Source organism: Chelonia mydas, chromosome 26 (assembly GCF_015237465.2).
Source record: "Chelonia mydas isolate rCheMyd1 chromosome 26, rCheMyd1.pri.v2, whole genome shotgun sequence".
NCBI classification, from domain to species: Eukaryota; Metazoa; Chordata; order Testudines; family Cheloniidae; genus Chelonia; species Chelonia mydas.
Genome location: NC_057859.1, coordinates 5,818,868 through 5,948,602, shown reverse-complemented (window position 1 = coordinate 5,948,602; position 129,735 = coordinate 5,818,868). Strand labels below are relative to the sequence as shown.

Genomic DNA, 129,735 nt, shown 5'->3' with positions numbered 1-129,735 from the left:
ATACAGCACTGATTTTCTACAGCCTTTCATGGGGTGCATTGTGCACCTCCGGGGCATATTGGTGTCCACCCCACAGGGCACGTTGGGCTTTGCCTTGCCAGGGCTGTACGGTCACATTGCTGCCGCCCACCACCAGCACATTACTGCAGGGCCTGCTGCATTTCCATCAGGCCTTCAGGACATCCCCTTCCTCCCTCTAGGGCATCATTTGGTGGGTACCACGGCACTGAAATCCCTCAGTGGCACGCTGAGCTGAAATGTGAACAGGCAGAGGGATGGGGGTGCAAGGGCCTTGCCCGGATCCCCTATGTGCTACCCAGCCATCACCAGCACACCAAGCCCAGGGGAGATAGATGGGCCTCTCCCCCAGGGAGAGAGAGAGGTCCTGGGCCTTGCTGCTGGGAAAGCATCCTGCTGGGAGCAGTCACGCCCTGGCCAGGACTGGAGGCCTTGTCCATGTGGCTCCTATTCCAGCCAGGAGCCTTCCCCCCAACCCCCCGCACTCCTAATCTATGCGCAGGACTCTCTGCTGAAACCAGCAAGACAGCAGGGGGGCCCAGTGAAACCCGGGGGGGCGGGCTGCTGCACAAGGCCCTGCAGAGAAGCAGCAAATCCCCAGCAGTACCCCCAGCACACCTCTGTGCAAAGCCAAAGAGCACTGGGCTTGGAGAGCAGCCGATAAAGAGCCCGTCTGGCCCTCCTTCAGGGGAACAAAGGCCTGCACTGACAGCGAGCAATAAAGCACTGACACTTCCCATTAACACTTCCCAACAGAGAACAAGGGGGCAGCGGGCAGGGCCTGGGGCTCATCGCCCCACAGGAGGCCGCATGAAAAGCCTGTGAGGATTATCCAGGTGCAGCAGTTGAGCTGCCTTGTTAGCGGCAACAAGGGGTCTTCAGCATCCATCTCACACCTGCACTGGCTGGAGATCCCCCACCCCGGGCAGCAACAAAGAGGGGTTTGGTTAAAGCAGTGGTTCTCAGACTTTTTTTTTTACTGGTGACCCCTTTCACATAGCAGTCTCTGAGTGCAACCCCCCCCCTTATAAATTAAAAACACTTTTTAATATATTTAACACCATTATAAATGCTGGAGGCAAAACGGGGTTTGGGGTAGAGGTTGACAGCTTGCGACCCTCCATGTAATAACCTCATTACCCCCAGTTTGAGAACCCTGGCTTAAAGGGCTGGTGTATGGCCATCTAACGCTAACATGTCTCCACGGTCTGTTTGGTCCTCAGCTCCAACAGGCTGCCACCAAGGGGTGGGGGAAGACAGTCATCCTCCTAGCTTTAGTGATGGGGAAACTGAGGCACGGAGCTTAAGTGCCCTGTCCAAAGCTATGAGTGTTAGAGCAAGGAACAGAACTGAGGAGTCCTGGCTCGCAGCCCGCTAGGCCTCGCTTTCTCTTTACCCAAAGCGATGGTAGTACACCCCGAGATAGGAGGACCCAGCCCCGCTATTCTAACCACTAGATCCCACTCCCTCCCAGCACCAGAACAGAACCCAGGAGGCCCAGTGCCCTGCTGTTCTCTGCCCTGGAGTCATTCCAGTCCCAGGGAAAATGAGCGCGCTGCCAGTTTCTGCCACAGACTAAGCCAGGGGAGTCCCCTGCAGCTCCCAGGGAACCTTAACACACGTTGGGGTGCAACACGGGCAAAGAACCCTGCACCTTCCCCACTGCTGCTTCTTGCAGCCCTGACCGCGCTGTACGCACAGGCTGCATTCCAGAGCAGGCTCTTTCTGCGGTGACTTCATGACAGGAATGCAGCTTCAAACAGGAAGCGAGGAGGCGCCAGGAATGCTGCTCCTGGCCTTTGGCACAGTGTTTTGTTTGCGCTTCTTAAATGGCTGGATTCTCCCCCTTCCCCCCGCCCACAACTTGACCTCTTGGGGATCAGTGACCCCCCCTCCCCACCTCCTTTCCAATTCAGTCCCCACCCCACAGGCATTCCAGCCACCGCGACACCCTGCACCCGAGAAACGGGACGCAGCTGGGAGCCTGAGCAGAGCGGCGACTGCAGGATGCTGCACACGTCCAACAGACTCAAGCCACAATCATCCCATCCCACGTGGCCCAGATGCAGGACAGGGGCCCAGGACTCCTGGGCTCTTGTTCCCAGCTCCCGTCCACGGAGATGGACAAGAGGCCTAACAGAGGGGCGGCAGGAGCTCCAGAGCTTTAAACCCAGCTCTGCCAGCCATTCCCTCTGCATCCTCAGGCACTTCACCTCCCCAGCGATGCCACACACCTACTGCGCAGGGGGTGGAGAGGCTGGGACAGAGGAGAGTCCCATGAGGCCACTTCCTCTCCCTGCACCCCCCTCCCCACTCACATTAGCATTTCCAGAGTGCTACTTACCCCTCACTGGGAAGCAGGGCGAGGTGATGCCAGGCCTGGGGTCTGGGTAGGAAGGTCTTTGCTGGCTGAGCAAGCTCAACCGTCCCCCCAGCCGATTTCAGGCCGAGTTACAGGCTCCTCAGCTGCTTCCAAGTCACTCGTCCCTAGAGCAGTTTGCAGACCCTGTCGGGGGGGGACAGCTGGGCTGCTCCCCCAGGGCCAGTGGGTATTGCCCAATTGCTTCCATCCCACTGGCAGAGCGGGGCTGGGCACCCCAGACCCCCTACAGGGCAATGCTCCTTCAGATCACCTGGGCAAGGGTCTCATCTCTGTGCACTGAGAAGGGGAGGGCTGGTTCTGCAGGTGCCCACGCAGGTACCAAGCCAGGCAGGGGGCCAGCATTCAGGGCTATGTGCTCCACGAGGGTCTGCACGTATCTGTAGGGTGGTTGCCCATGACCACCCCATGACCCTTTCTGCACCCTGTCCTGAGGGTGCCCTGGTATAGCAGGATAATAATGCCCCAGGGAACACCAGACATGGGCACACTGGTACCTGTGGCCTCTCCTCCAGCAGCTGGGCTGGAGCACAGGTCCTGCGCTGGCCTGCCTGCCTCCTCCTCCTGTGCATCTGGCAGCCACTGGCCTGGGGCTCGCCCCAGGGTCAGAACACACCTAGCCCCATGGGACTGGACAGTCTTTGAGCCCTGCTTGCTAGCGCTGTTCTGCATCTCAGCGCAGGGCCCCCCAGTCAGGTAACCACCACCTGGGCAGGGAGGGGCAGCTTGCCTGCCCCTTCCCCAGCCATGCCCTTTGCCAGAGGAGCCCACAGATTTTGCAAGAGCAAAGCTCCGTGGGTCAACCCTGCTCTAACCAGCTCCCTCCTCTGCACATGCACCCAGCTGCCTGCTGCGAGGGGACCTGCAAGGCCAGGGCACAGCTGCCTCAGGCCCTGATCCAAGCTCATCCACAATGCACTGCTGCCCAAGCAGCCAGGGCATTCTCTCCTGCAAACAACCACAACCACACACACACCTGCCCAGGAGGCTTTGGGCTGGCTGCACTGTCCCAAGTCAGTGCAAGGTGCTGAAGGGAAGCTGCTGCCCTCCAGCGTCCAGCTGCCCACACTGCACTCTGAAAGGGGGCAGGTGACAGCAGGCACTGCACTGTGCAGTGAGATCCATCAGCCCACGTGCTGCGGCCTTCCCCTGACCTCCGAGCAACATGCCCAACCAGGCCCCCCAGACACCTCTGCCAACACCCCGCGTAGGCTGTGACGACAGTGCAGACCTGGCTCCCGTGGGCCTGGGGCACCCGCCCTCACCTCACCTCCCCCTCGGAGCTGGCGGCAGGCAGAGGACCCACTGCTGCTGGAAATCTCCCCGGGCTGCTCAATTAACTGGTTGGTTGGCCACGGAGCCTCCCAACTCTGCATCACCCCCTGGGACTAGAGGTGCCCCCTTCCATACCCCCCTCAGCTTGGCAGAATACAGAAAGGGACTCAAAGCCCTGCGCAACCTCTATCATGGGAAAGAGGGACCCCAGAGCATCCCCCTACATCCCTAATGGGAAGGTGCATTTCCTTCACCTCCAGAGTGTGCCCCTCTGATAGGAATGGAGATTTCCCCCATCAACCCTGTCTATCTCTATCCTGACTCAGGTGGGTGGGACGCACCCTCTTCCTTTAAGCCCCATTGGTCCTTGGGAAAAAGCATGCTCCCCCTCCCTCTCGGCTGCATTCACAGACCAGACACAGGAGCGGGCGGGTGCGGGGCAGGTATATATATATATATATATATATATTATATTTTATATAGAGATCTGGTTTAATACCTTAGAGAAGCTTTACAAAGTCAGTGTACAAAGCTGTGCCAAACCCATTCCCCCCTGCAAGGCCCCCAGTACCTAAGTGTGTGAGTGCCACCCCTCCCTCCCCACTGCACCCAGACGCGCACACAGCTCCTGGCAGTGATCGTGAGAAAGAGGGGATACAGCCGTCCTACAGCGCGTCTCTGTGTGCTGGAGGTGCCCTGGTGAGAGGTACGGGGCCGGCAGCCCTGGAGTCTGAACCCTCTGCTCACTGAGCAGGAAGAAGACAGGGCAAGCATCTCCCACAGCTGGGCACCCCTTAGGCCAGACTCCTTTTAAGAAACAGGCTGAGAACCAAACAAGCTCATTTCTGCAGCTGGACAACCACCAGCTGGGACTGTCTGAGCAGAGGGAGCTGGATTCAAACTGGTGACCTAGAGGCAAAAGACCACTCTTTGTCCCATTCCCACCCCCTACCCTATACCTAGCAGGCTCCCTCATCGGTCTCTCTCAATTGGCCACAGACAACAAGAGCAGCGAAGCCGATGGGCTGGGGAGCAGCGGGAGCAAGGGCCTGGCAGCCAATCGAGGGAGGCTGAAAGCAGGACACACCAGTGAGATTCCCAGCATGGGAGGTGGCGTTTGTGCTTGGCGGAAGCCCCGGGAAGTGGAGGGGGGGGGGGGGAGATCCAGGGAGCCCCAGGCCCCATGCTCTCGGGGGCAACTCAGGACTTGGAGGAGACGCCCGTGGCAGCAGCAGCGCCCTCCCCGGGGCCCTGGTAGCGCTGGCGGGCATGCTTCTCGCAGTACAGCTCCTCGCCCACCCAGAAGTGGCCCCGCATCTTGAGGTTGAGGCCACAGTCGGCACAGACGTAGCAGGCGGGGTGACGGTAGCGGCTCTCCTGGATCCTCACTGCCTGGGTCCTGCGGGAGACAGCATAGACGCGGTCAGCTGGGAGGGAGAGCTGGCCAACAGCGTCCCAGCTCTCCAGACGCCACTGCCCCCAGGCTCCCCCTTCATATCCCAACAGGGTCAGCTCCGCCTTCCATTCTCCCAAGCTACGGCCAAGCCCTTCAAGCAATGGGTTCCTGCCTGCTCCGTGGGGACATCCCTAAGACCCGGGCACCTTCCTCTGAACTCCAGCCTAAGGCTGCTCACCATGGCATCGCTTCAGGTACCCGGAGCACCTCTCATTGCTTCAGTAACCAGCTCAGATCGAGAGTAGCCCCGGAAGCTTTTTTGTGCACACAGAGTGAGATGCACAGAGAAGGGCGACCACGTGTCCACCTGCGCCTCGTCCCGAGGGGTTAAGGGAGCCAAGCCCCATGCCGAGCCACGCTTCACCGAGCAAAGGGACAGTAAAGGCACACGGACTCCAGCTGCCAGGTCTGTGGGTCTGAACTGCGCCAGAGCCCGGAGAAGGATGGATCCCCAGCTCCAATGCTGCAGACATTCATGAAGCCTTCCCAGATGGGGGAAACTGAGGCACGGAGCGTGACCAGGACTTGCAAAGGGCGTCAGTGGCAGAGGCGGGGATAGAATCCAGGAGATTGACGCCCAGCCCCTGCACTCTCATCGCTATACCAGTGCATCAGCCTTCTGTATTCTGCCAACGCCATTCCGCGCCCCCACCTAGCAATATGGGAGGGGCAGGCTGCTCCCCACCTGGACTGCTCCCCCTTGGCCAGGAATTGAACCCAGGAGTCTGGACTGTGAGCACCAGGCTGACACCCTCTCCTGCCACACAGAGATGAGACCTTGCTTGCGGGAACTGGCACTGCGGGCTGAAAGGACAAGACAGCCCGGGCTTGCTGCGAGTTTCCGACTGGGCCCTCCCCGGCAGAAATCCTGGGATAAATGGAGCCGTCAGCCCAAAAAGAGGTTGAGGGTCTCCAGAATCTCCCTCCCCCGCATAAGCCACACTCACGTGATGCCGGTGCCACACTTCTCACACGTGTGCAGCTTCTGGACCCCGGCCACGGAGCTGGTGACTGGCTTGTGGGAGCTGGGGGACAGCTGGCTGGGAAAGGGGGTCGCGGTGCCCACTGAAAAGGAGAGCAAGGGAGACATTAGGATCCAGGATGCACTCCCATGTCCACAGACCCTCCCCCCCACACTGCCCTGGACCCCAGAGACTAATCCCCTTCACCCTGACCCTTCCATCCATGCAGAACCCCAGACCCTGGAGACTATTACACCCCTGCCCTTGTCCTGGCCCCTCTGCTCTCCTCTTCTGGATTCCTGCCCACGCCCTTCTCCGCCCCAGTTCCCTCTGGCCTCTGCTCACCTCCCCCATCAGTCTCCAGAGCCACCTGGAGCAGGCGGAAGGTGTTGGACTGCCGCGGAGCGGCCCGGATCTCGCGGTTCTCCTGCATCATTTTGTAGACCTCAGAGTCCTCCTCCAAGCGCCGCATGGCCGGCTCCAAGTCCAGGCTGCAGAGAGAGCAGGCCCTGGTGTATAGCAGCCCCGCTGAAGAACACAGAGCTCCTAGCCATGTCCAGCCCCAGGCATCCAGCCCCAAGCTGTGGGGTGGGGAACAAGATCCCGGCCAACCAGCCCTGCTAACCACCCACTGCGCGCAGCTACCCACCTGGAAGCCTCGGTGCTCCAGAAAGGAGCAGGGGGCTCATCCCATCCCAACACAAGGGGAATTTAAGGTCCCCTCACCTGCTGAAGCTGCAAGCGAATCCCCTTTGTGCCAAGGCAGCAGCAGCCTGGCCGCGGGCAGGGTGTTCAGACAATCCAACCCCCTCAGCGTACCAGCTTGGGGACCCAGAGGTGACTGCTAACCCCCTAATCCCGAGAGGCCCCTGGGGCCACAGTCCCCCATCCCTAAGGAGGAACTGGCAGGATCCCCCTCCCCCCTTGACCTCAGCCAGGATGAGACACCTGCAACTCCCATCCCAAGGGAGGAGGGACCCCGGCAGCTGAGCTGCACTGACCGAGCCAACTCCTCACCCCAGGCGCAGACAACTCTGTGCCCATCACCCCGTCCCACCTGAGGCCTTCGGGGAGGTGCCTTTCTAGCCCACGCCTCTGCACTTCCTCCATGAGGGAGCCCGCGGCCACACCCCAGCCGGCACCCTGCATCCCATACACATGGCCAGCTCCCCCGGGGCCGGGAACTGGTAATTCACCCCCCTCCCCAAATACCTACCCCAGGGCCCTGCCAAGGGGGCGAGCCTGCTGCCCCTTCGGTCTCTCTGCAGGCCCAGTCTCCAGCTCTCTGTGCTGACAAGGCGCTGACACTCCCTGGCCAGGGTGACGCCCAGGCCTGCCCTGCTCCTTCCCACGCACACCTGCATCAGCCAAGTTAACCCTTGCATGGCGTCCTGGGCTGGGGCCTGGGATCACTGGGCAGGGATTTCCCAGCAGACCAGAGGGCTCCCCTGACCCCGCAACTCCCCTCTCAGCCAGGGGCCTGTTCTCTCCAAAGGTGCCCCGCCCCACTCTCAGCTACTCCAGTGCTCAGCTCCTTTCACCACCTCCCGGCCCCAGCCTGCGCAGGGCCTTGGCAGAGCTCAGCGGAGCAGCAGGGGGTGCTGTGGGTCAGGACAGAAGTGCTTTGGCAGGGCTGTGGGACTAGAATAGCAAGGGGTGCGGGGCAGTGGGAACAGGACGCTCTGGTGATGAGTCTCAGTCCCAACCTGCCCCCCACAACCCAAACCAGACCCAGTCTCCCCAGGCTATGCACCCCCAAACTGACCCCCACAGCCCCACCCTCAATCTCCCAGCTCAGGTGAGACCCAAAGAGACCCCTCCCTGGACCCAGATGCCACAATGTGCCTCAGTCTCGAGCTACAGCCCCCTCCCTGCCCCGCTGAGGTGATTCACCTCAACCTGAGGCCCCCCCCCCCCACTTCACTCTCCAAATCAGTTCAGGGCTGGCACGGCTCTGCCAATGCCCCTTCGCCCCAAATGGCGGCATCCTGCAGGCCCTCTTGATAGCCTGGCTTATGTCTCACTTCCCCTGGAGCCTCGTGGGTCACAGACTGTTTCCCCGCAGCATCCTTCACTCTGGGCTGGATCACACTCCCCTCCCTGCCCAGGACCCAGCTGGCGAGCAAGGCTTACCTGTTGCGGGGGCTGTATGAGGGTGAGGCCCTGCCCGGGACCCCCCCCATCTCCCAAGGGCCGAGAGGGGATGGTGTGCGGTTGATCAGAGGCAGAGCTGCAACCGGAGAGCTGCTCGGGTGGCAGAAGCTGCCCCGCTCCTGAGACAGGAGAGAGAGGAGGAGGGAGCGTGAGGAGCCAGACCCTGACTGAGGCTGTAGAGCCAGACAGCCACGCCAGCCGGGGCTTGCAGAACTCGGGGGGCCCAGCCCTCCTAAGCCAGAGCTCTGCTCGCTGGGCCACGGCACCCGTCCCGATGCCTTAGCAAGGGACAAGTGGAGCTGTGGATACTAGCAAACGGGATGCCGCAGGGCAGGGATGCTTTGTGCAGACACTCAACAGGTCCACCCCATTTTCACCCCGCAGGATACAAGAGCGCGGCCCTTTCACGTTCACCCAGGGCTGCACTGCATGCTCCGGCCACTAGAGGACGCCCCTGACCCACAGTCCAGACATCTCCTCCCAGCTGCCGGAGCGTTTCCCAGCGGAACAAAGGGGACCCCTCAGACAGGCGGCTCCTGGCTGGGGAGACACACACGGCAATGCCCTCCCTGTCCCGCAGGGCCCCGGCCCAAGATGCAGGGCTGGTTTCCTGGGTGCCCCCGGCGGGGGCATGAGCAGTGCAGAGAGGGCTCTGCTTGCTGGGGGAAGTGGGCAATGGGTGGATCTGGGAGAGGCAGATGCCCCGTCAGCTTGCAGGGGAGATGGAGGCTCTGCTCTAGGGGCGAGGGCTCCAGCATCCTGGCACCATGCGGTGAGCTGCACGTGCTCATTCCACCCCAGGGCAAGCAAAGGATGCTCTGGGTAGTGACACCCTCTTGGAGCAGGCCCTGGAAGGGGTCCCTGGCCGCCCCCACCAAGCCGGTGCCAAGGCCAGCCAGACCCTGCCCCCTCCATGGGGAGCGGAGGGGAACGTGGCCAGCACAGCGCCCCTCCCAGCTTGCTCCCCACTCCCGCCAGAGCCCTGGCTCCTTTCTGCAAGGACCAGCCAGCTACGCAGCACCAGGAAGACATGCCCCTCTCCTCCCCGTCACGGTGCTGCCCAGCACCCTATCTGCCAGGGCTGTGCCCCTGCTCAGCATGCCTATTTCTGGGTCAGCTCTGGCCAAATCCAGGAGACACGCGCTCCCGCCCCCCGAAAAGCCTGTTATTTTTAGCCTGTCTGCTGCTAGCACAGAAACGCTCCTCCAGCGGCATCTGCTCCTGTTTATCGGCCCTGGAGCCACAAGAAAGGCAAAACCCCGGATAAGTGGAAGCAAATGTTTCTGGGAGAAAGACTCGACAGAGCCACCCCGCAAGCCAGCAGAGCCCAGCTGCTCAGCCTTCCCTGCAAGGAGGAAAGTAGAGGGGTCTGTTCCCCTTCCCCAGGGGCAGGGGATCTGGCTGGCTCAGATCTCGGCAAGGAGCCAAGCACAGAGCCCACAAGCGTGTACCTGTGCCATGTGCATAGCAACCTCCCTGGCTCCGGAGCAGCAGCCCTGATCAATCCCTTAGAGACTCTCCCTGCAGTTCCGCCTGAACTTTAAGCATCCCGCCTCCCATCAGCGACACTCCAGCTCCCACAACGCAGCAAGGTTCGGCCATATCAACGTGCCGCACGCCAGGCCCTGCAGTTAACTCGAGCAAGCGTCCCAAAGACAGACCCTTGGGCGGGGGGGGTGTCATCAGGTGGGGGAGGGAATCAAGAGACAGGCAGGTTGGGGGGGATGGTCTCACCTCTGGGGCCTTGGATGCACTGTTTGCTGCTAGGAAGGGCTGATTAGCTGCCTCTGAGCCACGTGGCTCAAGGAAAGCATCCCAGCCCAGCTCCCGCCCAGTGGGGTCACGTCTCCCCATCTCCGATCCCACTCGCAGGGCCCCAGCTCTGGTGTGGCCTGCAGGCAGGGAGGAGCCCACCAGGGCCCAGAGACCAAAGCAAATAAATGCTGGGAAGGAATGAGAGAACAAACAAGCAGGGGAAGCCAAGGGCCTTCCGGGGCCGAGCCCACTGCCAGCTGGAACAGGCCACGCTCTAGGGCCACCGCGCTTCCCAATTTGGGCTTGAAAAATATTCCCAGCCCCAAGAAAATAAAGGGAGCTAGGGTGGGGAGGGAGCGGGCCCCCGGAGCCAGTGGCTGCCACGGAGCCGGAGCCAGGAGGAAGCAGCAGCAGCGCCCAGTAGAAACACGCTGGAGAGGATGGGAGCCAAGAAAATGCCGGTGGGTGCCAAGTGGGGTGCGCTAGGATGTGGCTCCGGGCCCTACGCCACCGGAGCGCACAGAACAGGCCCCCACGGGAAAGGGAAACGGGAAAGTTATGGGAGAGTCCAGGAGCCAGACCCCCTGGTGGGCCACAGGCTTCCCAGCACCTCACCCCTGGGTGTAGGTCTGGCTAGAAAGTCGACTGGGGGCTTGCACTGCAACCGGCCTGGGCCACACTGCCCATGCACCTCCGGGATAGGGAAGGACGTAGCCGGAGCCAGGGGTGAGCAGCAGGGAACGGAGCCCACCGCCCCCGGGGGATGCAGCCCCTTGGAGCCGGGCTCTGCCGAGCGCCGGCAGGACAGGTACCTGGGGCTCGTGGCTCAGGCGCTGGGCTGCAGCTCCCCGGCCCTGAACTCCCTGGACCTGTTGCTGTGGCACCAGTGGGGCCTGGCTGTCAGCACAGAGAACACGCACCCAGGGCTGGGGTTGGGGCCCCGGGGCAGGCAGTATCCAGCTTTGAACAGAGACTGAACAGCGCCCCCCCCCGAGAGACAATGGAGCAAGCGGCTCCTCCAGGGAAGAGCAGAAGCTCCCAGGACCGACCACGTGTCTCTGTGGAGGCAGCCTCCCCTGCCAGCGTCTCTGCCTTGCATGCCCACGGGAGAGCGGCAGCATCTCCCCAAACTGGTTTTCCCTCCCCAGCCCTGAGCCGTTGCCTCGGAGACGCCAGGTAGAAACAGGCAAACATCCTCCGCCAGGTGCTCTGCTGCCTGCGGGGACAGAGCGGGAGGCTACAGTCGGGCAGCCGGCTGCTTTAGTAACGGGGCCCAGCGCACGGCCTCCTGGGGGCAACACGGAAGCCAAAGCCCTCACTCCGCCAGGAGGGTCCCTCCGGGGCAGGGCAGGAACATGGAGGCTGGATGGAGGAGGCGGGCAAAGCTGGATGGACCAAAAGAGGACAGTCACAGCGCCAAGGGATGATGTGAACACCCCGACCCCCTCCGGCAGTAAAATCCCCTCCTGTTGCCACAATGGAGCTCTTCCCCAATCCTACAAATACACCTGCACCCAGACCCAGCACTGGGAGGGGAAAGGGCAAATGCCCCCAAGGAAAAATATCCCAGGAGATGGGGGTTCAGAGACAGGCGCTGGGAGACTGAATGGGGCCTAGGGAGAGGTGGCAAAGAGCTGGTGCAGATGGACAGGCCGCGAGTAGGACAGGGGAGGCAGTGGCCCTCCCCTGGAGCCCCCCAGTCAGTGACACCCAAGGGAAGCATGTTTCAGATTGCTGCACAGTGGGTGGTTAGTCTGTGGGACTCACTGCCACAAGATATCGCTGGGGCCGAGAGCTCAGCAGGACTGCGAAGACAGACTGGACTTTGCTAGGGTCAGACTGTCCAGTTACCCCACCTGACAAAGAAGGGACAGCCAGCGACAGGAATTGCCAGCTGGGCCTCTGGCGCCCCGCTCCCCCTTGACAGCGTAAGCCCTGCGTTCGGAGACGAAGCATCCCAAACCCTGGGGGGCGGGAATTGGAGGAGCTTGTGTCACTTTCCCCACCCAGGGCATCACGAGGCTTCCCGCAGCGGCCCAGGTAGGGGAAAGAGACAACGTAACTCAGACTCTCCCCCACAGACACACCTCCGCCCCAGCACAATGCCAGGTCCCCAGGGTACGAGGCCAACACCTGCCCCCCTGCAGCATCACACCCCAGCTTGATGTGGGGGGGATCCCCCCCAACACAGAACGCTGTGCAGCTGGGATGCTGTTACCCCAGCGCCCTCCTGCTCACCTGTCTGCTGCCTGAACGCTGGTGCCCATAGGGTGAGGGGGAGCGATCCTCAAAGACACTGGGAGAACTGGCCAGAGACTGGAAGCTGAAAGGGGGAGAAAAGTCTATGGGAAACCCATTCACAGGGGGATCAAAAAAAGGTCAGCTGTATCCCATCGCCTCCACCCTGCCAGCTCCCCACACCTGGGCCATTCAAACCCAGATGCGTGGCACACCCACCCCACCTCTAACCTCTCCCTGGCTCTGGGCCTTACCTGCGGCTGCTCACCACCATCTCCACTCTGCCCTCGGAGGGCAGGCTGGGCCTCTGGGGGCTGTAGGGGCTGCCAGGCCGGTACCCGGGTGACGAGGATGAGAAGGGGCTGCCGGGCCGGGGGCTGAGGGATGCCGGGCTGGAGTAGGAGGACCTCACCGAGCCCTGGCTGTCATCCCTGGTTCGCACAACATCCTGGGGAAAGATACTGTCAGCCAAGCGGGCAGGGGATGGAACCACCCCACACACCAGTCAGGATTGCCCGGCTCCCCCTGGCTCCCCCTCCTTTGGGGTTGAGCGGGAAGGACGCTTGTGTGGGGAGAGGCCTCGGGGTGGGCAAAGGCAGCCGTGCCCTGAAATCAGGGCCCAGGACCATTAACAGGCACAGCATCCCCTCCCCCCCCAAGGGCAGGGCTTGGAGCCAAGACATGGGGCTCCTGCTGCCAGGTGGGGCTGGATGTTTCCACTCTCCCCAGGGTCTGGGGAAGGACCTGGTGGGGAGGGTCTCACCTGGAACCTCATGGCCAACATCTCTGGGGAGCTCTCACCATTGGTCTGGCCGGGAAAGAACAACGGGGACCTGAGTGCAATGGAAAAAAAGAGGAGATGGAGGGAGAGAGAGAGACACTGGCCTGGCTGGCCCCCATTCCACCTTTGGGGCCTTGGGATGACAACCGGGACCAGAGGAGGCAGCTGGCTAGTTACCCCCTCTTGTGCCCTGCCCTGAGGCCATGTTCCTCGGCATACTGTGTCTGATAGCCTGCAGTAACTACCCTCCCCATGGGAAAGCAGAGGAAGGAAAAGCTGGGGACGCAGGCCTGGGACACAGGAGACCCAAGGTTTACTCCCTGCTCCGCCACAGACTCTGCACCCTTGGGCAAGACCCCTAGCCCCTCAGTCCCCATCTGTCCAATGGGGTAACATTAATAACCCACCATCGTGTTTATTTGGCTGGTAAGAAACAGCCCATTCCGCAGTGAGCTATCTACGTACAGCACCCGGAACAACGGGGCCCTGATTTCAGTGGGGGCCTCGAGGTGCTACCGTAACGCCCCCCCCGTCAGTGAGGGAGAACTCAGCTCACCCCAGAGGCTTCGCTCCACTCAGCACCCTCCCTATCCAGGCACAGTTAGAAGGACAAAGGGTTAAGAGGACTTCTTCCACCCCTACTCCTGGTCCCAGCCCGGATGTGCTGGATGCGGCACCAGCCCCGGAGGCCAGGTGGCGGGAGGAGGGGAATACAGGGCTACTTTATATTCTCTCCCCCTCTCAACAGGAACCCGCTGGGGGCTTTGATGTAGCCAGGAGCTGGAATTCATGAAGGGCAGTTAAATGGAGGGGTACAAGTTGGACCATAGGAATGCAACATGATGGTGGGAGACGAGAGGAGTCCTGCCCCCACATCCCATATTCCCGAGAGCAGAGGGGCAGGGGGCTGGAAGGGTCTCTCGAGTTCTGAAGCCCAGGCCCAGCCCCAAAGGGGACAGAACATAGGGACCAGCACTCCACGGTCCACATGGGGTTAGCCCCAGCCAGCAGGACACAGAGCAGACTGCGGCTGTCTGCTTGCCTCCCAGGCTCCTAGCCAGACATCCCTGTGACAAGAGCGTGGCTTTGGGGGCAGCTCCCACTGCCAGACACAGGCAGACATGCCCAGTGGCAGCAAAAGGGGACATTGGCTCGGTCTCTCTGTGAAAGCAGTTCCTGGGGTGAGTGTGTGTAAGTTGGGGGAAGCTACGCAGGTGGGGCGCTGTTCTCCCCTCTAGTACAGCAGAGGCCAGGAGATGAAGGGCCAGAGGGGAAGGGCCAGCAGCTAGGGGACGGAGAGGCGTGGCTCCCCACCCTGAGGACCCAGCGGGAGCACAGGGACAGCGGGCTGGCTCTCGGGGCAGGCGGGGAAGGGAAGGAGATGAGCCGAAGGGCCCGGAATGAGAGGAATGCTGTCTCCTGAGCCGCTCCGGCTGGGTTTGTGGGTTTTGGGCCACTTCCAAAATACCATGAGGGTTTCCCACCCTTCGTCAGGACCCGCTGCACGTCCCAGTCAGCTGGAGAGGGGGAGAGGACGCAGCACCGAGCAGAGAGGCAGCCAGGAGAGATAGGCTACTAAGGGAGCTGGCGAGAGAAAGGGGCTTCATGCGTGTGGGAGGGGTCTCTTGGGCAGGCAGCTCCCCAGGAGCTCGTGCACCAGCAATGGTGAAACTAGGCTGCACACGCCTGTGCAAGCGTGACTGCATGGAAGCTTGTGCGCACATGCATTTGAGCGTGCAACTGCTGTGGGGGGATGCGAGCGAGCATCCAGGCTACGCGACCTGCTGCAGGAGCAGCTGATCAGGGCAGGGCGGGGGCTCAGCCCAGGATTTTGCCTGGCGCTCCCAGGCATGTCCTCACCCTACAGTGCAACGCCTGGGGCAGCAGGCCAGGCAGATACCTTTGCCAAACAATCCCTTGCGAATGCCGCAGATGGCAGGGGAGGGCAAGAGGAAGCCGTGAGTCAGGCTGGCAAGTGGCCGCACCCGGGTCAGCAGTGAGGTATTTATAGGATGCACCCATCACCTCCCCCCCCGCAAAGACGGTTTCACATTCTGGACAGTCAGAGTCATCAGGAGACAATGCAAAGAAAGTTTCCACCTCCCCAGTGGGGCAGGACCCAGCTACACAGGCTTAGCCTGAGCCACCCAGCTTGCCAAGCCACGCACCAGCACAGCTACTCCCAGGGGCCTCTCGCTGGCTCCAATGCACCTGTCAGGGGAAAGACAGCGCCCGGCCTCCCCTTCCTCAGGGGTCTGGCTCAGACTGTAAGCGTCGCACATGCAGCCAGCTCATCAGGGCCAAGCAGGTGAATCAGGGCGGGTAGTGGAGAGCCAGCCCCAGGGCTGACTGGATTGACAGACCTGCCACGCAGGGTCCCTCTCCTGCAGCCTGGCCATCTGGGGGGGGAGGGGAAGGGTCGTATCCTCTGGACTGTGGAGCTGGACAACAGCCCCCAAGGCAGCTTCCGCTGACTGGGGCCTGCCCCATGCTGCAAGGGGCTGTCACAGGACACCCCTGACCTGCCCCTCCCAGAGGGCAGAGGCTCACTGGAACCCGTCAGACCTGGGCTGCAGGGCGGTAGCTGCCAAAGCTGCCTGCTCCTCCGTGTGCACAGCGGGCTAGTTTCCAGAAGCAGCCTAAAGGCCCCCGAGGCCAACAGCAGAGATGGCGCCTCCCGAAGCAGGGAGGAACAGACACGCTGTGCCTGGCACAGCTGAACTCCAGCCCTGCCCCGCCCGCCGTCCGAGCCACAGCTCCATGCCCCTGCCTCAGAAGCACAGCACAGCTGATCCCCTCTCCCTGCCCCAGAGCCACCCACAGCAGAGCATGCCCACCTCCCATAGCGTGCCACAGCCCCCCACCCCCACCCAGGAGCCACAGCCCCATGCCCAGCATGCCTCCCAGCCGTCAGAGCTGCAGCATCAAGCCGGGCACAGCACCTCAGAGCAGTGGTCCCCAGGGCGTAGCAAAGAGACTAAGGCAAGACCCCTCTGTAGTCCAGCCTTGTATCCCCCATACAGGCCTCGGGTCTCTCTTGTACGTCTCTGCTCCATGTAAACCAAGGGGGTTGGAGCTCAGCCTTTGCCCGTGCTTCCACCGCGGAGGGGCAGGGGGGAAATAACCCTCATCCCTTGCTCCACATCCTGTCCATGCAGGAGGTGTAGACATTTACCAAGGAGCAGTACAGGGCTGAGCCCTGGTAATGGCATATTGTATTAGGATGTAAATAGTGCTGTACCGATTGGTTAACTAACCCCTAGCCCTCCGGGAGAGAGGTAGGAATCATTATCCCCCACTGCACAGCAGGGGAAACTGAGGCACAGAGCGGGGCAGTAACTTGCCCAAGGCTAGCCAATGAGTCAGTGGCAGAGCCGGGAAGAGAACCTAGGAGTTATGAATCCCAGCTGTACCCTGTAGGCCTTGCTGCTGTGATGAAAAGGGCCCGGGATGGATCCTGATGGAGTGATTGCGAGTTTGAACTTGCAGGACTCCAGATTTCTGACACAGACCCCTGACGCCCCACCCAGACACTACAGCACTCCCACAGCACAGGGGGACTGGGGGGGAATAGTGAAGCCAGGCCCCCCAAGCAGATCCCTGCCCTGATGAGGAAGAGGGAACAGTATAGTGTGGACATGGGCAGGCAGATCTCACCTGTCCACTTGAAGCTGGAGCCGGCCGGAGCTCTGCTTGATCTTGTTCTGCGCGATCTTGTTCTGCGCCTCCACATTGAGCATGTTGGCCGTGCTGTCGCCATTGATGGAGACGATGACGTCACCAGGTCGGAGGTCCCCTGCAGCGGCCTTACCGCGCTCCATCACCTGCACGGCCAGGGGGCGGGGGAGAACACCCAGGCATTACTGCAGAGAAACAAACCGCCCTGGGGGAGGCACAGTGCTGGGGGCAGAGACCTGCCAGCCACCTCCAGCATACCACGGCACAGGAGACACGGCCACCCTCGCCCAGGTGGATCGCCAGCACCTTGGCCCAAGGAGCAGCGAGAGGGGAGGCAGAGATAAGCAGGGGGCCCTTCCCAACCTGCTCTGAACAGAAGAGACGCTAGCCCAATCTTAGCCCTGCCTGAGGCTTGCCTTTACGGCCACCTACCACCATGACACCAGCTTCAGCTTTTTCCCAAGCTTGGCTTCTCTGTGGGACCTCTTCCAGCCCAGCCTCCAGCCCTGCCCATAGCTGGCCAGAACACACTAGCTGTAACACAGGGTAACTCTGCAGTGAGGATGAGCCCAAAGGGATGGTCAAACCCTGCGATTTCGCCACCTGCCCCCGGCCCAGAGGAGCCCTACATTCCACTCAGGGGCCTAGAGCTTTCTCCCCCAGACAGGAGGTTCCCAGACATCCTACCTCAACTTGGAGGGGTGGGGGTGGGGGGGGGGGGGAAGAAAACCATCCCTGACCTGGAAATCAGACAGCATCCAAATACCCTACAGCCCTTGGGAAGCGGCTGTCAAAATGGGGCCACAGTGTAGGGAGTAGACCTGGGGCAGAGGACACTGCTACTCAGCTGAGTTTCCGAGTGGTGAGACTCCCCAGACACCCCTCTCCCACCCCCCACACTACATGCCTTACTCTCTGCACAGTGCTCAGCGAAGCTGGGCAATATTTCCTCTTAACTCCCTCCAACACTGTGCAGTCCCATGCACGATGTATTGCTCACTATCCCAATCCTGCTCTGAATCCAGAATTATTCATTTCCTCATGGGCTTCTTCTACAGTGCTCTCATTGCAGTCTTCATTCTCTGCAAACATGAATTAACAAATTCCCAGAGCCCAGGAGGCGAGGGGGTGGTATTACCCCCCCCAGCTTATAGGTGCGAAAACTAGGCACAAAGTTTAAAGCCAAAATTGCCAACTAATTTTGTGTGTCCAATTTGAGACGCCTGGCATCTGATATTTCAGCATACTAAGCAACACGTAGCATGTTTCTGCTCACGGCCCAGCTCCCAGCTGACGTCAGGCAACGCTGGGAGTGCTCAGCACTTCTGCTTATCTGGTCTCAGGTCAGGCACCCAGAAAATGAGGAACACGTAATTAATGACCATCTGTCAAACAAATGTCCGGTTTAAGTGACTTTCCCAGCATCACGCAGGAACTCTGTGGCAAGAGGCAGGGACAGAATCCAGTTCTCCAGGACAGCGTTCGCTCACCTTACCTAGGAGACCATCCTTTCTCTTCCTGCAGCCCCTTGCCTCATTCACGACACACCTGCCAACCTCTGCAACAAGTGAGGCAAATTCCATTCTCAGAAACAGCTGAACCGTTTTAGCTGAAACTTTCCAGAAAAGTTCAGCCCGAGATAGCCAGTCAGCCTGGACGATATCAGCCCGAAGGCTTAAAGTTTGGCTTTGGAAAAATAGGGCCTTAGAATGAGAAACGTCCAGCAATCTTAACTGTAGGCCTTGCCACCTGCGCCATCGACAATAAAGTGACATGAATCTCGTGCTGGGGAAAGATGCCAGAGCAACAGCTGCAGGGCACAAAAGCTTCTGAAAATCCACAGTTCAGCACAGCAGGAGTCCTGTCTTGCCAATGTGCCCCAAACCCTGATTCAGAGGGACCACCCCTAAGGCTGGGGGAGGGTGTTGAATCTCTGTGGTCCACTCAGTCCTTGGCCTCTCTGCTGAGGCAGGAAGGGCTCTCGGTCACAGCCAGCTTGCTCACAGGTCCCAGCTGGTGACTTGGAGGCAGAAGGCCCCACCTCCCTGTCCTGATCTCCCCTGACTGAGGCCAGGTTTACAGTGGACACCAAGGCCAAGGCCAGAACAACAACAGAGAGAAACTCCTCTTGGCCATGGGTGAAGTTAGAGCTTGTTGTTTTTCTCCGCACACGTGCACCGCAGGGGCTTCTAGCCTGTTCCCACAGAGCAGGATTCCTCAAGGACGGTAAACAGGATCTGCTCCCAGGTCCCTTGGCACCACGCCCACTCAGCAGGGAGCTGGCTTCCTCTGCAGCCCCTGCCCTTTGCCGACGGGAGAGCAAGTGGCTCTGGCACAGGGGGACGGAGAAGACAGCAAGCCAGCGGAAAGACGCGCGACAGCCAGCCAGATTATACAAGGGAGCCATGGGGAAATCCACAGGGAGCTCACCACAGGATCAAGCCCGCCAGACCCCACACCGACGGGGAGCTGAAGCCAGTGCCTGGGCTCTCCCCTTTCAGATCCCCACAGGAACGCACCTGCAGCATCCTGCTGGGGAACAGCCTCCCACTCTCTGTGGCTTCTTTACCTCACCTCCTGGACTGGCTGCTCCCCACCTGGGGCTCCTTGAGCCACTGCAGCTTGCCCAGCACATGCCACTTAGCAGGGAGAGCCATAACTCCGGGCATTCCACTGGCTTCCCGGCTCCTGTTTCAGCAGCTACTTCCAGAACACAAAGCCCTGGGCAGCCGGGGGCCTGGCTGCCACTCTCTCTGCATGCCACCAGCCAAGATCCCTTCGCTGAGATCCCAGACGTGCCCTCAGGCCGCTCCCAGACTAGGCTTTGGAAGGTGTTCGCTAACACTCAAGCCTAGCCTGAACAAGGCAGTGTGCCTTGACATGGGTTTAACTGGGCATGGCACATCCTCAGGGGAGCCTAGCTTGAACTCGGCCAGTTTAACACACCTGCACAAGGCTGTTAACCCAGGTTGTCTCGCCTGGGATTTGGAAGTGTTCGCTAAATCCTCAGAGCCGCAGCCGAGCAAGCCACTCCTCTTGCCAGCCCATCAAAACCTATTCACCTCCAGAGCATGGGCAATGCTCACCTTCTCATCCAAGGCACTTGTGCAAGGCCGTACAGGGATTCAGTGGCAGGGCCAAGATCAGAACCCAGGAGTCCTGGCTCCCAGTGCCCCTCTGCTCCAGTGCCTAGAGCACACTCCAGCACAAGCAGGCAAACCCCAGCATGTGGATGCTCCTACCTTGGACACAATGATAGGCTTCCTGAAGTCCCTTCCTCCCGTGATACGGAAGCCCCAGGGGGCCGGGCCGGTCAGATTCACCGTCATTGACATGGCGACGCCAGCGGCAGCAGGATGGGCAGCGTGGCAGCCCCTGGAGGAGGATCTGAAAATGGAATAAAACCAGCGTATCAGGGCTGGGGGCAAGGAAATTCAGGGAGCAACGGGGCACAAGCTGAACCCAGCAGCATGAGCACTTTAGGCTGTTGGGGAGTCCAGGGTTGAGAGAGAAAGATCCTTTCTTTCCTCGGCCAAAGCAGGTCAGTGGCAGAACCGGCAACAGAACCCAGGAGTCCTGGTTCCAGTCCCACTGCTCTAAGCCACTAGATCCCACTCCCCTTCCAGAGGTAGAAATGGAACCAGGAGTCCTGACTCCCACCCCCTCCCAGCACTAAGCATTATATCCCACTCCCCTCCCAGAGCCAGGAACAAAACCCAGGACTCCTGACTCCTAGTCCCGTTCCTCCAATCCTGAAATCAAAGCTAGAAGGGCTTCCCAGCAGTAATCGGGGCCCTCACCCTGGGTCGTCCCAGCGCTGCCCTCTCTCGCAGGGCAATCGGCGCGCTACGTTCATTCGCCTGGCGGCTCTTTCCTTCCGGGGAGCGCAGCTGCGAGACACAGAGAAGTGTCTTGCACTGTCACAGGTTGGCGCAAACAGCCTCTGCCTTCCCGTTGCAGGCCTGACACCAGCCAATAAGGCCAACGGTTTCCTTTCCTAACCACAAGCAGCTGGGGCGGATGGAGGGGGCTCCGGGCAAAGAAATACACTGTGGGCGCAGGCTGCTGGCTCCCAGGGCCTGCTCCAGCACCGCCCAGCCCAACCGGAAAAGGCACAGAGAACTGGGACCGGGACGCTCTAGCATCACCCTGCAGAGGGATCAGGCACACAGGGGAAGGCACTGACTCTGGATGGTGCCAGCATCAACCCAGCATTGCAGGTGGTCAATCAGTCTCGTTCTGAGGCTGCCCTCTAAACACCTTGAGGCCCTTTTGCGATCCAGAAAATGGGTGCACTGGCAGAGCCGTTGGCTGGTAAACGTGATACCGGTGGGGTGAGCCAGCATGCTATGGGGATGGGGGGCGGGCAATCACACACAGCAGGGCTTGGGGCAGACAAGGGGACCAAGCCAGGTTCAGCTAAGAAACCTGCTGGGACCCAGACATAGCCAGGGTCCAGAGAGCAGCGAACCTAGGGCAGGGGAGCCAAGGGAGAGCAGTGCCAGGCCTGGGGGAACTGGCTCGAAGAGGTGGCAGAATGGATAGCAAGGATGGTGCTGCGGGCAAGGCAGTGAGGATTGGGGGGCAGGAGAAGAGCTGGTCAAGAGTGTGTGTTGGAGAGGAGAGGGCCACGGGGCTGGCAAGAGGCACATGGCTACCGTGCAATGGCAGAAGATCGCTTGAACTTGAGCAGAAGAGAGATGGTGGGAGCAGAGACAGAGCAGCTGTCAGTATTGAGGGGCAGAAGAGGTCTTGGCAGGTTACTGCTGCAGGCCTGAGCCAAGCGGGCGCCCCCAGCCCCCTGCACTGGCAGGAAGCGGAGACAAGACAATGCAGGAAGTTTGCAGCCACAGGTTTGAGTCATTTGTTCCTGTGGTTCAGAAGAAGCTTTTCTGCTCCCCAAGCCCGCCCCGGAGAGGATGCTGAGCTGACACCTTCATGTGCCGACACCACCCCCCACCAAGGCAGGCTGTGGAGGTTTGGGGTGGGAAGTGACCATCCTGGTGGGACGGCAAAACAGCCCAGGGCTCTCAGTGAGGCAGCTTGGGGGGGCCACCCCAAGGAACACATGAAGAGTCGGATTTGGGCAGCATCACAGCCTGGGGGGGGGGGGGGGAAGGGGAGGCCCAGTTCAGCCCATTTGGTGCTGTTCGCTTCCCAGCCCACTTTGCGTGTCCCCTTCTGACTGAGGAAAGAAGAAAGGCCCCTGTCCCCTCCAGCACCCGAAGGACCAATCTGCCCGGCGCTGTTCCTATCCCACGAGGGCAGCCCCACTGCACAGCCCCGGGGATGACCCGATGCTCCGCTCCCCCACGTCTGAGCGGCTGGAGTCAATAGGTCAGACACAGCCCCGAGCACTCCTGATCCCTGCACCACACGCAGGCCCCCTCCCCGGGGGAGGTTAGATTCACATGCAGCTTGGCGGAGGGGGAGGAAGCAGGGCTAGCGGCCGGCTGGCCCCGACACCTCTTCCATAACCGTCAGGGAAACATCTTAAAAATCCCAGGCACACAAAGAGGGGCTTGAGAAACCGCTGGGAAGAATTTCCTGTGCTTGGCTCTGCCGCGCCAGTAGGAAGCGCCTCCCCGCAAACACACACACACCAGATACAGACATGCCCTGTGCCTGGCAATCCTCTCTGGACTCCAGCAGGGCCCCCATGAGTGAGGGTGGGGGGTGGGAGAAGGGCTGAAACCATACCCCATCCAGCAGCAGGGTAGGCCTGTGTGCCTTTGAGTGCCCACGCAGCCATCCCAGAGGCTAGGTGGGGGGCACAGGGAGCCCCTTTGCTTGTGACACTCAGAACCAGATGGGACAAAGCACTAGAAAGGGTCCCCTCTTGGCACCCAACATCTCTGACTTGCCTCACACCTGTGAGCTCACCAGTGACTGGCGCGTACCCAGAGGCCAGCGCTGCCCACAGCGTGAGAGGCACGGTGTTGGGTGACGGGCAGAGAGCCGCCTTCGGAGGGGAACGATTCACGTGGGGGAGCCCTGAGGCTCGTGCGTTACGTGGGCAGCACCCCAGAGGGAGAGATTGCTCCCGCGTGCATGACACCTTGGCATCAGTACTCAGGCTGGATTAGCTCCCTGCAGGGCAACTGGAGGGGTGGCAACAGGAGGCCGGGGCAGCAGGGAACGGGGCTGCCTTTGAATAAAGAGCTGGGGCAAAGCTTGATCAGCCAAGGGGGCACGCGAGCACCCTGTTCGCAAGCAGGGGCAATGGGGTGAGGAGGAGCCAGGCCTCCTGCAGCCGAGGTGCTCTCAGTCCCCTCCTCCCCCCACATGAGGAGACTGGCTATTTACTAGACAGTCCCAAAATAGCTCCAGCCCCTGCCCTGGCTCCCCACAGCAGCGCAGCCTGTCATTACCCCGCAGCCCTAAAGCCGGAGCGACGCTTTCCAAGTCTGCCGCGCGGCAGGCAGGGATCAGAGTCCGGAGACCGGGCAAGGCTTGAAGCTGCCGGCTGGGCAGGGACGCTCCCAGGGGCCAGAACACTTGCAAGGAGAGGCCAGAGCATCCGCAGCCCCTGCCCCCCACGAGCTGGGCCAAGGGCTCCCTCCTGGGAGCTCCTCTGACCCAAGAGCTGGACGAGAGCCCCCCAGCGTGTGCCTGCAGCCCCTTGCGTGCCCCGGGTGCCCCCACCTCCAGAAGCCCAGCGCAGAGGGGGCTGGGGGGGGGGCAGGGTAGGGTGACCAGAAAGCAAGTGGGGACTTTTTCGGGGAACTCGGGGGTAGAGTGGCATATATAAGGACAAAGTCCCTAATATCCAGACATCCGGTCACCCTAGGCAGGAGCCAGAGAGCCCAGGAATCCCAGCCCCCAGCTGCCCTGGGCACAGCCCTGCTCCAGGAGGGCTCTCCCTGCACCCCGACAGCAGCCCGGGGCACTTACCTCGGGGCGCCCGGGCGCCGCTGGTGCGGAGCGAGCAGCCCCCGCCCGCGGGCTCCCAGCCCAGCCGCTCTCGGCCCGGCGAGCAGACGGCCCGGCCCGCGGTGTCCTTCGCGGGGGCGGCCCGGCGCTAGCAGCCTCCTCCCGCCCCGTGGCCAGGGGCCGCCCGCTCGGCTAATGAGACAATTGGAGCCGGCCCAGCGGCGCCACCTGGCGGCGCAGCCCCGCCCCTGCCGCCCGGCTGGGACGCCCGCGGTCCCTTGAGTGGATCCCAGGCACAGAGGCTCTCCGGAGCCGGGCAGCGGGGGCGCTTGCACACGCCCCAGCAGCTCGCATCCCATTGGCAACAGTGACTCAGGCAACGAGGGCCCCCCATGTCCCCACAGGGCCTGAAGCCCAGAGGTTTGCGGGCACCCAACTCCCACTAACACCCATAAGAACAGCCCTACTGGGTCAGACCAAAGGTCCATCTCACCCAGGGTCCTGTCTCCTGACAGCGGCCAGTGCCAGGTGCACCAGAGGGAATGAACAGAACAGGTCACCATCAAGTGATCCATCCCCTGTCGCTCATTTCCAAGAAGCTCTGTGTCATCCCCATTTTACAGATGGGGAAACTGAGGCAGAGAGCAGGAAAGAGATTTGCCTGGGATTACCCAGTAGCCAAGTTAGGAATAAAAGCGAGGTCTCCCAAGTCCCAGTGCAGGGCTCCAGCCACTTGGCCACAATGTCTACCTGAAGTTAAGCCCCTAACTACCCTTGCCAAGCTGGGCCTAAATCACTCCTAGGGGCCTTATTGGAAAGCTCTGGGAGGCAGGCGGGCGCAAGCCCCTCTCCTTCTAAAGGCCCCTCCCCCAGCCGTGCAGGAGGGACCACTGCACCCGGGATCCAAATCAGCGCGGGGGACAACTAAGAAAGAACAGGGTCAGGAGTGAAGGTCAAAGGTGCAAAACTAGGGATCCAGAGGGGGACACCAAGCAGAGAACCCTGGCTCCTGGGACAGCCCGCAGGTGCCCGTGTGACCTAGCGGCTCTTGGAAACGTGACCCAATGGCAAGAGTGACCAGAGCAGAGAATGACCGTCACACACACACTCCGGCACACGCTGAGGCCGGAGAGGAACCAAACTCAGCTGAGGCGAGCAGTGAGAACAAGGGGAAGTCATGGGGCCCATCAGGCTGCCTCTGGAAGAGACAGTCACAGTGGCACCGAGGCACCTGTCTGATGAGGTGGGTGGTCAGCAGCTGGCATGGGCTGCCCAGGGATTCCCCGTCCCCAACAAGAGGGTGGACGTCTCTCTCTAAGAGCTCTGCTCTAGCTCAGGTGGCCGGCTGCAGGCAGGAATCACTGGGTGGAATTCTCCGGCCAGCTGGCGGGAGGCAGCTCAGACTGGCTGGTCATGAGAATGGCTCCTGCTGTCTTTACGATCTACGAGGGGGTGCAAGTGGGGGCAGGACAACAGAAAGGAGATTGTATAGGGGCCTCAGAGGCTCACACAATCCTTCCCCCCCCTTCCCGTTTCTCCTCTGTAGTCACTGTCCCCCCACAGGCCTCACAGACTGGCATTCATTATCTTGGAAGAGCCAGCTTGCAACACCAGGGTCACAGGCAATGTTGTCTGTGCTAAGGAACTGTGCCTCGTCTCATTGACAACTGATTGTGTTATTTCTCTCCCCCTTCCTCCCCACTGTAGCTCCTTGCCCCGCATTGGGGTGGTGGCAGGCTGAGGGATGCTCTGTAGGATCTGATACGATTAATTGGCTGTGCGTGCATGCCATCTACTGGATGGAATCAGAAGTGCTCATCTGTGTGGCATAGGTACTACACTGCTGACAGCTGATGGAGACTCTCCTTTAGCTCAAGTGGCAGGGGCCTGTGATTTCGAGCAGGGAGAGCTGAGTTCTGTGCATGCTGCTGGTGCGAAGCTCTGTAGCACACCGCAGAGGGACAGTGGGGCTGAAGGTTTGTTACAATAGCTCAGCGATTCCCTCCTGCTGGCAGCCCCAAGACAACCGAGAGTCCGCAAATCCTGATACCCTCCTGGCACAGCTCCATGGAAATGCAGCCACCTCTAAGGTGGTGGCCTGGCAACACAGCACAGCTGGTCTGTGAGGGGAAACCTCAGCCAAAGGCAAACTCCAGCCTGTCAGGGAAATGCCTTGGACTCTTTAATGGGAAGACAGGGCAGACAGAACCTGGGCTTACAGTTCCACACCTAATAAATGGCCTGCCCCACAGGTTAGCTCCTTCTGATGGGGAACAAAGTGCTCCCAGGATTTGACCCTCTGGCTCTGGGGAATCCCAGTCACCACCTGCTGATTGTATCCCAGCGCTGTCCCCTCCAGCCCTGGCCCTCAGCAGGTAAATAGCACTGCCCCGTGACTCTATTCTGCAGCCACGCAGTGCAGAAGGGCTGATGTTGCACCTGTAATTACAGCCCCTCCTGCCTGGGCGCTGACCTGAGGACCACCGGCCCCGATCCCTCCCCCTATACACAGCTACTGGGCCAATGGGCACCCTGCACACTCCCATTGATTCAGTGGGGTTTCCTGGTGAGTGAATCAGAGCAAAAGGTGGCTGCCAGTGTGTCCAGCCCTGTTCAGACTTTATTCACTCGGGTGCTGGGAGCCTGCCTGGAACCCAGGGCCCCCCTTTCACTTGTATGAAATGGAGGAAGTTTGTAGCCACCCTTGTTCCTAGAGAGGGCCAGCTATGTTCCAGCTGGGGAAACTCAGAGCCTTCTCTCAGTGCCTGGAGATACTACTGTCCAGGAATCCTGCCCGTGGGTCCTAGCGCTGCCCCTAGGATGGGTCTGTGTAATGACCTGTGCGGCCCAAACCGCTGAGACCCCCCAGCTGGATTTGCACCCTGCCTGTGGAGGTCAAAGGCGAGCTCGGGGAGAGGAAGCTAAAGGAGGCCAGGGCTGGAAAGGAGTGGTACAAATATTGGGCCGATATTGTCCTGGTCCCTGGGTTGAGCCAGGCCCTGTTGAATCGCCACCCGGGACCACCAGAGTCATTACAAGAGATTCCAGGGCAGGCATAGGCTGGTCCCACACAACTGAGGCTGGGAGGCTCTAGGTGAGTGTCTGTGAGGGAGCAGCCGGAGGCTCCTGAATCCCATCTGCCCCAGCTCGGAGCAGCCACTTCTCTTGTAACATGTCGGCAGCCCTTTGGTCACTAAATGACCTCCTGGAGCTCACAGAATTGTAGGACTGAAAGGGACTTCAAGAGGTCATCCAGTCCAGTGCCCTGCACTCACGACAGGACTAAGTATTATCTAGACCATCTGTAACCCTCAAAAGACATGTGGGGAGATAATGTTTGTGTTTTTATATATGTATGTTGTGACGAAGTGGGACTGTTCTTAATGTTTCCTCCAACTATTGTGGGGGTGCCTCAGTTTCCCCTATGCAGTTCTTAAGTATCTAGGTGGTGGGATAAGGGTGTATGATCATTGCAGAGCCCTAGAGGGCAGGTGTGTGCAGGGGTCTGGACACAGAGAATGGCCAACACCCTGTTTCCTGGCAACTGATGGCCTGGCCCTTACCCCCCTGCAAGGTGAGAGCTGAAGGGTTGGAGAACAAAGGAATCAGGTGACCACCTGGCCCGGGAAAGGAACAAAGCCCAGAGGAGGAGGGGCTGGAGGGAGTTTCAGTTTGGGGCTGGCTGGAGACATGGAGTGAAGGGCAGACATGGTTGTCTGGCTCACTGCCCCCCCAAAATGGACCCAGCTGAGGGGTCCTGTTCTCTGCACCTGCAAGCTCTGTGTTAGACCATGTTCCTGTCATCTAATAAACCTCTGTTTTACTGGCTGGCTGAGAGTCACATCTGACTGCAAAGTTGGGGTGCAGGACCCTCTGGCTTCCCCAGGAGCCCCACCTGAGTGGACTCACTGTAGGAAGCACACGGAGGGGCAGAGGATGCTGAATGCTCCGAGGTCAGACCCAGGAAGGTGGGAGCTGTGTCCTGAAGACAGGCTGCTCACAGGAAGGCGACTGCCCCAGAGTCCTGACTGGCTTCATGGGGAGCAGTTCCAGAGCATCGCCCAGGGACTCCGTGACATATGTAATCAACAATCCCTATCTATGCTGTATTCTAATAATTCAGAGGTCAAAAGAACATCCTAGCATTTAAATGAATTGTAAACATGGGATATCGGTATTTGTCTCTCTTTGAAATATATAGCAAATAATCTGTGAATGGTGGAGGAACAAGCAAATTGCCTTATGTTAATTCTATAGCTAAGTACCCATGATGGACCTCCTCCAAAGTCATCCTAATTAACTTTTGAACTCCCACCTTGTCAAAAGACATGAAATTATATAAAAGATCCTTGGGTCCTGATTCTGTCAGCTTAGGCTTCATGGGGGGAAATCTGAGTCGCAAGACTGGGGTCCCAGTTATGCTGGTATGCCCTGAATATGAGATTTGGACATTGGACTATAACCTATGAACTATTTCTGAAAGAACTCTTTGCAACTGCAAAGCTCACCATCTCTGCTACGAATCTGCACCTCAATGAATTGAACTCATGTCTGTATGTATATTGATCTTTTAACCATACTCTCTCTCTCTTGTTTTTTAATAAAGTTTAGTTTTGTTAATAAGAATTGCGTGTAGCGCGTATTTGGGTAAGATCTGAAACATTTGTTAACCTGGGAGGTGACGTGTCCGATCATTTGGGACTGGGAGAACCTTTTCTTTTATATGATGAAATAAGATTTACAGAAATTTTCATCATATTTGACTTGGGTGTGACGAAGTGGGACTGTTCTTAATGTTTCCTCTGAATAGTGTGAGGGTGCCTCAGTTTCCCCTATGCAGTTCTTAAGTATCTACGTGGTGGGGTAAGGGTGTATGATTATTGCAGAGCCCTAGAGGGCAGGTGTGTGCAGGGGTCTGGACACAGAGAATGGCCAACACCCTGTTTCCTGGCAACTGATGGCCTGGGCCCTTACCCCCCCTACAAGGTGAGAACTAAAGGGTTGGAGAACAAAGGAATCAGGTGACCTCCTGGCCCCCCGGAAAGGAACAAAGCCCAGAGGAGGAGGGGCTGGAGGGAGTTTCAGTTTGGGGCTGGCTGGAGACATGGAGTGAAGGGCAGACGTGGTTGTCTGGCTCACTGCCCCCCCAAAATGGACCCAGCTGAGGGGTCCTGTTCTCTGCACCTACAAGCTCTGTGTTAGACCATGTTCCTGTCATCTAATAAACCTCTGTTTTACTGGCTGGCTGAGAGTCACGTCTGACTGCGAAGTTGGGGGGCAGGACCCTCTGGCTTCCCCAGGAGCCCCGCCTGAGCGGACTCACTGTAGGAAGCGCACGGAGGGGCAGAGGATGCTGAATGCTCCGAGGTCAGACCCAGGAAGGTGGAAGCTGTGTCCTGAAGACAGGCTGCTCACAGGAAGGCGACTGCCCCAGAGTCCTGACTGGCTTCATGGGGAGCAGTTCCAGAGCATCGCCCAGGGACTCCGTGACAGTGGGTACCTGGATGGAGGCCTGAGGTTGAATCATTTTACGGGAACTGTGTTGTCTGGACTTCTGAGTAATCAGTGAGGTAATAAAGAAGCTGTTTTATCTAGCTTGGTAAATCTAAGTATTGGAATGTACACCAGCTTTATGGGGTCTGTCTGCCCCATTCTTTGCAGTTCACCCTAACTGAGTGACCATAGCTAGCTCCCCACTAGGACCCCAGTCACACCATCCCTGACAGGTGTTTGTCTAACCTGCTCTTAAAAATCTCCAATAACGGAGATTCCACAACCTCCCTGGGCAATTTATTCCAGTGCTTAACCCCCTTGACAGTTAAGAAGTTTTTCCTAATGTCCAACCTAAACCACCCTGGCTGCAGTTTAAGCCCATTGCTTCTTGTCCTATCCTCAGAAGACAAGGAGAACAATTTTTCTCCCTCCTCTTTGTAACACCCCTTTATGTATTCATGCTTGGCCTGAGCAGGTCCGAAGGGGGCATAGTCTGCCATCGCCACACCGAGTGTGAAGAGATGCTTTAGGGGGTGCCCAGCATGGGGTGACCAGCGAGCAGCCTACCTGATACAGAACCGAAGTGACTGCACTCAGCGTGAGGGCAAGGGGAGCACAGGGATCCCAGCCAGGGCACTGCCCGCTGCTCAGAGAAGGTCTATCACACTCAGTGCATCCTGGCATTGGCAATAAGGGCGTCTGCCCTTGCCTCAGGGTTCCACCACAAGCTGCCCTTTGCCCTGCTGCATGGATTCCCGCCCGTCCCTGAAGATGACCAGGCGGGGCCTTCGCATGGGGTGAGGCTGATCTTTAATAACAGAGGACAAGCAGATCAGGTTTCCGGGTACGTGAGCCGGCCCTTTACAGGCAGCTTCGAGGAGTCTGCCCTCCCCGCGACCGGAGAGGACAGCGACCTTGCCGAGGTCAGCCGCATGCACGCACAGGGTTCAGCACAACTCGCTGGGTCCATGGAGATGCAGAGGGCAGGCTCAGTGCCCGCTTCCCTCCAGAGGTCGTGGTGGAGCAGATATAGCGCTCTGTGCCTCCCCAGGGAGAAAGGAGCGTCCCGCTTTGGGGTTCAGCTGGAGAAAAAGGACTAACAGTCCCTTCCCGCAGGATGCAAACACCTTCTGCAGCGAGGCACAGACTGGGAGATACCTATTGGGCGGGCACAGGGTGAGACTCCCTGCCAGGGAGAGCCCTGGGGGCAGGGATGGGGGACTGGGCCACATGAGAGGGAGCCCCATGGGGAAGCAGGGAGCCCTAGGGGTAAGGCTAGGTGATTGGTCCATGTTAGAGGGAGCCCCATGTGGGGGTAAGGTCAGGGACTGGTTATTAGAAGGAGCCCCACGGGGGGTAAGGCGGGGGGATTGGTCCCCTGTTAGAGGGAGCCCCACGGTGGGGAGGGAAGGACAGGGACTGGTCCCCATTAGAGGGAGCCCCATGGGGGGAGAGGGGGAAGGACAGGGACTGGTCCCCGTTAGAGGGAGCCCCACGGGGTGGGGGGTGGAAGGACAGGGACTGGTCCCCATTAGAGGGAGCCCCACGAGAGGTAAGACTGGGGGATTGGTCCATGTTAGAGGGAGCCCCACGGGGGGGGAGGGAAGGACAGGAACTGGTCCCCTTTAGAGGGAGCACCATGGGTGTTAAGGCTGGGGGATTGGTCCCCATTAGAGGGAGCCCCACGGGGGGTAAGGCTGGGGGATTGGTCCATGTTAGAGGGAGCCCCACAGGGGGTAAGACTGGGGGATTGGTCCCCATTAGAGGGAGCCCCATGGGGGGGTAACACTGGGGGACTGGTCCATGTTAGAGGGAGCCCGACGGGGGGAGGGGGAAGGACAGGGACTGGTCCCCACTAGAGGGAGCCCCATGAGGGGTAAGGCTGGGGGATTGGTCCCCGTTAGAGGGAGCCCCACGGGGGGTAAGACTGGGGGTTTGGTCCCCATTAGAGGGAGCCCCACGGGGGGGGGGAAGGACAAGGATTGGTCCCCATTAGAGGAAGCACCATGGGGGGTAAGGCTGGGGGATTGGTCCCCGTTAGAGGGAGCCCCACAGGGGGGAGGGCAAGGACTGGGACTGGTCCCCATTAGAGGGAGCCCCACGGGCGGGGGAAGGAGAGGGACTGGTCTCCGTTAGAGGGAGCCCCAAGAGGCAGTGCTGGAAGCTGAGCTGAGTGACTGGGACAGGGAAGCGGGGTCCTACTGGGAGAGGCAGGTGCCCGTCCCAGTGCCGAGCTCCCCAGCAGCAGCCACCAAAAGGGTCCTGCTGTGAATGTCCGTGGGAGTGGGGGCTGGGCCCGATCCCCATCTCCTGGTTCCTCGCCTTGTCTCAGAGCACGGCGCCGGCTCTGGGTCGGCTGCAGGAGCCTGAGTCGCAGCTGCAGCTTCCTCTTGGCTCGTGCTGGGGTGCGGGGCAGGGGGATGTTACACAGGAGCAACGTAATTGCCTGGGAAGGTGCCGAATTTCTGGGTTCTCCTGGACACACCTGGGGGTGGGAAGACACAGGGAAGGCCGTGAGGGAGGGGTCTGAGGCTGCCCTGCGGGAGAAACTCACCTCCTTCCAACACCACCCTCCCCCCCATGGCCAGTCCTGCACCATCCCCTTCGGCGCCCTCGCTGGGAGAGGCTGGGACTGGAGTCATTGGGAGCTCCTGTCCTGCTCCCCCCAGCACTCCCATGGGTAGCATCTCCCCTCCTCCCCCCAGCCGGCAAACGTACCCACAAACCAGCCATCGTCACACTGCTGCATGACGTCCACCCGGTCCCCTTCGTGCAGCTCCAGCTCGTCCTCGTTCTGGGGTCTGTACTGATAAATGGCCCGGAACCTGCAAGGCCCCGTCAGCCCGTGAGACCCTGCTCCCATCTGCACTGGCTTGGCCCGGCGGGTGCTAGGAACCGAGCCAGGCCCACCGAGGCAGCAGAGCCCCCTCCCTCCCGCCAGCCGCTCCCGCGCTGCATCGACAGAGACAGGCATGTTGGGGGCACTCAGCCCGGGGGTCTGCATGTGGGGGAGGACCTGGTACAGCCGCCAGCAGCATCCGCTGGTCGCAGTTCACTGAGCGAGCGGCTCTGAAAAGACCCTTGTTTGGGGTAACAATTCGGACACTGTCCCAGCCCAGCACCTCCGCGGGGTGTCTGCCCTCGGCACAGGTCACTTCCCCGGGCCAGCTTGGCCGGCTTCCAAAAGGAGTAGGGGGTCCCTGCTCCTCTGCGCCCCTCACCGAGACGGGGAAGCCAGCGATCTGGCTGCACTTACGGGGTCCACTGTATGCTGGAGCCGTTATCAGACGGGGGGGCCTTGGGGAGGTGCCCAGCACCGTCCAGGTGGCAGCCTGCAGGTACCGAGGCTTCACGGGCGGAGCTCTGCAAGGGAGAGGGAAGAGTTTGGTGCGCTGGACAACAGCGAGCAGCGCCGGGAGAGGGGGCCGGAGGTGGAGGGGATGGGCACGCCTACTGCGTCACTGGGGGAATTAGCCCCGTGGTGTGGAGAAGGGAGGGAGAGAGAGAGCCCGGAGGACAGATGCTGACCCCCACGCATGGGGGGCTACAGGGGTGGGTGACTGGACTCCAGGGGCGCGTGCAGGTTCACCAGCTGTCCTGGGACAGCTGCAGGATCTGCACTGGAGGGAGCTGGGGTCCTTGCGCTGCAGGCTGGGCAGGACAGGGCAGGGCGACCTGGGGAAGGAAGGGCTGAAGGAGAAGCGTGACTGTCTCACCTGCCCAAGGAGCGAGGAGGGCGCTGCAGTGGGTGGACTCTCCTGTGGCCGGGAGGGGGCTGGAGGCTGTGGGCTCAGACTCAGGGGGGAGAGCAGGGCGGTGCTGGGGGCCAGATGGGGGCTCTGGGGCCCCTGGAGGAGGCTGGACGAGACTCCGGCATGCTGCAGTTTGGGGGAGGCAGGGAAGGTGAAGCCGAAATGGCGCGGTGAGGACGACAGGGTGCCTCCCTCCGTGCCGCGCCGTTGGGCAGTGGGAGAGGCCGCCAGGAAGGAGGACGAGGGATCGGAACGCTGGCTACCAGGCGAGTGCAGCTGGGCCGGTGAGCCTGCGTGAGCCAGCGGCCTTGGGGAGGCAGGGGCAGTCAAGTTTGGGGAGGAGGGGAACTCCTCTGAGGCTTTGACCCGCGGCTCCTTCACCACCTGCACGTAGTTGGCCGGGAAGATGCCCTGGCGGCTGGTGCCAGAGATCCGTCCCTCATACCAGTTCTCATCCACCTTGCGGACCAGGCAGATGCGCTCGCCCTGTGGATGGAGAGAGGGGCAAGGTTAGGAGCCCCAGGGATGGGGACATGGGCCCCTGAGGCTTCCTGCCCTTCCAGAACAGACCAGCCCACCCTGGTTCTCTTATCTCCTGCTCCAGCAGGTCCATCCGGCCGCACCAACAGCCCAGCCAGTCTGGTTTCCTGCCCCCTCTAGCCCCACTGGTCTGTCCAGTCATGCAATGTCCAGTCCAGCTGGCTGCGCAGTGCTGTCCCATGGAGGGGAGTGCCGCTGGTGTGGCTCAGCTCGGCCCCTGGAGCATGCGGCCTGAGGGTGATGCACTGCGACGTGGCTCTTTGCAAGTGGATTCAGCACTGGGGAAGGGCTCTGGACAGACCACTGTGGAGACCGACACCTTCTGAGCATCCACAAAACAGGTTCAGGCCAAGCGCACCTGATGCTAACCTCTGAAGACAGGACAAGACGCAATGGGCTTAACTTGCAGCCAGGGCGGTTTAGGCTGCACGTGAGGAAAAAATTCCCATCTGTCAGGGTGGTTCAGCACTGGAATAAATTGCCCAGGGAGGCTGTGGAATCTCCATCTTTGGGGATTTTTAAGAGCAGGTTGGACAAACACCTGTCAGGGATGGTCTAGATAATTAGTCCTGCCCAGAGTGCAGGGGACTGGACTAGACGACCTCTCAAGGTCCCTTCCAGTCCTATGATGCGCCACCACCCCACACATGCCGCATCCCCAGCTCAGTCCCCAGGAGGGACCAGTGCAGAGAACGACACTGCAGGGGCAGCCAGGGAACAGAGGGGTTAGCCCGCATCACACAGGCTGGGTCCCTCTCCACCACGCCCCATCAGGGGCGATTCCCTGAGGCTGCCAGCTACAGGGCCAGGCACTGGTTTGAGACCCAGCAAGAGGCCACTGGACAGCTGTCAGGAGGGAATGACTTTTGGTCATTACCAGGCACTGAACTGTGACCTGAAGGTAACAGCTTCTGCAATAAGCTTCCTCGTGACCGTTCTGCGCTCCCCGCGCCCAGCACCCCTACCGGGCGGGCTCTGTACCTTGCGGAAGGACAGCTCCACCACCAGGTCCCCTTTGAAGTTGTACTGGGCCAGGGCCTCTCCGTACTCCAGCACCTGGATGGTGGGTTGCTTGATGGGCTTGGGCACTTCGGTGGGAGGCAGGATCTGTTTGGGAGAGACAGGGAGCAGGGTAAGCGGAGCAAGGCAGCAGCTGGTGGGCAGCTGTCTGTCCGGAGCACCCCATCCAGCCCTTGCCTCAATACCACCCCCTCCTGCTGGGGTGGGGCATGTTCCATTTCAAGACCCCCAGGTGTAGGGGAACGGGGTTAACCCTTTCAGTGCTGCTGGCTCTCTCCCTGTACCCTGCGATCAGCCAGTCATGTCAATGGGCTATTAGGGAACACCTGGTCTATTCTAGCTCCACCGGCTCGGCACATCCAGCCTGTTCAGCAGCAGCAGAGAGAAGGTCTAGGCTGTGCTTGGGAGGAGGGAGCTGTAGGGTCTGGGAGCACTCGGTCCCCACTGGGAGGCAGCTGGTCCTGCCAGGGTTTCCGCTGTCCTGGTGTCTGGGTTACCTCGGGGCTGCGGGAGGGGTTGGACGAGGGTGTTGATGGCTGCCCATGTCTCGGTGCAGGCGTGACACCAGCATTGGCCACCAGAGGGCACGTCTCTATTACTCCCTGCACCAGGGCCAAGCGCTGAATGAGAACACTGTCCAGGGAGCAGCTTGCCAGCCTCGATGCCAGGCTGACGCCGAGCCATCAGTGCCCAGGGGCAATGGGAGAGCTGGGCATGTCTGTCCCCCTCTCCTCGAGAGTTCGGGACCCGCCCTGGCATGCGCCCCTCCAGCCAGGCTTGCAATCATGTCAGGAGCAGCCCCGTCCTTACCTCCACATAGTTGGAGGGGAATATGCCCACCCTCCCATAGTGCTCTCCTTCCAGCCAGTTCCTGTCCACCTCCTTGTGGATATAGACGATGTCCCCCTTCTGCATGGTCAGCTCCCTGAAAGGTCAAGGCCTAGCGTCACGGCCCACAGGCCCTTCCCGGGGGCTGGCGCCTGCCCCCTCCAGCCAGGAGCTCCCTCGCCCCGAGACACATCCGCGGGGCCATCCCCGCCTGTGACTCCTGATGCGGGGCTGAGTCCTGGCTCCCTGCCATCAGCAGGGACACACCTCAACCCCTGGCTGTAGGGAGTTCTCTTGCTGCTGACCCAGTCCCGCAGGATGCCCACTTCGTAAGGGGCCATACCCCCACTTCTCCAGACAATGGAGCCTGAGGCTGAGCCAGGCGTTAAGTTCACCCTTCAGGACGTGCCAGCCCTGCTCTGGTCCATAATCGCTCCCCTGGGAAGACTTCATTTCCACACATTCTTCTCTGGTGAGGTTAGATCCAGTGAGGGGGCAGTCGGCACCCTCTTCCCGGCCTGCCCCAGCTACTCTCCTATCTCTGCAGGAGCAGCCAGGGGACAGAGGGGCTAGCCTGCATCGCATAGGCCAGGTCCCTCTCCACCACTCCCTGCCAGAGACGATTCCCTGAGGATTCAAACTGACCAACTAAATCCACCCAGGAGAGGGAGAAAATACAGGCCAATTCCACAGCTGGCACAGTGGCTGGGTCCACCAGGACAGAGGGGGATGGCTACACTGATAGGAACAGACCCGCTCAGGGGACCTCGGGTCTGGAAACAACAAAGATCCACCAGGTGCCACTTACTTTGGGGACTCAGCCTGGAAGTCAAACTTGACGCGAGCAGCTTTCATCTGGGGTGGGGGAGAGAAAGAGTTAAAGAGGGTGAAAACAAATCAGATCACAGCCAGAGCCCTGGGGTCCCAGGAAGGTCCTCGTCTCAGGCCCCCAGGCAAGTCCAGTCCCTAGAACCCAGCCTCCTACCCTGTAGTCACTAGTTCCTGAGGGAGACCCAGAAGCCACCCACTGCTTGGTCACTTCTCCCAGTGCTCCTGGGTCCCCTGCAGAGATGCCAGCCCCAGTCACTGGCTAATTCCTCTCTCACATACACAGACCGGAAGCAGTCTCCCTTGTCTAGGCCCCCTAGCCCTGGAGCTGGCTTGGTAGCACCTATGGTTACTCAGCACCACGGCAATCCCCAGAACCAATGACGGATGCCAGGCCCGCGCGAGCTGGATGGAAAGTGACCTGCTGCCCCACCAGCTGCAGACACACAGGCAAGCTTTCTCCTATGTCTCGCCAACCCAGTGTCCCAGCTCTGTCAGCTGCGAGTGGCGGACGTTCCCAAGGGAAAAGGCCATGCCTCACCTTCTTGTCCTCTCTCTTCACCGGTCCATCCATCGCCTCTATGGGCTCACTCCCATCAGCCCAGGGGCTTTTCCCAGGGTGGCCTGGGGGATCTGCAGAGAACCACGAAACAGGGAGATGAGTACGTCACCCTGTGGTGGGACACTCACAGCTCTCCTGACAGCTCCCGTGGCTGAGGAAGGCGGGTGTTATGAGGGGACACCCAGCACTGTTCCAATACCAGGGATTGCTCTGAATCTGAAGAGACAAGGTGCCAGTGGGGCTGCCTTTCCCACCCATATATCCAGCCACCGGCATGGGAGGGCACCGCACGGCTGAGACGGAAGGACCAGGACACCTGGGTTCTGAGTGCCTGCACCTCTCCCAGACTGTGAAGAGGTGGCTGGGAGTCCAGAGACCTGGTTCTTGTCCCAGCTCTGCCACGAACTTGGACGAGCTGCTTCCTCTCTCTCTGTAGGCTGAGGACGATCATTCTCACCCACCCCTCCCATCTGGACTCACTGTCTCAAGGTATTAGTAGCCCCCCTAGCTCATCTCAGATCTCAAAGCATTTCACACAGGAGGTCAGTGTCATTAGCCCCATTTTACCCTGAAACTGAGGCAGATGGAGAAGTGACTTGCCTGAGGTCACCCAACAGACTGAACCCAGGAACTGAACCCAGGTTTTCTGAGCCCCACTCCAGTGCTCTATCCACTGATACTGCCTATTAACATTCTTCTGACAGCTCACAGCCACACAGACTCCTTTGCATCTACCAAAATAGACTCAAATAAGCAAATTTCTTAATTTCTGCCAGTCCAGCTCCTCCCCAGTGAACATGACCAGAGCTCTGCTACTGTCTACACCAGCCAGTGTCCAAATTACTGGCTCTCTGTCTGTGACACCATCCACCCTTAGGCCATGCATGTGGAGCAGCACAATAGGCCCAGAGCCAGGGTTTGGGCTGGGCCAGGAGACAGCTGTGCACCCACAAGCTGCTGCCTTAGTCCCCAGAATCTCCACTTGCATTGTGAAAAAAGGAGTATGGTTTTGTGGTTGGGAAGAAAACCTTGAAAACTTGAACCATGTGCAGGTAATGCAGTGACCTCTGCCTGAGTCTGCAGAGAGCCTGAAACAATCACTCTGAGAGGGGCGAACTGCCCCATTCATCGCAGAGCGGGTTAGCTCGGATGCCATCAGTGACACTTAAGTGTCAGCAGAGTTACCTAGGTCACTACTCCAGTGGGCAGAGCTTGGTTTTTGGGTGGAGCTTGGAAGAGTACAGCTACCTTCCCCCCACCCCAAAACCCAGCGCAAAGGGAGGAGCCCTTAGATGGCTGGGTTGAGGCCACGGGCAGCTGGGAAGCCACTGGGGTGCAGAGGGGTGGATGAGACCAGTGGATGCAGGGTCTTGCACATGGTCTGACCACAGGTGAGCCAGAGGGGGAGGCTGGGCGGGAGAAAGAGGAAGGGGAAAGGCAGGTGTCAAGGCAGTATTCAAAGAGGGGGGAATGGCTCCATGGTTTGCAGGGAGGATTCCCAGCAGACAGGACAGCATGAGTGAAGGAGAGATTGGAGAAGGCTAGAGTGGAGGCATGAGCGGCAGCGGGGCTCTGGGGGCAGAGGGGAACAGCTCCTCGGAGGACATGCCTGTGTGCAGAGATCCTCACCTTTCCTGAGCGGAGACCTGCTCCAATCGCTCGTGGCCAGGCCCAGGCCCCCTCTTTCCATGCTGGGGCTGGCAGGTGGGCGGTGGTGGGCAGCGGGGGGGCTCTGCCCCGAGGCAGGATGGGAACGGCAGGCAGACGGCGGGCTGCTGGAACAGGAGCAGAGAGTCAGTCAGAGAGACTATGGGCCTCTGTGGATAACCAGGCCCAAAACCGCAGGGCGCCCCTGCCCGATCCCAAGAGGAAATCAAGGGACAAGGTCACGGCTAGTGACCCATAGGGAGTGATTATCTGCCGGGATGTGCACCCCCCACGACAGTCACAGACACGCACACCCCATGCAGCGACACACAGACCCTGCATGCCCAGACAGCCCCCCTCAGACCGGTGCCAGGCCTTCGGGAACAGCTAGATACCCCTATTCCAAGGGCCTAGTGGTGGTTGGCTTGGGAGTACAAGGGGGTGTAATGTAAGCAGGGTGCTGACAGCATGGCGTGCCCCCCCCCCTCAGCAGGGGTGGGTTCCTGGGGGAGAAGCGGGGTAACGGGGGCTCCAGTCTGGGAAGGGAGAGAGCTACCAGGCAGCCTACTGCAGAGTGTGCCCCCAGCCCAGCCGGGGGCTGGTTCCAACAGGATGCCGAAGGCACAGACGCCACCCACCGGCATTACTTCACCAGTGCAGAGCGGTGGCCAGGAGCAGCTGACCTGGGGTGTGTCTGTGCTGGGTCCCACCTCCACTGCCCATGGAAAACAAACCAGCCCCATTGCTGGAGCCGCCCAGGGGGAGTCTCTGAGCAGCCGGCCCAGCCCAACCTGGCTGCCAGGCAACCCGTGACACAGCCCCTGCTCTCAGCCTGCTTCCCCTCCTCCCTCCATGGCCCCAAAAGAGCCAGACCCCTGCTCCCACCCAGAGAGCCAACCCCTCCCTACATCTCACCCACAGCCAAACCAGGAGAAAGCTGGGGGTCAGGACTCCTAGGTTCTGTTCAATGCTCTGGGAGCAGGGTGGGGTCTAGTGAGTTAGGGCTGGGGGCTGGGGGATCAGGATTCCTGGGTTCTCTTCGAATCTCCAGGAGCAGGGTGGGGGGCTCAGGGCCCGGACTTCTGGGTTCTAGTTCCAGCTGGGGGAAGGGAACGCCAGGAATCCGGGTTCTTGCCTTGCAGCTGCCCCGCCACTTCCCTTCCTTCTCTTTGCCCCTGCAGGCCATTCCCCTGGCCAGGTCCCGGCATGTCCTGCCCCCCTCAGCCAGAGTGGGTACGCGAAGTTTGCCTCCTACCCTGGCAGCCAGGCGGGTAGCGCTGGTTCCTCCCTTCCCTGTGCACCGCCCGCACGGCAGGAACTGAGACAGCAGCAGCAGCAAGGAGTTGGCAGGCTACAGCCACTTGGCTAAAGTTTAACTTTGAATTCTTAAAGGAGCAGCACCACTTTCCCAGGCACTTGAATGATGCTGAGGGAAAACAAGTGGGACTCCGGAGAGGGTGCATGGCAGAGCAGGACACCTGGCGGATGGGGGGCACCCTGCCCTATAACCCCCTTGTCCAAAGACTTAGACAGGGAGTGGACTTTCCTCGAGACTTACTCCCTGCCCTCCTCCCCGGGAGGCCCCTATGGATCCACTGCAGCCCCCAGGAAGGAAAGCAAAGGCCTGGCTTCTTGCAGGGTCTACCCGCCCATTGTTTATGGTAGGACCTACAAGTGGAGTGTTTGTTTTTGATTCCTGTGGCTGCAGGGACAGACTCTGAGGCTTCCGGGGAAAGTTTCCTGGGAATTCTGCTTAACCCCTTGTAGGCACTGCCCTTGTGACTGATGGTGAGAGAGGGAGGGGAACCGCCCTGGATTCTGATCACGCTGAAAGAATGTGATGATCTGCTCCAAAATGAAAGTGCATAGAAAGAGCACAGACCCCAGGCTCCGATCTCAGGTCACGCCTATGCTGGGAAACATCTGCGTTGCTGTGGGGTGGGACCTGGCAGAGATCAACGTGAACTAAGCTGGCTGGAAAATCCCCGGAACGGGGGCATGCGACCCGGGAGAGGCACCTGGCTGGGAGCTGCAGCCAGGGAGCAGCAGGCTGCCCAGGGCAGCGGGGCGCTCGAAGGCGTGTGCTCACCCAGGCGCACCCTGGCATAGAGGCCCGCACGGCCCCTTGAGGCCGGCTGCTAGTTGCCACCAATCCTCTGGTCCTCCAATCCCTTCCCAAGTACCCCCGCTGTACCCCCTGTACCCCCGCTGCCCAAAACAAGCGGTTCTGAGGAGCCCTAACTCTTGATGCTTAATTTATGAGCAAGGGGCTCTTCTTTCCTTCCACTCTTCTGCTGTCACACCCTTCCTTCCTCTCTCTCTGCCTCGCTCGCTCATCCCTTCAGCTCTCCCTCGCTCCCCCCTTTTCTGCACCTCTCGTAATCCGCTCTGAGCTCACCAGCCCCAGGCTGCTGGGCGGACCGAGCTGCTTGCGGGATGACGCCAGCTAACCAAAGGCTGCCGCACCTGGGCGGGGGCACCCAGCGTGCCAGCCCCAATGCCCCGCTTTACCTGGCTGTACTCACCGGGCGGCAGAGTCCAGGCAAGGGGAGCAAGCGCAGGGAGCCGCCGAGGAAGTCTGCAGGGAGAGACAGCGAGAGAAGGGGGGAAAGAGAAAATTAATCATCCAACAGGCTGTCTTGTGCGGGAAGCTGGGATCTAAGTCCTGGCAGAGAGGAGCCAATAAGGAGCCAGCAGGGAGAACTGGCCCATCCGGCAGGGAGGGAGAGCCAGCCATGGGGCCAGAGCAGGGTCCTAGAGTCCAGCATCTCTGTGGGGGGGAGGCCGGGGGTCTCGGCGCCAAGGCCCATGCAGAGCAAGGGGGACAACTGCAAGGGAGGCAGGCAGACAGAGGGCCAGGGGCTCAGGGCCATGGAGATAGGGGGAGGCAGAGAAATGGGGAGACAGGCAGGGAGGGACAGAGGTGTGTCCTGTAAGCTCCCAAGCTGCCACCCAAACCCAGGGTTTGTCAAGGCGAATGAGGGATCTGGGACCGATTCTTTTTATTGGGGTCGGGGGGAGGGGGAGGGCAAGGCTGGCAGATGGACGGAGGACAGACGGACAGTGCCTCGACGCTATGGTGACGCTGTGTTAGAACTATGACAGGTGGATAAAGTAAGAGTGTATCTGGGGATAGGCGATAGATTAGATTAGACAGAGAATTGCCTACGGGGGCGGGCAGGTGTTACAAAATAGCTAGACAGACCGTGCCTTTGGGGGCAGAAGGGAGGGAGAGCAGCGTGAGTCCAGAGGCAGAGCCGGGTACCCCGCGTGGCTATTGGCAGAGAGGGCTGGGCAGCGCCTGGCCTGGACGAGGCTTTGACACCGCTGCCCGCAGGGCGCCCGGTGTGGGACTCTTGCTGGGGATTAGCTCAGCCAATTCAGGCCCGTGTGACCTGCGCACCCTGGTGGCGGGGTCTGTAAGAGCTTCCCCTATCCTCGGTCCTGGGCTACCCTGGTGCTGCCCGCCTGTCCCAGCCAGCGAGCAGAGCTGCTGGCAACGCCTCCACTGGGCACAGGGTCAATGCCAAGCGACTGATTCCTGAGGAGAGTGAAGGTGTGTGAGCGTGTGGACCCCCCTCCCTGCCCCCCTGAGCCAGCCAGCCCCGCAACCTGGGGCTGGATTAGAGTCAGTGCCCCCTGAGGGGGGGAGAGGCCCTGTATCCCTGCGACCCAAGAACTTCTTAACACCAACTGTCACGGGGGCCCAGAGGTATATCCTGCTTCTGGTACGTCCACTGTGGTTCACCAAAGACCATCACGCGAGGTCTCAAAAGAAAGCCAGTGTCCCACTGGTTGCTAACATCCTGGGGAAGGGTATGTACGGATGGCACATCAGGAGCGAGGGCTGTATACGGACAATATGTCCGCAGAGCGTGGTTCCAGGCCCCAGCAGGAGCTCTGCTCGCGGGAGGTGAGAAACGGACAGCCCTCTGTCGGGATGCAAACTCAGCCCCGTGTGCTGACACGACGGATGTCATTTACACGCGGAGCCAGCCCAGAGATGTGAAGTCAAGAGGAAAAACACCCCTCCCTTCACGAACACCAGTCCCTGCTGCTCTGCAGTGATCAGCACAGGCCCCAGGAGGCGCTGGCGAGTCCTGCAGGGTGGGAGAGATAAGAGGATGTGGCGGGCAAAGGGCACCAGCTGGTCAGCAGGAGCTGGAAGCAATAAGCAGCGACAGCTGTGCGGAAAGGATTGCCCCTGGGGAGTGGAGGCGGGATACCTTGCAAGGGTGCCGATGTGTCTCCAGGGCTTTCATGTCCTTGTCTAGCTCCTCGCTTAGCTGCTTTAGCTCTCTCTCCAGCAACACCTGGTTGGGGGGAAGATGGAGACAGCGTGTGTCAGGGCCCAGCCGGCACACCGCCCGGTCGCTCTCACGGAGGGGCCGATGCCAGGGTATGACCCTGCCCGGCGGTGCCGGGGTGGTGGTGGCGGGGATGCACTTCGGCATGGTGCCCCAGCGCCAGGACACCGCAAAGGCGCATCGGTACCGCCCTGGCAGGGTGTGGCGTTGCCACGGCGACGGGGCGTGGCGGTTCCACGGGGTGAGGATGCCCCGGCGCTGTGGCCCCATGGTGCGGCTCTTTCCCTTTCGGCACCAGAGCCTTTGCTGACCAGTTGAAACCTCCGCCTGACCTCGGCGTGGAAGCGGGGGAGGGGAAAAACATAGCACCATGGAAGCCAGTAAACACAGCTGCAGAACAGCTGTGCGGGGTGGGCTGGGAGTGCACATTGCAGGGGAAGGGCCATCGCTCAGCCACAACCCCCTTCCCCCCTCAGGCCTTTAGCACATGCTCACTGGGCTGCACCCCAGGGCGGAGGGCAGCCCCGGCTTTGCTAGCGCGTGCCCGGCACATGCCCCGGCCGTCACAGCTGCACGGCACTTACCTCGATTGGCTGGGACGGAGGGGGAGGCTCTGCAGGAAACGTTGCCAGGGGCTTCTTAGGCTGCAAAAGTCAACGAGTGGGCAGCAGTCAGCAAAGCACCCGCTCTAGCAGGGACTGGGAGAAGGCGGATCCACGCCAGCCAGGGAGCGAGGCAGGATCATTCCCTCCCCGGCCCACCCTGGTGGTGCTCCTGCCACTCCCGCTGACTGTTCTCCAGCCACCTCGCTCCCTCCAGGAGGATCCCAGGGTTCCTGCAATGTAAGGTGGGTGGTGAGCCCACCCTGGGCGTGGGGCAGGGAGCCAGCAGCCCATCTCTAGGAGGGGCTGGTGTGGGGAACGCATCCCTGCGGGGGTTGCCTGCACACTGAGCGAGGCCAGCGGGGTGTCACAGGGGGCTGGACTCAGATCCCATGGAACAAGCCTAGAGGTGAGGGGAGCCAGGCACTCCAAAGGACCCCTTCAGCGTCCACAGAGAGGGGGATTGGGTTTGGCTCAGGGGGCCGCAGGGAAAGTCCCTTGCAGAGGGAAGACATTGATGGGACATAGCAGGAGGTGGGGTAGGAAGCGGGGGGTAGAGGGACACTGGGGGACCTGAGATAGCGGCAAGCAGCCCTCTCAATCCCACAGCCCCCATAGCAGCTTGGGGATGGCGGGGGGGGGGGCGGGGGGGGGAAGAGCACCAGGAGGCTCTTACCAGGCTCCCTGTCTCCAGCTCCTTCAGAAATTGGTACCAGCTGTCAGCACTTCCCGCCAGGGGCTCTGCAGCCTGCAGTTGGGACAGACAGAGAGCCACACGAGCACATTCCTACGTCAGGCCCCTGCCAGCACTCCCGGAGCCGCAGCCTGGGGATCTCGCCCTGCACAGGAGCCAGGCACGTGGCAGGGTCTCCCCTAGCCTCCCATGCACACACACGAGTGCTAGCGTCCAGCAACGCATGGGCATGCAGCGCGGCACGCCATGCACATGGCATAGTCCCCCGGCAGCCTCATGCAGACACGTACACACACATGCTAAATGTCCTGTGCACACACGTACACATCATGCCGGGCCACGCTGTCACCCCCCTGCCCATGGAGCCTCAGGCTCTGCTTCCCAGCCTTCCCACCCAGTGGCACGGAGCACAAGCCAGACTCCAAGCCAGAGATCAGGCGGGACCGGGACACAGTAAGGCAAACAGCCCGCTGCAGCTCTGGGGCCGACCCCTGGAGCAGCGCTGGCACAAGGGGCCGACCCAGGACGGATCCCAAGAGTCTGACAAGATCAATGCGGCTTTCTCCAGCAGGGAGACACCACTGCAGCTAGAGGGAGAGCAGCCTGGGCTCCGCTTCCCCGCTCGGGCTGTCCTGCGTCAGTGCAGACCCCCTGGAAAATGCCCCCAGCCCAAGAGCTAGCCAGTATAATGGAGCTAAGGTGTGTGGAGACACGTCTGTGCCAAAGGAAATGCCAAGAGCCCCTCCCCCCCACACACACAGAGCAGGCACGGGGGGGGGGGGTGCTCGGGCAGGGAAGGCTCCCTACTGGATTGGGATGGTCAAAGACTGACGATTTCCCGGGTTCGTAGTTGAAAATGCTCCTAGGCTCCATCACAGCATCGTTGGCTGCCTCCTGGCCCCTCCTGCAAGGAAAGGGAGTGGGGTGAGTGCAGCTCTGCCCTGCTGCCTAGCTCCCAAGGGCATCCCAAGGTGTTTTCAAAGGGCACAGCTACTCCCTTCACCCCTCTCACAACAGGGCTGCACGCCCCCTGCCTCCCGATCACGGGCCACACGGAGGGGCAGATGCCCTCCCGCCACTCCCTGCAGCAAGAGGCTGTGCTGGGGCATTGTGATCAGCAAGGGGGAGAGCGCCCTCTGCTAAGCCGGCCACCCCACTCCCAATAGCATGGCCCCCCTACTGCTGCACTGGGGCCAGTGCTGACTGCGAGGGGAGAGCGCCCCCTACTGAGCCACCCACCCCTATAACACAACACCCCTAGGGCCATGCCGGGGCATTGGGATCAGCACTGACTCGGAGGAGGGAGTGCAACCCACCTGGCCCCTGGCAGCTCAGCACCCAGGTTCCAGGTGCCCTTACCCCCGGCCTCAGGGCTGGGAGCTGTAAGAGGCACTTGAGTGGCTGTAAAGACACCAAGATTTTTCCTTTAACAGCCATCCCATCATTTCAGACCCTTCTGAAGCAGGGGAGCTTTGCCCTGCAGCGGCTAAGCTGGGTACCAGGTGGGTGTAATCATGTGGTGGTGGGGGGAAGCTCCAACAAACTTCATTTTCCAAGCTGGTGGAGGGTTTGTTTGGAAGGGGAGCAGTCCCTCCCTGCCTTTGCAGCAGGGACACACCTGTCTGGGCACAAAGAACAGGAAAACCCTGCATAGATGAGGTGGCATTTCCTTCCACACAGTGCTGTTATCCTGTGGAACACGCTGCTGCAGGATGTTGCTGCTGTGGCCAGTGGTTTGAAATTTGGATTCCTCGCTTTATTCAAAGAGACTCCGCACCTGCACCCTTAGCCAGGGTCAGATTAGAAAGGCCCTTGGTCCTCATCCTTCAGGGTGCAAGCTGATCAAGACCCGGGGCCAGAAAGGCATGTCCTCACAGGAGATGATAATGCACACTGGGGTGCCACAGGAAGGGTTTTGTACTCGTCTCTAAACCAACATGCGTTGGCCACTGTCAGAGGCAGGATAGCTGGCTAGATCGGTCACTGGTCTGTTCCAGCCTGGCACCAGGTTAGATTGCAGAGCTGCCTGGTCAGTTATTTGATCTGGCGTGGCAGGAAGTGGGACACTGAACCGATGAGTCATTGATCTATTCCGGGGCAGGGATACCAGCCTAGAGGCCTGGCTCTTCCCCTCCGCACCTCTGGCTTGCTGCTCCTCCCCACTGGAGAGATGTGCATGTCCCGTCCCCCCAAGCACTCCCACGTCTATACTCACCAGCCCAGGCCATTCTGCAGGTAAGGGGAGCCACTTGGAGCGGGGCCCTTTTGTGCAAGCGCTGGAGGGCGTGGCTCTGGGGGAGACAAACGGGTCAGTGCCCAGTGCGGAAAGGGGTGCGGCGCAGACTCCTGGAGGGACAGGCAAAGGATTGTGTCCTCCCACAGGGCACCATCCCAGAGCCCAACACTCCACCCCGAGTGTAGAGAACTGAAACACCAGCCACTTGCTCTCTGCGCACAGGGGGCTGCAGGGCCTGGTGAGGGCCTTCCCCTACGAACACCCCAAGCCCTGCTCCCTGTGAACACGGGGGCAGGGACTGGTGAGGGGAGCTGTGGTCCCTATGGACACACCAAGCCCTGTTTTCTATGAACAGGGGGGCAGGAAGCTGTGGTCCCTAGGAAGGCCCCAAGCCCTGCTCTCTACGAACAGTGGTTGCAGAGAGGGGTGAGGGGACCCCCAGGCCCTGTTCTCTGTCCCGATGTTAAAGGACTTGATACTTCCCATCCCCAGCGAGCAGGTTGCGATGCTTACCCACGCAGTGGTGGAAATCCCAGTCCAGCTGCGGTTCTGGAAGAGGAGGGAGATTGGTGTGAGCAGGTTCCCGGATGGGGCAACGTCTGGCGTGGCACACGCTGGGGGTGCAGAAATCAGCACCCCAGCTTGGGATCTTCCCTACCCTGTCTGCCGGGAGGCAGGCTCCCTCACCCCACCCAGTAAGCAGGCCGGGGGGGAGGCCCATGGGAATTCTGGGAGCAGCAGGGATGTGGCCAGGAACAGGGGCAGGGGAGTGGGGCGGTGGGGATTAGTCAGTCCCTGACCTCTGTCCCAGGATAAGGACAGACACATGTGGCAGGGGAGCTGGCAGAACGACACTGACTCGTTACATACCATGCGGGGGGGGGGAGGGAAGCTTGGGAGGGCATGAGAGGTGCGTGGCCTCGCTCTAGCCAAGCTGCTGCAGGAAGGCCCCTGCACCCAGCGTGCGGCTCCAAGGTTTGCCGAGGGAGGAGGTGACCTTACCCGGGAGCTTGCGATGGATCTGCTGGAACATGCTCCGGTACCAGTCCCGGGGCCGGTCCACGCTCTGCCATGGGAAGCAAACACACAAGGCGTCAGGAGCAGCAGCCCGGCAGCAAGGAGACCAGCGGGGAGCGGAAAGCTACAGCGGGGTCGATATGCCACGGCTGGCGGGGGGCAGGGAACCTGGCCCCAGCCAGGTGTCAAATGATGGCCAGGACATTGCATTTAACTCGTATGCATAAGACGCCACCTCCTGCAGCACAGCGCCCCCTAGTGCTACACTGGGACACTGGGGTCAGTATGGACTCCCAGGGGATAGCGCCCCCTACTGATCCTCCCACCCCACTTGTGCCCCGCTAGGGTCTTGGGGTCAGCACTGGCTGCAAGGGGAGAGTGCCTCCTCCAGAGCCCCCTACCCTGCAGCACTGCCCCCTTTGCACCGCACTAGGGCACTGGGATCAGCACCGACTGCGAGGGGCCAGCACCTCCTACGTGCTTCCCTTCCCCGCAGCCCAGCCCAGCAGTGGGGTGTCTAAAGGCCCGTTAAATCCACTCCCTCCCTGGACTCACGGATCGTGATGCGATCGGCATCCCTGTCTCATCCACCGGGCCGATCCCGTCGTACTTCACCCATCGCTTGTCCTTCCTCTTGCTATCCCTGGTCCAGGTGGCAGACCAGGGGGCTGCGCGGGGCACAGGCGGAGGGCCGTTCTCCAGGGGGCTCGTTGCCGACCCAGCCGGGAGGGGAACAGACACTGCCTGAGAACTCAGCGTCTTCGTTTCTTTGGCAGGCCAGGTCTGGTACCAGTCGCTCACTGCAAGCAAGGCGGGGAGAGACAGACAGAGAGATGGGGTTCAGGGCATGGTCAGTCAAAGACTTATGGGTCCTGCTATGCCAGAGGGCCTGGGTGGTGAGCACAATGGCAGCCCCACTGACAGCAAGGCCCACGTCCCCTGGACAGACACACGAGCTGACAGACAGACTGCCACATCAAGTGTCCAGATGTGGGGCCAGGAGTCCAGGGAACCCAGAACAGCCATATTATTTTTAATGGGAGGCCTCAGCTCCCCACTCAGTGTCTCTTCCCCACCACTCTTTAAATGCAGTGCTGGGAAAGGCGAATCCGAGGCTGGGTTCAGTCCTTGCTCTGTGAGCTCTGGGGGCAGGGCTGTGGTGGCGATGGGCTGCTCCAGGTGGGGACATGCCTGGCACTATCCAGCTCGAGAAGGGGGCACATCCGTTCTGTCACTCAGGGGCCACACCTCTCTCCCTGCCCCCAGCACATTGCCAGAGGTGCATCCCCAGGCTGGCTGAGCTCGGTGGCTCCCCCAGGCTGCCCCCTGCTTCGTTAGTCAGGGCTGGTCTGGGAGAGGAGCTGGGCCTAAACCTGGCGCAGGGAGCGGCCTGGATTTGAGCTTCTCCTGCTTCTCAGCCCCTGAGAATGCTCTGTGCTCCGCCCTTTCCTGGGACCTCCGGCTTGCAGGCAGACGGCCACTCCTAGGGGGATGCACTGAGACAGCTGCACCTTGAGATCTGGGCCTCCAGTCACACGGTCCATGGTCCTCAGAAACGGGGCTGGCTGGAAGGGCTTTTGAGCCAGAAGGGGCTCTCCTGGGCCTCTGAGCCCAGCACTGTGGGCCACCATCCCTGGCTGGAATTACCTGAGCTCCTGGGGGTAGCTCTCCTAGGCTCGGCAGTGCCATTGTGGGGAGACGTGTCACGGAACTCAAAATTCAGGGTGTTGGAGCCGCAGTTATGGATCACGGGCACCTATGGGGGAGGGAAACAACATGGTTCTGCTATGCAGGGTGCAGCAGGGCCCAGACAGTGGGCACGAAGGAGTCTGGATGCAGGGGAGTCAGGGGTCAGGGCACAGAGGGCACTGGGAAGTGTGGGTTACAGCAGGCATGGGGGAGCTGAGGGGCAGAGGAGTCACAGCACACTGGGTGCCAGGGAGCAGGTGCTGGGGTGATTAGGAGGCAGCAGGTGCCAGAGAAGTTGAGGCCTCAGTTTCCCCTCTCTGATTTTGGAACTAGCCGCACACAACAACAGGTGGGGAAGGAGTCTGGACTTCGAGTGGGGGCTGAACGTGTCTCCTGCCCATCCCTCCTCAGACATGGGCCCCAACACTGCATAGCAAAGAGACTCCCCCTTGAGCTTTCCGACCCCAGGTCATCGGTTCAACTCTGGTTTAGGCTGGCCGGCACCAAAACCCATCGCTGTCCAACGACCGCTCGGCGGCCCCTGGGAGAGGCTGGTTGGGTGGGTCTCAGTCCAGTGGGCGAAGCATCTACAACACAAAGGCCACCGTCCCCATCGGCATCAGTCACCCCCTTCATGGGCAGCCCCGGGGAAGGGCCAAGGGCTGAATGGGCCTGAGGGTCGGGGTGAGGCACTTGGGTGGGGCAGTGTGTGGGGGAAGCCTGGGCTGTCCCTGTGAGGTCAATCTCCAGGACTGCCCATCTGGCCCCAACCACTGTCTTTGGGACAGAGACCCAGCAGGGCCGCTAGCTTAGGTGGCTCTGACTCCAGCACCACTCTCCCCATGCTGTGTAAGCAGCACCCCCAGCTCCCAGGGCTGGCATGCCATCACTCCAGACAGGGCAGGGCAGGGCAGGGCAGGCTTCACTCACCCTCGGTCCTCTGTGTCGCAGCGGGACCCACATGGATGGCTGAGGGGATGTGGCCGTGGGGGCTGCCGGGCTCCTAGCAGCAGGAAGGAATTCCCTCTTCTGGAAGTGGGATGGGACGAGGTCTTTCAAGCTGGGGCCCTGGGGCCCCTCAGGGTTCAGGCAACCCCTTGCCGTGGCATGGGGGGCTGGAGAGGAGAGACTGTGGGGAAAGCAGCCGCTGCCCCCTGCTCCTGCTGGATGTGCACCGTGTCTCTCCCAGAGATGGGGATTCCCAGCTGCCCTGAATGTCCCCTGCAGGGGCGCGGGAAGAGAGAAGTTGCCGAGGAGCAGTGCTTTCTGCACAGCAGGCTCCTGTCCCCAGCCATGCAGGAGAGGTTCCAGGGGTCGCACCTGTGGGAGGGGCAGGAATGAGTTCACTGTTGATGAGAGTAGGAGGCTGACACAGCCAGGTGCTGGGCACGTTTCTACCACCATGCACCAACACCCAGCCAGTGCCCCTCCGTCCTGTTCCAGCCCTGGGTCTCCAGCCCAGCTCTGCCGGTCCTGTCCTGCAGTGCCCCACCCCCGTTCAAACTCTGGACCCCCTCCCGGCTCCCATGGGTCCCGCAATCCCAACCCTCAGCCCCTCCTGCTATTCCAGCCGGGAGCTCCCCGCGTCAAACAGCTCTGCTGGTGCCTCTCAGGCCTGCCCTACAGTCTCCTCCCTCCATTTCCTGAGCTGGGGGCCACACCTTGTGTTTGTTGTGTATGGAACGAAGATGGGACTCCCCTGAGCCATCCCCGCCGGGGCCCTGAGCTGGGAAGGGACAGGGGCCCAACACTCTGACTCCTGAGCAGGCGTTCCCTCGCCACCTCGCTTTGCAGCCACCATCGCCCCAATCCGACTGCCCGCCCACGAGCAGCCCCGTGCCATCAGCACTGAGCACCTGGTGACAGGTGCAGCGAGGGGGGAGAGACCTCAAGCAGGTACGGTGTGGCTGGAGCACACAGGCGTACAGGGAGTCAGTGGCAGAGCCGGGAATAGAACCCAGGAGTCCTGGCTGCCAGGCCAAGATCTATTAGGGCCTGCTTTGTCCCAGCAAAGGACCGTTCCCAGCAGATGGCTCTCGCTACACTGACTAGTACAGAGGCTTCCCAGGGGAGCCAGTTCCACATCGTGGGCCGCTTGGGAGCGTTTCCTGTTATTCGCACATCGACCCCGTGATGGTAAAAACAACAGGAGCTCAGGGGAATCAACGCCTTACGCTCCGGGGCTGCAGTGTCCCAGATCCGGCTGCCTGGAACGCCATTGCTGTCTCATGCCTCTCAGCTGCCTGGAACCACGGGGCGGGAGGGTGGAGCCCGGGGGTCAGCACAGCAGGGCTCTGCAACACAGAGGGAAAGAGATGTGGCCGCGGCCCTGAGCCTGAGCCAGGATGGAGGGCAGGGCAGACATGGGTTTCGCTGGTCGGGAAACTGGGGTCCAGCTTGCCTGTCCCTGTTCATTCCACCCCCATCCAGAGGCCGGATTCACTGCCTGGCAGCCTCATGCCTCTACCAGGGCCGCCGGGCACTCAGGCTGGCGAGGGCGCCTACGGCACCAAGCCAGTAGCCAGCCAGGGCTTTGGGGCTGCAACATCATGCTCCGAGGGCAAGACAAGACCCAATGAAGCAGCAGTGGCCCCACAGACAGCAGGATCAGGGCCTGGGAACCTGTTGAGTCCTGCATGCAGAGGCAAACTGGGGCTCTCAGGGTGCGGGAATCCAACAGTGCTGGCGGGCGGCAGGATGGGATTTGGAATGGCTTCAGTTTCTTTCCTTCCCAGCTACAACTCTCCCCAGGCGAGGGAGGCAGAAGGGGAGAGCCTCTAAATCCCAGCTCCAGAGAGATCCTGGTCACAGCTGGGTGCCAGCCCGTCAGCGCTGCACACTGCGCTCTTGGGAAACAAACCCCCCCGCCACCGTGACTGGTGGGGGTCCCCCACGAGGTCAGCGCCTACCTCCTTTCCCTGCCAGCGCGAACGTTGTGTCTGGCCATTCCCTGCTGCTATGACAATGCCACGGCCTTGTATTCAGCCCTGAACAACAAGCTACAGTCGGAGCTGCTGCCGGGCTCTGCCATCGTGGGAGTGGCAGAGCCGTCTGGGGGCAGCACTGGGTTAACAGAAGGGAGGGGGCCGTGTCTGGGGCCGGGGCTCATGGGGAACAATCCAGGGAGGGCTCGGAACAGCCAGAGCAGTCGGAGGGTCACTCGGCCCTGCCTGATGGGCACCCCCAGAGGGTGACGCCTGGCTACACCCGGCCTTTCTAGAGATAGGGCCCTGGCCCTGCACTGTGGGGCCTGGTTTCTCTGCCCTGCTCTGGTGCTTGCCCCGGGACTTGTGGGGTTCCCAGAAAAGCCCCTCTTGAGGAGCCTTCCCCATTCCCTGAACCTCTCCCGTGTTAGCCCCCCCATCCCCCCATTTTCTCCACACCAGGCTTAGCAGCCACCTGCAAAAGCACCACAACACCCCTGTCCCTCTCCAAGCCTGGGGAAGGCCAGCGAGGTGACAGTCCCCTCCTGGAGGCAGCCCCGACTGGCAGAACTGAGCATGGAGCTAAGCCAGCACAATTAGGGCAGTGCCACTCATTGGGGGCCCCCTGTTGTCTCTGGGGCACCCCCCTTGGCTAGGAGTTTTGTGGGCAGATTCCAGCCCCTCGTCTGTCCATGGCGGGCAGGAGGCGGGGCTGAGATGGGACGAGGAGAGCCCCGACCTCCAGGCTAAGTTCGATGGAGTGGGAAGCGCAGACCCATCGCCAAAACCCTCTTGCTCAGGACGGAGCCCTGCACCACAGCCAGAAGGGCCGTGGGCTCGCGGAGCAGGGGACGAGGAGAAGCCGGGGGCCCACACACACACCTGGCGCCATTCCCCAGCAGCCATGCCCATTCCGCACGGAGCAGAAATCCACTTCAGACTCTTCTCCGCCCTGGCCCCCCAGGGGCTGCACAGTCCCAACAAGGGGGTGCACTGACCAGCTCTTTCCGGGAAGCCAGCAGGCTTCCCTCAGCCCTGTTCTGCCTGCCCAGTGGTCGGCACAGCAAGCATAGGTGCAGGCTAGAACACCAGATGCAACAGCGTGGTGTTATTTATATAGCATCCACAGAGCACTCGGCATTTAGCAGACAGAGCCTTGCCCTGAAAACCTTGCAACCTAAGGGGGAAATACACGGTTTCCCAGGCTTTTCCAGCCAACAGAAACACAGCCGCTCACATGGGACTCCAGCCCAGCACATGTGCGGGCGACAACTCATTAACCCTGTAGTTGCTGGATTAAAATAACTGTGCACAAAGAGCTGGGGAGAAGGAGCCAGGTGGAAGTGAGGATATGGAAACTGGACGAGGAGCCTGGGAGCCAGTGGGAACGGGGAACATCGGTGTGCGGGGGGTGAGTGGATGAGGAGCCAGGAGGAGGCAACTGGGATTGGCTGGGCCAGGGGCTTTAAGGAGCCAAGGGGTTGAAGGGTGAACTGGGAAGGGCTGGGCAAGGAGACTGGGACGGGGATGAGAAGCTTGAGTAGTGGAGACTGGGACTGGCGAGGTGAATAGAGTGGGAATGGGACGAGGAGTCAGGGGTGCAGAAGAGACAGGACTGGGACAGGTTGGAGGGGAAAGGGCCCGCTGCAGCGCACTCCCCTCCAGGGCCTGGAATGGAACCCAAGAGTCCTGGTCCACCTGGAGGATGACAGCCTATTACTGCTATCGGTCACTCTGCTAGCTCAAGCAGCAGACATCTGCGTGGCGGCTCTAAAGGTTCCCTCCTGTCTTTAATGACATGATCACATACTACTGTACGTGAGTACGTGTGCACAATGCAGTACTACACAAAAGAGAAGAACCAAAACCCCATTAGTAACTGACGGAAACAGACACCAAAACATTGTAGTATTTGTGGTTGCATCTGTTTGTCACTGTTTAGTAGAGCCCTAAACGCAAACACACACTCACCCTGTCTCTTTTATCTCCCTCGCCCACACTGGCAGCTCTCTGGCAGCACACAGGGAGATGCAGCTGCCAGTTCCCACCCTGCAGTTTCATCCTGCATCCTTGGGCCCTGATGTCTCTGGCACTGTGGCTGTTAACTCAGCAGGGAGTGAGCGAGACGGGGAGAAGAGGGAGAGGGAAGAAACCAGCCTGAGGAAAAGAGACTCTGGCCAGATCTGCCCCCAACTTCCAACCACCAACAAACCCAGCTGGGATTCCCCTGTGGGCATTAATGTCTCAGCAAAAAGCCTTCTCCCCAGACATGGTCCTTAATGCAGACCAGTCTCTCTCTCTCTCTCTCTCTCTCTCTGTTCCCAGCCAGCTTGCTGCTCCCTCCCTGCAGCCTTGCTCAGAGGCCGGGAAGGGGACGACCCCAGGTGGGTACGCAGATGCCAATGCCCAGGGCAGAGTGGAGGGGCAGGACCACAAGGAGGATCCGTTATTCCCCACCAGCATCTGAGGTTGCCACCAACTCATCCGTGCCTGGAGCTGCAGCTCCAGCTCAGGCTTGGGGGGGTCTGCTTGCTGGTACAGGGCCAAGTCTCCCCCACTGCTGGGGTGAGGTGCAGGTGTGGAGCTGGAGTCTCCAGTGCACGGAAACCACATCACTAGGGCATGCGCTCACTGTTCCCGGACCAGTGTGGGCAGGAGCCCTGGCACCAAGATCTGAGCAGTGCCTTCCCCTTGAGTCTCACTCTGACCTCCCTGCTCCCCTTACTGGGAGGGGACACCCCTTCCTTTAACCTCAGCACCCCCATCCTGCCAGCTGGGCACCCCCCCCCCCGACTCCAGGGATAGTCCCTCAGGCTGGATGAAACTCGATGCACTGGTTTAGCTCTGGCAGGAGAATGCTGCCCTGCAGGGGGGTGGGGGTGGGGGAGGGTGAAGCTTTTGGAGTGCCGCTGGTGTGCAAATATTTCCAGAGCCAAGTACCATCCCAGTGCAAACACTGCAGAGAAAGGCAGGCCCAGAGAGAGGGGGCTGGAGCAGCGTGTTGGAGCAGGAGAACAATCCAGAGGGGAGGGACAACCCACCAGCTCTGGGGCTGAGGGGATGAGTCACTGCTATAAAACAGAGCCGGGCCTGGCACTGCACCCAGGGTAGGGGAGCAGGAAAGGGGGAATGTGTCCCAGTGTCTCTCCAGCTGCTCCGCTCTTCCCAAGCAGCACACAGGTCCCTTAACCAGCCTCTCACCCTCACTGCCCCTTAGGTACTGAGCTGCTCAACATACAACAGACCCAGGACTCCTGGGTTCTACTCCAAGCTCAGGGAGGAGTCGTGGGGTCCAGTGAGTTAGAGGAAGGGGCTAGGATCCAGAACCCCTGGGTTCTTTTCCCTGCAGTGTCACTGACCTACTGAGTGACCCTGGGCCGGTCACGTTCCTTCTCTTTTCTTCAGTTTCCCCATCTGTGAAATGGGGATAGTATTTATTTCCCCAGGGCACAAGGGGGTTGTGAGAGGTAATGAGTTAACACTTGTGAAGCACTCGAACATGCCGGTGCTGCTGCCATACAAACTCCACACTGCCCCCTGCACTGGAGCACGGCCTTTGTCTTGATCCAAGAACTACTTACCTGGTCACCTGAGCCATCAACCTCTTCCTCTACAGTGCTCCCTCACCTCCTCATCTCCTCCCTCACACTGCACCCCATCCCCCGCCTCCAACCCCACTGCACTCCTTCCTATAACCACGCCACACTGCACCCCACTGCACCCCTTCCTATAACCACCCCACATTGCACCCCATCCCCCCACCTCCAACCCCACTGCACCCCTTCCCACAACCACCTCACACTGCTCCCCATCCCCCGCCTCCAACCCCACTGCACTCCTTCCTATAACCACGCCACACTGCACCCCACTGCACCCCTTCCTATAACCACCCTACACTGCACCCCATCCCCCCACCTCCAACCCCACTGCACCCCTTCCCACAACCACCTCACACTGCTCCCCATCCCCCAAGCTCCAACCCCACTGCACCCCTTCCTATAACCACCCCACACTGCACCCCACCTCCAACCCCACTGCACCCCTTCCTATAACCACCCCACACTGCTCCCCATCCCCCCCACCTCCAACCCCACTGCACCCCTTCCTATAACCACCCCACACTGCACCCCACCTCCAACCTCACTGCACCCCTTCCTATAACCACCCCACACTGCACCCCACTGCACCCCTTCCTATAACCACCCTACACTGCACCCCATCCCCCCACCTCCAACCCCACTGCACCCCTTCCCACAACCACCTCACACTGCTCCCCATCCCCCAAGCTCCAACCCCACTGCACCCCTTCCTATAACCACCCCACACTGCACCCCACTGTACCCCTTCCTATAACCACCCTACACTGCACCCCATCCCCCCACCTCCAACCCCACTGCACCCCTTCCCACAACCACCTCACACTGCTCCCCATCCCCCAAGCTCCAACCCCACTGCACCCCTTCCTATAACCACCCCACACTGCACCCCACCTCCAACCCCACTGCACCCCTTCCTATAACCACCCCACACTGCTCCCCATCCCCCCACCTCCAACCCCACTGCACCCCTTCCTATAACCACCCCACACTGCACCCCACCTCCAACCCTACTGCACCCCTTCCTATAACCACCCCACACTGCACCCCATCCCCCCACCTCCAACCCCACTGCACCCCTTCCAATAACCACCCCACACTGCTCCCCATCCACCCACCTCCAACCCCACTGCACCCCTTCCCACAACCACCCCACACTGCTCCCCATCCACCCACCTCCAACCCCACTGCACCCCTTCCTATAACCTTTCCAACACTGCTCCCCAGCCCAGCCCATCCACCCCCTTTGCACCCCACTCTCCCATGAGGTCCCCATCACCCACTCACCATTCCCAGCCACCCCTGCATGACCCAACCAGAACCGGGCAGGCACTGAGAGGGCAGCGATGAACCCTTTGCAGTTCACCTTTAACAGCTGCTGATCTTTGGCTGCTCCTGGCTTTGAACCCCCAGGCCACGGAGAGCCCTGCAGTGCAGGTTGCCAACGCCTTGAGCCGGAGAGGACAGGACGGGCTCCGAACTGCAGCCTCAGGCCAGTTGCTGTCCCCCTCTCTCCCTGAGGCATTCAGTGGCACCGCCCACGGCCCTGCCAGCCTCTTGCCTCTCTGTAGAGGCTGCCTTTGTTACAGCACAGGACAAAGGCATTTGCGGGGGAGGAGGGGAAATTCCTTCTCCAGAACCAGCCCGGGCCAGGGTCTCGGCCCAAGGCCCAGCCTGGGTCCTTGCTCTCCGGCTCACTCCCTCCCTGGTGTAGAGGGCACCGTTCCCATCCTATTGGACGCAGCTGGGTGAGGCGGTGCCATGGGGATTTGGCACAGAAGCCTCTGCACCAAGGGGTGCCCAAGGCAACGCTGGTGCTTGGCACACAGCGGGGAGCACCAGGTTTGAGGAGGAACGGGCTGGAACGCAACCTGCAGAAAGGGCCCCTCTCTGTGCTTTCACCCTGGGGCAGCTAGCCACGTACTCTTCAACTCTCACGGCTCCCATGCCCAGCCGGTGCCCACGCCAGTCTCACCATCCTCGTGCCCAGCCAGCGCTTGCACTGCTCTCTATCACAGTGCAAAAGTCTAACTCTATGGTGCCAGCCCAGTGCGTTTATCTGCCCCTTGCAATCCTCACTCTGAGAAAGGAAACTCTCTCCCCAGAGCTAGGTTGCTGGGGGCGGGGGGGGGGGGCATCTATTCACATTAGTGCCCGACACTTTACCTTCAGACCCCTGCCAGGAAATCCAGGCCCTGCCTGGCTCAGATGCAGAGAGCCTGCATCACTCTTTGCTTGGGGCGTGCAAGAGTCTGGATGCAATTATGGGGACTGCGTAGCTCTCTGAGAGCCAGCAAAGCATTTTTCCCTTTGGCGTCCCCTCGAACATTTCCATTCCCCACCCAGCCGCCACCCCCACAGCTTGCAATGTGACAGCTCAACCCTGAGCCATAATAATCACTACCATTCGCTCCTTTCCGGGGACTGGCACTCAAGGATCTCAAAGCACTTTACCAATACTGGGCCCAATTAAGGGGTAAGTCCAAAGAGCAAACCAAAGGAGCCGACCCTATTATGATGCCATTATCAATGGGGTGTCCCTAGCTGGAGTGCTGAGCTCTGGTCACCCATCTCGATCAGGAAAGAGCAGATAGAGGGGCTGGGGGCTGGAGAGATTCCTGTGTGAAGAGAGACTGCAAAGATGGGTCAGTTAACAGAGCAGATGGGTCAGAGGGGACAGGCTAGGGGCGGGTAGCTAAATGGCAGAGAGAGGGGAGATTGAGTGCCCCTCTTTACCCTTCCTCATGATACATGATCGGAGGCCTGGGCAATGAAACTGAAAGGCAGCATATTTATAAACGATGAAAGGAAAATCTGCTCACAGCCACAGATATCACAGAGACCTAGAGCTTAGCAAGACTCAAAAAAAGGATAATGAGAACTATATTCCCCCCACTCCAGCTGTGTCAGGTGCTGTACACACATATCTAGAGACAGTCCTTGCCCTGACGAGTTTCAGCCTAAACAGACAAGAGAAAGGCTGGGAGGGGAAACTGAGGCAGAGTAACAGGGCAGTGACTTGCCCAAGATCACACCGTAGGTCAGTGGCAGAGCTGGGAATGGAACCCAGGTGTCCTGAGAGCCAGTCTAGTGCCCTGCTCACTGGACTACACTGCCTCTGGCTGTTCTTTTTAACGAGAACGAGACGGGGGTTGTGGTTTCTGGGTGCAGCACTTTGACAGCCTGGGGTAGAGGGTGCTGGGCTGGAGACATGCTGAGCGCTGTTATTTTCAGTTGCATGGCGCACTGAGAGTCATGTTAGAAACACAGGAATCACCATTATCAATAGTAAACGGCGCCTCCCAGCCCTCTTGTGAAGTGGGGATTATTATTATCTCTGATTTGTAGGCGGGAAACTGAAGCACAGAGAGGAGATGTGACTTGCCCACGGTTACAGAAAGGAACCCAGGAGTCCTGACTCTCAGCCTCCGACTAGATCACGCTGTCTCCAGGAGCCGAGCAAAGAACTCAGGAGTTCTGACTCCTAGCCCCCTGTTCTAACCACTCCTCCCCAAGAGCTGGGAAGAGAACCCAGGCATCCTGACTCCCAGTCCCTCTTGCTCTAACCACTGGACCCCATTCCCTTCTGCTCACGTACCCTATAATCCAGGAATGAGACAGGCAGAGGCAAAAGACATCAGAAGCTCTGTTTGCAAGTGTACTCATGCTCCAGGCTGGCAGTGCCATGGCTCCGGTCCTTCTGCACACAAACCACCTGCAGCTCTGGTCTCTCTCCCCAAAGCCGTGGGGAGCTGAGGTTTGCAGGGTTTGGTGCAGGAGGGAATCCAGGCTGGGCTCGAATCGCACCACCCGGGGGCACGGGGTGTCTGATAAAGATTGTTCTAAAAACCTTCATGCCTTTGGCTTTTTACAAATAGGAGGGTTCCCGTGATCAGAATTCCACTCCCTCCACCCCCGTCCTGGCCTATATACCCCCCCTACATCCACACACCCCCTACACGCACACACACACACACTGCAGAGAGAGAAGGCAGCTCCCTACCTTCCGAGAGGAGCCTGGCAAGGAACTCCGTCCAACATCCCCAGAGAGCAGGGCACTTCCCACGCTAGGCCGGTTAGCAGCACCCGGGTGGCAGCTGTCCACGCTGACCGAGTCCCGTGCCTGCTGCTAGCCCAGGCAGTGCGTCCGAAGGGCTGGCTCCCAGCAGCAGTACGGTGCAGTGGGAGGGCAGTGCTGGGCTGAGTGTGTGGGATTCTGTGTCTAATAGTCGTGCTGCGAGCTGCAGGGGGAGCAACTCACACACACACACACAACAGAAAAACAAGCAAACTTGGAGGGGAAACAATCCGAGGAGAAGGAACGTGCCCTCTGACACCAGGGGATGGAGGGAAAGCTAGCCCTCCCTGCTCCAGGGGCATCCCGCCAGCGAGCACCATGCTCCTGCAGCTAGCCCGCAGCATGGGAGAAGTCCCTCTTTTAAGGAAGCCCCAGAGAGAGCCTTCCCTCACTCACACACTCTGTGGGATTGAGACAGCTTCTCCCAGGGCTGGATGTCCCCTGCCAGCAAGCATCAGAGACTGATAGTGACGCAAGGGGACACACTCCGAAGAGCAGAGAATTTGCAGGGAAAAGTCACTGAGGACAAGCTGCCCATTGCTCCGGGGTTTTAGTGACCCTAGCAAGGTCAGCAGCTGAGCAAATCCCCTCTGGCCTGCCCACAGAGTGCCTAAGAAGTCTGTCCCTTCCCTTCCCTTCCCTCCCCAGGCCACCACTGTCCCTCCCGGCTTATCTGGAAAGCTGGCAGCACTGTGCAGCATTGCAATTAAAACAAACATGGATCCGGAGCCGGCGAAAGGCCATTCAGAGTTTCCAGTGACATTTCCAGAGTGAGGACGCGTTCCAGGGAGAGGGAGCCCAGCCAGAGGGCTGAAATAATGAACTGCACACACACACACACGCACACACACACACACACACACGGAGCTTGGCTCACTCAGCCTGGTTACACAACACGAAGGCCTTGAGAACTCACGGGCTCTCACACGCAAGCGTACACACTAGGGCCACACATTCATCCACAGAGACATGGAGACAGTCGTGCACCCCCACCACACATGCACTTCTAGAGACATATGGAGGCATACATGACTAGCGATCATTCATGTGCATATTCCTGCATGCAAACACATGTGCACACACGGGTACAGACAAGCATATTCCCAAAGTGCCCTGGCACCCCCATGCAGAGTCTAGTGAGGGGTAGGGTGCCAGCCTCTGCCAGACACACCCACTGGCCATGCATGCCCTTCCAACATGCATATTTCACTCCCCTGATCAATTCTCCTTGCTCCTTGAAGAGTCTGTGACAGGCTGCCAGCCCCGCAGCCTGGAGACCTCGGTCTCTCCTCTGCCCCAGAAGCAGCAGAGCAAGCTCCCTGCAACCTGCGTCAGTCCCGACAGAGGCTGGCCAGTCTCCAGCGCCCTCTGCTGAGGCACTGGTGCTGTGGACGCCTCTCGTGCTAGGAGCTGGATTGAGACAAATTCATTTCACACACGGGCCCCAGAAGGGAACAGCTTGCAGTTGCTGCTGACCTGGGCTGTGTTTGAACCAGGGACTAGCCCCGGGGCTAGCCACCCCACCCGCGTGCGATCCATTCTTCACCTTGGATCCATTCTCCATCTTTGCACCCAGCCTCTATTGTATCCAAGCCACATTTCTTAGGAGATGGGATGAGGGGAGTCAGCTGGATGCTCAAGTAAATTTGTTCATCTCTAAGGTGCCACAAGTCCTCCTTTTCTTTTAGCTGGATCAAAGGTTCTGCTTTCGGCCCATTTCTCATCTCACCATCCGCTGCTGCAAGCCAGACGAATATGCTGTGGACGGCATACTGGGCAGCGCAGTCCCCATCGCGAAACCATTGCTCTGCAGACCACCCTGGGATCGCCCGAGTGTGGGAGATGGTCTAGCAAGGCAGAGGAGGAGCATGCAGGAGGAATGGAAGAGAAGTGGGGGTAGTAGAGACTAGGCTGGGTGGGATAAACTGGGGGGGGAGGCGGGCTGCTTCCTTGAGCTGAGAAGGGCCATTGCTCCCCTGAACTGGCTGTGAGGTTATTTCAGGGATCCATCCCTGGTGCACAGTGGGAGTTTGGCAGCAGCCTCTCTTAGCCTTATGATCCAGCTCATGGCTCTCTGAGCCCAGCTCCCTGGAGGGAAGAGATGAGGTCATGGAGTGGAAACGACCAGGCATGACTGGCTGCAGCTATTGTACAGGCAGGTTCTCATCTCGTGTCTTTCCTCTGGTTTTGGTCCGGATGAGCCTGGCTTCTATGCTGGGGTGTTTGCAACCAGCTGTCCAAGCGACATGCAGAGAGGGGCAGTGAGCCAGGTCCTAGCGCCCCCTCCATTACAGCGGCTTGCGGTGCCCCTCTGCCAGGCACATACATCATGCAGAGCGCGCCGGCCCTTCCAAAGAACTCTGCAGCGGTGGGAATAGAACCCAGGAGTCCTGCCTCCCAATCCCCTACTCTAACCACTAGAGCTTGCGGCCTCCAGCGCCAAGAGCAGAACCCCATCTATTCTTTTAACCACTAGAATACACTCCCTCCTCGAGCTCAGGATAGAAGCCAGGAGTCCTGATACCCAGCCCCACCCCCCGCCCCCGCTTTAGCCACTAGACTCCCAATCCCCTCCCAGAGCTGGGAGTAGAATCCAGGAGTTCCGACTCCCAGCCCCAACCCGAGTCCAGCGGTGAGACAGGAATCTGGGAAGAAGCGGCTCCTCCCAATCCCCTGGGTGTCTCTCCGGCTACCTCCATCCTCTCAGCAGCAACAAAGGACTCAAGGGGGTAGGGCAAACTGGGGAGGAGGGGAATGGAGGCTGGGAACAAATGCAGCCCCTGACCATTGCAGAGCTGCATGCACCAGGCAAGGAGCCTTGGGGCAGACAAGCAGGGCCCGTGCCCTGGGAGCAGGGGTGCTCTAAGGGATTTGGTTAGATGGGTGATGGCAGGTAGTTGGGGACTCAAACACAGCAGGGGGAGCTGCCCTGGTTCTTGTACAGCGGGTGCGCTGCATTGCTGGTATGCAGCCACTCCTGGGGTCAAATCTTCACAGGTGCATCACAGAGCTAAACCTCCCCCCCCAGCCTTGGACAGCCTGATGCTCAGGGGGCATCATGCCATCTGGGACTCGTGGACAGGAGCACATGCTGGAGAGGGAAGGCAGAGACAGGTTTCCCGAGGGACCGTGCCATGTGACTGGAAGCACGAGCCACAGCGAGCTCTGCAGACCCCTAAAGGTGAGCGGACTGTGGATGGGCTGTGCTGGAAACCCAGCTCTAGCCCTAAAGGATGGACAGCAGCCAGGTCCATCCCCGGCGTGTGTATGTTAGACCGAGCCCGAGCGTCCCGCGCTGGAGGAGGAGCTGAGCAGCGGCGAAGGCTGTTTAGACAATGCTTTAATCTCTTGCTTCCTGCTCCAGTGTCCTGGCAGCCCCCCAATGGAAGCCCCACCCTCTCCTGCCCAGCTGCAGCCTCAGGCCCATGCAGAAGCAATGGTGACTTGCACAGAGCCCTACGTCCCTCTCCACCCCGGGACAGAGCTCCCTTAGCATGTCGCTGTGGCCAGAGGGGACAGGGAAGTGGCCTCCGGGTTTAGTTCCCAGGGGTTTAGGCAAAGCAGGAGACTTACCTTCCTTCCAGCTCTGTCTGATCCCACTAATCCCAGCACTGCACTCCTGCAAGGATTCCTCAGTCCTTCCTCCCTTCTCTCCCCCAACCCAAGCCTCGCTCTAGGCATCATTCCCCAGCCCTGCACCTGACTGCACTATCCTGGAGGCCACAGTGGCTTTTACGCCCCAGCTCTGACCCCCGCATCCCTTTCACTAACCCAGCACTGACCGGCACTGCTGTGCATCTGGGCATGCACAAGGGGCTTTGCTCCCCAGCCCTGCCTCACATCGTGGTCATCTCCACTTCTCTCTCCTGCACTGTCTGGGCCTTCCTTCCTCTCTGACTACAGCCACTGCCCTTTCGGCTCACCACACACACAGGAAATGGGGCAACACCTCCCCAGCCCTGCTCTTCCCAGGCCCTGACTTGAGAGCTCTAGTTATTTTGTGCCCTAAGCAGGCAAAGCCGACCCCGCATTGTCCAGATGAAGCATTGATCTGCCCCCGTCGCTGAAACCAGAGTCCTGTGAGGTGGGGCAGACTCCACGCTGTTGCTGCTCTAGGGAAGTAAAAGCAAGGGGGATCTCCAGGAGGAAGGGATTAATCCAGCGGGGCAGCTGAAGGCGACAAGGCACTTGCCTGCACTTCCCTTTAATCAACATTCCTACAAAGGGGAGGGAGAGTTGGGAATAGCGGCCGAACTGGCTCTCAGGCTGCCCTTCCGCACTATGGTTGCCAACTTTCTACTGGCACAAAACTGAACACCCTTGCCCCGCCCCTCCTCTGAGGCCCTACCCCTTCTCCAATGCCCCTCCCCCACTTGCTCCATTCCCTCCCCCCCGGGGCCAGAAATGAGAGGTTTGGGGTACAGGAGCGGGCTCTGGGCTGGGGGGTAGAGCTGAGGGGTTCAAAGTATGGGAGGGGGCTCCGGGCTCAGGCCCGGGGTTGGGATGTGAGAGGGGGTCAGGATGTGAGTGGGGGTCAGGGGTGCAGGCTCTGGGCATCGCTTACCTCAAGCAGCTCCCAGAAGCAGCAGCAGCATATTCCCCCCTCCGGCTCCTACGCGGAGGCGCGGCCAGGCACCCTCCCCACAGCTCCCATTGGCTGTGGTTCCCACCCAATTGGAGCTGCAGAGCCGGTGCTTGGGGCAGGGGCAGCGTGCGGAGCCCCCTGGCTGCCCCTGTGTGTAGAAGCTGGAGGGGGGACATGCCGCTGCTTCGGGTCACTTATTACCAATAGCCCCATCCCCCAGGAGTTCCCAGCTAGTGCCTCAGCGACAAGCTGCTGCCACTCTGTGCAAGGGGGTGAAAAGCCTCTGGAAAGTGGAGTCAGCTCAGCAACCTACAATACCTTACTGGTTAGTTTCCTTTTGTCAGAGAACTGAGACATTCCTCCAATGATCCAGAGCCTCGGGCACACAAGAACGGGCTGTGGCTGAATTCCCAGAGCCCCCTGCTCTTTCATCTTTAACCCCTCTGCAGCGAGAGCCTGCTGGGCTCTCCCTCAATGGGTCTATCTCATCCGCGCTATCCAGATAAAGAGGCGTCTTGGAAGAGAGAATGGAACCCGGGCTCAAGCAGACCCCCCACCTCCTGTCCCCCCACTACTCCACGTTGCCTTTGCATGAGAAACTGAGCACCAGTCCATTGCTTTAATGCCGACAGAGTATAAACAGCTGATGTTGGCACAAATCACTCAGGGTCTGGAAAGATCTAGGGGAGTTAGCACAGAGCTGGTCCAGCGCCGCAGTGGGCATTCTTGCTACCGAAGGCATGTAGCCCAGAGTTGAATACACACAGACTGAAAGCTGCTTTCCCCAGCAAAGCCCGCCAATTAAAGACTGGCCAGAAACTCAGGCACCTGCTGGAGAGGGGTGAGTATGTGTGTTTAAACAATGAACTCATTTTCCTCCCCCTGAGAAGAGTTAACAGGGCACCTCCTGCTGGTTTGCAAACATAAAGCACCATATAAGAAAAGCCTTCCTCCAAAGGAGATGAGGCTGGGGAGTACACAGGATGAGAAATGAAGAATCAGAAAAGAACAGGCCTACTACAATAGATAAATCCCGCAGGCCGAGAGGCACCACCGATTCCAGTCAGTCACGATGTTCCGATAGCGAGATCACAGTCGTTTGAGATGGGCAAGGATCCCCGCTGTGGGTCATAGCGGACTCGATCTTAGTGAAAAGGCTAATAACAGGCTCTGTGCCACCGCCACTCCCCTTCCACAGCACACAGACAGTGCCAACAAGTTAAACCTCAAGGCTGCAGTGAGCAGGCACGTGAGGAGGACAGCATGTGGGCGCAGGGATTGGTTCACACGGAACGCAATGCAGGACTGGGGCCTTCGTTTCTAACATGCAAGCAGACGTTGTCAGATCCAATCTGATCCCCCCAAATTAGATTTGGTTACAAAAAAAAAAAGTTTCACAAAACTTCAGACCAACAGAACTACTCCCAGGATTCCCCCCCCATTTTTAAATTCCAGAGGAGATAGTTAAATAAATTCATTAAGTGAACAGGCCCCTGCCAAGTTTGCAAAGAGTTCATCGCAGCAGGGTCAGAAGAAACTGACTAGGAAAGCGACTAGTCAGTTATCACGATTCATTTATGTTTTGGGGGGCAGGGACTGTATTTTTGTTCTGTCTGTACAGCGCGCAGCACAGGGCGCTCCTGGTCAATGACTGGGGCTCCCAGGAGTTACCACAATGCAAATAACAACACTGAAAAATGCAAAGAGCAAGCAACAGCGTAACTAGTGACACACAAGCTGGATTTTTACAGTCCTCTGTGTGAGATTTAACAATCACTGGTGGTCTTGGTAACACAGGGAGGGACGAGAACTTGGCCTTGTCTCTGCTAGTGGAATTTCTCCCATTTCTCTCTAGCCCATCTTCCATCAAAACAGTATATTTTCCTCTATACTACACAGGCAAGGAGTGTAAATAGCTCATCTCATCAAGCCCAGAGGTTAAATCCTAGACCAGGGGTTCTCAGCCTGGGAGTTACGTGTTGAGGGGTTCTGACCAACCCTGCCTTTCCCTGCTAAATGGTTGCGGGTTGCTGGGGAGATCCCAGTTAGATGCGGGAGGTCCCAGAATGGGAAAGCCTGAGAACCACTGCCCTAGATCTCACTGAAAATGACCCTTGCAATGAGATCTGAATGACATGCATTCAGCTCCTAACAGGCTGGTGGCCTTTGTACCCAATGCACATACAACGCCATAAGGAGAAAGAGCAGCTGCCTGTGAATGATCCTTTCAGAGTGCTCTGTAGCTGGAGACACACAGACACAGCCCCACGTCGTCACATGCCTTGCTGACCCAGAGAGCTCCCACCAAACCGGCTAACATCCACAAGGGTCATCACAAAGTCTGTGCAGACCCCACTCACCTGCCTGGCTCCTGCTTGCTGAGCGGTCTTCGCCCTGCGATCCTCCTTCTCAAAGTACAAGCTTTCGCTCGCCCTCACGCTGCACTGCTCCTGCTGATCTGAGCCCGGACCGTCCTTCGGTCGCAGATAAATATTTAACACACAGACTGTGACAGAATCAACAAAGCTCGACTGTTTCCTGTTTGCTAGATAACACGGTGCTAGCCGGACAGCTCTAGGAGCATGCAGGCATGGCCTGATTGATTAGATATTATTCCCTTCCAGCAGGGAAAGCCGGGTGCACAGAGCTCATGTCTCTTACAGCACTCACTCGCCTGGCATTGCATTCACAATATTAAGCTTTAGCTTTCACCCAGGGATTTCAGGGGTCTCTAACCTAAACCAGTGATGCTATCACCAATTTACAGAGAGTCTGTGGCTTCCCCAAGGAGGGAGAGCTAGGACGAGAACCCAGGAGTTCTGACTCCCAGCAGGGGGCAGCTTTAAAGCTTAGGCTGGATAGGCAGCTGCCGTGGGTGGGTGCCTGGGGGAATTTCCATGGTGCAAAGGAGATCTCCAAGGAGAGCACCAAGTTCCAGGGAACCAGCTCTAAAGAGGAGGAGGCTCTGAAAACGTCCGCTCAATGCGCAGCAGTAGCCAAAAAAGCGACCAACGTTAGGAGCCATCAGAAAAGGGGTGGATCGGAAGACAGTAAATATCATAGTGCCTCTGTATAAATCTAAGGATTTATGAATGCTTGAATGCTGTGGGCAGTTCTGGTCGCCCCCTCTCAAAACAGATCTATTGGAATTGGAAAAGGTGCAGAGACAGGCAACGAAAATGAGTCGGCGGATGGAACAGCTTCCGTATGAGAAGAGGTTAAAAAGATGGGGACTTTGCAGCTTGGAAAAGGGACGACTACCAGGGGCGGGGGTGGTGGTGAATACGATGGAGGTCTATAAAGTCATGACTGGGGCGGAGAAAGTGACTAAGGATGTGTGATTTCCTCCTTCTCATGACATAAGAACTAGGGGTCACCCAATGGAATGAATAGGCAGCAGGTTTAAAACAAACGTAAGGATGTACTTCACACGATACTCAGTCAACCTGTGGAACCTGTTCCCGGGGGATGTTGGAAAAGCCCAAACTATAAATAGGCTCAAAAAAGAACTAGGTAAGTTCATGGAGGATCAGTGCATCAATGGCTGTTAGCTAAGATGGTCAGGGAGGCAATCTGCGTGTCCCTAGCCTCTGACTGCCAGAAGCTGGGCGTGATGGCGGGATGGATGGATCACTTGATGATTCCCTGTTCTGTCATTCCCTCTGGGGCACCTGGCACTGGCCACTGTCGGCAGACAGGACACTGGGCTGGATGGACCTTTGGTCTGACCCAGTGTGGCCGTTCTTATGTTCTTAGGAGGCTCAGAAAAATAAGTTCCCCGTCCTAGTGAGGAGGAGAAAACAGACAAGACTAGAGGCAGTGCCAGACCAAATCTGAGCAGGGGTATCCCGGTATCCTGGCTCTGACATGACCTGTACTGGCTGTTTCAAGAGCAAGGTGCAAGAAAGTCCCCTTGCTAATTAGGCAATAACCTACCTGTGAGTGGGCTTCCTTCCTGACCTCCATGAGTCAGTGCCCTGATGCAGGTGGGGCTTTTATCCCTTCTCATTATTTATTCTGTCCAACATAACTGAATGATTTTGGGGGGAGGGGGTGGAGGGAAATGGGGGAAAGTGAGTGAGAGATGGGCAGGTTGAGGGGATGGAGGCAATGAGCCGGGGAGGGAAAACACTATTAGGGACTGGGGCACTGGAGAAGAGAGGAGGGTCCCGTCTGTTTTAAAACAGCCATAACAATGCTGATGCCCTAAGGAAAGGGAAAACAATACCTGAAACGTAGCCATATAGGCACATAGCATGTTCTAACAGTAGCCATGATTATAATACAGTACTTCCAACTCCGGGAAAGTGCCTGCTGGATTCCCCTACACTGAGCTCCCCGACTTAGCACATGTCCACACGACCAGTGACAGCTGCAGCTATGTCTCTACAGCGCAGACACTTGCTGCAGTCATGGATGGGGTGTTTCCAGCACTGTGGTAAATCCACCTCTCAGAGGGGGGAGCGAGGTTGGTGGAAGAATCCTTCCATCAACCTATCTAAGCCCACACTGGGGGGTTAGGTCAACTTAATTACTTTACCTGGGGCATGAAATTTTTCACAGCCCTGAGCAATATAGCTAAGCTGACCTAAGTTTTAAGTGTAGACCAGGCCTTAGATTGTATGTGTCCCACACCTGGGCCCCTGAGGCGCCAGTCACTGGTTGGAGGCCTTTGTTTACTCATGCTATACTCATGAATAGTAATAATACAGAAAAATAAATTGTACCTGCATCAGCTCTGGCTCAGATTTTCTACTGTGCTGGGGGTTATAGAGGAACCTGCAGGGAGAGAGAGATTTCATGCTACCCTTTATTTTACTCTGCTTCTGCCTAGGTCCTCCTGCCCGGGCTAGGCTATGGGGCCTTCTCCCGCTATCGCTGAAGTCTAGGCAAGTTTTGCTATCTATAGTTCAGGACCACTGGCTTAGTGCCTGCAGTCAAAGTCACTGGCCTCATATTTCACACTGAAAGCACCATAGAAATGAGAGATGGGGAAAGACAGATGAGATTACACCTTGTCTATGGCACCACAGGCCAAGGCAGTATGGTTCCCTATGGTATATTCTCCAGGGCTCTGTCCAGCCTGATTTTCCATAACTCAAGCAGAAAGCTCTCGCAGGGGACTGAGGTCCAGTAAGCGGCTGCACTAGGCATGTATAAGCAGGCAGCGTGGCTAACTCCATGTTTTACCCCAGGAAAACAAGTCAACCCCTGGATGTCCTAGCATACCCCAATGGGCAGAATGAATAACAAGAGTGCAAGCAGGGGGCTAGGTCTGCTTGTTGATATCTCATCTGTACAGGTACCTGCCTAATCGAGCTTATGTACATGCTGAAGGCTCAGAACACCACTTGATCTGCAGGGAAAGTTCTTCCTTTGGTATTTAAAGATGAACTCACCATTATCCAATGGAATCGATGCAGCAGAAGCATTTTAAGACACCAGGGTGGGCAAGCGCTGAACAGCACATGTTAAACAATAATAAAAATTAATAAGTAATAAGGTGCAGTAAGCAAGCCATCTAGCTCTGGGTATATGTTGTTGAGCTGAAGGTAACTGACTAGATTTCACAAGGTGAAAGGAAAGCTGATAAGAAAAGCATGCCACAGCTGGGCCCTGCATCGCTTGTTTGGCTTAGCACTACCCTCGGTCTTCGTGCTCATAACCTTCCAAGGGCTTACTGGCAGCAGGCTCAGGCGGCAGGACTTGACCTGGCCCCGTCTCCCTTGAGGACGCTCGTGAAGTACATCAACACATTTCAAAAGCCACACTCCGTCGCTACCCCCATCAGATCAGCAAGCAACTGGAGGCCCCCCTCAGATGCCTCCAGGAAGGGCACACGTGACAGCCACTGCTGCTGCCCTCCAGCACCTGGGTTCGTGTGCTCCTTTGTGCCTGGCCTAGGTTAATGTTGATCGAGTCCCCGCGAGCCCAGAGGAGCAGCCGTGTATCTATTTGTGTCGCCTTGTGCAAGGGGGGCATACTCTCCAGCAGTCAGCGAGGGCTTCCCATACCACACAGGATCGGGTCCACCCCATGCACAGGATGACCTCTACTACTTAGACAAGCCCTCTTGCAAAGGGAGAAGAGCCAAATGCAGAATGTCAGGACTCCTGGGTTCTATTGCCAGCCCTGGCACTTATTTGCTAGGTAACCTTGGGCAAGTTACTGAATGCTTATGAATCTCGGATTCTCATCTGCAAACTGGGCACACCAAGTGGCTGAACGTATCACGATTGGTGAAGTGCTTGGAGATCCTAAAAAGGAAGACGTGAGAGGACGGGGCCTGCGGGTATATGATGTAGCTGTTCTGGCAGCTCTGCCTGCAGCAGGGTCATTTTTGGACCAGCAATACAGTGGAACAGCATGAGGCAAGTCGAACATGTTTTGTTGCGGTGTGTTGTTAAGGCATCAACTGCAGCCTCTAATCGCCTCTGCTCAGACCTGCTACAGCCCCAAGGGGGGTTCTGGTAAGTAACCACAAAAAGCAGCAGGGACTGGTCATGTTTGCAAAGCCACCATTCAGAATTTAGCAGGAGGGGAATAGGATTCTAAAGAGAAACAGCGGGTGTAACTCCAGCAGGTGGAACTCAATCTCCATTCAGAGATCTAGGCCAGCAAGAGAACCAGATAGCTGAGTGTTTGTTTAACCTCTGAAAAGCCCATAGAAGGACACCGTACACTAGCAGGAACAAGCTATAGGATGAAGTTAATCCCTGCCGAGGGAGTCACTCTCAGAACAGGGCTCCATCCCCTACAGCAAATTTGGGAGACATTTGCACATATTCCAAAGGGCAGTGATAAATGGACAGCAATGATGGTCTAAAACAGGGGTCGGCAACCTTTCAGAAGCGTGCGCCGAGTCCTTCGTTTATCACTCTAATTTAAGGTTTCGCGTGCCAGTCATACATTTTAACGTTTTTAGAAGGTCTCTTTCTAGAAGTCTATAATATAGAACTAAACTATTGTTGTAGGTAGATTTAATAAGGTTTTTAAAATGTTTACGCAGCTCCATTTAAAATGAAATTAAAATGCAGAGCCCCCGGGCCAGTGGCCAGGACCTGGGCAGCGTGAGTGCCACTGAAAATCAGCTCACGGGCTGCCTTTGGCAGATGTGCCATAGGTTGCCTACCCCTGCTCTAAAATGTAGGCCCCTGATTCACACAGAGATCATTTTAAACAGCGAGAACAGCACAGTAATAAGGTGCGGTAAGGCTCATCGCTTCCTCTTGGTATTTACATGGCTCTCCTCACTACAAGATCTGTAGCACTACAGGGGAGGGGCAGAGGGGCCCTAAAAGGCAGTTGGCACCAGTCTATACGCAATCAGTGTTGACAGTAATAAAGCCGGAACTAAGCCCAGCAGTGTTTTCTAACTGTTATGCAAGATCAGAGTCATGTTATACACATTACCTAATCCTCCTTCAGTCATCCTTGGTGAACTATCTCCTCCTCCACAGAGATCTCCATCCTAGGTTAACCTAGTTTTACTGTGTCTTTGTAACTCACATGTCACTTGACTCATATGAACGTTACCCTCCCTGTCAAACTTGAACTGGGAAGAATTTCAATTGCTGCTCCGTAATGCCACTGAGAGGGGGTAGGAGAAGAACTGCTGCTCTAGGGCGAGGAAGAGCGGGGGGGTTTTCAAGGAGGAATCGGAAAACATAGGCATCATATATAATATTTATCACCACCCTCTGTAATCTTACTGGGTGTTCCTATGCCACTCCCAGCTTTACGAGAGAAAGCCTGGCTCAGCAGATCAGGCACCAGACTGGCTGTCAGGAGAGCTGGGTTCTCTTTCCTGCTCAACCACTCACTTGTGTGTGACCTAGGGCTACACCCTTCCCCGTCCCTGTTTTGTCTGGTTAGACTGAAAGCTCTTGAGAGCAGGGATTGTCTCCACCTGAGTGTGTACGGCGCTTGGCACACAGGTGCCTTGGTCTCAGGTGAAGATTTGAGGCCCTCCTGGAATATAAATTAATAGTAAGACCACGTGTGAGCCTGTGACTTCTTACTTGATAGCCACAGTTCAGAAAATGGAAATTATCTCTGCACAGACATGACCAGGGAATTAAAAAAATACAGAAGCACAAGAGGGAAGAGTCCTTAGCCTCGATCCATTCAGATCCTTGCACTTGACTCGGGGGAAATGTCTCTCCCGCCAGCTTGTGCTAAACAGGGGCCGGGGCGGAGGGGGGAAAGAGACAGCGGAGGAGGCCGGATGCAAGCGACTTATCAATAAACCCTGTTCAGTTTTGAATGTTAAAAATAAAGCAACACCAACATCTCAGCACCTGACCTGGGATTTCTGCAAGAGCAACAGCCCCCTCTGCTGGTGTAATGGCAGCACAAGCTGTGAACACAGCGAATCCAGGCAGAACGTGGGAATCGGGCACTGGCTTGTCGAGTTTTCAGTAGAGGGGGTGGTAAAGACGAGCTACCCCCAAGTACAATTTAAAAATGAAGCCCATTCCAGACCATAATGCTTCCCCGTGAAAGCCCTGGGACTGTAAAGGACGACACTCTTTACAGAATAGCAAGTGGGGGACAACTCACAGGCATTTGCTGGAATAGTACCAGCTACTGTTCTGCCTTTCAGACAAGGATCTGCGCACCTTACAGCTATAATTAACCCTCAACCTACCTGGGGAGGGAGGTGAAATATAGGAATATCAGCAACCTCTAGCCTGCAATGCAGCAGCTGTGGTGAATGCACTATACCACAGTTTAAGGTAGGAAGGGAAGAAGAATCCATCGGAAACAAAAGAGGGAATTTAGCCAGGCACAGTAGTGTTAGCTGAGTTGGAGTTTCACTGTATTTAAACACCCGCATCTTTAAGAAAAGACTGGCCATCTTTAATCACTATGATTATTCAGCCCCTCTTACGCAGAGGACTCCGTCCTAGAGCACAGCTCCATGAGCCATGCTAAGAGGAGAGTACCTACCAGATCCAGGGCACCACAGAGGTACTCTGAGGCCATAGTGATAAGCATGGTATTAATACACCTAAATAAAACAGAACTTCCCGCACCCCCAACCTGCTTCTTCGAAGCCTCCCATCAAGTCCTGAGTCAGCCCAGCCAGACTTAGCAGCAGGAGACAGTGTGGCCCAGTGCCTCGGGCAATGGACTGAGTCAGGAAACCTGCATTCTATTCCTGGCTCGGCTGGGTGACGGGTAAGTCACTTCCCCTCTCTGTGTCTGATTCCCCATCTGTCAAATACTGATCTTCCTTTTTACAGGGCGCGAGATCTCTGGCCAAAGTGTTATACATAAGAAGTAGGTAGCAGTGTTACCATGTGAGATCACCACAACAGTGGTGTGGCTGCAGGTCATGTGACACGGAAAGGGCATTCCTACCCCAAAAATATCACTCTGAGGAACAAATCCCTGTGCAAACAGAAGCAAGATTTTCCTCTCCAGGCCTTATATGCCAATGACTGGAAACCCACTGACCAAAGCAGACTATGAAGAACTTCAAAAAGATCTCACAAAACTAAGTGATTGGGCAACAAAATGGCAAATGAAATTTAATGTAGATAAATGTAAAGTAATGCACACTGGAAAAAATAACCCCAACTATACATACAATATGATGGGGGATAATTTAGCTACAACTAATCAGGAGAAAGGTCTTGGAGTCATTGTGGATAGTTCTCTGAAGACGTCCACACAGCGTGCACCGGCAGTGAAAAAAGCAAACGGGAAGTTCAGAATCATTAAAAAAGGGATAGAGAATAAGACTGAGAATATCTTATTGCCCTTATATAAATCCATGGTACACCCACATCTTGAATACTGCGTAGATGTGGTCCCCTCAACTCAAAAAAAAAAAAAAAAAAAAAAAAAAAAAGACATACTGGCATTAGAAAAGGGCAACTAAAACGATTAGGGCAGAGGTGGGCAAACTACAGCCCGCAGGACCCTCCTGCCCGGCCCCTGAGCTGCTGGCCAGGGAGGCTAGCCCCCTCCCCCATAGCCTCAGCTCACTGCGCCGCTGGTGCAGTGCTCTGGGCGTGGGGCTGTGAGCTCCTGGGCAATGCAGCTGCAGAGCCCGGCCTGACCCCGTGCTCTGTGCTGCGTGGCTGGCTCCAGCCGGGCGGCCCAGGTGCCTGCCCTGATGCAGCTGCACCGCCAGCCACTGCTGCTCCAGGCAGTGTGGTAAGGGGGCAGGGAGTCCAGGTTGGATAGAGGGCAGGGGAGTTTGGGGGGTGGTCAGGGGCGTGGATAGGGGTTGGGGGGTCAGAGGGCGGGAAACAGTGGGGTTGAATGGGGACAGGGGTTCCGGGGGCAGTCAGGGAGATGGGTTAGTTGGAGGGGGCAGGGGTCCATGGGGGGCAGTCAGGAAGGAGAGCAGGGGTTGGATGGGGCAGCGGGAGGCAGTCAGGGGTGGGGGTTCCAGGGGCGGTCAGGGAACAGGGAGAAGAGATGGTTGGACGGGGCAGGGGTCCGGGGGGGGGGGGGGCAGTCAGGAAGGAGGGGGGGTTGGATGGGGAGGCAGGGGGTCCGGCGGGGGTCAGGGGACAGAGAGCAGGGGGTGGATGGGGCAGGGGTCCCGGCAGGGCTGTCAGGGGGCACGAAGCAGGAAGGGACAGATGGGGGTGAGGGCCGGGCCACACCTGGCTGTTTGGGGAGACACAGCCTCCCCTAACCGGCCCTCCATACAATTTCTGAAACCCGATGCGGCCCTCGGGCCAAAAAGTTTACCAGCCCCTGGATTAGGGGTTTGGAACAGATCCCATATGAGGAGAGATTAAAGAGGCAAGGACTTTTCAGCTTGGAAAAGAGGAGACTAAGGGGGGATATGATAGAGGTATATAAAATCATGAGTGGTGTGGAGAAAGTGAATAAGGAAAAGTTATATACTTGTTCCCATAATATAAGAACTAGGGGCCACCAAATGAAATTAATGGCAGCAGGTTTAAAATAAATAAAAGGAAGTTCTTCTTCACTCAGCGCACAGTCAACCTGTGAAACTCCTTGCCTGAGGAGGTTGTGAAGCCTAGGACTATAACAGGGTTTAAAAGAAAACTGGATCAATTCATGGAAGTTAAGTCCATTAATGGCTATTAGCCAGGATGGGTAAGGAATGGTGTTCCTAGCCTCTGTTTGTCAGAGGGTGGAGATGGATGGCAGGAGACAGAGATCACTTAATTATTACCTGTTAGGTTCACTCCCTCTAGGGCACCTGGCATTGGCTACTGTCGGTAGACAGGATACTGGGCTTGATGGACCTTTGGTCTGACCCAGTATGGCCATTCTTATGTTCTTGTTCTTATGATCTTCAGACGCACCACAGTGAACTGGATTTGAATAAAGACACCAGAGCCAAATGACTGTCATTTAATTTTTAACTTTTTTTTTTTAAAGATGACTTCCAATTTACATTAAGACAGTTCTAACAAATTCATTCCTTGTTCACAAAAAAGAGAAATTATATTAAATAATTTCTGCCAATAAATAACATTTTTCACCATTTTTCTTTAAACATAACTAAAAAAAGCAAGAAAAAAGGAGGCAGTCTCCAGGCAACGGGCATATGCTCCTTCAGCGGCGAGAACCTAAGTCATCATCACCATATCCAACACATGTTCTTAGGGGCTTGACCGTCCTTTGGGTCTGAGGCAGACAAGCCTCCGAGCTGTTCCGTTACAAGAATCTAGCTAGGTAAGATTTACCCGTGTGGGGTGGTGTGCCAAGAAAGGCCCTTAAAAATAGGTGTGCGGGATGGCATCACAGTAAAAGGTTCTCCCAAAACAAGAGGTGAATGCACCTTTGTTCCCAATGCTAAAATATCCCATTGCTGACTCCCTCCTTGTTACATGCACCTTGCTATAACATGCAAAAATAAGACCGGCTGCTAGGGACAGCCTTGTGGAGAAAGGAGTGCAGTGGCACTGCCCTTAATAGTCTGGAGTTCCATGGACTGATTGTACTCCTTGGCTTTTGTGTTTTTTTTTTTTTTTTTAATTATTATTTATTTATTTATTTTTTTGCAAAGTCTCATTTGTCAAGCTTCTGCAGCTGGCTGGCAAGAGGGGATGGAAACAGAGGACGGAATGGAGCTCTGAGATGAGGCCTCTTTAGACATGCATAGTTCCAAGGCAGAACCAGTGCTGGGTTTCTGGGAGATGGGATGGGGAGCTGGAAGAGGAGAAACTACTTCATGTCTCTGCAATACTTTTGCACTGGGAGCAGGGGAAATATTTAAGCACCTCCCTCTCTCAGACATGGCTTTGAAGGCCACAGTTCTTTGCACTCGTCTGTTACAATGCAGAAGGACAGGAGCCCCTCTCGCACCAAAGGCTGTGGTTGTGGGATGATGCTTTGCTGGGAATGAGCTCTGCTTTCTTTCCAGAGCTGCCCAGCACTCAAAGGCCTAGGCTTCGAGGTATCTCTCCCCCTCCTTCCTTGGGATACAAAGAACAGAAGGGAAGGGGACTGCAAGGTTTAAATGCTTAGCACTGAAGGTTGGTTCACATACTGTTTACATTTTAAAAGCAAAAATCCTGGCCGCTCCTGGCTCTGATTGCGGGTGGAATCTCAACATGCCCAAGACAACCACAGCTGGTGATGGTACACTCTTCCCCGACTGTCAATGCACGATCACCACTGCTCACACACGGCTACCCACTTACAGCACCACTCGGCGCAACAGGAGCTAGTTAACCTCTGAATTAAACAGGAAAAGCCAGGACAGGGAAGGTTACAAGATGAACATCAATTAAGGGGTAATTAACACCCACTCTTCCCAATCTGCGCTGCTGCTCACCCCCTCGCCCCATTAAGAACGCTGCATACTGTGCTGAAGAAACACAGACCCTGGCACTGTTCCCATAGCAACGGGAGGCTGTGCTTCGGCTGACAGCATCCTATCTGCATGGGCTTGTGTGGGACATGGAATACGTTTCCAGCAGCTCTCAGCTTGATAGAATAAGGAGGGGAAAGACCGGATAGCTCCTGCATGGGGAAGCCATGAGTCACCCAGAGAGCTCCTTCCGCCCACAACATGCTGGGCTAGTGACTGCTGTCAGAGCCGCTCAGTACTGCTCATGCGAACTGATTGTGACTAATGTGAGAGCTGGGCTCCTCCCCATCAGAGACAGCCTCATTGACTGACAATTAGCAGAGGACTCGGGACACCTGTTTAAGGAACACCCAACAATTAACAAGCTTAAAAACAAGCCCCCTCTGGCTCAACGTATTGCTAAGTCACAAGCCAATCAGAAGTTAGGAAGCCAGCTGTCACCCCCAGTTATGTCCCCCGATTATTTGAGGATGGATAATTGCGGCAAGCACGCAGCTCCAGTAACTATGGTTTCGAAGCTCCATGCTTTGCAAACACCACTTAAGCAATGCTATGGTGAGCCTCCAGGTTTGAAACAGAAACTGATCTTTTTCTTTGAGGAGTAAGGGCAAAGAGGGTCACAGCAGAAGCTGGTAGGGCTGAAGTGCGACCTGCTTTTAAAAAAAAAAGCACAGAACAGGACAGCGTTTCATGAACAAACGCCTTTTCTTTTCAAGAAAGCCGACACCAGCAGCCCAGAGCCCACGAGCAAAGCTTCTGTTGTAACTGGGGCAGAAACAACGGTCAGTGTTAAGCTTCCAAAGCGTGATGAGCAGAGGATACCTTGGCAGTGTCTTCTCCTCCCACCATTACTATGTACAGGAGGGATCCCACCTAGTCAAACATCCCCCCCGTTGTTCACTAACCCCTAAGGAGGGACAGATTCATCTCCTTCTGGTGCCTGTCACATGGCTCTTGAACCAGAGACGCTGCTCAGAGAAGATCTCAGCCAGGTCAGAGCATGCAGGGCAGCATACTGCACTACCATCCATCTTTTAAAAGGAAGATGTAATGTTTAGGTCTATTCCTGCTTTGGAACAGATGCCATAGAAAGAAAAGGGATATCGAAAGGGACCCCTTGCCCCACATGGAGTAAGAAACAGACAAGCCTTCCAAAAACACTCACTTTCACAAAGCGGCAGTCATGTAAAAAAAATGGTGACATGTGACTGTAAGAGTCCATCGCTAAAACCCCCATCTGCTCAGATGCAGTGTCCTAAATAACTGGTATGAAATTAAGTTTGTGACATATTACTAGAAGTGACAATTTAAAAGATTCCTGTAAGGCAGCTGCCTTCCTCTGGGACTGAGAATCAAAGACTATGCCCACAGCATGAAGGAAAGATAGTAACACCAAGGGACTTCAAGACAAAACAGAAAACAGGGTGCGTGGATCACCTAGAGGGTAGAGTTTAACCCTGCTCATCTGCCTCATCTGCTTGGTGGCACGAGGTGTCATACATTTGTTCAAGTGGGAAGGCGAGTGAAAAGCAGCCAGGGACTAGCATTTGAGTGATGCTGCTTTGCAATAGAATAAGGAGGAGGGGATTCAGCTAAAATGACCAATAAGGGAAAGGCAGGAAATGAGGAGTTTGCATTTTGTAAAAATAAGCAACCCCAGGTTTGGATTTTTCAAAGTCGGTTTCAAAACTCAATTCAGTCAAAGTCTGAATAAGTAAATGAACCAAACTGGGTACTCTGCTTATTTAGATTCCAACTTCAAAACACTTTACAATGTATAGTGGCCATCTTTTGGCGTCCCCAGTGGTGGATTTATAGTAGAAACCCACCATCCCCGAAAGAGATCTCCTTTCTCCCAACTCACTAAGAGAGATACTATACAAACTGCCTTCAGGAATCTCTAGCCCAGATCCACTGAGTTCTCCAAGCCACTTTCCTTCTCTAAAAATTATCCTCCTCAGTACAACCAAAGGACACAGAGGTTTCCAAGAACGTACGTGTTTCACAAGTCCCTCTCTGCACTGACCATTCAACAGCACAGATATTAAGGGGAAGGGGGCAATGATCAGTATACATCACCAATCCTTCCCCATGCCATCTATCCACTTATCTGTGGCCAGGTAAATTACTCCCTCTTTCAGATGGAGTCACTGATGTTCCCCGGATGGCTCACCATCTTCCATACCTCCACTGGCCACTAGGTTCTTGCTCACCTAATCCCTTATGGTGGGTGGGTGTGGGGTCGGTCTGTCTGTCCTGGTTGTTACTGCCTGTGGCAACACCAACACCAAGGGCTTGTCAAGACACAGTGCACGGCAAGCTAGGGTGTAAATCCTAGTACATTAACTGGCTACATGGATTTTGCTGTTGTGCACTAAATGCTCCCTAGTGTGCACTGACCTACTCCCGTTTCAATGGACTGTAAATCAAAATGCATGGTGTTCTGTAAAGAACATTTAGATGCACTTCAAGAGTTGTCTGTACTGATGGAACGATGCAAATGGTTTGCTTCACAGAGTCTGAAAACCAGAAGCTTTAGAAAGAATGGTGACTAGAGGGGATGCTTTCCCATGCCCACCTTCCAGGTCATACTAAGAGGTTTTTTGTTCTATTGGAATCCTGAAAAAAATATGCTAGAATTGGATAATTTGTACCCTTATCCCCAAGAGATAATGCAACACCCCAGCTGGAATCTGAACTATCCACTTTAACATCACTTAGGATAAAAAGTCTTCCAAAAAGAGTAGGATGGGTCTGAGCCAGTCGCACCACGCAGCATGCCATCTTCCACAAAATCAATTGCTAAAGCAGCGGATGCAGCTAGACAATAAAAGTTGAAGAAAACAACAGCAAACTCAGTGAAGACAGTTGTGAAAACATGTTTTAAAATGAAAGATGCTGCTTTTGAAAGCACAGGCTAATTTAAAACTGTACCAAAGTCAAAGATCAAAGTTGCTTGGGACTCTGTGTGGGTTTTTTTTAATCCTCAGAGGATCCCCTTCTGTGGGGGAGAGGTCAGCTGTACAGCACAACACTTCATATATGCACTAGCAATTAGATTGGTTTCTAAATTAAAAAAAGATGGACTTTTTATATACTGAACATAAATTAAAAAATTACAAAATGGTCACCTTTCTTACAGAATGGATGCAAACTGGATTATGAACGTGCCTCCAGGTTAAGTTTATTTCTCCCCATCCCTATCCCACCCCAATAATAAATAAATAAAATTCATTAAGTTTTGGATCCTTTAGTGGTGCAGATTGGGCATTAGAACCGTTACTAAGCTTTCTTCCCTGTGCCGTTCTTTTCCGCAGAGTTTGTTGAGGTTACCAAGTTCACCGGCCCGTCTGGGTGCACTGAATCTTTGCGCGGCGGCATGCGTTCGTTAATGCGGTCCAACCCTCTGGCTTCTTCGAAGCTGCGGATCTTGTGCTGCGGTGAAAATCCACGGATGGCTAGAGCAAGGAGGGCAAAGAAGAGAGTCAGTCTGTGCAATAGCATACCAAGGAACAGCCTATCAGCACACACCATACTACAGAACCGAGAGTCGTGGCTACAGAGCACATGTCTGGTTAAGAAAAAGTAAGTAGCAGATCTCTGTATGATTCTGTTATTGTCTCATGAACTGGCAAAGTTATATTGGTGACATGTAGAGTTGCACTATCTTTCATTAAACCGATTTCTAGGGCCCAGTTCAATTTACTCAGCAGCACCAATAAAGCCAGTGCTTATTTGCATTGTTTTCACTTATGACTTCCCTCGCGATACTGTTTAGCAGGGGCAACTTGCAGGCCAGACATGTGCCCTGTATTCTGAAGAGTTAATGCAGTGAAATAGCAGCACACTTTCAAAGCTGAAAAACGTAATACTAAAAAAAACAGTGAGGACAAATCAACAAAGGGCGTTTTACTTCAACACAAAAACCACGCACTGCAACACCACAAAGAGGAGAAAGAGCTAATCCTTGGATCGGAAAGGAAGCATTTTATCTTGCATGACCAGGAGCTAAACACATGGGACAGAGCCCCACTGCAGATGCGTATGTCTTTGTTTCTACTCAACCTCGCAGTAATTCAAGTTCCTTGCAGGGACTGCCCTACACAAAGCATTTAGCTGGTTTGCTTTCCAATAGATTTAAGTAAAAGGTTTTGCTCCAAGTGTTTTTAAAAATTAAATTCTTTCGGATATTGTAATCTCCAAATAGTGCGGTTTTACCCAATGTAAATCCGATAAAATTGTGAAGGAGAATGTAAGTTTCCAAAGCAGTAATTTCATTACTCTGGTATTACTACTTTAACTGCAGAGAGGATACTGCCTCTCCACACTGTGTTCACTCCACCCGAAGGTTAGGGAAAGGCTGAGATCAGATCCCAAGGAGCCACGATAGCAATAAATACAATCAAATATTTCCTATATTGTTTTGGTCAACTGTTCTTGCAGCCTTCAGAAACATATTGTCAAAGGCCTGAGCTGAGCAACAAACCATCCCATGATGAAGTTTCAGGAATCAACACTAGGACCTTGATGAGACACCCGAATTCTCAGTCTGGGATCCTGCTACAGAAATACAGCAGTCCCAGAAGCCCGGTCTCATGAAATTAAGCATTCCAACTCATCTCTGGGACACCAAGGCTGAGACAGATCTGAGGTAGCCCAATATGTTATTTATTTCCCCAGAAGGGGCCAATCCTCCCCCCTTTTTGGTGATGCAAGAGTAAAAAGCTTTCATACTGCTGATAAAGCTCCTTAAAATTAGCAGACAAACATGATTGAGTCTCTCGCAGGTTTCTAGCCATACCTTCCCGTGCCTCTACCGCTTCTACTGTGGCTGTAAGACAGGAGGAACAGTGGCATGCAAAAATGAAGACAGAAAAGAGTGAGTGAACTAACATTACTGCTGCCATTACAGAGACCCACAACCTTCCCCGCCCCAGTAAGGATCGTGATGAAGATCAGCTGGCAGAGAAGGACTGACAGGAACTAGAGACAGAAGGACTGGAAGGGGATTTCACTCAGCTGGGATTTTCAGCTGAGGATTCAAGCTTCAGGCTGTTTGGGAGCCTCTTTCCTCTTAGTGGCACGAAGTTCACCATCCATGTCAAACTGCTGAGTCCAAAAAAATTAACAAAGCAACTAACAGGGCTGGCCTTTCAGCACCCCCTGGGCCAGGTGCATGTGTGTCCCATGACAGCCATGGGGCTGGTACCTCCCGAACTGAAGAGTGCCACATTTCCATTGGTTTGCAAAGCCGACCTTTAATGGGCACCAGCTATTGCCTTCAGCTTAGTGATGCTTTGGGAAGGAGACTTCCATGGATGGAACTCTCTGCCTCATGGAGATTGCAGTGCACAAACCTACCTGTGGCAGAAGTGCCCTTGTCATTTAAAGAAGCAGCTGACCTTAACCAACAGGCTGGCACTTGGACAGGAGGGGAAGGAAAGGGGGTTGGCTCCTTTTCTGGCAGCGGAGTGCTGAGTAGCACAGTAACTAGGCTGTTCGGCTCCTGGTGTCTTGAAGTAGAACGCAACACAGGCAGATATTTCAAACCTACTTGGCTTCAACTCCTCCCACAAAAAGGGTTACTAAGCAACAGGACACCATAAGGTTTCAGCAGTGTCACGTCTCCCTCCGCCCCCGGAACTGCTGTGATTGTCAACGTGCTTGTGCTCTTAACCCCTGTCAGAACACCTGGTAGCAGGGCATTCTCAATGGAGGGACCTTGACTGGAATCTATTTCCCCTTTAGGCTTGAGAGTGCCTGAGATTGTTAAATCCTTGTGGCATAATGCACAGGTCACGTGTTCAGGCTTCCAGACAGAGGGTGAGGAAGGGATAGCGTTGTGCGTTAACATTGTAGCTCTGGGTTGAACATCTTTAGTTGACTCTTGTTAATCTCATGTCATTAAAGATCTGTAAATGGCGCAGAGACGGTGAGAAGGGGAGCAAACCAACTCCCAGCCCCCCCGCCCTCACAATGAGGGCACAAGATGACCCAATACAACACTGAATGCTCACAACTCACTGTGGACATTATCTGTGGAATGCATGACAGAACAGGGGAGTTTCTAGAGCGGTTTTTGAAGGAGGGCATTCGGTGAATGTTCCAAGCATATGAGTAGCATGGAAGGCAGCATGAGGTTAGGAGTGGACAAGAAGGACAAGGAATGACCAAGAGAGAAGCTTGGGGAGGGCATGAGAAGCAGGATGGTGCTTAGGAGCTGAGCATGGAGATGCAGGTAGCAGTGGAGTTATGGATTGCCTTGAAGGTGAGAAGCTCAGACTTCATACAGAAGAGCAGAAGTCAACAGAGACTGAACGAGGAGGAGGGAGAACAGGGTAAGAGCAGCAGGAATTATCTAATTGATCTGCCATCTCTCTCACTATTATGATCAAACCACAAAGCTCACTATGAAGCTGTGTAAAGCTAAAATCCTTCACTTCAGGTCAAAGCGTAGCTCTTCAGAAACTTTGGGACATGTCTGCATTGCACCTCACCTCTGAGGAGGTGGGGGTTCTGGGGAGAGGAATAACCTAAAAAAGCAATAGACAGAAGTCTGTGTCCTAAGCTTGTTTGCATCTCTCCGGACTATAACATGCATCATCCTTCAAACTAGAGCTGCATAAAACAATGCTACATGACTAAGTCTGGCTCTAGTCTTTTGTATCCCAAGGTCATCAGAACACCTTCAAGGTGAACACCTGCTCTCTCACCTACTGACTTGCTATTCTCATGCCTGTAGCTTAATCAGTGTGGCAGAAATCACCTTGGACAGAGCATAAAGTAAACTCGCACATCTCCTTGGACAAAGAAAACCTACAAAGCTTGGGAAGATGCCACATCCTCCAAACCCAATAGTAAGTCTCCTCTCAAGCACCCATGAAATATTTAATCAAAGACAGACAGTCCCAGAACAAATCTCTTTCTGAGCCATCAGGAAACCACCCAATGCTCATTGGAAGGGAAAGCAGGCCGATTATATGCCAGTACTGAAGAGCTGGCAGCAGGAAAGGATTAAAACACTAGATTATGGGATTCCCTCTGGGGGACACACGTTACGATAATAACTCATTCCCTGACCACCAGCCAATCTCCACCCCCTGTGGCCTGAAACACACTACTTATGTGAGGTTTGATCAGTGCTACGCTCAGAACGTTAATATAATTTGAGACTGATTGGTGGGAAGCCCAGGTGGGGAGCAACAAGCAAACTTGCCAAAAATACAGAGAAAGTAACAAGCATACAGGAAAGCTACTCAAACCCAATGGACCAAGTCACTGGGATTGCCAAGTTTGAACATTAAAAACATACTTGAGAGAACTAACCTATTTCAAAGTAAAAATATAAGTTCCCCCCTCCTGGAATCATAATATTAGGGTTGAAAACCAAGGGATTTAGTTTGATAAAAAAACCCTAAAAAGCAGACTCATTTATGGTACTATTCATGTACATTGTTACACAGCAGCAGCAGAGTAGCTGAAGCAGAGAATGCCTGGAGGCAATGTTAAGAGCGGGGGGACAACCCTTTGACCATGAGATTATATTAGTATTTGAGAAAAGACCTGCCACCCCAGTTTGTATCACTTTATAGCAGGAGTTCTCAACCGTTCCCTCCTATGACCCCACACAATGGTCCTCCCGAGAATCCTTTGCCCCCATTCCCATGGTGCTGCAGGAAAGGAACTGTAGGAACTGGCACAATGGTTTACGGTGGCACCTGAAGGCCAGATATTTCCGTGCCAGCTCTGCTTCAGCAGAACACCAGATATGGCAAATAGAGAATCTTGACTCCTCCAAACAAGTGCTGGTGGCTCCCTCGCATGTCCCAAGCCACACGTCGAGAAGCACTATGTACACGTGTAACACTGGAGCATGAGATACACTGTGCATGGAGCTCACTGAAAGAGTCATTTCGCATGTACTCACCAGTCTGTAGAGTCTGCTTTCCCCCTGAGAGGACTCCCAGGGGCAGCGTACCTGTGGGAGTCAGGCCCTTGAGAGTCAGCACGCTCTCACTCTCCTCTCTGAAAAAAAAGGATGCAGAAGGATGGATTACTCTTATCAGAGCCAGCATTTAGGCAAGAGGGTTACAGCCAGCGGCATGCTCACTAAAATATTCCTTCCCTCCTAGGGGAATGCTACATACTTACCTTTGGGTAACCCTCAAGCTTAGGTCTGTACCATCTTGGCAGTAAACTGCCGAAGGTGATCCAAACAGCTTCCATTTGATGTCTTTTTCCACCAGGAAGTTTAATACAACCTTGCAGGCTCAGGTGCTCTATTTACTAGGACAACGTGCAGCAAAGCCAACGGCAACTTCAACCAATACTTCCTTATTTACATGAAATGCACCTCTGATCTGGAGGGATCCCCACTACAGGTCTAATCTTTTCTGTTAATGAGGATGCTAGCTTTGATGGGATGGAGGTTTTTGTAGTCCCCGAAGAACAGGACTGACCATCAGCTTTGCAGCACCAGACTACAGATAGATGGGAGCAATTTCCCCAAACCCAGACTCCCCGTTTTGATATAGTTTTGCAGTCTCTCTCAGCTGGATTCCTGCCTGCATACTACTACCTTCACTCATACAGGTCAGATAGAGGAGCAACCCCCAGTACCCAGATTGCACATTAAGCTCACACACAAAACACTCCTAAGTTGCCTTCTTACCGGAGAACTGAAAAAACACGCGCCATCTTCCCAATGGCTCTGATCTTATTCCTGATGATCTCCTTACGGACGGTCGTGCCTGCTTTGAAAGAAAAAAAATTGTGTAAGGATTTCCTGCCCCCCTTTTAAAGCCACAGGTAATGTGAGTATGCAGCATCTGTCTGGCTCTAGGAAAGAGAAATCATGGATTACAAATTTACAGCTATGTTCTCTAGAAAACAATCTCTTGGGAGGGAGTAGGAATGGAAATGAGGATGGTGACACTGACAAAATGACACAGAATAAAGGTCTAAGGAAAGAGCAGAACCACCAGAAGAATGGATCACACAGTTCTTGCGGGAAGCAGCAGATCTTTACTCGACAGGTCAGATCACATTACACAGAATGTAACACAAATGACTCAGCCATGTAGACAGTTTGGTAAGGCAGAACACAGACAAATCGGACCGCTGATGAATACCTTGGAATGCTGGGCTGTGCTTGCAGAAGGGAGAGTGGTCACACAAGCATCACCTCTGGCATAAACACACACTGCCTTGCAACTCTGCTTTGACCCTCACTCAAACATACAGTGAGGTAGGTGTACTCCCCTTTTACTATGTATGCTGGGAGAAAAACATGGAAGGTGATTGATGATAAAATAGGATAGATACATCTCCTCTCAGCTAAGACTCTTCAAATGGCACTATCACACATTAGAACAGTACAAGCCAAACTGGAGATTGAACATGCACCAATGGTTCAGCCATGCAGTAGGTGGCTGCATTTGGAAGCCAAATAGAAATGTGACCCCAACTCTCAAGTTCCTAGAGGAACACAGCAAGGTTAAAAAACACACGGCGCTTATGTTAAAACTGAAAGGGGGATGGAGAGCCTCCCCAGCTCGTCAGCTATTCAAATCCACTCCAAGGAATCTGGTGACACAGGCAGTGAGAATTAAGCTTGCAGCAAATTCTAGCTGGGTACCTTTCTGATAGCTTGAAATGTAGTGATCTTCAGGGAGAGGAGACACCAAGAAACAAGGAGATGAAGACAGAGATAGAAGAAACAAATTTAATTTTCATGGGAGGGAGGGGGGAAAAAAAATCAAAAATGAAATTCAATCGGAGAAGCGGGTTAAAGTCTCCACCTGTTGACAGAAGTGGCACCTTGTTACAATATACCTCCCTACTACTTCCATGCCACATTTACTTTATTTTCTCTCAGTACTTTTCCATTTATCAAAATTTATGTATTACTCCACCTGCATTCAGCTTCCTTCACACATCATCACTTCAAAAATCACTAATCAGGACCAAATAATTGGCTGCTATTTCTGGAGCTAGTATGAAAAGGAAGGACAAATTGGCCCAGTGCTTGAGCGTTAAAGTTTAGATCTAGAGGGGCAGAGTAGCAGCGGAAAGACTGTCTGCAGCAGTAGATTGGGTAATAATGTTTGAGTCAGAAAAAATAAAATGGGGAATAATCCCCTGACCTCGTAATTCCAGGAAATCATTCTTCAGATTATCTAGCGGGGAGTGCATTGCCACAAATAAGTACAACCCTATGCACTTCACTGTCACTGGATCGCAAAGGGACAGTTTTGTTTCTAGTTCTAAAGTGGATGCCAATCTCTTAGCTTAGCTTTAAACCATTCCCTCACCACTGTTAACAGCCCAACTTGTAATAAAGGTTGTTACCTTCCAAAGTTTCATCACCATCTGAAATCAACTCATCATCAGAGCATATGTTGAGGATGTTGACCAGCATCTCTGTGACTGCAAGAAGTAGTGACAAATAGGTAGGAAGATTAGACGGGGCTGGCGCTCACACTGCTCAAGGGGGGAGGCTATCTGAGAGGGTGAGCTGGATTGAACCAATGAGATCAGTCATTTATACATTTGAAGAGGGAGCCCAAAGATATTTTATAGCTACATTCTGCAGCATCTTTCATTGCAGAGGATCCCAAAATACATTTGATTAGATACTTGAGATCCTCCGTCATAGAGGTGGGCGCAATCTGAGCATTGCACAGAATGCTGCACAACTGCATGGGAACTAGTCAGGGAGTGGGGTATCCACAGTGTTCATGCAGAAGAGATTGGGTCTCAGTTAAGAGCCCTTCCCATTCCCCCTTAACTCCCCCTACCCCACAAAAACTGCACAATACTCCATCTGTTTCAGGGAATGTCGGCTCTTCTGGAATTTCAACCTTTGGTTCCACAGAGTCAACATTATAGACCTTTAAGCTATCCCCAAAACCTAAAGCCCTGAAAGAGAATCTAGACCGTTTGGGAGAGAGCGGCGCTCCTTTGTGAAGAAGCTGGAATTTTGGCACAATCTGTTCTTTTAGGCAGCCATACCTTATTAAAGCTGAAATCAAAGCCTCTCCCTGATTGTGGTGAATGCTCTTTCTGATGGGCCACACATCTACATCGTATTTACCTCTTTCTTTGTGTACCATGGAAGATGTCAGCACAGTTGGGGGAATTACCTAATCAGGGCTGGTTCATCAGTACAAAAATACTGTGAAACAGGGACCATTTTATTTAACTTCTTGGTAATGGCAAAGCAGACTTTTTTCCCCAAAGAAACTTAAAATCTGACGAACTTTAGCAATCAGAGTTCTACTACTGTACAATAGGTCACGATAAGTCTGAACTACTTATCCATACCATTTTACACTGCCAAGCTGCACCACATATTTAAAACTTCCGAGATAATCCCTTGATTTGATATTTACAGATATTTAGTTACCCTCAGGAGGCTTTAAACACATACAGTGCTATGATCTGTCACTGTTTAGGCCAAACAGATATCTGAATGCTTTATTTTTCTTACCCTTTTCCCCTACAAAAGGTAAAGACCAGGTGAAGACATCCATGAAGTTTGGAAGCCAGTAGGGGTGTGGAGAACAGTTGAACTGTCTGATGTTCATGACATTGTTTTCATATTTCAGCACAGCAGCTAGAAAAGGAGAGGGAGGGAGTGTGTGTATGCAGGCACTGTGAGCTCTGGGGCGCAAAGACGGTCTCCCTCTAGCACTGAGCGTTAGTGATCAAACAATGACAACTAGTTCCATTTGCGCAGCACCAACTACTACTTATCTAGAATTAAGAGGCTTAAGTGGTATTTTCAGTTTATCGACTACAGGGCATGAAGTTTTAGACATTTCACGATAGCTCATCTTCCATATAGCTCCCCAGGACAATATAATGAGACTCTAAAGAAAAAGTCCACTCTGCTCAGAAGCCTCAAAACGGTCACGTCAAAGAAACCACGAACTAGAAACTCTTGGATCCTAAGTAAAGGTTAGAAAGATAGGCGGAAAGTTTCCCTCACTTCTTATTTAATATCAGAGGGGTTCCAGTTTAGGAACATGGACAGCAACTGCATGCTACAGTGGCACAGTCACCATTACCAGCATGTATGTCATTCCCCCAGGGCTTATAGCTGGACAGTTTAGTTATAACAGCATGCAAACTTGCCATCTTAGAGGGGGACGCTTTAATAACCAATTAAAGCCAGTTAAAGTCAGAGTGGGAAAGAAGGGCTCTTGTTTAAGTTTGCTACTTAGTCCAGTTTAGACTAAGAAAAATGCTTTCGCTTTTAGTTTTAGAAACAAGATTCACAACTGCTTTTAGTCCTCAGTGTGGTTCTAATTTCACAGCAATGCTCCTTTTCCCAATGCATGTCAATATTCATTTAAGGGCCCCTGATGACATGGTACAAGATGACACTCCCACAGATACCAGAATCAGAGGTGAAGGCCTATTAAGCACTCTTGACCAAGCAGTTTAAGACTCCTCCCTCTGAAGCACACACTTGGTCTGTGTCCAGAGTAACTAAGTGATTGCCACCAACTCCTCTGCAAGACTATTCCTCTGCCCTACGGATCAGGCTCTTAGGAAAGAGTTCCTGCTCTCAGCCTAAATTTTACCTTTGCTCATTTTCATCCCATTATTTGTATTTCTAACCACCATGGACTATTCTGAACAATTTTCTTCCTCCTTCTCCTTCATGTTTACATGTGTCAGACGCTTCTAGCTATAGTGTGTCCTGTGGACCCACTGACCTGATGATGTCAACGAAACAGGGCGTGACTTCAGTAAGCAATGACAACAATCTGCTGCCAATTTGAACGCAGCTGCAATGCTAATAGCAGAGCTACTTTTCATTCAGTGCCATCACCCAAAAAAGGAAAATAATGTGATGCTGAAGTATCTAAGTTCAACTGACTAAAGGAAAGAAATTCAGATCCAAAGCTACTAACTCCATGGTTTCTTTATTCCTTTGTGCACTGGTACTTCAACACATGGGTTGGGATAGGGTCAAGTCATACACAGAGTGGCAACCTTCACTATGAGTTTACAGGCTTTTGTCAAACTGACACTTAATGAAGCTCTTTTGGATTCAACCCTGGCTTATCCCAGGCACACATCACACTGAAGAGGAGATGGTTTCTTAGGCTTTCATCAGACCACTGTGGCAGATAAAAGGTAATACTAACTTCAGGGATCTTGAGGAGCCTGTTTTGAGCTGTCCCACCTCCTTCCCCAGCTGTCACTTCCCAGACACCCACCTCCCCCTGAAAGCTGAGGACCAGATGAGTGGGAGTAGAATCATATCAGCAGGTCAGGCCAGGCTGGAAGAAGAGGGGTAGCAGCACACAGCAGCTAGCACGACGCAGTTGGGCTCAGTGACTAGCATGTTCTGGCTCACAGGCTGTGCGCGCACCTAGGGAAGTGGAAGAGGCTTCACTCAAATGAGAAGGATGGAGTGAGCTGGGGCTACCGCTAACAAAACAGAAGGAGGAAGTTGGAGAGGGGTTTCCTAAGGGTTAATATTAAAACAGCACTGGCATCCAAAACAACTGCAGAGATGTGGCCTTGCCAGCCTTACCCTTGTTGTTATACACATCTAGGTAGTTTGGTGCAGAGAAGATTGTGATTAGCGACGGAAAGCCTGTTGTCTGGCTCTTCCTGTACATTCGGTACCTAGAAGGCAGGGCATGGTGTTAGCATTCCGGTTTGGCTAAGGGTAGAAAATAACAAAAAAACCCATTCTTGCACAGTCCTAGCACTGCAGCACTTACCCGGCATCCTGGGCTTCATGAGCTCGGATTACAGATAACAAACTATTGTTTTGCAAAAATTCACAAACGGCAGGGTAACTGAAAAGAAGAGTTTTAAATACATTAGTAGGTAGCAAAGACAAAAATCCTCCCTCCTCTAGGGAGGCAGGAGAAATGAGAACAAAGAGCACTAATGGTCTCGTGAGCTTTGGAATTAAATCTTTAAATGAAAGCGCTGCACATAGTTGTGGGCTGATTTCAGACGTACTGAGCATCTTTGCATAGGTCTACCCTACAGCTGGGAGCGAGCCCCCAGCCTGGCTGGCAGACTGATGCTTGCATGGCTCAAGCTAGTGTGCTAAAAAGAGCAGCGTGGATGTTACTACACCAGCGGAGGCTTGCGCTAGCCGCCGAGCTCGGACCCACCTGATCCTCTGGCTTCGCGCTTAGGTGGCTAGAGCAAGCCTCAGCCAATGCAGCAACGTTCCCAATGCTATTCATAGCATGCTAGCTAGAGCCCTGCAGTCACCAGTCTGTCTACCCAGGTTGAGAGGCCCACTCCCAGCAGCAGTGTAGTCACCCCCTTCAAAGCCAATGAAAGCTGCAACCGCTCAGCGCCTCTGAAATAAGGCCACAACCACGTACAGTGCCGTCTTTTAAAGATTCATCACAAAGCACACTGGAAACAGTAGTCAGTCTGGATTCCTATGCTAAATCCCAACCAGCCAGGTTGCAAGGAGCCAAGTACAAAAAATTATCTTTTAAAATTATTTCTTTCCTTCTGAAATCCCCTTGATACCTTCTGGCCCCTGAAAGTCTCTCCAAAAGCACCACAACAGGTACCAGAAGTCTCATTACAACCTTGGATACTTGCGATTTCATCAAGTGATGCATCCTGGGGCAGCTTCAGGGAGTCAAGTACCACCCAAGTAGATTTCCCATAGGGGAAAAACAGCTTTAAAGCAAGTTCATGTATTTCTGTGCTAACACAGACAACCCAAGAACTTGGTAAGTAGGGGCATTTAACACCACAATTGGATTTCAATCCCTCTCTCCATTTGCTTTTAAAACACTACCCAGGGCAAGTCAGAAGCCATAGTTCATCTGAGCCCCACTGAAACTCGGCTTACCTGTAGAAATAGGAGCAGCCTCGAACAGTGTTGTGAGTGAAATGCTCTAGCGTCTTCTCATTGCCGTAATCCTCTGATGGATCAGACCAGAGTAGGTCACACATCGGACCAAAGGCTGGAGGCTCTTTAAACCTGTCTAACTGGAAGGTGCACACAAAATGAGGACAATTGTGGAGGTCATGTGGCTTTGTAACAAAGGGGCACATGCCCCTAAGCAGAAGAGCTCTGGAGATGGGCTAGTTCAAATGAATTAGGATTAGAGCTTTGGACACCTCTCTTACTGAGTCTACTCAACAGATCTGAGCTTCCTCCCTTCCCTTTTTCCATCTTCTGGGGAGCAAGGTCTGAGTGGCAGCCCTCTGGTCATCACTTGGATGCTCATGAGTTGCCTGGCTTTCTGCCCCTGCCTGCTTTCCCTTCTCCCTCAAAACATTCAGAAGAGATCTTCGCTGTGGGAGAACCAGCATATACTATCTGACTTTAAGCTCCCTGGTCTAACCACTAGAGAATGTTACCTACACTCAAAGTGTCTACAGAAATTCAATGCAGTCAGCATCAAGGATGTTATTAACTTGTTACATGGTGGCAGAAAAAGTAAATTCTATACAACAACAAAAAACATACTGCAGACTTAAAAATGCAAACTATACCAGTGACAAGCTACCAAGTAGCAATTTAGGAAGAAGAGTTGGAACCAAGTCATAGTAACCAACCCAAAGGCCTTTAATTAGCCTGGAGTTTTGCTGACTGAAGGCCCAACTTTGGGACAACCTGTCAGGCCCTTGCAACCAACCAGCTCTGGCTGCATGAGAGAACTAAGGATAAGGTGGGAAAGAGGAAGAAAAGTATGTGATCCATTACCCTCAAACACAAAGTAGCTTGAGCTGTGCTGCAGAAATACGGACCATAATGCTGTCTCAAGATACATGGGGGAGTATCAGAAACAGCAGATAAAATGGAGGAATATCAAACGTCCATAGCTTGTTTTTCAACAAAGAACGTCAAACTACTTATATGCAGCAGCCACCTGTGGGGTGCAAAGGCTGTTAACCAGTGCACCGAACACTCCATAATACGGACTAAGGAGCGTAATGTCCGTGCAACAGACAGGGCTTTGGCTTGTTTACATAGTGTCCAAAAGGCCCACGCACACTGAACTGCTTGGAACTCAATTTCTTTACCTCAGAAAGAAAAAAAGCTGATTTGTTCCTGCTGGGATCTTGGGCTCCCAGGAGGGTATCGAACCCGATGCTTAAACTGCAGACAACCCCTTTCGGTGAAGGGATCAAAGAAAGCCCTATTAAGACCAAACTTCAACAATCCAAGATTCCAGACGAAGCAATAACTCATGTCCACCAGAGATGGGTTGTGTGAGTATGCAACCAAAAATCGAACCCTAGTAATACAAGTGCCCAATAAAAATGTCAGTGTGAATGACGAGTGAGATTACTTACTTTCCTAATGTCATCTAGACATGTGATTTCTGGAGACAGTCCTCCATGGACGCACAGGAACTGCTGGTTTAGGAGGGCGGCGAGAGGAAGACAGTCAAATGTATCCATACATGCATCATACACTCGCTCCGAATATTTGATTCGACCTAATGGGGAGAGCAGGCGGGAGAGAGAGAAGATGATTTCTCTTCTACCCAATGTGGGTTGATCAAGTTGAATGAAAAGGTTCCAGACCGTTCGTGCATTCAGACTAACATACTACAGGAACTGGCAGCAAAGGCCTTGATCTGTAGGAGCATTGTCAGAGAGATTCCAGGAAGCTAATATAGACAGTGAAATAGAAACAATCTACACCTATGACAGTCTAAGCGAAGCTTTCCTCTAGCCCATTAATAGAGCTGTCTTGGAAAAATACTTAATGACCCTGAAAGTCAAAAGGCTTCCAATGTGGCCCCAGTTAGGAACTTTTACTTTAATCTTCTCCCCTCAAGCTCAGAAATTAATTTATCCTAGTGCATATTAACCTCCATATCAAGAACTTCCTGGAAGAGGCGCCTCAGCATTTGCTAACGGTTAGAAAGAACTTGGTTGACTAATAAAATCACGTAAATATCTTACATTCATATTGCACCTTTCATCTCAAAGGACCCCAAAGAATCTTACAAGCTTCAACTACTATGCAGACTATACACTAGGAACTGCAACAGCTGTTTAACTTGGCACAGCAATACCATGTAATGGTTTAGATCAGGAATTGCAGTTTCAGTTGGATACAAGTGCTCCAAGGGAGACTCGGGGAGGCTAAGGAGCTAGAATTTGACCAGGATGCCAGGGGTTAACACACCAAGTCTTACAAGAAATAGCATATAATCTTTAATGCCCACATATGGTCAGGTTCTCAGCTTTATGCCTCAGCCTGATATCAGGGGGACAATCAACTAGTAGCTGTTCTCTCACCACGCTGAGGCACTAGCTCATTACTGATTCAGAGAGCAAAGAGCCCTTCAGGGCACTTTCAGCACCATTCCCTGCCACTTGCGTTATTTCAGGGGCTCCTGAGTACTGACCTGACCCAACCTTTTCCGCCCGAGACCTGACTGGATTAGAACACGAAATGATCTGGTTCCTTCCCCTACAAGGAGCCACTGAGAACAAGTTCTCTTATTGAGCGTGCTGAGTTGGCCCAAATGGCTCCAAAAAAAAAAAAAAAAGTCACATTCAGCAATCTCCACATTAAAATGCATTCTAAAAGCCAATGTTTTCGATTTCTTTTTATGGATACAACAGGAGGTGCTGTTCTAAGCAGCAATATGTCCAGACACCTGCTGGCTTAACCATTAATGCTCTGCAATTGGATGTCTTTTGCTGCTTGTTTTAACAGACAGGCTAGGAAGGTTTTCAGTAAGTGTCACAGAATTGATATGGGTTTCCTAAACGCAGAAACTAAGCTTTCACAACAAGCTGCCAGACGGATTCAGAAACGTCCCCCCTCAGGTGTCATTGAAGTAGTAAGACCCTACAACATCATGAAGTCACATTAGGAGATCACCATATCAAAGTACGCATCGTCTCATGTCTGGCAGCCATCTTAGATGGTGATGTTTCATCTCAACCATGTCTTAGAAAAATCTTACTGTTACTGTAAGATTGACCTTCATCTACAAGGAAAAAGTGGTATTACTGAATTTTTCGTTTTCTCCTGCCCTTATTTCTGTGGCTCAAAAAGGCTTCTGTAGTGAAACATTTATGTACAAGAAAAGGCAGTTTTTGTTTATTATGCTTTTTAACAGGGGATACTGGGAACAGAATACAGAACCTTTAACCTCTAGAACACTGGCTCAAATCCAGCCCAGCCCAGCTCAGTCGGGAGCAATAATGACCACCATCAGATGGCTCTTCAGTGTTCAGCACGAAGCAAGCTGCGCCTCGGCTCATTTCTGAACAAACAGGTACGTTCCTGTCACACTTTACCCCTCTGACAGCAGTCTGAGCCACAGAACTGAACTACTGCATGTCCTCTAGAGACGACTCTTTCAGGTCAGGGTCAAAGCACACACAACTGCTGCCTCTGCTATGCTTGTTGTGTGGAGAGAGGATCTCAGTCTCCAGGGCTGGCACGCCACTTGACCTTTCACCAGCACTAGTTTCACATACTTTAAAAAGTTATAAATACTATATTTAACTAAAATAAAATTATCTTAGCGGTAATGATTCGCCCAGTACAAACACTAGGAAGAGTCCTTTATTTTCTTCCAGCTGTAATCACCAATTCCAGCTGCACAAACTGAACTGAAAGTCACCTGGCAGTAATTATAGGGTGCTGGGCCTAGAAGCTGTGGGGGAGACAGGGGGACTTTGCATGCAATCATTTGTCAGTAAGACAGGAACACAGGAGATGGGCTTGTGCTCCTTTTATCTGCATTCATATTCCTTTTACCAAGAGAACTCAAATGCTACTTTAGCATATGTTCAGTACTCCATAGGATTGGTTCAACCCAAAATACCGAGGAGCATTTAAAGCAACGTGCTAGAATACTGGAAACAAGCGGACAGCTAGGTGCAGATACATTTGCCAAAGCCAGCTGGGCCATCCAAGGCAGGCCCAATAGAGGACTTCCTGGCCAGGTCGTGCTAGTGCATCTATGTCATTACTGAGGAGAATTGGGCATACTTACATTCCTGTTTAAAGGTGAAGTATTCTGTGAGGTGCCTGCACTCATGGTTCCCTCGAAGCAGGAACAGCGTTTTGGGATGATTTATCTTTAAACTCCATAAATACAGCACACACTACAAACGAGATGGAAGGAGAAGATGGTATGTCATAAAACCTTTTGTAGGGCACTAATCATCTATAGACTTTACCGAAAGTGTTTTGGAATAACATAAGGATGGCCATACTGGATCAGATCAACAGTCCATCTAGCCCAGTATCCTGTCTTCTGACAGTGGCCGATGCCAGATGATTCGAAGGGAATGAACAGAACACGGGAATTAATCAAGTAATCCATCCTTTGTCATCCAGTCCCAGCTTCTGGCAGTCAGAGGTTTAGGGACATCCAGAGCATGGGGTTACCTCCCTGACTATCTTGACTAATAGACATTGATGGACCTATCCTCCATGAACTTATTTAATTCTTTTTTGAACCCAGTTACAGTTTTGGCCTTCACAACATCCACGGCAACAAGTTCCACAGGTTGACTGTGTGTTGTGTGAAATATTTCCTTGTTTGTTTGTTTTAAACCTGCTGCCCAATAATTTCACTGGGTGACCCCTAGTTCATGTGTTATGTGAAGGGTTAAAGAACCCTTCCTTATTCACTTTATCCACACCATTCATGATTTTTTAGACCTCTCACATTGCCCCTTAATTGTCTCTTTTCTAAGATGAACAGTCCTGGTCTTTTTAATCTCTTCTCATATGGAAGCTGTTCCATACCCTGAATAAATTTTGTTGCTTTTCTCTGTACTTTTCCCAACTCTAATATTTTTGAGATGGGACAACGAGTATTCAAGGTGTACCATGAATTTATATAGTGGCATTATGATATTGTGTCTTATTATCTATTCCTTTCCTAATGGTTCCTAAATTGTTTGCTTTTTTGACCACTACTGAACATTGAGCAGATGTTTTCAGAGAACTATCCACTATGACTAAGATCTTTTCCTTGAGTGGTAACAGCTAATGTTGACCCTTTCACTTTGTATTTATAGTTGGGATTATGTTTACCAATGTGCATTAATTACTTTGCTTTATCAACAGTGAATTTCATTTGCCATTTTGTTGCCAGTCACAAAAGGATCTCACAAAACTGGTTAACTCTTCTCAGTCAGCTTTGGACTTAACTACCTTGAGTAATTTCATACCATCTGCAAACTTCGCCATTTCACTGTTTACCCCTTTTTCCCCACATAATTTATGAATATGTTCAACAGCACTAACCCCAATACAGATCCTTGGGGATCCTGCTATTTACCTCTCTCCACTGTGAAAACTGACCATTTATTCCTATCCTGTGTTTCCTACCTTTGAACCAGTTACTGATCCACAAGAGGACCTTCCCTCTTATCCCACACTGCCTACATTGCTTAATAGCCTTTGGCAAGGGACACTGGGCTTTCTGAAAGTCTAGTCCTCTATATCACCCTTGTCCACAAATTTGTTGACCCCCTCAAAGAATTCTAATAGATTAGTGAGGCATGATTTCCCTTTACAAAAGCCATGTTGATTCTTCCCCAACATACTGTGTTCATCTCAGTGTCTGATAATTCTGTTCAGTACCAGGCAAATTGGTTGAAACCATAGTACAGAAATTCATTTTACCAGCCTATAATCTCCAGGATCACTTCTGAAGCCTTAAAAAAAAAAAACAACCCAACATGACATTAGCTATCTTCCTATCATCCGGTACAGAGGCTGATTTAAGCAATAGGTTACATACCACAGTTAGTAGTTCTGCAATTTTGTATCTGAGTTCCTTCAGAACTCTTGGGCAAATACCATCTGGTCCTGGTGACTTATTACCGTTTAATTTATCAATTTGTTCCAAAACCTCATATACTGACACCTCAAGCTGGGACCGCTCCTCAGATTTGTCACCTAGAAAGAATGGCTCGGGTGTGGATCTCTCACTCTCATCCTCTGCAGTGAATAGCAATGCAAAGAATTCACTGAGCTTCTCTGCAATGGCTTTATCTTCCTAGATTGCTCCTTTAGCATTTCGATCGTTGAGTGGTCCCTCTGATTGTTTGGCAGGTTTCCTGCTTCTGATGTACTTCCAAAAATTTGCTGTTAATTTGTGTGTTTTGCTAGTTGCTCCTCAAATTCTTTTTTGGCCTGCCTAATTATACTTTTACATTTGACTTGCCAGAGTGTATGTTCGCTAGTCCTGCCATGACTGCAGGGGACTGGACTAGATGACCTCTCGAGGTCCCTTCCAGTCCTACGATTCCTTTCTATTTTCCTCCGTCGGATCAGACTTCCAATTTTTAAAAGATGTCTATTTATCTCTAAACACCTCTTTTACTCAGTTGTTTAGCCAAGGAGGCTTTTTTGGCGCTCTTTCCTGTTTTCTCTTTTATTTGGGGTATACACATAGTTTGAGCCTCTATTACAGTGCTTTTTAAAAGGTTCCATGCAGCTTACAGGCATTTCACTCTGGTGACTGTTCCTTTTAAATTCCATTTAACTAGTCTCCTCACTTTTGTGTTCCCCTTTTTGAAGTTAAATGCTATTGTAGTGGGTTTCTTTGGTATTTTCCCCAAGGATGTTAAATTTAATGACATTTATGGTTGCTATTACCAAGCACTTCAACTACACTCACCTCTTGGACCGGATCCTGTGCACCATTTAGGACTAAATCAAGAATTGCCTCTTTCCTTGTGTGTTCCAGGACTAGCTGCTCCAAGAAGTAGTCATTAATGATGTCTAGAAATTTTATTTCTGTATCCCATCCTGATGTGACACATTACCAGTCGATATGGGGATAGTTGAAATCCCCCATTATTATTGGTTTCCTGATTTTGTAGCCTCTCTAGTCTCTAAGCATTTCACAATCATGGTCACCATCCTCGTCAGGTGGTCAGTAATATATTGCTAATGCTATACTCTGATTCAAGCATAGAATTTCTATCCATAGAGATTCTGTGTTTGATTCAGTTAAGATTTTTACTATATTTGACTATGCTTTCTTTCACGTATAGTGCCACTGCCCCACTAGTGTGACCTACTCTGTCATTCCTATATATTTTATACCCTAGAATTATCGTCTCTCTTTGATGATCATCATTCCACCAAGTTTCTGTGGTGCCTGTTATATCAATATCCTCATTTAATAACAGGCATTCAAGTTCATCCGTCTTAAAATAAACCCAAAAAGTTGATTTCAAGTAGAACCTTAAGAGCAACCTGGTTCCATAAGCAGCATCAGATCTTATCTTGGTCAATTTCACCAGTGGGGGAAAAGCCACAGCACACATTTCTCTATATTAGGCTTGAGCTAGAGAACTGACAGATGAGATCTCATTCAACTGAAACCAACTCTGCATTGGGTGGGGGCAGCTTTTCCTTCCTTCCTCCCTATCAGCAGAAACCAAAGTAAGAGCACTCATTTTCAGAGCAGCTAAGCACAAACAGATGGACAGTATCTCTACAGCTGTCCCACCTGCAACCTAAACTGGAGATCATTGTGTCCTTGCTGACCATTATATCAAGTGTGTTGAATATTAGTTAGAGCCTCATGTTTCTAGTATGGGGGGAAAAAAACCAAACCTCTGAGTACATGTTATATTCATGTGGTATAGATGCTTGAAGAAATGAAAAAGCCCCAAACAGGAAAAACTCAAAACCCTCTGGGGGCTGAAAAAAGTTTCACAAGCTTGCTTTGAACAGTGTCACTGAACAAGTGCCTCAGTGTCACTGTGAAACAGACCAATATCAAATTGACACAACAGCCTTACTAGGGCCAGGGAAATACTCCAGGCTAGCTTGCCAAGGAAGCTCTGAAGATAAATGTTCTGAAGAGAAGATACTTATATCATCCTGTGGTTGGCAAACTGACTTAACCAGCTGATTTGTCTAACATGAGAGAAGTGATATCAAGTTTGCCTTGATGATTTTGAGAGTTGGAAGGTAATCTGTTATGACAACAAACAGTATGGCTTGGATTAAAGTTTGTAACAAGCACTTGCCCTTTAGGCTGACATGCTGCAAAAACTGTACATTCTTTCACAACATGAAAGATGAAGGCTGACATCAGAAAGCAAATTTTGCACTTAATACATGCTGGTTTGGGTGCACATTATTCCAGAAGCCAGCTGCTGTGGTATAAAAATTAATTCCAGAGCAGAGACAAACCAACTTCAATCCAGTTTCTACTACAGATGGCTAAAACATCAAGGTACTTAAATATTGAACCTCCAGGCAAACTCTGATTTACTCATTTCAAACCTTAAAATCTCCAGAGAATAAGGAGCCTTTCTGCCTAGGTAAATGTAAGGATTTCCAGAGCCCCATGTAGTTCTGAAGCATCTCTCTGCATGTTACAGAATTTAAACCTTAAAGGAAGAGACATGCTTACACAATCCTAATTTTAATTACTACTACAGATAATGCAACATTGTCAGGTAATTTAGGTTGCCCGTTCAGATCCAGAATAAAATGTTTTACTAAGACTATTTATAGGAGAAATGTTCCCACAAATTTATAAATATTCTGCAATTTCAACTTTATCCTGGTGTGTTTGCAACCTAAATGTCACAGATCAGGGGTAGCACATGAGAACCAGAAAATGAAAGTTACTATAAACGACACAAATTGACATGAGGGATGGAGACAGAAGATCAGGGAACTGACTAAGCTGGTTTCACTGCCTGAGGGGGGAATATAGCAATGATGGAGTGGAAATCAGAGAGTTTAAAAGTTCTTTCAGTTTTAAATCATCTCTCATCATGTTAGCAACCTGGGGAAGAGCTATTAAAAATACGTACGTTTTAAAAAAATATAGTCGTGTAGAATAATGGATGTAACCATGAAACAATGCTTTCTGACAACAGAACAAAATTTACAGAACTCTAAATCAAACTTTACATTTTAATCTCAAATGGTGGATATTTCACAAGTACCTGAAAAATCACTGGTGTTGAGAAAGGGAACACATAAGGAGAAATATAGTTCAAAGAGCACTGAACAGCCTGTTGATGTCTCTACAGGAGCCATGATAAGAAGTAAGAGAGATAACTACAGTTGCATTCATGTGATTTTTTTAGTTGGTGTTTTACAAAGAGATCCCTTATCCAGATTTTCCAAGGCTCTGTGCCTAGAAACAGATTACTAAATGGTTACAACATCGCAGTAGCAACTTGAAACAATTATGGATTACTAGATTTAAGAATGCAATTTCCCTTTTTTTTTGTCTGTGACCTTAAAGCCTAAAGCCATGCACCAAAGCGTACATGAATATTTAATTTCTTCCCTTACAAACTGACACTCATACAAAAGATTTACCACTACTTACAAGAAGGAGATCAGAACTGCCTGCAATAAAGCATGATGGAACATTTCCTAAATGAAGCATAAGGAATCAAATTGTAGGGGGCCTTGAAGAACCTTTTTAAGAGTCTCTTTATGCAAATACATAACTAGCATTATAAACAGAGATATGTTCCTTTAAAAAAGGTCAGCTGATACTTACAAATTAATAAAAATTGCATCTATAAAGTGCTTATAAATAATAAGCCTTCCATCCCTCCTCTGAAATAGGCAAGTATTGCCATTCTATAGATAGGAAAACAGGTACGGGGGTGTGGGGGTGGAAATGGCAGTCATTGGCAAAGCAGGGAACAGAAAGAAAGAGCTCCAGAAGTCTATCTTATGCTCAGACCGCATTTTTTCTTTAATGGGTTATGTATTCTGGGATACTGCTAATGTAATGGATGGACAAAGCAAGGGAATATGATTAAATGCTTGCTATTTGAAAATATTATGCGAAAACAGACATTGAGAATTATTCAGTCTTATTGCAGGATGGGGTAGAGAATTAATCCAGCTTCTATTTACAATTGCACATAGTTGGTGTGTTAAATCAAAGTGAATTTACAGCTTACATGGTTTAGCAAGAGAAGCTTATCACTGCTTTCCTTAATAATGCTAACAAGACAGAACAGAATCAAACTGAAAGAAAAGGTGTAAAAGCAAAACATGCCCTCCCCTCTCAGAGAGGGGTCAGTTTCCCTTCAAACATTCATTGCTTTTTTCTCTGATGTAGTATCAGAATCACCAGCAGGATCAACCAGGCTGTGATAAGCACACTTGTTAGAAATTGTAGTGACATTGTCAAGGTTGGCAGGCCCCACATTAAGTCTACTAGAATATTAATTTTTAATGTGAATTTTATGAAATATGCTAAAATTAGAAGTCCCACTCTAGAGACCAAAGTTCTCTTAAACCACAATGAAGAGCTACAACCATGGCCATGCAAGGTTTCCTGCCAACATGTCTGAACCTTTATTTGGCTAGACAATCTCTAGGGGTTTGGTCTCCTGAATCCGGTCAATCTTGGCCACTCGGAGGAGTGCTCCAGAAAATGGGTCTATTAGAGCTATTGTGTCTTTTTTTAAGGACACTTCTACTGGGAATTGGAACTGGAGTGAGCAAAACTCATTTTACATGGGCCAGTCATGAGTGCCAACCTGAAGGTCAATTTTTGGTGATTTCCTCTGATCATGAAAAAAAAAGTACATCTGGCCTCCAAACTGAGGGATGCAAAAGAAAGCAAGCAATCAGCACTCTAGGCGTGCAATTTTATATCACACCTCTTTACTGCTGCCTTCTAGTTTTAGTGAGATTTACAGGAATTCTACTCGGTGCATATACCTGAAAACCAAAACAAGAGTTGTTCGATCTAATTTTAGGCTTACCAACTTTGACTGTGTTGCTTCAATATTTAATCATCCTGGATAAAACCGTACATTCTAGCCCTGCCGAAGTACCGTACATTAAATTCTGTAATTAAACAATGACAACAAGGAGCCCTGATGTAATCTAACTTGGCAAATTAATCCAGCAAAGCTCTGCACCACCATCACTTCACCTCTACTGATAGATAAAACTGATTCTGTTTCTGGTCAATCCTTTTATTTTATATTTAATAAAACAGATTTTATTAATTGTATTATGGTACCACACCTAGAGTTTCCATGTAAGACGAGAACCTCATCACACTAAGCACTGTGCACAGAGTGAAAGATATTCGCAGCACCTAAGAGCATTCAGTCAAGAGACAAGATGGAGGGCCAGAAAGAGGAAGTGAATCGTCCAATGCCACAGATGGTTACTGGCAGATCTGACTTAGAACCCAGATCTCCTGAGTCCCAGTCCAGTGCCCTGTCCTTTAGCCGCTGATATTTTAAAGGGGAAAAATTAGGTTAAAGTATCACTCCTGCTGTTGGTGCTTATACATTAGATCCTTTTCTGAATACAGTACACAGGATACACTGGGAAACACACAACTGCTGAAATGCCTGTATGTAGGAGCCTCTAAGACAGGAGATCCTCACAAAAGTGGAAGATGCACAGAATGTGTTTGACTAAAAATCTGATAGAAACCACACAATAATATATGCATGTTTTAAAAAGCAGCTCCTCTCTCACTTCCCGATGATGGGGATAATCAATTACCAAACCCCCTTCACATCACTGGCAGCAGAAAAACTGTTTGCTGGTGCACAGGCTGTTTATTTCTTAAACTTAGATGTTTCATATGTGAAACAAAACAGTCCAGTAAACAGCCAGAACTTACATAATAGAATTACAAAGACTGCAAAATCATGGCTCCTTATGAGCAAGAATACCAGTCAGCTTTTACCACCAGACCTGCAGGAGACCTACAATACTATCTATAACAAAATGAATCTCTTTTTCCAAGAAAGGCACCCATCATATGAAAGGAAGGAAAAATTCATAAAGAGGAAGCTATGTGGAACTGATCTCAATCCGAGCCACAATTCTAACCAGCCTCTGAATATTGTAATATAATGGCTTACAGTCTTGCATCTGAGAAAGGGAACAAATGAAGTATGTTTATTTAGCACAGATATTGCCTGCATGTTAGGCTCCATTGTGCTAGGCACATAGCCTATAGTATAGCATCCAGACTGCACGTCACTACAAGAGATCACTAGGAATGAGAACATTTTCCTTTACTTTTAACTTATTGGGTGTGAGTTTAGTGCTGACAGCTCTGGAGACCAGATGCCTCTGTTTATCCCTAGAACAGGTACTAAAACAGCAATAGCAACAATGCCAGCTTCCCTCACAGACTGCTACACAATAGGGATCAACAACCCCACTCTGGAGAGACAGAGTTCAGTCTCTAGGTCCTAGTCAATCCCTGTCTTCTGCAATGGCTGCCAAATAATGAGCTAATTAGACCCAGTTGCAATGATGGGTTTAAATGAGAGGCACGGAGATCAAACGTTTCCCGGAGACTATTTCCTTTTTGCAATCAGAAGCCTCAACTTCTGTACAACAAAAAAATGTTGTGGCATCTTTGTGCTCATTTTAACTATCACCATAGGATGCTGCTTTTAAACTACAACACACAAACAGTGGGTCCAGAAAGAATTTGGTAAAGATCTCTGAGCTGACCGAACTGACTTTTGGGCATACTTGAATAGTCAGCTTGTAGGCTATGAACAGCCACTTTTACCCTGGCAACCCATCAAATATTAATGGCCACAGAGGTATCTTCCAGGGGTCACTTGGGTCCCCAACAACTAATACAGTTTGCCTTAACACCTCCCTGATCCCCAGTTTTGCATCCTGCTTCCTGACTGCATACATCAGGATGCAATTATACAATTACATCCTATTTCACTCAGTTAAAAGGTCATGATCATCAGTAGCTCTGGGCAGACACTTGATAATATCCCCTCCCAGCATTTGGATGCACAAGCTTGTGCCATGACTCACAAAAGGGCCTGTGGATGCCAGCATTCCTCACCTTTTTAAACTGGAAAGCACAGCAAAATCTGGATGCCTTGCAACTACCTGAATCTCTGTGATAAAGAGACTGTGCCTGCAAAACTAAGGCACTCAAGTATCTCAGATCACAGCAGCCGGCCTTCTGAATCCAGTCACCTCTGAAAACGTTTTCACTGTATATGTTAGAAACCCTGAAAAAACCATAAAGAACTAGATTAACCAGCCACTTGTTAACTAGCCACTTCTTTGCCCACACAGCTGTTGTCCAAGCTGTTTGCTGAACTGCTGACATTTCACTATAGAAACTGGTGCTGCTGCAGTTTATTACACACCCAAATGGGAATCTCTCTAGGCAACACTTTGCAACATATAGGCAACACTTTGCAGTAGGTGGAAAGAAAAGGCACACATCAATAAGCACAAGGGAAGCAAGCCTTCTATATTCTGTTTTATCAGTGACATTTGGATCAGCCCCCGCATGTACTAATCAAAGCCCACCCTGCTTCGTGAAAGATCAATGCTTGCTCTGTGGGGAAAGAGAATGCTTCATGGCTTTATCTCCCCTGCGGACTCAAGGGAAAGGGGGAGAGGAGGGTCAAGAATGGCATGAAAGGGATTCATGCTGACAGCTTACAAAGAACAGCTGTCCCAAATGTCTCCAAAGACTGAAAGGGTTGGGTTGCTCTACAAAGGTCTCCAACTTTTAAGATGTATTAGGCTTAAAAAGGGACCAGACCAAGCAAAATTTGACTAACTCAAATTTGCTGCCTTTATTCCATGATAAGATTTTCTCAGCTCAATTCTCTCCCCAGAAAGACTACTTGGTGATCCATTTTCCTTGCCTGCTGTACACACTTCTTCCTGGTTCTGATGCTTTCCCATTTTTAGTCCAAATTGCGCCCACCACCATAGTACTTAAGCACTTACTCCTTAATCTTTCTCCCACATGCTAGACAATCTAGCCTATCTGTGATAAGATCCCAGGATCAAAGGCTGGGGGTTGGGGAGTCACCTCCCTGTCCATGTTCTGTAGAGCATATGCTGTTGCATATCCACAACTTTAACATCACAAAAGAAATATTCCTCAAATCACTGAAGGATTAAACTGGCATTCAACAATATCTCTGGCAGGTAAATCCATTTAAACACACAACACTGGAGTATGCACAAACCAAACTGTTTAAGTAGGAATAGTATGAAACTACAGTCATTCCTTCTCCCTTCCAGAAATAATACACAAAGGCACGAGTGCCAGCACTACAGAAATCCTATTGGCTGAACATTAGAAATCCAATCTCTCAAGCATCAATGTGTCCACTCTCCCAGCAACTGCTCAGTGTCTCACCTTGGCTTAAAGTCAATATGTAGGAGCCCAGAAGTATTAGGATGAAAGGAGGCCAGGCAGCTGCCAAAACACAGTCAGTCAGTGGTACCCCACTAAATACCCTTCAAAGAACTATTTACACTACATACCCTTATTGCTGCCTTTTGTAGTCCCCGACTTATATTTTAACTGATCTCTGCAAACAAATATTCTGCTTGAGTTCCAATAGGTCAGGTCTTCATTACCTTTGTTCTCATATCTGACATTAACTGACATTGCTATGCAGCATCTTATTCTATTGCCTTTAGAAGCAAGACCCACAAGCCCTGGCATCATTAGTTTGGCCATCTTAAGTCCTCTGATAGTCTCAAATGTCACTTGTTATACTGTGTCTGTACCTAGAATAAGCACTTCTTTAGTAGTCAACTCCACTTTCATGCAAAGTGAGATAGCACCCCTGAGGGTCTGTGGCATTTACTGGTAACTCTTCCACATGGAGACAAGTCACAACCACCTCCTGACGTGAGAACTATGTGCTTGTTCAGTTACCAGGAACCATTCAGAGAGCTAGTAGCTAACTGTTACTGATCAAAGTCAATTAAATCTGTCCTTTAAGACCAACAATTCGCAACTTTGCCTAGCTGCAATACCACATGATCAGTGGATGGAGTCACAAAATCCTGGTGTGATGACTGACATTACACTGACAAAGCATGTAGCTACAACATAGTTAGGTATGTAGTTAGAGGACGCTCTACTGTGATTATTGTGTGGCTCATTCGGGCCAATGTTCTGGGTGAAATTCCACCCTCTAACTCCAGCCTTTTACATTCATGCAACATTGAATACTTTAGGGACTAATGGGTAGATAGTATCTCTTCTTCCTCTGCTATGAAACTCACTGCTTCCTTGTGTGTGATGGGCGATATGAGGAGTGCACCTGTGATCAACTCTCCCTCTTGCTCTGCTCACAATCAGACAGACAGCCACATGTGAAATTAAAGCTACAGACTCAGAATCAAGAGTTTAGACATTAACCCTTCCACAGTTGTTTTCCTGTCTCTACATATTGAGGGCACAACTTTCAACTTGCCTCAAAAATAATGTCCCATTGGTTAATAAAACTTCTCTAATAAATCACACTGCAAGTAGAGGACCTATAAGCAACGTGCCTTCCTCTTATGCAGAAGCATGCTAGAACCTAAAAATGGTGTAAGAGATAAATATTTGTTCGGCTTAGTTCAGACTTTAACATCGTAATCCCCAAAGGCACAGGTTTATATGTCACCTCTATACTGAAGTAGCCTCTGTCCACGTAGTCTCCCAGGAAGAGGTAGCGGGTGTTATTGGGTGATCCTCCAACTTCAAACAACTTCATCAGGTCAAAGAATTGCCCATGAATGTCACCACACACTAAGGGGGGTGAAGGAGAGCAAAAAAGGAAATTACATGCTGAGAAGAGAAAGATCATGGCAGCAACAGGGAGCATGGCTTCATTTTGACCTAAGCTACTGTGGCATTATATCCAGCTTCTGTGAAAACTTTACCTATGCTACCAAAATGCTCCCTCTTCTGGGAGTAAAGGCAATTTTAAAACCCCACTGCCTGAAAAATGATGGAAAGAACACGCAGCAGCAGATCTGCTATTTTTGGCAGCTTGCAATTCTAGACAGCCTTTATCTGTGACTTCAGCTTCAGAAAGCTCTCTCTGACCTGTGATTGGAGCCTCTACTTCAATCATTGTCTTCTCATGCCTCAGAATGGCAGCCCCATCATTGATTATCTTCAATGCTGCATCCTCTTCTAGCCGCCCTTCCTTCACCAAATGGCTTTTCAAGACATCAAGCCTGGGCTTTCCATCCTCAAACACTTCCTTCAGTGTGAGCCGTTGCGTGGGAGGAAATGGGACAGCTAGAAAACAGAAGCAAAGAGATTAGCAATGTGTCTCTTTAAAGGGATTCATACTCACATTTCAGCATTAGACTTCCGTCCAGCGCTCAGACATGAACAGTCACAAGCATCTGTTTCAATACACATTTGTCTTCTCAAAAACAACAATATCAAAGTTATGCTTCCAACCCAACTAACAGGCAGCCTCACATTAGAAATCACCATATACAGCCATGCAAAATGTTATCTGTGTACCTGGGGCAGGTGAAAGGGGTGCAAAACTACAGTAGATGTGGGAACTAAAGTGTTTCCTGACTTTAGTGAGGGAAACCACTACCATAACACTGTTTTAGAAGGGATGGGTTATGGGTGCAAATATTGTATACCAGTAGAATAACTAACCAAATGTACTTGTTTGTAGAGGACAGCAATCAAGTGTTGGTTATCTAGAGCTTAGGGGATGACCGTTAGTGCTTGCAGCTTAACCTGCATAGCTTATCAGGAAGTTGCTTTCACCACTACAACACCTTGCACTTTATTCAGTATATGCAAAAATTAAGTGTGACTCATACAGGCTCAGCTCAGGGTACCACTTGGCTAGTCATGATGATACCCTGTATTCATTTATTGTACATATTCTAAGGCACCCATCACTTCAATATCTAAGCATACCTTTGAGATGCACTGCTTAACTTTTACCACGTTAAAGAAGGTGACACGTCAAAAGCCACTACACTTTCATGAAACAGAACTGTGTTATTTGTTAGAGGCTTCCAGCAGAAGGGAAGGATTTGAAATTTGGAAGAAAAATTTCTAATGATTTGTTAGAGGTGTCAAATTAAGGTTCCCATCTGCCATCTCTCAGGCCAGGATAAATTAAAAATAATAAAACACAAGTGACTCTTGCATAGTATTTCAAGGACACAGTGTTTCTATTTCTGAAAAATTAGCTCCAGAAACACTGAATGCTGTGGGTGTTCTCAAAACAGCAAGAAAGGGAGACTAAAGGTAAAATCCAGTCATGCAGATGTAAACGTGTCCCCCAACTAAAGATGGTGACAACATACAACTTAACTTGCTTGTAGCTCTTTGCCTCTCTTATCACAAAGATGTCGTGTAGAGATGATCATGGGTCCTGCTTCCATTTCCTTTTAGAAACATCTTAAATAACCATGTATCTTTTCAACCATCTAGCTTCAGCTTTTCTCCTACAGCCCCCATCACTGCAGTATCTAAATGCTCAAGATAAAGCATTACAAGTAAAAAGAAAAGGAGGACTTGTAGCACCTTAGAGACTAACCAATTTATTTGAACATAAGCTTTCGTGAGCTACAGCATCTGATGAAGTGAGCTGTAGCTCACGAAAGCTTATGTTCAAATAAATTGGTTAGTCTCTAAGGTGCCACAAGTCCTCCTTTTCTTTTTGCGAATACAGACTAACACAGCTGCTACTCTGAAACCCGTCGTCATTACTAGTAAAACGCTCCATAGGGAACAATTCTGCATTGGGAAGAAGAGGCTAGGGTACAGCTATATTAGGAGGAATTCTGCTTCTAGGGATTCCCCTGGGGCACTGCACACCACTACGAGCATAAATTGACAGGAAAAACCCCTTATCTGGCCAGGGAAAATTCCTGTGGTGCAGGTACTGTTTATGCAGATCCCCTATCAGCTGTGACACAGGCCATAGTGCACATCTCTGTGGAGATTGTGATTAGCACTGCTGTCCCTAAGCTGTTGGGACTGCCCTTGGAACTGCCTAGAATCCCGAGGGCACAAAAGTGGCTTAAAGACACCTTAGTCACTCCCACCCCTGGGTGTGCCTGCATCCCCAAGTGTCACAGCACACAATCCCAACCGTGACTAGGTAAGGTACCAGGTCTTTCCCATCTCCAACTTCAATGTTATGACCATGTGCTGGGAAAATGGATTTGCTCTTAACTCTAAACCAGATGCAACACAAAACTATTACTGAAATACAAATGAAGTTGATGTGCCTAGCAATCATCAATGAAAGAGGTTCAATATGCCAAACTGCTGAATTTATAGGCACGGTAAAGTTGCTTATCAAACAATACAGTGACTAACAGGAATGTAACTGATCTCTCTTAACTGCAAATACAGTAGCTCCTTAGGGCTTGTCTCCACCTATGACGGAAATGGAGATAAACCCTAAGGAGTGAAGATCGGCTAGACTGCAGACCGCTCTCCCATCGACTCCGGTACTCCACCGGAAAGAGAAGAGTAAGGGGAGTCGACGGGCTAGCATCTCCCGTCAACACAGCATAGTGTGGACCCCGCAAACTTGAGTTACGCTACTAACGTAAGTCAAATTGTGTAGCTTAGATCGACTTTCCCCCATAGTGTAGACACGCCCTTAGTTTGGAACCCAGGGGCAGAGAGAAAGACAGCAAGTCTACACCAGAGGGTAGGTCTACACTGCAATTAAAATCCTGCTGTTGGCCTCTGCCAGCTGACTCCGGCTAAGGCGCTGTCTAATTGCAGAGTAGATGTTTGGGCTGAGGCCAGAGCCAAGGCTCTGGGACCCTTAGCCTTTAGAGCCCTGCAAGCCTGAATCAGCTGGCATGGGCCAGCCAAGGGTGTATAACTGCAGTGCAGGCATATGCAGAGAGTGTCTTAGAAGCCGAACATTATTTTCCAAATAACTTGGAATGTAGGACAGAAGCAGAACAAGATTGGATGTAATGAAAGGAGACCCAGTCCAGCACTCTGTGACTGGAATAATGTGACAACTTTATTCACTGAAAGTTGTCAGAAAGAAATTGCAGGATTTGGCAGCTGGGTAGGGTTGGAAGCAGGGGAAGGAAAGAAGGAGAGGGACACTAATGAGTGCAGTACAAATCTGTGTACAGCACCCAGCACACTAGGGCCTCATCCTGATTGAGGCTTTCAGGCACTACTGTAACTAATCATATTAAAAGTTAATTCTTGTATGGAACTCAGCAGTCGTCCTGCCACCTGCTAGCTCCGCCTTATGGCAGGCTCATAGAATTTGAGAGTCAAATGACTCATAAGGGAGTGAAGAAAATTCAAGGTAAATCAGGAATTATTTTATGGAGCCAATATACCACTGACGGGTTTGGTCACAGAGATCCCCTTGGGACTGTCACCTGATGTGCTCAAATACCTCTGAGCCCGTTTTCCCTGCTAGTTTGGGGCTCTAAAACCCTGCCTTGTTGAGCCAGACATGCTAGCCTGCTGCAACACAGACCCAGGGTCTGGACCATGCCCCCAAAGCTGCAGACTAACTAAAAACAGCTCAGGAGGTTACTTGTCTCCAGCACCCAGACACCCAGCTCCCAATAGGATCCAAACCCCAAATAAATCCATTTCACTCTGTATAAAGCTTGTACACGGTAAATTCGTAAATTGTTCACCCTCTGTATCACCGAGAGAGAGATATGAACAGCTGTTTGCTCCCCCAGGGATTAATCACTTACTCGGGGTTTATTAATAAACAAAAGTGATTTTATTAAGTATAAAAAGTAGGATTTAAATGGTTTCAAGTAATAACAGCCAGAACAAAGTAAGTCACAAAGCAAAATAAACAAAACATGCAAGTCTAAGCCTAATACATTAAGAAACTGATTACAGGTAATATCTCACCCTCAAAGATGTTCCAATAAGCTTCTTCCACAGACTAGACTCCTTCCTAGTCTGGGCCCAATCCTTTCCCCTGGTACAGTCTGTGTTAGATCCAGCAGACCTCTCAAGTGGTAAGCAGGGGTTGTCTCATGACTGGCAGCCCTTTTTGTCTTGCTCCACCTCCTTTTATAGCTTAGGCACAAGGCGGGAATCTTGTCTGTGCTTGTTCCCACCCCCACCTCATCAGTGGAAAAGTACAAGGATTAAGATGGATTCCAGTATCATGTGATATGGTCACATATCACTGTTAAGACCCCTAGTCTCCATTCTTCCTAGGTTGGGCCACGAGTACACAGGGAAGGCGTGCAGGTAACTAAACCATTTACAACCGTCGTAGTCAATGGGAGCCATCAAGATTCTAAATGACCATTAATGGCCCACACTTTGCATAATTACAATAGGACCTGAGAGTTATATTTCATATTTCTAGCTTCAGACACAAGACTGATACATGCACACGAATAGAAGGAATATATTCAGTAGGTTATAACCTTTTTTATGATACCTTACAAGAGACCTGTTGCATAAAGCATATTCCAGTTACATCATATTCACACTCAAACATATTTCCATAAAACATATGGAGTGCAACGTCACAACCACGTCATTGCTTTCTCAAGTCTTAAAGATGGCCAGTAACTCTAACATCACCCTAAGCATTTAAAGCACTTAAGAAAAAGTCAGACCACAGAATTTAGGATAGCATGTTTAATGAAAAGGGTATGTGACCACAGAAGAGGCAGTGACCATCCACAATTCAGAAACAATCCAGGAAAAACTTCTGGCAAATTCTGCCTTGCCATTTCCCAGTAGTCTTAATTAGTAGAGTCTTATGTAAGATAAAATGAGGATTATTCGAGCCAATACATTGATGTGAGCAGCCAAGAACTTTTATGTAAGTTTCACCGCTAGCTTTATGTGATTGTTAACTCCCAGATGGAATCAGATATATACGATCAACTTATTTTCTGCTCCGCCAATTTGTCCACCACTCTGCAGTGACCCTAGAGGAATGGGTGCTGCATACATACACCAAGGAGGAGAATCTGTGCCAATTATTACTGCTTCTCCTACTGTATATGGGAATATACTCCTCACTTCACTTCCCACAGACCAAGCCAAAAACAGTGTTCTCTGTTCTTTAAGCCAGTACTGTAAAAAGGTGCTGGAACAGTAGTTAAGCATGTTGTGATACCTGGAGAGGACCCAATATGCCAAAGTCCACAAGGAGGACAGATGGAAAATCCTCCCAACCAGACAGAGAGGTCAAAATCTGAGGCTCTAACCAAAACAAAACCCAACCAATATTATTAAGCAATGATTATGTCTCCTGCACACAGTAAGTGATAAGGATGAGCACTTAAGTAATTAGTGTTACCAAAGCAAATAATCCTGTTAGCCAGCATAACTTGAATAAAGGCTTTAATCAACTCACTGCAAGTAATTATTCCACGTACTAATTTTCACCATTATAGATTTTGCCCTCATTTGCACTCAACCCCATTGAAATGGTCGATACTGTAAGAAGGTGCTGCGGAGGAAGTTTCTTTACAGTACTACCTTTAGTTAGCATAGGGTACAGGCTGCACCATCTAGTGGTTAGATCAAGAGATCGGAAGCTGCACAATCCCTGGCTCTGCCATCGTCTCACACCATGGGGCTATACATTTCTCTCTGGACCTCATTCTCCCCCATCTGTAAAAGGTGTAAATACTTACCTACCTCACAGGGGGATGAGAAGGATAGTTACAGACTGTCAAAGTAATCTGAAGATGAAGAGTACTAAATTGATCCGACACGAGGCTCCCAAGACACTGCCCATAAATACTAAGTTTAAGAAAGTTCAAAGAGGGTGGAAGGTGCACATAATATTGAACTTCTCATGATCATTCACTAAGATCCTCGTGCCCGCTCCTTTTGTTTACCATCATGTCCTGTGTCAAATCTAATTTAGACGACAAAATCCTTGTGGCAGGGACATACGATTTTGCAAAGCACCATACACACCTAGTATAATGAGTAATAGATTAGAATTCCTGGTTAGCAAAACAGCACACATTTTATACCACATGCCATGCAAAGACAAAGAGACACGATGGCATGTGAACTTTGAGGTGTAAACATCCATGATCTAAAATGGATTAAGGGGTCAGTTGTGTTTCAAGGAGTTCAGTAAAAGTAAGAGGATAGCAATATCCTTAGCACACTGCAGTGCAAGAATGGATGTTTGGTGAAATTAACATGCTCTATATTTACAAGTCCAGGTGTACACACCAACTGTAGGTATTCTTAGCCTGCAAACTAAGAGGCTGAATATGGCAAAAGGTTATTTACAGAATGACAGTCTGACAAAAAGCCACTTCTCTGAAACACTGCAAAACCAGATATCAGGCAGCTCAAGTGTGGAACCCACTCACCCACAAAAAGTCACTCTGCCACTGCCAAATCTCCATGCCCTTTAAGTAGAAGGCCTGCACCTTTTCTACATTACAGCTTAAAATATTCATAAGATGGTTACAGCTGCACTAATGCTACACATCTATTAAACATGGTAATAGTCTTCTTGAGCATAGACTGGGTTAGGCAATGCAATCCAGAGCATAGTTTTATAACACTGTAGTCAATGTGTTCAGAAAAAAGATGCTTATCACCCATCAAAGAAATCATGGTAACAAGCATTAAACAAGATCAGAGTTAAGTAATCCACACCTTCAAAAAGATCAGACCCATGCCATGAAAACGGAAACACAAAAGCTCTATTACTACCATTACTCGGACAATTGTACAAAACAACAACCAATACTCATTACTGAAAAAGGAATAAGAAGCATTTGCCTAAAATGATGATTGGTACAGACTAATTTGTTCCCAAGCCCTCCATTAATGGTTCTGATGGACAGAACCAGACAGAGAAGACAGATTTTAGTTTCAAACCATCCAAGACTTCCAGTCAAAAGCAGCAGCTCAGGATTAAAATGACAGAGTATTGCTCAGTAGTGAACATCAGAGAGATTACGCTGCAAGTCCTGAACCCAATACGGGAGCATACCTGAAAAGTCATTCACTGCAATGGGCTCCTTCTCCTGTCTGCTTCTAGTCAGATGAGTGGAGGAATTACAGCTGGTTAGTTCAACAGATGGCTAAAAGCCGCGGGGGGGGGGGGGGGGGGGGGGGGGGGGGGGGGGGGGAGGAGGGGGGGAAAAAGGCATTTCAAGCATTCTGAAAGAACAGCTAACACAGTTCTGACAAGAACCATACCCTTTCAGATAGTCTTTCACCTTGGTACAAGTCACAGTGGATTTTGGCGAGACTGTCCTTTCTACACTCATACAAAAGTTAACTTGAAAGAGTCTCCTTTAATAGATTTAGGTAATAGATAGTACGTAAATCTATTTAAAGGAGACTCTAATAGCTTCCAAACATTTCATGCTTTCTACCACTTTGCAACTAGACATCTAAAAAGTTTGACAATCAGCTAAAAGTCTGACAATTCATGACAACAGCTGTCCTCTGCTGTAACAGGTGATCTAATTATTGCCAAGATCAAACCCAGATGCTCAAGGTAGGAACATTCACAATAAAAATGCTGTACTGGATTCAGTTCTGTAAAACCTTTTAAAGGGTTACAAGAAACTGTCTCCTGTGTTAAATTATGAATAGCATGCATGTCAGGTCTCTGGCATTTTCTATTCCAAAATATTGCAATGCTGTATTTCCTGAGATCTTCTCTTTTGTCCACTTGTAACTCAACATTCTTCTACTCAACAGAGCTGATTGCATATTTTTAGGGTTCAGACTATTACTTCACAGTCAATTGGCTCAATCTGAACAAATCCACCTGGTTCAGTGATGAAAGGTAACCAGTGTGCCATCCTGTGTCCACAGAAGGCTAAAGTTTCAGCAATGCGCAAAGCTGTAACAGTAATTAACAGGGAACAAATACTTGGATGGCAAGCAACGGATGACATCTTTATACAGCCACAGCAATATTCTAGTCAATCTGTGTCACTATTTCTCTTTATTCCATGGCACCATAACAAGATCCTCCTTCAGCCTGTGTTACGCTGCAAACTTCCGTCACCCCACACATGCAGAATTTACTCTTTTATAGCACCCTTCATCCCAAGACCTTAGAGCATTTTAGAAACAGCTCAAACCAAGTACACAACTGAGAGATAGGAAATGAACAGACATAGTGAAGTTAAACTGCAAGGGGAATGACAGGTAGGCAGCATGTAATCCCTCCAGATGGAATTTGGGCAGACCTCTTGGGGTGACATCTCGAAGACACATGAAAAGAGTGCTATGGAATTTTTAACAAGCCATCAGTATCTCTGTTTTATACCCCAGCTAACAGCAGCACCAGCAGTTCCTAGGTGCTAGAATACAAATAAATAATAGATTGTCCTCAGCAATATGCTGGGGCATTGGGCCCATACTGACTCAGAAGGAAGAATACCACATATTAAATCTTCAACACAAGCTTCCTGCAGCACCGTGGACCAACCCAACCCTGCGTCACCTGCGAGATCTGACAGAACCATGATGCAAAGGTTAAAGGTGGACATTTGGGGGGAGGGAACAGGAGAGAGAAATCATATTTAAAAGTAGAGGCTGTAAAGTGGAAGAGACCGAGCATGAAACTGTCTTTACAACCAGAGCTGTAAACATTAATGGCAGGCAGAGGCTTCTCAATATTTTTAAAAAAGACCAGGCCTGTCCTATGGATAACTGCTACAGGTGTACAGTCTAAACAGGAAACCAAGTTAGGTTTCTTACCTTTTCCCCAGACTGACTCCTCAGAGGGGTTGAACCCAGGCTGACCCTTAACATTTAAGTAAACTCATCAAATTCAAACCTGCTGTTAGTTCCCCAATATATTTATAGCTAGAATTAAATTTTCCATTGAATAATCTTTACTTCTTGAAATGATCATCTGCACAAATCTCAGGTCACCCCAGGATCTCTTCATTCCTAGAGCCCCATTTTGAGCTATGTGATGTTCCCTCGCACTAAACTGAAGTTAAGCGTCTGCAGGAACAGATCTGTTTCATCCTAACTTTCTGAAGCATGGACCAACCCAGACAAATAATCTTTGCCATTATTCAGTTTAAAGCAACTCTGGCACAAGGAGGGATATTGATGAGCCACAGCAGAATTACCACTTCAGCTAAATAAGCACCATGGAAACTAAATAATCACAACATGAAGCAAACAACAGCTCCTCTAACCTGTTACCCACCCCAGAATATAACTTGCTCCATTAATGTTTGATCCTATTAATCCAAACTCAATTCATGTCTTAGGCAGGCCACTTAATAAAATGAGCATCTACCTCACAGGGATGTCACGATCACTATGTAAATACTTATTATTACACCACTTTATTGCTCTTTGTTCCTCTCTAACCACCTAAACTTTTGCAGATTATCGTATTTCCCTTGTAAATCGTCATTTTCCTTTTCTGGTATGAATATGGTGCCTGAATCTCAGAACATCCACAAATCCAACTGAACTGGACAAGAGCTACAAGTTCTCAGCACCTCGGAAGTCAGGCCAATCGTCATCACGTGGGTATTTACTGTTGCAGACAGCCAAGGTCCCCATGACAGTCCCTGGATTCACTTTCAATGTCCCTATTAACGTAGATATGCTGAATTTCAGACTCTGGATATCTTACCCTCCTTCCCTGTTTTTACAGAATACTTCATTTTTTAATGAATAGTGACTACCTCAAATAGACTAGGAGTGTTTAAGCACCTGATTTCCGAGGGGTGATTTTAGGGCTCGCTAAAAATTTTGATCGAATATGAAACCGGTCTAAGACAGCTGTATCTTCTGAATGAAAATTAATCCTTTATATGGAACAGATTCAGAAAGCTTACCCTACCCTTCATACTGAACCAGATCATTTCTTCTGAAATTAGGATAAAAACAGCTGCCTATAAAAAAAATCCTAAACAATCTACACAATATTTAAAAAAATCATTCATACTAAAGTTGAACAATTTTTTCCATGGGGGAAGAGGGAAACACAGTAAGTCATCACAATACTAGATTCAAATCACCCTGAGATATACCACTGAATTGAAATGCTCCCTTTAGACATCAGAACCTGAAGTCTCACCACTACATCGCTTATCAACTGCATTCCAGTTAGGGAGCAATGCTCAACCTTTGAGGCCAAGTTCACCTTTCTGTTCCAACAGCCTAACAGAATTTGGCCCTCTATGTCTATTTATAAGTCACATGCATCTAATTCCAATAATCAAGTTACACTTTAATGTTTCAACATGCAAATAGACATAATAAAGTATGTGCCAAGAGTGTAATCACTTTTAAAGCTCCTTTTGAAAGTGTACCCCACAGCCCTTCCCACCCTGCGGAGGGACCTACTGGTAAATACAAGGAGGTTAGAAAATAAAAGCCAACTAAATCTGAGTCCACAAGAACAGTCTGGAAGCAACATACAACACAGCCTAACCTTCCAGCTACTGCTCCGAGGCCAGGTCTACAACTAGTAACTTCTGCTGGCACATCATTGTCAGTTAGGGGTGAGATTCTCCCCCACTCCCCCCCCCCCCCAACTATATTTTTATTTTGGCAAATGCCCTCAAGCAGATGCAATTAAGTGCTTTAGCCAAGATAAACTGCATCTACACTGGGAGCATTTGTTGGTATAGTTATGCTGGGAAAACTTTTCCAATGCAGACTAAGTCTAAGACAGTGCAGAACTCTGCCATTTCTCACCTCTCCATTTAATGGCATTCGTTATAAGACTCTCTGCACACACAGAGGGGGCATGTTGCTCCCGTTTTCCCTAGCATCTGTAGAGAGAGGACTATGGTTTCACAAGAGTGCCGTGAGATTTGAAATAGGAGTACTAATTAAAACAGAGGCAACTTAAGACTGCTGCTATGTATCAGCCACCCAACTCATAGCAAGAAGAGCAGCTACAAAACTTTCATTATGTAAATTAACTCTTCATGCATGGATTCATTTCCTGCCAATGGGATTTCCCTGCAAACCAAGCTCAACATCTTGGCTGCAGCTGAGACCCAAATTCATGACACATGTCTTCTGGGAAGACCAGTAGTGTTAGCCTTCTAGCTGCAGAAGCCCTGTTTTACTTCAGTTTTTGCAAGACAGTCATGAAAATTTACCCACTGGAACACTAAATCTATTCGCCCACCTTTCCCATTGATGATTAAGACACCAATATTCTACTTGCCTGGGAAAGCTGAATTTAGTTTTAAAGTGTCTGCACTGCTATGCAACAGTTCCAGCTCCTAATGAGCCAAAGCTGAATGACTGATCTGCTGTCTTTGGTTTGTCTTGGATTTTAAGCTTATTGGGGCAGGGACCATGACTTACTCTGTTCTGACTCAGTACTCTGATGGCTCAGTAACATAAGGAACCTGAACTGCAATCTCAAACTGCTAGATGCCATAGAGAAAGGAGAGCAGTAAGCCCTGAAAAATCTTTGAGACACTGAAGCTCTACAGACTTTTCAGCAGTTAAAAATACACATATTACTATGAAACAATCACTCAACAGTATGCCACCCAGCATCAGATTTGTCATTTTCCTTTCATCAGCTCCATCAGATTGGATGATTTCCTCAGCTGACTTGAGAGGGTCATCACTAAGCTTGGAGGGAAGAAAAAAAAAAAAAAAAAGCATGAGGTCCCCAGCAAACAGCTGCAGCTACTTAAAAAAAGTGAGCTAACCAAAGGAGACCAGAGGGGATTCCTAGATGTCAGCAGACAGGGAAATTCACCACCTGTTTTCACAAGGTTAGCAAGCTGACAGCTAGTCCACTAATAGATTATTAATACAAAAACAGTAGGGTCTTTGTATCAAAGACAAATTCCCCACCTGCTGGTAAATGTAAATCTGACGTTACCAGCGGCATGGGGGGGAGGGGGTAGAGGCGGTTGAGGGGTTGGCTCTAGTTTTAAACCTACTTTAAGTGAACGTGATTTTGCACATAGTGTACTTTTAAGATCAGACTCAAGCCAGCTCTGTAGGCATAAGCTGACCTGTTCCATATGGGAAACCTAAGCAAAGTAACGTCCACAAACACTTTCATAAGATTCCACTGCTAACTGTGACACAGGCAGGCAGAGCCCAGCCAGCAGGCCTTAGACCAAAGTGTTGCATTATACTGAGCAAGAGACAATCACTACCAGTAGCAAAGATTTCAATTACTTGCATTATCCACTGCAGAAAAGTTACCAAGTCACACGGTGTAATCGTGGATGACTCAATTTCTCTGCCTTCCAATACTCATCACATGGCTGAATGCTTCAGCGTAAGCTCTGTTTACACTGGGATCAGTTCTGGTTACAAACAGATTCTAAATCACCGTACAACGTCTTTACTCCACTGTTCCCGGTCATCTGCACCCAGACAATGTCTTGCAATCACTGTGATAGTTTGTAGGAAAGATGTTGCAATATATGGTATTATAAAACCTAACCCTCCAGTCCCAAAGAGCCTATATTAGAGCTCAATTGGAGCAGTTCACCTCCAAGCAACTTATAAAGCGAAGCAGGAGCAAACCCCCTTTATAAAATCACCTAAATTCAATCACCATTTTAAGAGGAGTTATTCCACCCCATTGTAACATATCAAAAGATTCTTATACAAGTCTGTAAGAAAATCACAGGCTGTGATTTTGTTGTAGAAACAGAAACTTTTAAACACACATCACATCTTCTTGTAGTTCCCACAAATTTGATTAGCACTGCGATCACATGCACCAGGTTGCAATACCACTCACTCAAATTTGGTCTGGCCTGCTCTCCGTCATGCCATCCGCTCACAGGGTTCCAGAGCCACTCACTCAGAGTTGGCCCAGCTGCCCCTCTGTCATGACGGGAGGTGGCCAGGCCAACTGAGTGAATGGCACTGCACCTGGCACACTCAAATTTGGCCCTGCACCAAAGCCACAGCTTTAGCAAACCGTGGCAACAACTTTTGAACCAAAAAAATCATGACTTTCTTACAGCCTTACTCATAAATCAATTATAAAACCTGGTAAGTGCCATAAAATTAATCCTACAGGTATGAACATGGGTAAAAAGTGAAATCACTTTACAGTAATCATACAAAGAAACCTACAACTATCACCAGAATGAACATTCTTCTTCATATCTTTATTATTGGCCACGCTCTAGGAAATCTTCAGGTTACAAATTTGAGCACTGCAATTTTATAAGATGAATTATCTTGCTACTGGTTTTAAAGCCATTTTATGCCTGATCACCATCCCTCGCCTGCTTATGAAATGGAAAGCCTTTTGTAGCTAGCTATGGGAGCTAACACTGCATCTATCTCACCTGGTCCTGCTCAGCTGGGGGTGGGGGCAGAGGGGCAAAATGTAAGTCTGAGAAACCATCATCATTGCTCTTGCAGAAGCCAGAAGGTATTTATCACCACCCCCACCCTCAAAAAAATTAACAGTGTAGAGATGGATTTAGATTTCTGGATCTCACATAAATAAAATCTAGGAGTCTCACGTAAGTAACATACCCAGGCTCCCAGCTGGAAGAGGTCATATTACTCAATACACTCACCTCCACCTCTGCTACTAATGGCAACATAGCAAGAATCTATTATAGCTTCAGAGCTGGAGGTGCTGCTGCGAGAGAAGCCAGAGAGACTTCCTCTTCAGAGATTGGAGTCAGGAGTGCAGTCTAGATAGCACAACACTACCACTCCCTGCAAATTAAGTCTTTTAAAAGAGCAGAACAGGATTTCATTCTCCTATCCCTCCTGGGGTCTGCCACATCAATGTGGACTTTCCTCATGTATCCCATTTCCAACCCCCAACCTCCCAACTCTGTTTTTCATCCTGTCAGCCCATCAGCCTTTTAGTCAGAGACTGACCTCTCTGTGGAGCCCACCAATACCAATCAAACAGAAATCATTCTGTTCTCCATAAGCTTTCATTGTACTCCTGACCCAGGACTCCAACCCAGCTCAGTATTGCAGGCCAAGAGACCAGTCTTGAAGAAGGGCTTTACAGCTGAGTTTTATATATTAACACTGCTGCTTTCGCATAGCCCGCTCCCTTGCTTCAAACTGCTTAATAACGTCTAAACCCATTAACACACTGTACAGCTAGTAAACATACCCGGCATCGCAAGGCAATCCGTACAGAAGCGTAAGGGACTGAACAGGAGATGCCTGAAAACCAATAAAGAGTCATCAGAGATAAACTCAGTCAATTACTGGTCTACAAGCTAATATCTTGAGATTAATGTGTGGCTCTACCTCCACTGGGACTCCAGGATTTACCTAAATAGCTCTGCTCATCACAAACAGGCCAGCCTTCGTTACTATTTTAAGCCGGCACCCTGCCCTACTTCCTGCAGACTCAATTCCTAAGCAAGCAGCCTTCCTTCATTTTCTAGCCATAAAACCAGTTAAACACTGAAAATGATATTACAGCTAGGAGTGGTAGATTCGAGTCATGTCTTTTTTGTTTTATTAAATGAAAAATGCTAAGCATTTTAATTTCATCAAGATACCTGGCTGATTTGAACTCATTTGTTCTGACTGCTAGAGAACTGGGCTTCTGAGCAGCAGGTTCAGACCTTAATATGAAGAACAGAGTTTTAACCTTTCACAGAAGAATATCCAGATAGTAGGAATAGAGAAAAATCACATTATATACAGAAGATTCACCCATTAACAGCAACTCTCGCCACTTACACATGGCATTCTCCCCCTCCTTTCCACCTTGTTGCACCATTCCGGCACTTCATATGTGGTTCTCCAAAGGAATACAAACGCACCTCAATATTTTATATTTTCACAAAGCCTCATCAATGATTTCTAATGATTTTATACCTTTGCTACCCTATTTTAGGCTTTGGTAGCAGCCTAGACACCTCTGCTAAAATGCAGATAAATCAGAGGACAGCATAATGACGAGAGAGCAGTCATATTTTTAGCTACCAAGACCCAGTTTAGAGCACTTGCTCAAGCCAGGTTCATATTATAAAGGTTGATAGACACATGAACTGGTGGTCCCACTTCTAATATACAGGACTGAGCAGGAGACACTTAATCCCAGATGCACATTATAGTTTAATCTTTCACTCTTCCATAAGGTATTAGAGTGCCACGGTCTGCAATGCATTTGATTTCTGTTGCACTTTTGGATGTATCATCACATGATCTGATAGCGTTAGCATGAATTCTGCAGCAGACAATTCAAGCCCAGGCTGCAAGCTGTTCCATCTCAAACCACATCAAATTAAGACCACCTGAGCTAAGAAGTGTCTTTGGGGCAGAAAAGATCAGTCAATAATTAAGGAATATTCAGTGAGATCTCCAGATTTCTATAGCCCTTAATGGTATAGCCAGATCTATGCTCAAGATCTTGAGCCTTGTCCAGATGAGTACTTGCGCTGTGACACCACCTGGCTTTTAGGGATCCCACTGATGTGTCTTAAGTCAGCTGGCACTGGCACTTTTAGCATGGTGCTCCCAAGATTTGAGAAAGCTCCCCTCGTCCCCCGAACAAGTTTGCACCCTTTGTCCTTACTTTTAACCACTACCTACAGCAGGCTTTCCCCCACCTCCCAAGTGTTTCATAAATTCATTCTCATTAGACAAGATAAACCAATTAAGTTGGTTTATCTTGTCTAATCTCACAAAAGAAAACATTAAATATTATGGCAGCTATTATGAAGACCCTCACACATATATTTATTTCTTTTAGTAAAGATTTCCCTCATATTAAGGTCCATCTCTGTGCCTCCTTATAAGATTCCCATTCCCAGTGTATGCCGTTTTAGGCTAGTATTTGATATTTTTATCCACGTGTTGCGTTATGAAATAGCTGTACAGCATCTGTGAGTACCTCAGATAGTGGAGAAATATATTCAACTTCAAAATAAGAACACTGTACGTTAACAAGGTATATATTTTAAAACCACAACTTTTTACGAAGTGCAAGGCCTCAGAACAGTTTTGACCTAGCATGGTAAAGCAGCGAATTTTCTAGCTCCATCTCGATTCACTTTGACGCAATCTGAAGGAACCCCTTCAAAGCCACAGAAAAGCAGAATATACCAAATTAGAATCAACCCTACAGCTCTCACTCAGTGGTAAAGCTCTCATGGAAATCATTGGGAGTTTTGCCCGAATATGGACTGCATAATCAGACCCCATCTTTCTAAAAATAACAGCTGCCCTATACTAAGAGTTGCCCATGCCACAACTGATATATGGTACGTGGCCTGCACAAAAAGAGCAAGATGAACCATCTTTTGTGCATTTATATTCCACTCAAAAACTATGCCTCATCTGAGCTGAACAAGCATACTGTTAAGACATCACCTTGACCAGCACACAGTGTCTTCCATTCCCATAAATACTGACATCTCCAAGTTTTGGCTACCTCCTATTAGGAGTCCTTCTTTCCTAGACTTGCTATTTACTCTCTTGGCTAACTCCTCAATGGCATGCTGCCATAGGTCTTGAGATCTAACTCACGTTTGGAAAATCCAAACCAAGAACTAGACTCCTGAAACAAGAAAGGAAACACTGTTTTATCTTGAGAACTAAAAGTTCTTATGATAAATTTGTTGGGTGAATTGTCAGAGCAGCAGCTCAAGCACTAGCAAAGAAAAGCTGAGGGCTTTTAAACTCACCCCCTCTTATGCTGTTCCCTTAATACAAATAAGCTGGGTATGCAGCTATGAGACTGACAAAGTTTAAGTGTTTGTGAGAGAGGAGCACACAGGGAGTTCTGAAAGATGATAAACTATCTTAACCCGAAAAAACAATTCTTGTTTGTGGGAGATGTCTATCAATGTGGTCTCGACCAAAGCAGGAACTGCTAAATGCTAATCCCAGCATTAGCTATCATTCACAGCATGGCCTTAAGAAAGTCACTTTATTTCTTAAGGGCTTCAGTTTGCCCAGCTGTAAAACAGTGAATATGCTTCCTTATTTCACAGAAGGGTTGCAAATTAGCGGCTACCCAGCAGCACTATATAAGTGTTAAGTATTACATTATAAAGCTATTACGCGGATTACTGAGAAACATGAAACGGTGGTTGTAGCCAAAAGAGAAAATACTAGATTTTAGCAATTCAGTTCCTCATAGCGATTAGTCAAGATCCCAACACACTGACATAACTTGGTGACTTTTTTTCAGGAAGAAGTAAAGATGAGGCTCTCGTTTCTTTGCCTTGATCTGGCCAAGTGTTGAAATAACAATATCAGGTTTTTTTAAGAATTCTTCATAAAGACAAATGTAAATATAGCTCAGTAGTCGAGCTGCTCTCTCCAGTCCACTCGAGTCATCAGGACATAACTTTTAGTTAAGATAAAAAAATCAGGATCCCCACTGCAGACAGCTACTCTCACTGTCACCACTACTTTCCAGACTATTTATTTTACACCCAAGGGTGATAGTTTATCCTTCATGTACAATGAAATAGAACCTTTACCGTACAATAGACGTGTCTGAAGGCCTATTTTTACAAGTTACTTCTTTGTAGATCAATGCCCTGTTTACTCAGAGGAGAGGTGTACAGCATTATTCCCTGACACCATGCTTCACCTCTGTCCTCGATGATCCACCAATAGGTGTGAGAAGGGAGGTCAGCCTCCATGGTCCACCCAGTTCTTAACGACAGGTTTCAGAGTGGCAGCCGTGTTAGTCTGTATCAGCAAAAAGAACAGGAGTACTTGTGGCACCTTAGAGACTAACAAATTTATCTGAGCATAAGCTTTCGTGGGCTATAGCCCACTTCATCAGATGCACAGAATGGAACATAGAGTAAGAAGATATATATACATACAGAGAACATGAAAAGGTGGAAGTTGGTATGGCAACTTCATGTTCTCTGTATGTATATATATCTTCTTACTCTATGTTCCATTCTATGCCTCTGATGGAGTGGGCTGCAGACCACGAAAGCTTATGCTCAAATAAATTTGTTAGTCTCTAAGGTGCCACAAGTCCTCCTTTTCTTTTTACCAATTCTTAACCTCACTGCTGAGACTGCTAATAAGGGGACTGAATAGAAATTTCATTTGCAGTCCCATTTCAGAGGGTTTACATCTAACTAAAGTATCACATTCCACCATTCTGAAGTTTTGTTGCATTTCATAGGCTTTTGATCTATGCCAGGCCTTTTTAGTAAAAAAAAAAAAAAATATATGCAAAACTATACGTATCTTAATAGCTGAGTGATTTTGCTTCAAGTAATGTCTTGACAGCTTCCACTGAGACCTACTTCTGGCCATGTCGAAACTATTAACAATGTTTGAAGATTAAGATGTTTGGTTAAAACAGACATCACTTGGTTATGTGCCGAGCTGCTTAATAGCGATATCTCATGAACCAGAAATACAAGGGGGCCTAACACAGGACTGAAAAACTGAGCTGCTTTAAAATAATAGGTATAAGACAAACTTGAGGAACTACAATGTTTCCACTTGCTTATGACTGAACATAATTAAGGCTAATGTTTTCACAGTCCTTTGGAAATGTAAGTTCTTAAGATAAACATTATTAAAATCTGTAACAGAACAGGAGAAACTTTTTCAGTGCAGGAATTGAACAAAATTAGCTCTGATTTCTCTTTAGGTTTAACATGTGAATACGTTTTACAACCACCTTTTAATAAGTGCAATGCAACCACCTTTTAATAATTTTTTTTTTTAAAGATGGATGAAATTCCTCCCAAGGCATCCAAAGCCAGTCCAAATCACAGCACTCTAGCTATAGGGCAGCCTCCTTATGAGACTATCCCCCATGCTTCACTACATACTGTCAGCATGCATTTGTGTAGTGAATGATCATATGGTCTCCCTTTAAGCTCCAGTGAATAACTCACTACATAGCTCCACCTGGCTGAGGACTAATTATCAAAGGCCATTCCCAAACTCTGGCTTTCTAGATATCGCACTGCTGTCTAGACCCAAAGGTACTCTCTCTACTGAATGTATTCAATCTAGTGCATCCACAATGTACACATCGTTGTTAATAGGATTTCCCAGAAATGAGTCCAAAGGCTCAGCTACAATGTAAGCTAACACTGTGTTAATATACAAGAGAGCTGAATTGACATTACCCTCTCATTTCTAGCAGCAATATTAAACTAAAATCACAAAAAAGACCAAATGTTAAACAACTAACCAACTCACAGGAACCTCAGGGTCCTGGCTGTCACCCTGTTTCACTTTGTCTATGTATCAAGCAGCAGCTATTAACATCTGAACAGGTAAAAATTAATTTGGGCCCAGGTTAGAGTAGTAGGTAGAAGTGACAGTGTAAGCACCTAAATGGTCAGCAGAGGCTCCATACATGTGAAATTTGACATATTTCTGTCCATATCTCAGTCCCTGTAACAGGATGGGTTCAGGGTAGCATGACTGAATATAACAATTTAAGATGCCCAAGTGAGCAGCTGTTGTAACGGTGCAATTGTATAGCAGTGACGGCTGCTGAGCAAAAATTTAAACAAATCAAACATATAAAATAGATGTTCTCCAATACGTGGGTATGAAAGATGGCATTAGATTAATTAGGGCAGCTAAATCTACATTGTACAAGCTTCCAACTAATCCAGGAACTTCTCGATTAACATTTTGCCCTCCTCTCTATTAACCGCTTCCAACATCATCAGCTCTTTTAAAATAGCATCAAGGAGGTGAGGTGCTCAGCCCAGGGCAGCATGCACCAAGCACAGCATGTCAAAGCAGAAGGACTTCAGGAAGACACTCAGCCGCAGGCACAAAACGAGGTGCCTTGCACATCAGGGGCTGGTGAGGGCAAGGGCAAATCTCCACCTTTCTTGGAGCCCAAAGCACATCAGCACTGGCCAGGGCTCGTCTCCGTGAAGCTGAGTGCCCAGACTGGGAATGGGCAAGTGGGGTCGCCCACGTGCCCACAGCGCCCCACCTGCGGGGGGAAGGGGGGCGCAACCCCCAACTCCCTGACCTCGCACCCCTCCTTTACCTGTGAAGAGCGAGCTCAACAGGAAAGCCAGCTCCCCACCCTGCACCGCTCACCCGCCTGCTCCCTGCAGGCAGGGCCCCCCCAGCCCCCGCACGCACACTCGGGGGCCCCTCCCCAAGCGCAGTAACCCCCCCCCCCCCGCCGCCGCCTCTCACGGTGCCCAGCCCAACCGCCCCAGCCTCCCCCTACGGGCCCAGACCGCGGGAACCCCCAGGCCCCTCCCCTCGGCAGCCACAGCGCGGCAGCCCCATCGCCCCAGAACTGGGGGGGGGGCCGCCCCGCCCGGCCGCGCCCCGGCCCCTCACCCTTCACGATGCGCTCGGTCGTGGGCAGCTTGTTGTGGCCGCGCCCGGTCATGGTGCCGCCTCCCCGCGTCGGCTCCCGGACCGCCCCTCCCCGCGCGGCCTCCCCCGGGGAGCCGGGACTCCGACGGCGGCTGAGCAGGCCCCGCTGCTGGCGGCGGCGCAGGGATCCGGATCCGCTCGGCGTCCGGGCGGCGGCGGCTCCTCCCGAGCTCTTCTTCTCCCCACCCCGTCCCCGAGCCTACGCCGTTAGCGCGCAGGCGCCGCCCTGCCTCCGCCTCCCCAGCAGAGAGCGCGCAGGCGCCAACCCCCTCATGTCCCCTCGTGCGCAGGCGCCACCTCCCGTCCCTGTGCTCCTCTGCGCGCATGCCCCCCACTGGTGTTCCTCCCCAGTTCCCCACCCCCCCGCCCGGCCCTTGCCCGGCGCACGCGCACTGCCCCGCCCGCGCTGACGCTCTCCCGCAGGCGCCTTTCGGAACGGCCCGCCTCGGAGGGCACGTGACCAAGCTGCGGGGAACCCTTTCCTCCCCCCCCCCCCATCTTGCCTGACCAGTGTTGCTAGGTGACGAGGGTCCGGCCCTGCTTGCGGCCTGCGGCGGGAGCCAGGCGGCCTGAGCCCAGGGCTAAGGGTCGCCTCGCAGAGCCTGACTCAGCTCCTGGACCGCAGCGCTCGTGCCCCCTGCGGGAGACCCAGGGTCGCCCTCGCTGCCCCCTTGGGAAGAGGGGGCTGGTGCTGCCCGCTCTGAGGGCAGAGCTGCAGGGGCCCCCTCCACCCCTTAACCCAGCATCCTCTTATCGCAGAAGGGACCGCCTAAGGGGAAAGGCCTCCTACCCAACGGGGGCAGAGGCCCAAAGCATGGCCCAGACCACAGGATTTTGCATCCTGCAGGAAAGCATGGCAGGGTCGTGAGAGGACACTCCCTATCCTCTCCTCCCCCCACCCCGCCCCCCAGCTTTGTGCAGTAGTTTTCCTTTGATGACGTGTAGGGATTGCGATGCACAGAGGACACTGCCTCCACCACTCTGCCCAACCACCAACCTACATGCTAACGCACATTGCCTCGCAGCCACCCTAGAAATAACAGGCTGCAGGGCACTCAGCCATCATCCCTAGCCCCACGGCTCAAGCTAGCCCTTCAAAAGGCAAAAGGAGACATCACGCACTCAGAACACAGGGCTCCATTAATCGGACACACACGCTCTTCAGAGGGTATGCATTTAACAAGACAAGAATATTAGGCTCACCTTTAGACAGGAAAAAAGGGAATTGCAAGTACTCCTATACAGGCAGAGTAATTGAATGAGACTGACAAATTTAGAGATAATGGATAGGCAGCAGTGACTGAAACCAGAAGCGTGAGAATTACTGGTAAACAGGTACCCATCTTTAGAGAAAACTGTTTAAATGAGCCATTTTTAAAATTGGGGAAAAGTCATTTTAAATTAGCAGAGAAGAGGGGTTAACTGTAGCAAAAATTGCAAAAGTTTCTGGGATTTCAACTGAGCCAATAGTCTGAGGTGCTGACAGAAAAAATAAATAAAAAGAGGTACTTGTGTAGCCATGATTTTAAAACATCAAGAAGCTCTGGTCTATGCCCAACATAGCCACGTTAATCCTGAAGAAACCTTACTGATCAACGGTCTGGATGAGCATGCTTGATTTCTCACCTCAAACACTGCGTTAGGAGGACAGCAGTAAGTCACATTTGTCCCAAATTTATTGTTCAGTGTTATGTATTGTAAGGGCAGCCAGGAGGGTTCAAGGTTTGTTTGTTTAAACCTGGTGGGAAACAGTTGTTTTTGAAAGCAATAAAAAATTTATTTAAACAAAAGTGGTTACAACCAGGCTACTGCAGTTTTGGGCTAAGCGTACAAGAGCCTGGAACGTGACATTGAGTCAAAACTGACTATGCTCATTTTAAAAAATAAAGAAAGCAGCAAGAATGACACAGGCACCTCTGGCCCAGACTCGCTTCATGTGAACTAGAGT

General features: G+C 52.3%; 3 protein-coding genes across 21 annotated transcripts; all 3 read right to left on the bottom strand.

The window, feature by feature from the left end:
• Positions 1–4,112: 4,112 nt before the first annotated feature.
• On the bottom strand, positions 4,113–23,755 carry PDLIM2 (PDZ and LIM domain 2). 3 transcript variants are annotated; one of them, XM_027830497.3, is made up of 10 exons: positions 23,592–23,755; positions 19,940–20,084; positions 16,677–16,843; positions 13,002–13,071; positions 12,493–12,686; positions 12,239–12,323; positions 8,225–8,364; positions 6,437–6,582; positions 6,077–6,194; positions 4,113–5,072 (listed from the first exon to the last, which is right to left on the bottom strand). In XM_027830497.3, exons 2-10 carry the CDS (start codon positions 20,030–20,032, stop codon positions 4,874–4,876), a joined length of 1,212 nt encoding a protein of 403 aa, XP_027686298.2. In that variant the 5' UTR covers positions 20,033–20,084; positions 23,592–23,755; the 3' UTR covers positions 4,113–4,873. The 3 variants fall into 3 exon arrangements, with proteins under 3 accessions (XP_027686298.2, XP_037742368.1, XP_043392225.1); XM_037886440.2 differs by lacking the exon at positions 23,592–23,755 and adding an exon at positions 20,498–20,646 and having other exon boundaries at positions 4,114–5,072; XM_043536290.1 differs by having other exon boundaries at positions 4,126–5,072; positions 19,940–20,072; positions 23,592–23,716.
• Positions 23,756–29,856: 6,101 nt separating this feature from the next.
• Positions 29,857–66,463, bottom strand: SORBS3 (sorbin and SH3 domain containing 3). Of its 11 annotated transcripts, none has more exons than XM_037886313.2 (22): positions 66,329–66,463; positions 50,960–51,079; positions 49,716–50,105; positions 48,744–48,852; positions 47,652–47,896; positions 47,082–47,145; positions 46,593–46,628; positions 46,059–46,134; positions 44,651–44,747; positions 43,826–43,897; positions 43,132–43,191; positions 42,467–42,553; positions 40,766–40,818; positions 38,223–38,368; positions 36,573–36,664; positions 36,012–36,058; positions 35,186–35,300; positions 34,337–34,462; positions 32,780–33,301; positions 32,320–32,426; positions 31,782–31,888; positions 29,857–31,548 (listed from the first exon to the last, which is right to left on the bottom strand). In XM_037886313.2, exons 2-22 carry the CDS (start codon positions 51,002–51,004, stop codon positions 31,487–31,489), a joined length of 2,658 nt encoding a protein of 885 aa, XP_037742241.1. In that variant the 5' UTR covers positions 51,005–51,079; positions 66,329–66,463; the 3' UTR covers positions 29,857–31,486. The 11 variants fall into 11 exon arrangements, with proteins under 11 accessions (XP_037742241.1, XP_043392221.1, XP_037742236.1 ...); XM_043536286.1 differs by having other exon boundaries at positions 38,223–38,365; positions 66,329–66,442; XM_037886308.2 differs by lacking the exon at positions 66,329–66,463 and adding an exon at positions 63,166–63,467.
• A 9,462-nt stretch (positions 66,464–75,925) lies between these two features.
• On the bottom strand, positions 75,926–128,034 carry PPP3CC (protein phosphatase 3 catalytic subunit gamma). Of its 7 annotated transcripts, none has more exons than XM_037886167.2 (15): positions 127,749–127,987; positions 107,607–107,804; positions 107,182–107,306; positions 95,766–95,877; positions 93,091–93,236; positions 91,637–91,776; positions 90,528–90,605; positions 90,335–90,429; positions 88,274–88,399; positions 87,133–87,210; positions 86,420–86,446; positions 85,454–85,535; positions 84,710–84,807; positions 81,584–81,613; positions 75,926–80,240 (listed from the first exon to the last, which is right to left on the bottom strand). In XM_037886167.2, exons 1-15 carry the CDS (start codon positions 127,798–127,800, stop codon positions 80,065–80,067), a joined length of 1,563 nt encoding a protein of 520 aa, XP_037742095.1. In that variant the 5' UTR covers positions 127,801–127,987; the 3' UTR covers positions 75,926–80,064. The 7 variants fall into 7 exon arrangements, with proteins under 7 accessions (XP_037742095.1, XP_043392470.1, XP_037742096.1 ...); XM_043536535.1 differs by lacking the exon at positions 127,749–127,987 and adding an exon at positions 125,038–125,104; XM_037886168.2 differs by lacking the exon at positions 86,420–86,446 and having other exon boundaries at positions 127,749–127,995.
• Positions 128,035–129,735: the final 1,701 nt, after the last annotated feature.

Excerpts from the sequence above, each read along its gene's own strand:
- PDLIM2 (XM_037886440.2), bottom strand. The coding sequence starts at position 20,553 with ATGAACGTAGCGCGCCGATTGCCCTGCGAGAGAGGGCAGCGCTGGGAC. Across the intron at positions 13,072-16,676 it reads CTCCAGCTTCAAGTGGACAG|GTCCCCGTTGTTCTTTCCCG; the intron begins GTGAGATCTGCC and ends CATTGCACTCAG. Across the intron at positions 12,324-12,492 it reads ATGGTGGTGAGCAGCCGCAG|CTTCCAGTCTCTGGCCAGTT; the intron begins GTAAGGCCCAGA and ends TCCCCCTTTCAG.
- SORBS3 (XM_037886304.2), bottom strand. The coding sequence starts at position 56,830 with ATGCCTCAGGGAGAGAGGGGGACAGCAACTGGCCTGAGGCTGCAGTTC. Across the intron at positions 47,897-48,743 it reads AGCTACCCCCAGGAGCTCAG|TGAGCGACTGGTACCAGACC; the intron begins GTAATTCCAGCC and ends CCTTGCTTGCAG. Across the intron at positions 38,369-40,765 it reads TGCCTGGACTCTGCCGCCCG|CAGCCCGCCGTCTGCCTGCC; the intron begins GTGAGTACAGCC and ends CTCCTGTTCCAG.
- PPP3CC (XM_037886167.2), bottom strand. The coding sequence starts at position 127,800 with ATGACCGGGCGCGGCCACAACAAGCTGCCCACGACCGAGCGCATCGTG. Across the intron at positions 95,878-107,181 it reads GAGGCTACTTCAGTATAGAG|TGTGTGCTGTATTTATGGAG; the intron begins GTGACATATAAA and ends TCTCGTTTGTAG. Across the intron at positions 86,447-87,132 it reads TGGTGATGAAACTTTGGAAG|ATCACTACATTTCAAGCTAT; the intron begins GTAACAACCTTT and ends CTCTCCCTGAAG.